We start from the raw sequence: 144,179 nt of genomic DNA on the forward strand, positions 1-144,179 counted from the left end.
TATCTCTTGTAAAAATAAAATACAGCGTGTGTGTGTGTGGAAAAAAAAAAGAAAATAAATGCAGAGTGATGAGGGGACTGAAGCTGTGGATGCTGTCCCAGCTCCTCGACACAGGCAGAGGCAGCCTGGAGTTCAGTCCCAGTGGGATCCCCAGAACTCAGTGCAATCCCTATGTGAGACCGGGGATCAAGACCAAGCCTCGCTAAAAACCACTGACTGAGAGGAGGCAGAAAATACAACATCTGCTTCTCTGTTGGAGTGAGGGCTTATCATAAGTTCCATACTCGGAGAGGCAAAAGACACACACATGTCTCACCACTAGGACCAAGCCACACCAGCCACTGGCTCAGAGGCAGGATGTGAAATATCAATATCACAGGAGCTGGAGCCCCAAGGAACCAATACAATACCTGGTTCTGGAATGGGGAACACAGTGGGAACTATAATACTGTGAATCAGAAAGTGGTGAAAGTAGAAGTAAATAAAATATGTGGTACACTACTGTATCTAAAAAGGATAACCAACAAGGACCTACTGTATAGTACAGGGAACTCTGCTCAATGTTATGTGGCAGCCTGGATGGGAGGGGAGTCTGGGAGAGAATGGATACATATATATGTACAGCTGAGTCCCTTTGCTGTGCACCTGAAACTACCATAACATTGTTAATCGGCTATACTACAATATAAAATAAAAAGTTAGAAAAAAAATATGTGGTACATATATACAATGGAATATTACTCAGCCATATGAAGGAATGAAATTGGGTCATTTGTAGAGACGTGGATGGACCTAGAGTCTGTCATACAGAGTGAAGTAAGTCAGAAAGAGAAAAACCAATATCATATTTAACACATATATGTGGAATCTGAAAAAATTGGTATACATGATCTTATTTACAAAGCAGAAATAGAGACACAGACATAGAGAACAAATGTATGGATACCAAGGGGGAAAAGACGTGGGAGTAGGATGAACTGGGAGATTGGGATTGCCATATATACAGTATTGATACTATGTATAAAATAGATAACTAATGAAAACATACTGTATAGCACAGGGAACTCTACTCAATGCTCTGTGGTTACCTAAATGGGAAAGAAATCTAAAAAAGAGGGGATATATGTGTACGTACAGCTGATTCACTTTGCTATACAGTAGAAACTAACACAACCTTGTAAAGCAACTATACTCCAATAAAATTTTTTACAGAAATAAATAAAATAAATAAATTAAATATAAAAATACAATAAAACTTCCTACTTCACATAAAAGCCTAAAAATTATTTTAAAATAATTTTGAAATTATAAAATACATGTCCAAAACTAATACTACGGAAGACAGCCAATAAAATTAACAATTAGGATAGTAATTAACTCCACAGAATATGACTATGAAACAAAAATGAAAACAATAAAAGAATATGAAAAATAATTTAAAATAAGTGGGTTAAGGCTCCAGTAAGAGACAGAGGACACAATAATATTCTTAAAAAAGATATTAAAATATGAAACAAAGTAGCCAGAAATAAAATAGGTATCTAAAAAAGGAATCAGAGCTTCAGCACACGTCCCGAGCTGAGATGTTGGCTCAGCTATTTCACGAGGAACTCTGGTCTGAAGGGGCGGGGGCAAGGCCTCTGCATGGGGCCCGCTATGAGCAAGTAAAACAGACTAAGCACAAAGGGAAAACAGGTGGATGGGCTAGGCCTGAAGTGAGATTGCTAGATTTATGTCCTTTCCAGATGAAATGTGGATCCTCCAACAACAGAAGAAAGCAATTTTAGGCTGTTAAGTCCAACAACGTGGCACAGTTTTTCCATTTGGCAATGAAAAAGCTCAATAAGGCTTGTCTCCCGTTGGTGGAAATGACATTTAATCCTAATTGGGTGTGAAGAGAGAGGACTTTCAAGATGGCGGAGGAGTAAGACGCGGCAATCACCTTCCTCCCCATAAATACACCAAAAATACATCTACATATGGAACAACTCCTACAGAACACCTACTAAACGCTGGCAGAAGACCTCAGACTTCTCAAAAGCTGTGTGGCACACAGGGTCTTGATGCTCCAGACTGGTGTCAGGCCTGAGCCTCAGAGGTGGGAGAGTCAAGTTCAGGACACTGGACCACCAGAGACATCCCAGCCCCACGTAATATCACTCGGCGTGAAATCTCCCAGATACCACCATCGCAACCCTAAGACCCAGCTCCACCCAATGGCCAGCAAGCTCCAGTGCTGGATGCCCCATGCTAAACAACTAGCAAGACAGGAACACAACCCCACCCATTAGCAGAGAGGCTGTGTAAAATCATAATAAGGTCACAGACACCCCAAAACACACCAACGGAGGCGGTCCTGCCCACCAGAAAACCAAGACCCAGCCTAATCCTCCAGAACACAGGCACCACTCCCCTCCACAAGGAACCCTACACAACCCACTGAACCAACCTTAGCCACTGGGGGCAGACACCAAAAACAACGGGAACTACGAACCTGCAGCCTGCAAAAAGGAGACCCCAAACACAGAAAGTTAAGCAAAATAAGAAGACAGAGAAGTATGCAGCAGATGAAGGAGCAAGGCAAAAACCCACCAGACCTAACAAATGAAGAGGAAATAGGCAGTCTACCTGAAAAAGAATTCAGAATAATGATAGTAAAGATGATCTAAAATCTTGGAAATAGAATGGAGAAAATACAAGAAACGTTTAACAAGGACCTAGAAGAGCTAAAGAGTGAACAAACAATTATGAACAACACAGTAAGTGAAAAAAAAATTCTCTAGAAGGGATCAATAGCAGAATAACTGAGGCAGAAGAACGGATAAGTGACCTGAAAGATAAAATAGTGGAAATAACTACTGCAGAGCACAATAAAGAAGAAAAATAAAAAGAATTGAGGACAGTCTCAGAGACCTCTGGGACAACATTAAACACACCAACATTCAATTGATAGGGGTCCCAGAAAAAGAAAGGGACAGAGAAAATATTTGAAGAGATTCTAGTTGAAAACTTCCCTAATATGGGAAATAAAATAGTCAATCAAGTCCAGGAAGTGCAGAGTCCCATAAAGGATAAATCCAAGGAGAAACACACCAAGACACATATTAATCAAACTATCAAAAATTAAACACAAAGAAAAAAAATTGAAAGCAGCAAGGGAAAAGCAACAAATAACATACAAGAGAATCCGCATAAGGTTAACAGCTGATCTTTCAGCAGAAAATCTGCAAGCCAGAAGGGAGTGGCAGGATATATTTAAAATGATGAAAGGGAAAAACCTACAACCAAGATTACTCTACTTAGCAAGTATCTCATTCAGATTCGATGGAGAAATTAAAACCTTTACAGAAAAGCAAAAGCTGAGAGAATTCCACACCACCAAACCAGCTTTACAACAAATGCTAAAGGGACTTCTCTAGGCAGGAAACACAAGAGCAGGAAAAGACCTACAATAACAAACCCAAAATAATTAAGAAAATGGTAATAGGAACATACATATCAATAATTACCTTAACTCTAAATGGATTAAATGCTCCAACCAAAAGACACAGACTGGCTGAATGGATACAAAAACAAAACCCATATATATGCTGTCTACAAGAGACCCACTTCAGTCCTAGGGACACATACAGACTGAAAGTGAGGGGATGGAAAAAGGTATTCCATGCAAATGGAAATCAAAAGGAACCTGGAGAAGCAATTTTCATATGAGACAAAATAGACATTAAAATAAAGACTATTACAAGAGACAAAGAAGGACACTACATAATGATCAAGGGATCAATCCAAGAAGAAGATATAACAATTGTAAATATTTATGCACCCAACACAGGAGCACCTCAATACATAAGGCAAATGCTAACAGCCATAAAAGGGGAAATCAACAGTAATACGATAATAGTAGGTGACCTTAGCACCCCACTTTCACCAATGGACACATCAAGCAAAATGAAAATAAATAAGGAAATACAAGCTTTAAATGACCCATTAAACAAGATGGAATTAATTGATATTTATAACACATTCCATCCAAAAACAACAGAATACACTTTCTACTCAAGTGCGCATGGAACATTCTCCAGGATCGATCATATCTTGGGTCATAAATCAAGCCTTGGTAAATTTAAGAAAATTGAAATCGTATCAAGTATCTTTTCTGACTACAATGCTATGAGACTAGATATCAATTACAGGAAAAAAACTTTAAATATACAAACACATGGAGGCTAAACAATACACAACTAAATAACCAAGAAATCACTGAAGAAATCAAAGAGGAAATCAAAAAATACTTACAAACAAATGACAATGGAAACACGTTAACCCAAAACCTGTGGGATGCAGCAAAAGCAGTTCTAAGAGGGAAGTAATAGCAATACAATCCTACCTCAAGAAACAAGAAACATCTCAAATAAACAACCCAATCTTACACCTAAGGCAATTAGAGAAAGAACAAAAAAAACCCCAAGTTAGCCAAAGGAAAGAAATCATAAAGATCAGATCAGAAGTAAATGAAAAAGAAATGAAGGAAAGATCAATAAAACTAAAAGCTGGTTCTTTGAGAAGATAAACAAAATTGATAAACCATTAACCAGACTCATCAAGAAAAGAAGGAGAAGACTAAAATCAACAGGATTAGAAATGAAAAAGGAGAAGTAACAACTGACACTGCAGAAATACAAAGGATCGTGAGAGATTACTACAAGCAACTCTATGCCAATAAAATGGACAACCTGGAAGAAATGGACAGACACTTAGAAAAGCACAACCTTCCGAGACTGAACCAGGAAGAAAGAGAAAATATAAACAGACCAATCACAAGCAATGAAATTAAAAATCTTCCAACAAACAAAAGCCCCAGACAAGATGGCTTCACAGGCAAATGCTATCAAACGTTTAGAGAAGAGCTAACACCTATCCTTCTCAAACTCTTCCAAAATAGAGCAGAGGGAGGAACACTTCCACACTCATTCTACGAGGGCACCATCACCCTGATACCAAAACCAAAGACGTCACAAAGAAGAAAACTACAGGTCAATATTACTGATGACATACATGCAAAAATCCTCAACAAAATACTAGCAAACAGAATCCAACAGCACATTAAAAGGATCATACACCCTGATCAAGTGGGGTTTACACAAGGAATGCAAGGATTCTTCAATATACGCAAATAAAACAATGTGATACACCATATTAACAAATTGAAGGAGAAAAACCATATGATCATCTCAATACATGCAGAAAAAGCTTTCAACAAAATTCAACACCCATTTAAGATAAAAACTCTCCAGAAAGTAGACATAGAGGGAACTTACCTCAACAATATAAAGGCCATATATGAAAAACCCACAGGCAACATCATTCTCAATGGTGAAAAACTGAAACCATTTCCACTAAGATCAGGAGCAAGACAAGGTTGCCCACTCTGACCACTGTTATTCAACATAGTTTTGGAAGTTTTAGCCACGGCAATCAGAGAAGAAAAAGAAATAAAAGGAATCCAAATTGGAAAAGAAGAAGTAAAACTGTCACTGTCTGCAGATGACATGATCATACATAGAGAATCCTAAAAACGCAACCAGAAAACTACTAGAGCTAATCAATGAATTTGGTAAAGTAGCAGGATACAAAATTAATGCACAGAAATCTCTTGCATTCCTATACACTAATGATGCAAAATCTGAAAGAGAAATTAAAGAAACACTCCCATTTACCATTGCAACAAAAAGAATAAAATACCTAGGAATAAACCTACCTAGGGAGAAAAAAGACCTGTATGCAGAAAACTATGACACTGTTGAAAGAAATTAAAGATGGAGCAAACAGATGGAGAGATATACCATGTTCTTGGATTGGAAGAATCAACACTGTGAAAATGAGTATACTACCCAAAGCAATCTACAGATTCAATGCAATCCCTATCAGACTACCAATGGCATTTTTCACAGAACTAGAACATACAATGTCACAATTTGTATGGAAACACAAAAGATGCAGAATAGCTAAAGCAATCTTGGAAAAGAAAAACGGAGCTGGAGGAATCAGGTTTCCAGATTTCAGACTATACTACAAAGCTGCAGTAATCAAGACAGTATCGTACTGGCACAGAAACAGAAATATAGATCAATGGAACAGGATAGAAAGACCAGAGATAAACCCACACACATACGGTCACCTTATCTTTGATAAAGGAGGCAAGAATATACCATGGAGAAAAGATAACCTCTTCAATAAGTGGTGCTGGGAAAACAGGACAGCTCCATGTAAAAGAATGAAATTAGAACACTCCCTAACACCATACACAAAAATAAACTCAAAATGGATTAGAGACCTAAATGTAAGGCCAGACACTATCAAACTCTTAAAGGAAAACATAGGCAGAACACTCTATGACATAAATCACAGAAAGATCCTTTCTACCCACCTCCTAGAGAAATGGAAATAAAAACAAAAATAAACAAATGGGACCTAATGAAACTTCAAAGCTTTTGCACAGCAAAGGAAACCATAAACAAGACCAAAAGACAACCCTCAGAATGGGAGAAAATATTTGCAAATGAAGCAACTGACAAAGGATTAATCTCCAAAATTTATAAGCAGCTCATGCAGCTCAATATCAAAAAAACAAACAACCCAATCCAAAAATGGGCAGAAGACCTAAAGAGACATTTCTCCAAAGAAGATATACAGATGGCTTACAAACACATGATAGGATGCTCAACATCACTAATCATTAGAGAAATGCAAATCAAAACTACAATGAGGTATCACCTCACACCGTTTAGAATGGCCATCATCAAAAAAATCTACAAACAGTAAATGCTGGAGAGGGTGTGGAGAAAAGGGAACCCTCCTACGCTGTTGGTGGGAATGTAAATTGATACAGCCACTATGGAGAATAGTATGGAGGTTCCTTAAAAAACTAAAAATAGAACTATCATATGGCCCAGCAATCCCACTACGGGGCATATACCCTGAGAAAACCATAATTCAAAAAGAGTCATGTACCACAATGTTCATTGCAGCTCTATTTACAATAGCCAGGACATGGAAGCAACCTAAGTGTCCATCAACAGATGAACGGATAAAGAGATGTGGTACATATATACAATGGAATATTACTCAGCCATTAAAAGAACCGAAATTGAGTTATTTGTAGTGAGGTGGATCGACGTAGAATCTGTCATACAAAGTGAAGTAAGTCAGAAAAAGAAAAACAAATACTGTCTGCTAATACATATATATGGAATCTACAGAAAAAAAGGTTCTGAAGAACCTAGAGGCAGGAAAGGAACAAAGATTCAGACATAGATAGTGGACTTAAGGACACGGGGAGGGGGAAGGGTAAGCTGGGATGAAGTGAGAGAGTGGCTTGGACATATATACACTACCAAATGTAAAATAGATAGCTAGTGGGAAGCAGCCACATAGCACAGGGAGATCAGCTCAGTACTTTGTGACCACCTAGAGGGGTGGGATAGGGATGGTGGGAGGGAGATGCAAGAGGGAGGGGATATGGGGATATAGTATATGTATCGCTGATTCACTTTGCTATACAGCAGAAACTAACACAACAGTGTAAAGTAATTATACTCCAAGAAAGATGTTAAAAATAAATAAATAAAAATTTTAAAAATAATAAAGATTTTTAAAAAAGGAACCAATCAGAGCCCTGGAAATAAAAATCTATTCTCTGGAAAAAAACTTTTATAAGCCCAATAAACAGAATAAAATCTAGGCTTGACACAGTATATGAAAACCAGTGAATTGAAAGATAATACTGAGGAATTTCCCAAAGCCAGCAAAAAGAGATATAGATAAAAAGATGCAATAATAATTAAAAGATACAAAAGATAGATTGGAACATCCCAATGTGTATATAAAGGAAGTTCCAGGGGAAAGAAAAGGAAATGGAGGAAAAGCAATATTTGAAGTTCAGTATGACATGAATCTTGAGATTGAAAGTACACTCCAGGTGCTAAGCAAGAAAAATAAAAATAAACCCACATCCAGCACAATCCCTATGTGAGGCGAAGGATCAGGGCCGATTTCTGTCTTCCCATTTTCTTTTGAACCCACTCTCATCAGGCTTTTGCCCTTGATCTCCATCTAAACTGATTCTAATGGATTCAGTAATGCGGATTCAGTAATGCACCACCCAGAGCCTCCTGAAGAACTGACTCCCTGGCTGCTGGAAATGTTACCAGAAGACAGCCCTCACCTATGACTCTTCCTTAGCTTGCACTAGCTATAGAGCCACCTTGTCCAAAATCATGCCCCTTTTCTTGTCCAAAATCAGCTCATTTTCAGTGACTAGTCAACAAGAGGTTTATGCAGGTCCAGATACCTCATCCCAATTCAGGCAACTCTGAAGGGGCATCTCAACGTTAGAGCTCCCCGTGGAGTCTGCTGAGGTCTTCATTAGACTGCATCACAGCCCAACTTCTCCAATTCCTGCTTCCTTCCCTTCCCTTTCCTTCTGCAGAGGGTGATTCCAAAAGCACTTCCTTACAAACCTCTTGTTCATCTCCATCTCAGGGTCTGCTTCCTGGGGAATACAACCTGGCATTCCTTTTATCAAGGTCAGTGATAACCTTCATGCTGTTAAATCCAATTGTCAATTCTTAGTCCTTATCTTAGTTCACCTATTAACAGCACTTTATATATTTTATAACTGACTCCTTCTTAAAATATTTTCTGCGTTTGGCCCCTGCGAACCCCCACTGTCCTAGATTTTCTCTTTACCGTCTCTTACCTCCTCTTCATTCTCTTTTACTGGTCCCTCCTCGTCTCATTGACCTCAAAACATCAAAATTTCCCAAGGCTCAGACCTTGAATCTCTTTTCCACCACATATATTTACTTTGTTATTTTATCCAGCCTCATGGCTTTATATGCCAGTCTCCATGTTGATGATTCACAAATATTCAACCTGGTCCTGTCCCCTTGGCTATTTCACATGTCCATTTGGATGTCATAAAGGCATCTCACATTTTATATATCAAAACTGAGCTCCTAATCTTCCTCCGATAATTTTCCCAAACTCAGCAAATGACATCACCACTCTTCCAGTTACTGAGGTCAAACTATCATCCTTGACTCTTCTCTTTTTTGTACATCCCACATCCTATTCATTAGCATATCCTTTCAGCAATACTTTCAAAATATATTCAGAAATCTGATAGTTTCACACCACCTTCACTGTGAACACCCTAATCCAAGCCATCATTGTCTTTCACCTGGATTATTAGAGTACCCTCTAACTCTTTAACTGGCCTGTCTGACTCTACTCCCTGCCCACGTCCCACAGTCTATTCCCAACCCAGCAACCAGAGTTATCCCACTAAAAACTACGTCAGATCATGACCTCCATTCAAACCCCACTTCCAGTCTCAGAGTGAAAACGGAAGTCCTTACAATGGCTCACACAGCCCTACATAATCTGTTACCTCACTGACTTCATTTTTACCCCAGCTCCTTGCTCACTTTCCCAGAGCTACACTCCTTTCCTTGGGGCTCTGGCCAGGCCAGGATGGCCCCCACCTCAAGACATTTGCATTTGCTATTTGCTGTGCCAGACATGTTCTTCTTTCAAGCCTCCACAAGGTACCAAGCCCTCACTGTTGTAGGTGTATACTTAAATGTACCCTCTGAGTAAGGACTTCACCAGCCACCCGTATGCAATTGTGACCCCACCTTCCACAACCCTCCTTAGTCCCCTCCTTGGTTTGTTTTCCTCCTTGGTTTGTTTTCCTCCTTATACTTCTATTTAGCATACTGTGTGTTTGACTTATTTACTATCTGTTTCTCCATGGCAGAGACTATTAGCTGATCCCCAAATGTTTTTCTCTTTCTCCTAGGCCCATAGCTGAACTACCTTTCCCAGGCACCCTTGGAGTTAAATGTGAACAAGTGACTAAGTTCTAACCATGAGAACGTGGGCCAAAGTGAAAAGCGTCACTTCCAGGCCTGGTACTTTAGAACCTCCCATGCTACCCTCCATGCTCTTCTCCCTCTCTGGCTGCTAGAATGTTGGGACTCCAGGATAGCACTGGAACCAAATGTTAAAGATGGCACAGCCACGCGGAAGAGGAAGCCTGTATCTTGAGAGCTGCCTAACTAGGAACATACATAAGAGATAGTTAGATAAATAAAAAATAAAATTGCAAGGCATTAAGTCACTAATAATCAGGGATTTAATTTATGACAGTAGCTAGCTTTATCTTAGCTAATATATTCACTTGCTAGACTGTAAGGTCTACAAGTGTAGGGATTTTTGACTGCTTTGTACACTGATGAATCCCTAGTGCCTAGAACACTAACTGTCAATCAATAAATATTTGAAGAATAATGAATAAATGAATAAAGAACTTAAATTCTCACACAGAGAAAAGATAGGCCATCTAGAAAGGGATGACAACTTTGACAAAACCTCTCATCAGCAGTGATAGCTGACAGAAGACAAATTGCATCTTTAAACATCTAAGGGAAAATAAAAATAAATATAAAATTCAGAATCAATCTAAACTATCATGCAAAAGTGAGAACAAAATAAAGACTTTTAGAAATACTAAGTCTAAGAAATCTCTCTCTCTCTCACACCCACACACACACACACAGATACACACATATACACACAGATTTCCCCCAAAATGAGCTGTTAAAGGATATACTTCAATACGAAGAAAGTGAGCCCAAAAGGAATAAACGGAATGTGAAAAAAATGGTAAGCACAGAAATTTGATAAAGTACATTTATAAATTTAAATAACTATTACCTACAAAAACATGAGTAGTTAATATGAATGCTTTTATGTGGAACTAGAATTTGAAATACAATAAACAGGAAGAGAAGGGAAGACACAGAACGGAGCAGTCTTCAGTGGACTGAGTCCAGTGTCCTGGTCTTGCTTGGGAAAAGAATAAATATATTGAGTAATTTTTTAAGAAAAAAAATAGAGACAAACATTTCCACTAACATGTTAAGGCTAATTCTAATAAAATGGACATATAATGTATAGCTCTCAAACTATCAGAGGAATCATATAATAATTATTGAAAATATTATCAAGACAAAGAAGGCAAGAGACTAGAAAAAGAAGCAAAGAAAAAAATGGACTATAAACAGAAACCTAAAATAAGATAGTAAAATAAACATAAATTATCAATAAGTACCATAAATATAAACAGACTACAATCATCTATTAATAGACAAATATTGTTGAATAAGATAATACAAATAAAATCCAACTAAAGTGTTGACTATAAAAGACATATTTAAAACCAAAGAACATAAGATAGATTGAAAACTCATGAAAAAAATACTTGCCAGTAAATAATAAATTTAAAAACTGTTGTAGTACTAGTATTATCAGGAAAAAATAGACAGCAGATCAAAAATTATTAATAGGAATGAAGATGTACACTAAATCATGATTAAGGGAACAATGCTTCAGGAAGACAGGAGAACCATGAATTTGTATATACGTAACAAAATAGCTCCAAACTTTTTTAAAAAATTTTTACCGGAGTATAGTTTATTTAAAATGTTGTGTTAGTTTCTGCCATACTGCAAAGTGAATCAGTTATACATATACATATATCCCCTCTTTTAAAAATTTTTTTCCCATATATGTCCTTACAGAGTATTGAGAAGAGTTCCCTGAGCTATACAGTAGGTCCTTATTAGTTATCTATTTTTTATATAGTAGTGTGCATATGTCAATCCCAATCTCCCAATTTATCCCCTCCTTTCCCCCAAATAGCTCCAAAATTTTAAGTAATAGAATTACAAGGAAAAACTCATAAAATGACAATTAGACAGGGAGATTTTAACATACCACTATTAGCAACACAGATCAAGTATGCAAAAAATAGTAAGGATATAGATTTAACATTAGAAACATGCTTGATCTAATATGTATTTTTAGAATCTGGCACAAATAGAGAAAACACATTCTTCTCAAGCACATACAGGGCATTAAAATTTTTTCTGTCACATGAAATGTCTCAATAAATGTTAAATATTTGAATAATATAATTGTTACAAATCAACAATAAAGATTTTTTAAGTGTATTCCTGAATAACTCATTGATTATAAGGAGTAGATCAAAATGGAAATTATGAAATATTTAGAACAAGAGTAGATGAAGACAACAAATTAAACCTGTGGAATGCAGGCAAAGTTGTCATTTTTATTGCTTTAAGTGTATTTATTAAACAAAATAGGAGTAGTTATTATAGTTAAACATTCAATTTTAACAGATATAGAGCAAAAAAATTGTTAAATTCAAAGAAAGCAGAAGAAAGAAACCAACAGAGATAAGAGCAAAAATGAATGGACACACTACTATATATAAAATAGAAAACTAATAAGAACCTACTATATAGCACAGGGAACTCTACTCAATGCTCTGTAATGGTCTATATGGGAAAAGAATCTAAAAAAGAGCGGATATATGTATATGTATAATGGATTCACTCTGCTGTATAGCAGCAACATTGTAAATCAACTATACTCCAAAAATCTACAAACAATAAATGCTGGAGAGGGTGTGGAGAAAAGGGAACTCTTTTGCACTGTTGGTGAGAATGTAAATTGATACAGCCACTGTAGAGAACAGTATGGAGGTTCCTTAAAAAACTAAAAACAGAACTACCATATGACCCAGCAATCCCACTACTGGGCATATACCCTGAGAAAACCATAATTCAAAAGGACACATGTACCCCAATGTTCACTGCAGCACTATTTACAATAGCCAGGACATGGAAACAACCTAAATGTCCAATGACAGATGAATGGATAAAGACTATGTGGCACATATATACAATGGAATATTACTCAGCCATAAAAAGGAACATAATTGGGTCATTTGTAGAGATGTGGATGGACCCAGAGTCTGTCATACAGAGTGAAGTAAGCCAGAAAGAGGAAAACAAATATCATATATTAATGCATATATGTGGAATCTAGAAAAATGGTACAGATGAACCTATTTGCAGGGCAGGAATACAGACGCAGACATAGAGAATGGGCATGTGGACACAGTGGGGGAAGGGGAGGGTGGGACGAATTGGGGGATTAGGATCGACATATATACACTACCATGCGTAAAATACCCAGCTAGCAGGAACATGCTATAAAGCACAGGAAGCTCTGCACAGTGCTCTGTGACAACCTAGATGGGGGTATGGGGGTTGGGGTAGGTCCAAGAGGGAGGGGCTATAGGTATACATATAGCTGATCACTTCATTGTACAGGAGAAACTAATCCGACAATGTAAAGCAATTATACTCCAATAAAGAAATAAAAAATAATAAATAACTAAATTTTAAAAATGAATGGAATTGAAAACAACTACAAAAAATGAAAAAATAGAGATTGTCAACAAAATTAAAAGCAAGTTCTTTGTAAATACTGACAACATATACAAGTTTCTAGGTACCACATAAAGCAGAGAGAGAGAGAGAAAGGCAGGCAAGCAGGCAGGCAAATATGCAATATTAGGAAAACTTAAGGCTGAAGAGGATGGGGAGAGAAGTCTAAATATGTTAGGGTGCTGGATGGACCAAACAGGTCCAGGTAAGGCAGGAGAGTGAGGAAGACTCCAACATCCAAGAGCAGCATGAAAGTACTGAGTCCTACATGGAAGAAGAAATCACAGAGAATGAGGAAAAAAGACCACAAAGAGCATCAAATACATTAAAGTGAGAGGCAAGTGAAGAGCAGCATAAGGTAACCATAGACTAACTCTTCAAGTGTGTTCCTTTCTAAGGCAAAAGCTAGCATGTAATAAAATCAATTCAGAATAAAATGACTTTATTAAGAACTATTCATACAAAATTAAAATAATGTAGCAGAAGGCTGGGAATGAACTTAATTGTTCTTTTATACATCTGAATAGCTCATTTACAGAAATCAAGTTATTCATTAAGAAAGCATAGCCAATCTTCCTCCAGAGAAGAATTCCTAATCTACCCACCAAGGTCTGGTTCCTGATTTCATGTGCTAGGAAACATCTTTTATGTATGAAACACTGATTATTTTGCTTCATTTTTATTTAATAAATAAAAATTTTATTTTAATAAAATAAAAATTTTATTAAATAAAAATTATATAAAAACTACCAATGAACTCAGTATGTTGTACTTACAGAGTTTATTTACATGTATGTATGCATCTATTTATATCTGATATATTTCAGAGATCTACCAAAACAGCATTAGGTAAAACTGTGCAGTTAAAAAAAAAAAAAAAAAAAAATTAGTGTTTGTCTAGATATTCTTCTAGAAATGTTCTTCCCCTTTGAGATATCCTTTCCCTGCACAGGGCTCTCAGACTATGCCGAGAGGCTTTTTGTATTTTAACAGGGGAAAATACATCAAGATATTGATCACTTGCCTTTAAGGAATATATAGAAGAAAATATCAGATATTAGCAGAGAATTCTGTTACGTCTTTATAAAACCAGCTTTCATAGCATCCCTAAAATTACAAAATATAGAATCACTACTGTTCTGTCAATTCCATGGCCCCAAAATGCCTATGATATATAGACCAGAATGTGAAATTGAACAAGGATATTTAGTGTCAAATAAATAATATATAATTCAGCTATTTCTTCACACATGACCTTATTTTTCAATATCAAAAAAAAAACACAACAATCTCCCTTAACTATGGATCTATTCATGTTCCTCTTTTGATCAAAGTGTCAGTGTCTACAAAACAAATAACCCAAAGCCACAAATCCAACTCTAAGTCCCAACATCTCATTTATGCACGGTAAGCAAGCTTCTTGTTTCCTATTCCCACCAGCACCACCCTGTGCTTTCCTCCTTCCTCAGCTTTGCTCATGTCACCTTCTCCACCAAGATATCAACTCTCCTATTTCCCAAAGAGCAACTAATCCTGATTTTCCTTAGAGGAACATATCAAATGCCTCCTCCTCCACAAACTTTTCTCCTTATCCTCCACATCAGAAGTCTTCCTTCTCTCCTCAGAATCCCAGAGCACTTACACTATCTCTCGTTTATAACACTTGTCCTTTTATATCTCATAGTATGATTATTTGTGTGTAAATTTATTTCCCCTACTACACAGCAAAAGTCTTAAGGATGATATTCCTGTCTGAACTATCATAATATCCCTCACAGTTCCTAGGAAAATTCTCTCAATATAAGTGTTCAAAAATTATTTGTAAAACAAGTATAGCAACAAGTTACAGTAATTATATTAGTTATACAAAAATCCAGTTCCCCAAAAATATATGTACCAAAAAAATGTTCAGCTGTTGACTTCTTGTAAAACATAACCTCTTTTCTGGGGTCTCAATTTCTCAAATACATAGCATTAATTAATAACAGAAAAAAATTTCAACTTATGAAATTTATGAAAAAAATAGTTATGTGCTACATAATGTGAAAATTAAGTACCTTAGAACTAAAGTAGATGTTATTTATAACAACACTCAAGGAGCGGTCTGGCAGCTTACAGTAAGGAACTGAGGAATTGATCTCCATTAACAAGGCTGGATTATCAGTTGGGACAATAGATATATAGATAAGGAGATAACACTTTAAGAAAGTGAAAGCATGAGAGCGAGACCTCACAAATTTTTAAAAATTGATACTAAAAGATGTAAGTTTCTCAAAATAATCTTCATGATTAAAGGATAAAAGATCTAGGCATGGTTCTTCAGAAGAAAAAAAAAGACTGACGCACCAGGATATTGGCTGTCAACTTTAGGAAGGACAGAATACAGATTAATCAGTCTAGGCAAAAAAGAAGTAATGGCAATGGCATTTTTCATTAAAATAGAACAAACAACCCTAAAATTTGCATGGAACCACAGAAGACCCCAAAATAGCCAAAGCAACTGAGAAAGAAGAACAAAGCTGGAGTCATCATGCTTCCTGATTTCAAACTATACTATAAATCTATAGTAATCAACACAGTATGATATTGACATAAAAACAGACACATAGATTAATGGAACAGAATAAAGAGCCCACAGCTGATGTCAAGGAGCCAAGAACATGCACTGTGGACAGAACAATCTCTTCAATAAATGGTGCTGGGAAAACTAGACAGCCACATGCAAAATAATGAAACAGGACCACTATCTTACACCACACACAAAAATTAACTAAAAATGCATTAAAGACATCAAAGACTGAAAGACCTGAAACCATAAAACTCCAAGAAGAAAACATAGCTCCTTGACATCAGTCTTGGCAATGATTTTTTAAGTTTGACAACAAAAGCAAAAGTAATAAAAGCAAAAATCAACAAGTGGGACTACATCAAACTACAAAGCTTCTGCACAGCAAAGGAAACCATCAACAAAATGAAAAGACAACCTACCAAATGGAGAGGATATTTGCAAATCATATATCTTATAAGATATCTAAAATACATAAAGAATACATTAACTCAATAGCAAAATAATCCAATTAAAAAATGGACAGAGGGGACTTCCCTGGCAGTCCAGTGGTTAAGACTTCGCCTTCCAATGCAGGGGGTGCAGGTTTGATCTCTGGTCAGGGAGCTAAGATCCCACATGCTTCAGGGCCAAAAAACCAAAAAACATAAAAACAGTAGCAATATTGTAATAACCTCAACAAAGACTTAAAAAAAAAATGGTCCACATCAAAAAAAAAATCTTTAAAAAAAATGGACAGAGGATCTGAATAGACATTTTTTACAAAGAAGATATAAAGATGGCCAACAGGTACATGAAAATGTGCTCAGCATCATTAATCATCAGGTAGATGAAAATCAAAACCACAATGAGATATCACCTCATACCTGTTAGAATGGCTATTATCAAAAAGACAAGAAATAACAAGTGTTGGTGAAGATGTGAAGAAAAGGGACCCCCTGTGCACTGTTGGTGGGAATATAAATTGGTGCAACCACTATAGAAAACAGTATGAAGGTTCCTCAAAAAGTTAAAAACAGAACTACCATATGATCCAGCAATTCTACTTCTGGGTATTTATCCAGAGGAAATGAAAACACTAACACAAAAAGATATCTAAACCCCCATGTTCACTGCAGCAAGATTTACAATAGCCAAGATATGGAAACAACCTAACTGTCCATCAATGAATGAATGTATACACACACACACACACACACACACACACACACACACAATGGAAAAATATTCATCCAAAAAAAGAATGAAATCTTGCCATTTGCAACAACATGGATGGGCCTTGAGGGCATTATGCTGAGTGAAATAAGTCAGACAGAGAAAGACAAATACCATGATCTCACTTATAGGTAGAATCTAAAAAAAAAAAGAAAATTGAACTCATAGATACAGAGAGCAGACTGGTGGTCGTCAGAGGCTGGAGGGTAGGGAGGTGGGTAAAAAGAGTGAAAGGAGTCAAAAGTTACAAACTTTCAGTTATAAAATAAATAAGTCCTGGGGATGTAATGTATGCACAGCACAGTGACTATAGTTAATAATACTGTACTGTATATTTGAACGTTGTTAATGAGTAGATCTTAAAAGTTCTCATCACAAGAAAAAAAAACTGTAATTATGCATGGTGATGGAATCTAACAAGCCTTACTGTGATCATTTCACAACATATACAAATATCAAATCACTATGTTATACACCTGAAACTGCTATAATGTTATATGTCTATATATAAACTTTAAAAGAGAAGTAATAAAGTTAGGTACACTAAGACAATTTTAAGCAAAATACCTAAAAAAAACTGCAAAGTGATTATTTTTAAATTGTTTCTGATAGCTTAAAAATGTGACAAGAGAAGTTCTTCACTGATGGGGAAATATAGGAATATCTGAGTTGAAAAGTAATGAGCAGAACAAGATCGTGCCTGGAGAACAATACTTCTACATCAGCCTCTTCACATCAGCAAACTTCACTTCAATGCCAAGGTGGATGGAGGAGGTCTTATATCAAAATAACACCAGGATCCAGTCTGGGAAAAAAGTTATCTTCTTCCAGGCTTCACATTCAAATCACCACGTAATTACAGTATTGTGCTTCACGACAAACTGTAACAAATTCATGGTTTAAAAAAAGTTATCAAGCATTTTATATCATCTTCTGTGAGACAGCACTACAGAGCTAATTGAAAAGAACAGGCTTACTCATGGAATCCCTTCATTAAGGAGACATAAGCATTGAGGACAAAAGTTGCAGTATTTATGTATTTTAAAGGCACCTTGATATTGTAGGCTCTGTTCATCTGGCCCTCTCTATAAGGCCATCAATGCCAGTAGGAGAATTATATTTAATTGCCTTGTTATTTATTAAGTTTTAGGTACAGTTGCACAGGAGGGATTAGAAAAAATAATTTCTAGTTCAGATTAATTTATAAAAAGCCTATTCAGTTATAATTCAGAGACAAGGTTCTCCACAGATCTCTACCAACCCCGAAGAGATAAATCCCAAACTACTTTTTTATTTAAATCACCTTTCCTAATTACTCTCAGTAGGGGTTCCCAGAGGTCTTAATCCTTTGCCATGCAGCATTTTCAGTAGCAGCTTTAGTAAAAATATAAAATTTAAACAAAATGTATACATGGAGTGCATACACACACACACACACACACACACACACACACACACAGCCAGGTCCGTGCTCTGATAACATCATCTGAAGAAAGCTTTTGAGTATATTCAATGAGTGAGGTTTAAATATAATTAAATATAACCTAATATTGGCCTTTATCTAAAAAAAATGATGGCTTCCTATTTATGCAGAGTGCATCATTATCACTGTCATGAGAAAGCAATAACGTGGACAACACATGATGCCGCTGGAGTAGTACAGCATGATTTATAGGCAGCAGCAAGAACAAACAAATATCATTTGCAATCGCTGCAGAATGTCATATTTTAACATGTTAAGTTTGGCTGTGCATGAAAATACATGGTTTTAAGAAGCTCGTGAAGGAGGAAAACATGCTTGGAGAAGCACAAAAGTCAAGGTGTTCCCTAAACTGGAACATCAGAGAGAATCTCACAAAGATTTGCAAAATAAAAGTAATTGGTGTATGAAGCCCCCAGGGTATGATCTTCATCATGCTAAATCCTCATGATTTTATTGAATATCCACACAATGCTCTGCACTTAGTTCTAATAATCTAGATTTCGTAGACAAAGACATCGGAGCTTGGTGAAGTCCAGTAACTTGTTCAAGGCCAAAGAGCTATATAGGTGGCAAAGCCAGGGTTCAAGTCAGGAACCTCTGACTCAAAAACTCAAGCTTTTAACCTCTGGGCACGCTGCTTCTTATTATGAAAGGAATGAAGAGAAACTCCCACAGAAAGATGCAATGCCTGAAGAGTCAGGAACTTTTTTTTTTTTTTTTTTTTTAATTTTTTATTAAATTATTTATTTATTTATTTATGGCTGTGTTGGGTCTTCGTTTCTGTGCGAGGGCTTTCTCCAGTTGTGGCAAGGGAGGGCCACTCTTCATCGCGGTGCGCGGGCCTCCCACCGTCACGGCCCCTCCCGTTGCAGAACACAGGCTCCAGACGCGCAGGCTCAGCAACTGTGGCTCACAGGCCCAGCCGCTCCGCGGCATGTGGGATCCTCCCAGACCAGGGCTCGAACCCGTGTCCCCTGCATTGGCAGGCAGACTCTCAACCACTGCGCCACCAGGGAAGCCCAGGAACTTTTTTTTTGACCTGGAAGAATCTGTGCAATGAGGAAAAGGAGTTGAGAGCAGAAAGTACGTGGTGGTGGTAGTGGTAGAGCTGAGGAATACGCCCTATTTGCCAGGGGAAAAACTGTATTTTCCTCAAAAAAAAAAAAAAAAAAAATTCCAAATTTACTTTCTCACTAAAGTGCCTGATTCCAGCATGAGGATGCTGCAATATCCCTCAGTGCAGAAACAGGCACCACAGACATCAGAGCTAGATAGTCCTTTTGAAATAAAAATGAATGGGAGTGTAGGACTACAGATGCACTTAAAAAAGAGAGAGAGACAACATAAAATGGCCTTTTCTAACTATATAGGTACTAAGAAGATCTGTTTTCGAGTTTTGGGTATTTACTATTTTTAACTTACATATATGGCCTAATTTTAGTTACATGAGCTTAGAAAAATCTAAATAAAATGACTGTGAGTACTACTCTCTGTCTCAAGGAAATTAATTCACAGCGCTGATACAAATAATTTTATCACCTAAGTTCCTAGAAGGATAACTTGACAGGAGGTGACATTCTTTTCACACATCTTACATTTTGCTTCCAATTAAACTTTTATTTCACACGCACCAAAAATGTGAAGGGCTGGGTAGATTAAACTATTAATATTACTAATCATGCTTTCAGCAGAGACAAAATTTCACAATCACTGTGATGCCTCTGCAATTTGGAGATTGGATGAATTGCAACACCAGGAGGCAGAATGCCAAAACAAGGGTTAGAAATTGAAAAGTTTACTCACTAGATAAATCACTTATAATGAATCAACTGATTTTCTAAACTTTCTGGATTGTTACAGGCATAATTTATACCAATAATAAACAACAGTTAACAAGAAACAAATTTCTAAGTAGAGGTAGCATATCAAATATCATTGCATCTCTTTAAAAATTTCTGGACAAGTGCATTTTAAAGTTAAAATAGGGGAGGTGCTTCAAGATGGCAGAAGAGTAAGAAGTGGAGATCACCTTCCTCCCCACAAATACAGAAATACATCTACATGTGGGACAACTCCTACAGAACACCTACTGAACGCTGGCAGACCTCAGACCTCCCAAAAGGCAAGAAACTCCTCACATACCAGGGCAGGGCAAAAGAAAAAAGAAACAACAGAGACAAAAGAATATGGATGGGACCTGCACCAGTGGGAGGGAGCTGTGAAGGAGGAAAGGTTTCCACACACTAGGAAGGCCTTTCGTGGGCAGAGACTGTGGGTGGTGGAGGGGGGAAGCTTCGGAGCCACAGAGAAGAGCGCAGCCACAGGGGTGCGGAGGGCAAAGCGGAGAGGTTCCCGCACAGATATCGGTGCCGACCAGCACTCACCAGCCTAAGAGGCTTGTCTGCTCACCCGCCAGGACGGGTTGGGGCTGGAAGCTGAGGCTCCGGCTTCTGTCAGTTACCAGGGAGAGGACTGGGGTTGGCTGCGTGAACACAGCCTGAAGGGGCTAGTGCACCACGACTAGCCAGGAGGGAGCTCGGAAAAAAGTCTGCAGCTGTGGAAGAGGCAAGAGACTTTTTCTTGCCTCTTTGTTACCTGGTGCGCGAGGAGAGGGGATTCAAAGCACCGCCTAAACGAGCTCCAGAGACGGGCGCGAGCCACGGATATCAGAGCGGACCCCAGAGATGGGCATGAGACGCTAATGCTGCTGCTGCAGCCACCAAGAAGCCTGTGTGCAAGCACAGGTCACTATCCACACCTCCCCTCCCGGGAGCCTGTGCAGCCTGCCACTGCCAGGGTCCCGTGATCCAGGGACAACTTCCCAAGGAGAACACAAGGCATGCCTCAGGCTGGTGAAACGTCACGCCAGCCTCTGCCACCGAAGGCTCGCCCCGCACTCCATACCCTTTCCTCCCCCTGGCCTGAATGAGCCAGAGCCCCCAGAGCAGCTGCTCCTTTAACCCTGTCCTGTCTAAGTGAAGAACAAATGCCCTCAGGCGACCTACATGCAGAGGCAGGGCCAGATCCAAAGCTGAATCCCAGGAGCTGTGCAAACTAGGAAGAGAAAGGGAAATCTCTCCAAGCAGCCTCAGGAGCAGCAGATAAAATCTCCACAGTCAACTTGATGTACCATTCATCTGTGGAATACCTGAAGAGACAATGAATCATCCCAAATTGAGGAGGTGGACTTTGGGAGCAACGATATACATATATTTTTTCCCCTTCTTCTCTTTTTCTGAGTGTGTATGAGAATGCTTCTGTGTGTGATTTTGTCTGCATAGCTTTGCTTTTACCATTTGTCCTAAGGTTCTGTCTGTCCATTTTTTTCTTTTTCTTTTTTTTAGTATAGTTTTCAGCACTTATTATCACTGGTGGATTTTTTTTTGGTTTGGTTATTCTCTTCTTTTTTTTAATGACTTTAAAAAAATTTTTTAATAATTTTTTTGTTTTTTATTTTAATAACTTTTTAGTTTAGTTTAGTTTATCTTTTTCTTTCTTTCTTTTTTTCTCCCTTTTATTCTGAGTCATATGGATGACAAGCTCTTGGTGCTCCAGCCAGGCATCAGGGCTGTGCCTCTGAGGTGGGAGAGCCAACTTCAGGACATTGGTCTACCAGAGACCTCCCAGCTCAAGTAATATCAAACGGTGAAAATATCCCAGAGATCTCCATCTCAACGCCAAGACACAGCTCCACTCAACGACCAGCAAGCTACAGTGCTGGACACCCTATGCCAAACAACTAGCAAGAAAGGAACAAAACCTCACCCATTAGCAGAGAGGCTGCCTAAAATCATAATAACGTCACAGATACCCCAAAACACACCACCAGACGTGGACCGGCCGACCAGAAAGACAAGACGCAGCCTCATCCACCATAACACAGGCACTAGTCCCCTCCACCAGGAAGCCTACACAACCCACTGAACCAAGCTTAGCCACTGGGGGCAGACACCAAAAACAACGGGAAATATGAACCTGCAGCCTGTGAAAAGGAGACCCCAAACACAGCAAGTTAAGCAAAATGAGAACACACAGAAACACAGAGCAGATGAAGGAGCAAGTCAAAAACCCACGAGACCTAAAAAATGAAGAGGAAATAGGCAGTCTACCTGAAAAAGAATTCAAAGTAATGATAGTAAAGATGATCCAAAATCTTAGAAATAGAATGGAGAAAATACAAAAACCGTTTAACAAGGACCTAGAAGAAATAAAGAGAAAACAATCATGAACAACACAATAAATGAAATTAAAAATTCTCTAGAAGGGATCAATAAAAGAATAACTGGGGCAGAAGAACTGAAAGGTGACCTGGAAGATAAAATATTGGAAATAACTATGGCAGAGCAGAATAAAGAAAAAAGAATGAAAAGAATTGAGGACAGTCTCAGAGAACTCTGGGACAATATTAAATGCACCAACATTAGAATTATAGGGGTCCCAGAAGAAGAAGAGAAAAAGGAAGGGACTGGTAAAATATTTGAAGAGATTCTAGTTGAAAACTTCCCTAATATGGTAAAGGAAATAGTTAATCAAGTCCAGGAAGCACAGAGAGTCCCATACAGGATAAATCCAAAGAGAAACATGCCAAGACACATATAAATCAAGCTATCAAAAATTAAATACAAAGAAAAAATATTAAAAGCAGCAAGGGAAAAACAACAAATAACATACAAGGGAATCACCATAAGGTTAACAGCTGATCTTTCAACACAACCTCCGCAAGTCAGAAAGGAGTGGCAGGACATATTTACAGTGATGAAAGGGGAAAACCTACAACCAAGATTACTCTACCCAGCAAGGAGCTCATTCAGATTTGATGGAGAAATTAAAACCTTTACAGACAAGCAAAAGCTCAGAGAATTCAGCACAAACAAACCAACTTTACAACAAATGCTCAAGGAACTTCTCTAGACAGGAAACACAAGAGAAGGAAAAGACCTACAATAACAAACCCAAAACAATTAAGAAAATGGTAATAGGAACATACATACTGATAATTACCTTAAATGTAAATGGATTAAATGCTCCAACCAAAAGACAGAGACTGGCTGAAAGGATACAAAAACAAGACACTTATTTACTCTCTACAAGAAACCCATTTCAGACCTAGGGACACATACAGACTGAAAGTGAGGGGATGGAAAAAGATATTCCATGCAAATGGAAATCAAAAGAAAGCTGGAGTAGCAATTCTCGTATTACACAAAATAGACTATAAAACAAAGACTATTACAAGAGACAAAGAAGGACACTACATAATGATCAAGGGATCAATCCAAGAAGAAGATATAACAATTGTAAATATTTATGCACCCAACATAGAAGCACCTCAATACACAAGGCAAATACTAACAGCCATAAAAGGGGAAATCGACATCAACACAATCATAGTAGAGAACTTTTAACACCCCACTTTCCCCAATGGACAGATCATCCAAAATGAAAATAAATAAGGAAACACAAGCTTTAAATTATACATTGAACAAGATGGACTTAATTGATATTTATAGGACATTCCATCCAAAAACAACAGAATACACTTTCTTCTCAACTGCTCATGGAACATTCTCCAGGATAGATCATACCTTGGGTCACAAATCAAGCCCTGGTAAATTTAAGAAAATTGAGATCATATCAAGTATCTTTTCTGACCACAACGTTATAAGACTAGATATTAATTACAGGAAAAAAATCTGTAAAAAATACAAACACATGGAGGCTACACAATACACTACTTAATAACCAAGAGATCACTGAAGAAATCAAAGAGGAAATCAAAAAATACCTAGAAACAAATGACAAAGAAAACATGACAACCCAAAACCTATGGGATGCAGCAAAAGCAGTTCTAAGAGGGAAGTTTATAGCAATACAATCCTACCTCAAGAAGCAAGAAACATCTCAAATAAAAACCTAACCTTACACCTAAAGCACTTAGAGAAAGAACAAAAAAACCCCAAAGTTAGTAGACGGAAAGAAATCATAAAGATCAGATCAGAAATAAATGAAAAAGAAATGAAGGAAACAATAGCAAAGATGAATAAAACTAAAAGCTGGTTCTTTGAGAAGATAAACAAAATTGATAAACCATTAGCCAGACTCATCAAGAAAAAAAGGGAGAAGACTCAAATCAATAGAATTAGAATGAAAAAGGAGAAGTAACAACTGACACTACAGAACTACAAAGGATCATGAGAGATTACAACATGCAACTCTATGCCAATAAAATGGACAACGTGGAAGAAATGGACAAATTCTTAGAAATGCACAACCTTCCAAGACTGAAACAGGAAGAAATAGAAAATATGAACAGACCAATCACAAGCACTGAAATTGAACCTGTGACTAAAAATCTTCCAACAAATTAATCAGGGTTAGATGAGTTTATGAGACTGGGGCCTTATAAGAAAAGGATTAGTGACCTTATAGGAAGAGACACCAGATAGCATGCTCTCTCTCTCTCCACCATGTGAGGACACAGCAAGAACGTAGCTGCAGCCATCTGCAAGCCAGGAAGAGACACTTCACCAAGAAACGAATTTGGCCAGCACCTTAATGTTGGATTTACCAGCCTCCGGAACTCTTAGAAAATAAATTTCTGTTGTTTAAGCCACCTACTCTATGCTATCTGTTATGGCAGCCCAAGCAGAATAAGCCCCTTCGGCAAGCTTCTACAGTGCTTACACTGGTCTAACACAGCAACAATTACATTGAATTTGAATTGTATGCTTATTTGTTAATGTTCTCCAGCAGCCTGTGAGCCACTTAAAGGGCAAGGACTATATATTTTCTCTCTGAACACTCCCACATTTATCTAAGCAAAAAAATGTTCCATAGACAAAAAAAAAAAAATCTTCCAACAAACAAAAGCCCAGGACCAGATGGCTTCACAGGTGAATCTATCAAACATTTAGAGAAGCTAACACCTATCATTCTCAAACTCTTCCAAAATATAGCATAGGGAGGAACACTCCCAAACTCATTCTAAAAGGCCACCATCACCCTGATACCAAAACCAGACAAATATGTCACAAAGAAAGACAACTACAGGCCAATATCACTGATGAACATAGACGCAAAAATCCTCAACAAAATACTAGCAAACAGAATCCAACAGCACATTAAAAGGATCATACACCATGATCAAGTGGGGTTTATCCCAGGAATGCAAGGATTCTTCAATATACGCAACTCAATCAATGTGATACATCATATTAACAAATTGAAGGATAAAAACCATATGATCATCTCAATAGATGCAGAGAAAGCTTTCGACAAAATTCAACACACATTTATGATAAAAAACCCTCCAGAAAGTAGGCATAGAGGGAACTTTCCTCAACATAATAAAGGCCATATATGACAAACCCACAGCCAACATCGTCCACAATGGTGAAAAACCGAAACCATTTCCACTAAGATCAGGAACAAGACAAGGTTGCCCACTCTCACCACTATTATTCACCATAGTTTCGGAATTTTTAGCCACAGCAATCAGAGAAGAAAAAGAAATAAAAGGAATCAACATCAGAGAAGAAGTAAAGCTGTCACTGTTTGCAGATGACCTGATACTATACATAGAGAATACTAAAGATTTTACCAGAAAACTACTAGAGCTTATCAATGAATTTGGTAAAGCAACAGTATACAAAATTAATGCACAGAAATCTCTTGCATTCCTATACACTAATGATGAAAAATCTGAAAGTGAAATTAAGAAAACACTCTCATTTACCACTGCAACAAAAAGAATAAAATACCTAGGAATAAACCTATGTAAGGAGACAAAAGACCTGTAAGCAGAAAATTATAAGACACTGATGAAAGAAATTAAAGATGATACAAATAGATGGGGAGATATACCATGTTCTTGGATTGGAAGAAACAACATTGTGAAAATGACTATACTCCCCAAAGCAATCTACAGATTCAATGCAATCCCTATCAAACTATCACTGTCATTTTTCACAGAAGTAGAACAAAACATTTCACAATTTGTATGGAAACACAAAAGACCCTGAATAGCCAAATCAATCTTGAGAAAGAAAAACGGAGCTGGAGGAATCAGGCTCCCGGACTTCAGACTATACTACAAAGCTACAGTCATCAAGACAGTATGGTATTGGCACAAAAACAGAAATATAGAACAATGGAATAGAATAGAAAGCCCAGCAATAAACCCACGCAAATATGGTCACTTTACCTTTGATGAAGGAGGCAAGAATATACAATGGAGAAAAGACAGCCTCTTCAATAAGTGGTGCTGGGAAAACTGGAGAGCTACATGTAAGAGAATGAAATTAGAACACTCTGTAACACTATACAAAAAAATAAATTCAAAATGGATTAAAGACCAAATTGTAAGGCCAGACACTATCAAACTCTTAGAGGAAAACATAGGCAGAGCACTCTATGACATAAATCACAGCAAGATCCTTTCTGACCCACATCCTAGAGAGATGGAAATAAAAAAAAAATAAACAAATGGGACCTAATGAAACTTAAAAGCTTTTGCACAGCAAAGGAAACCATAAACAATACGAAAAGACAACCCTCAGAATGGCAGAAAATATTTGCAAATGAAGCAACTGACAAAGGATTAATCTCCAAAATTTACAAGCAGCTCATGCAGCTCAATATCAAAAAAACAAACAACCCACTCCAAAAATGGGCAGAAGACCTAAATAGACATTTCTCCAAAGAAGACATACAGATTGCCAACAAATACATGAAAGAATGTTCAACATCATTAATCATTAGAGAAATGCAAATCAAAACTACAATGTGATATCATCTCACACCGGTCAGAATGGCCATCATCAAAAAATCAACAAACAATAAATGCTGGAGAGGGTGTGGAGAAAACAGAACCCTCATACACTGTTGGTGGGAATGTAAATTGATACAGCCACTATGGAGAACAGTATGGAGGTTCTTTTAAAAACTAAAAATAAAACTACCATATGACCCAGTAATCCCACTACTGGGCATATACCCTGAGAAAACCATAATTTAAAAAGGGTCATGGGGGCTTCCCTGGTGGAGCAGTGGTTGAGAATCTGCCTGCCAATGCAGGAGACACGGGTTCGAGTGCTGGTCTGGGAAGATCCCACATGCCGCGGAGCAACTAGGCCCGTGAGCCACAATTACTGAACCTGCACGTCTGGAGTCTGTGCTACGCAACAAGAGAGGCCGTGATGAGAGGCCCGCGCACCGCGATGAAGAGTGGCCCCCACTTGCCGCAACTAGAGAAAGCCCTCGCACAGAAACGAAGACCCAACACAGCCATAAATAAATTAATTAATTTTTTAAAAAAATTAAAAAATAAAAAAGAGTCATGTACCACAATGTTCATTGCAGCTCTATTTACAATAGCCAGGACATGGAAGCAACCTAAGTGTCCATCCACAGATGAATGCATAAAGAAGATGTGGCACATATATACGATGGAATATTACTCATCCATAAAAAGAAATGAAACTGAGTTATTAGTAGTGAGGTGGATGGACCTAGAGTCTGTCCTACAGAGTGAAGTAATCAGAAAGAGAAAAACAAATACCGTATGCTAACACATATATATGGAATCTAAAAAAAAAAAAAAAACTGGTCATGAAGAACCTAGGGGAAGACAGGAATAAAGATGCAGACCTACTAGAGAATGGACTTGAGGATATGGGGAGTGGGAAGGGTAAGCTGGGACAAAGTGAGAGAGTGACATGGACATATATACACTACCAAATGTAAAATAGATAGCTAGTGGGAAGCAGCTGCATAGCACAGGGAGATCAGCTCGGTGGTTTGTCTAGGTTTATCCCACCTAGAGGGGTGGGATAGGGAGGATGGGAGGGAGGGACACACAAGAGGGAAGAGATATGGGGATATATGCATATGTATAACTGATTCACTTTGTTATAAAGCAGAAACTAACACACCATTGTAAAGCAACTATACTCCAATAAAAACGTTTAAAATTATTTAATTAATTTAAAAAAATAAAGTTAAAATAAATTCCTATTTAGGATGAATTTTCTGAACAGCCCACACAACGCTTAGGAACTTCAGTATCTGCTGCCAAGAGTTCCAACCGGTAGAATGCAGCCTGTGACATTTCTGTCTGTAATGGGATTATCCCAATATTTTCCCCACCCCTAGTCACGGTAAGGTTACTCAACAACAGGTGCACTTAAACAGAGACCAAAGATCATTAAGGAAAACTCTCACGAGATTTGGCCATTGAATCACGTATCTAATGAAGGCTTAAAATATGTGAATCCTCCATGGAATTACTTGGCACTAAGAGTTCTGAACAAAACAGCTGACAAACTTGAGCCTTTGGGCACTTTACATTACTTGTTGACCAAGACAATTCAATTCTTTTCAGCATCTGAGACTAAATTTAGAAAAATATTTATGAATAATTTAAACTATTTAGGGTAGTATATTTAGATCAAGCACTTTTGAAGGAATATTAAAATCTACACAGATCAGAGAATGAAGTATCAAAATTATTTACCATGATAAAGGATTCATTGTCATTTGCATTTAACAATTGGTAGATATAAGACTTCCATTACCATAAGTATATCTACTGCATTAGAACTTAACCTAAACTACATATTGTTCTCATTAAATATCCACCTTTGCCAGGCTTTTGTTCTTGGTTCTTCTCTCATTCTGAACAGCTTTCTTAGGGGATTTAATTTATACCCATAAATTGAAGTAGTTCCCATGGGCTGATAGCTCTGAGTCATAGAACCGTATATTCAGAACTGACTACTGGACATATCCTTCAAGGTGGTCCATCAGGAATCACAAACTCAACCTGACCAGATAAAATCCATGTGCTTTTATATACAAAATGTGTCCCTTTCCGTATCTCTGCAAGTAAAACTACCAACCATTCAGACCCAGCATTTTAATGGGGCACACATGTGGGAAAGAAGACACAGTCCAGGTCCCTAAAAAGTGTAAAGTGAGATCAGAGACCTACATCACATGAAACCTAGAGCCCAAAAATGTGTGGTGTTCAAGAGCTACAAGAAGTTAAAAGTGAAAAGATAGAAAAGAGAGACCGTGCTACACTAATCAAAAAAAAAAAAAAAAAAAAGCTGGAATGGTTGTACTAATATTAGTTAACCTAGATTTCAGAGCAAAGAATATGCAAGGGATAGAGAAGATCACTTCATAATTATAAAGGGGTCAATTCGATAAGAGGACATAACAAGCCTAAAAGATTATGTACCTAATGACAGAACTACAAACTACACAAAGCAAAACGCTGATAGAATTGCAGATTATAGTTGGAGACTTCAACATCTCTCAATAATTGATAGGCAAAGTACACAGAAATTCAGTGAAGATATATGCATCTTAATACTATCAAGCAAAGAAAGAGGTAGGCCAAGCCGAAGCATCAGGCACAGCACTTCTGTGCTGGGAACTCTAATCCAGGGTGTAAGGTGCAAGGCCTCTGCACAGGCTCCCTACAGGAAGTGTGCTCCATAATACGAGGGACTCAGCTGTCTGGCTCTACACTGAATGTCAAGCTCTCAACTCATAATTTTTCACTAGGCACTCTGAACTGAAGTGCTGGCTGCGAGGCCTCTGTATGAAGCACCCTGTGAATGAGTGAAACTAGACAAAACACAAAGGAAAAGGAAAAAAAAGCAAGCTGCAAAACCTCTGAAAAAGATGCCTCTGCACCTCTGGCTCTTGAGGAGGTTGGCATCTTCAGTGGAGTCTCCTATTGCAGGGGGACTTTCAAGATGGCAGAGGAGTAAGACGTAGAGATCACCTTCCTCCCCACAAATACACCAAAAATACAGCTACATGTGGAACAACTCCTACAGAAAACCTATCAAACGCTGGCAAAAGACCTCAGACTTCCCAAAAGACAAAAAAATCCCCACGTACCTGGCCATGCAGCTGACAGGGCCTTAGTGATCCGGCATGGTGTCACACCTGAACCTCCAAGGTGGGAAACCTGAGTTCAGGACACTGGACCAGCAGACACCTCCCAGCCCCACGTAATATCAATCAGTGAGAGCTCTCCCACAGATCTCTGTCTCAATGCTAAGACCCAGCTCCACCCACTGGTCAGCAAGCTACAGTGCTGCACGCCCCATGCCAACTTGCAAGACAGAAACACAACCCCACCGATTAGCAGAGAGGCAGCCTAACATCATACTAAGTTCACAGACACCCCAAAACACACCACCGGACATGGCCATGCTCACCACAAAGACAAGATCTAGCCCCACCCACCAGAACACAGGCACCAGTCCCCTTCACCAGGAAGCCTACACAAGCCACTGAACCAACCTCACCCACTGGGAGCAGACATCAAAAAGAACGGGAACTACAAACCTACAGCCAGAAAAAAGCAGACCCCAAACAAAGTAAGTTAAACAAAATGAGAAGACAGAGAAATATGCATCAGATGAAGGAGCAAGGTAAAAACCCACCAGACCAAATAAACAAAGAGGAAATAGGCAGTCTACCTGAAAAAGAATTCAGAGTAATGATAGCAAAGATGATCCAAAATCTTGGAAAGAGAATGGAGAATATACAAGAAACGTTTAACAAGGACCTAGAAGAACTAAAGAGCAAACAATCATGAATAATACAATAAATGAAATTAAAAATTCTCTAGAAGGAATCAATAGCAGAATAACTGAGGCAGAAGAACAGATAAGTGACCTGAAAGATAAAATAGTGGAAATAACTACCGCAGAGCAGAATAAAGAAAAAAGAATGAAAAGAAATGAGGACAGTCTCAGAGACCTCTGGGACAACATTAAACACACCAACATTCGAATGATATGGGTCCCAGAAGAAGAAGAGAAAAAGAAAGGGACTGAGAAAATATTTGAAGAGATTCTAGCTGAAAACTTCCCTAACATGGGAAAGGAAATACTCAATCAAGTGCAGGAAGCACAGAGAGTCCCATACAGGATAAACCCAAGGAGAAACACACCAAGACACATATTAATCAAACTATCAAAAATTAATTACACAGAAAAAATATTAAGGGCAGAAAGGGAAAAGCAACAAATAACATACAAGGGAATCCCCATAAGGTTAACAGCTGATCTTTTAGCAGAAACTCTGCAAGCCAGAAGGCAGTGGCAGGACATATTCAAAGTGATGAAAGGGAATAACATACAACCAAGATTACTCTACCCATCAAGGATCTCATACAGATTCAATGGAGAAATTAAAACTTTTACAGACAAGCAAAAGTTAAGAGAATTCTGCACCACCAAACCAGCTTTACAGCAAATGCTAAAGGAACTTCTCTAGGCAGGAAACACAAGAGCACGAAAAGACCTACAATAACAAACCCAAAACAATTAAGAAAATGGTAATGGGAACATACATATCGATAATTTCCTTAAATGTAAATGGATTAAATACTCCAAGCAAAAGACACAGACTGGCTGAAAGGATACAAGAACAAGACCCATATATATGCTGTCTACAAGAGACCCACTGCAGACCTAGTGACACATACAGACTGAAAGTGAGGGAATGGAAAAAGATATTCCATGCAAATGGAAATCAAAAGAAAGCTGGAGTAGCAATACTCATATCAGATAAAATAGACTTTAAAATAAAGACTATTACAAGAGACAAAGAAGGACACTACATAATAATTAAAGAAGCAACCCGAGAAGAAGATACCACAATTATAAATATTTATTCACCCAGTATAGGAGCACCGCAGTACATAAGGCAAATGCTAACAGCTATAAAAGAGGAAATCGACAGTAACACAACAATAGTGGGGGACTTTAACACCTCAGTTACACCAATGGACAGACCATCCAGACAGAAAATTCATAAGGAAACACAAGCTTTAAAGGACACAATACACCAGATAGATTTAATTGATATTTATAGGCCATTCCATCCTAAAACAGCAGATTACACTTTCTTCTCAAGTGCACACGGAACATTCTCCAGGATAGATCACATCTTGGGTCACAAATCAAGCCTCGGTAAATTTAAGAAAATTGAAATCATATCAAGCATCTTTTCTGATCACAACGCTATGAGATTAGAAATAAATTACAGGGAAAAAATACGTAAAAAACACAAATACAAGGAGGCTAAACAATATGCTACTAAATAACCAAGAGATCACTGAAGAAATCACAGAAGAATTCAAAAAATACCTAGAAACAAATTATAATGAAAACACAACAAACCAAAACCTATGAGATGCAGCAAAAGCAGTTCTAAGAGGGAAGTTTATAGCAATACAATCCTACCTCAACAAACAAGAAACATCTCAAATAAACAACCTAAACTTACATCTAAAGCAGTTAGAGAAAGAAGAACAACAACAAAAAAAAAACCCCAAAGTTATCAGAAGGAAAGAAATCATAAAGATATGATCAGAAATAAATGAAAACGAAATGAAGGAAACAATAGCAAACATCAATAAAACTAAAAGCTGGTTCTTTGAAAAGGTAAACAAAATTGATAAACCATTAGTAATACTCATCACGAAAGAAAGGGAGAAGACTCAAATCAACAGAATTAGAAATGAAAAAGGAGAAGTAACAACTGACACTGCAGAAATACAAAGGATCATGAGAGATTACTACAAGCAACTATATGCCAATAAAATGGACAACCTAGAAGAAATGGACAGATTACTTAGAAAAGCACAACCTTCTGAGACTGAACCAGGAAGAAATAGAAAATATAAACAGACCAATCACAAGAACTGAAATTGAAACTGTGATTAAAAATCTTCCAACAAACAAAAGCCCTGGACCAGATGGCTTCACAGATGAATTCTACCAAAGATTTAGAGAAGAGCTAACACCTATCCCTCTCAAACTCTTCCAAAATACAGCAGAGAGGAACACTCCCAAACTCATTCTACAAGGCCACCATCACCCTGATACCAAAACCAGACAAAGCTACAGTAATCAAGACAGTATGGTACTGGCACAAACACAGAAATATAGAACAATGGAACAGGATAGAAAGCCCAGAGATAAACCCACGCACATATGGTCACCTTATCTTTGATAAAGGAGGCAAGAATATACAATGGAGAAAAGACAGCCTCTTCAATAAGTGGTGCTGGGAAAACTGGACAACTACATGTAAAAGAATGAAATTAGAACACTCCCTAACACCATACAAAAAAATAAACCCAAAATGGATTAAAGACCTAAATGTAAGGCCAGACACTATCAAACTCTTAGAGGAAAACACAGGCAGAACACTCTATGATATAAATCACAGCAAGATCCTTTTCGACCCACGTCCTAGAGAAATGGAAATAAAAACAAAAATAAACAAATGGGACCTAATGAAACTTAAAAGCTTTTGCACAGCAAAGGAAACCATAAACAAGATGAAAAGACAACCCTCAGAATGGGAGAAAATATTTGCAAACGAAACAACTGACAAAGGATTAATCTCCAAAATATACAAGCAGCTCATGCAGCTCAAAATCAAAAAAACAAACAACCCAATCCAAAAATGGGCAGACATAAATAGACATTTAAATAGACATTTCCCAAAGAAGATATATAGATTGCCAACAAACACTTGAAAGGATATTCAACATCACTAATCATTAGAGAAAGGCAAATCAAAACTACAATGAGGTATCACCTCACACCAGTTAGAATGGGCATCATCAGAAAATCTACAAACAACATATGCTGGCGAGGGTGTGGAGAAAAGGGAACCCTCTTGCACTGTTGGTGAGAATGTAAATTGATACAGCCACTATGGAGAACAGTATGGAGGTTCCTTAAAAAACTAAAAATAGAACTACCACACAACCCAGCAATCCCACTACTGGGCATATACCCTGAGAAAACCATAATTCAAAGAGAGTCATGTACCACAGTGTTCATTGCAGCTCTATTTACAATAGCCAGGACATGGAAGCAACCTAAGTGTCCATGAACAGATGAATGGATAAAGAAGATGTGGCACATATATACAATGGAATATTACTCAGCCATAAAAAGAAATGAAATTGAGTTATTTGTAGTGAGATGGATGGACCTACAGTCTGTCATACAGAGTGAAGTAAGTCAGAAAGAGAAAAACAAATACCATATGCTAACACATATATATGGAATCTAAAAAAAAAAAAAAGGTTATGAAAAACTTAGGGACAAGATAGAAATAAAGAGGCAGATGTAGAAAATGGACTTGAGGACATGGGGTGGGGGGAAGGGTAAGCTGGGATGAAGTGAGAGAGTGGCGTGGACATACATACACTACCAGGGTAAAACAGATAGCTAGTGGGAATCAGCCGCATAGCACAGGGAGATCAGCTCAGTGTTTTGTGTCCACCTAGAGGGGTGGGATAGGGAGGCTGGGAGGGAGATGCAAGAGGGAGGACATATGGGGATATACGTATATGTATAGCTGATTCACTTTGTTATACAGCCGAAACTAACACACCATTGTGAAGCAATTATACTCCAATAAAGATGTTTTTTAAAAAAAAACTAAATATAGAGCTACCACATGACCCAGCAATCCCACTACTGGGCATATACCCTGAGAAAACCATAATCTAAAAGAGACACGTACCACGATGTTCATTGCAGCACTATTTACAATAGCCAGGACATGGAAGCAACCTAAGTGTCCATCGACAGATGAATGGATAAAGAAGATGTGGCACATATATACAAAGGAATATTACTCAGCCATAAAAAGAAATGAAATTGAACTATTTGTAGTGAGGTGGATGGACCTAGAGTCTGTCATACAGAGTGAAGTAAGTCAGAAAGAGAAAAACAAATACCGTATGCTAACACATATATATGGAATCTAAGAAGAAAAAAAAAAGGTTCTAATGAACCTAGGGACAGGACAGGAATAAAGAACCAGACACAGAGAACTTACCTGAGGACACAGGGAGGGGGAAGGGTAAGCTGGGACGAAGTGAGAAAGTAGCAATGACATATACACTACCAAATGTAAAATAGATAGCTAGTGGGAAGCAGCTGCATAGCACAGGGAGACCAGCTCGGTGCTTTGTGACCACCTAAGAGGATGTATACATGTAGCTCATTCACTTTGTTATACAGCAGAAACTAACACAATATTGTAAAGCAATTATACACCAATAAAGATGTTAAAAAAAAAAAAGAAGAAGAAAGAGGTAACCTGCATAGCTCTGTGTCTATTTTAAAAACTGAATATGTAGTTAAAATTTTTTCCACAAAGAAAACTCCAGGCCCAGAGGGCTTCACTGGTGAATTCTACCAAATATTTAAGGAAGGTGTACCAATTCTACACAAGCTGTCCTAGAAAATTGGAAAGGGCAAAAATACTCCCTACTCCTTCTATGAGGCAAGCATTAAGACAAAACCAGACAAATACTAGGAAAACAAAATAAAACCTACAAATAATTTCCCTCATGAACACAGATGCAAAAATCCTCCATGAAATATTAGTAAATTACATCCAATAATATATAAAAAGGATAATACATCATGACGAAGTGAGGTTTGTCCCAGTAATGCAAGATTAGCTTAACAATCAAATATCAGTAAATGTAATTCACCATATTAAGAAATAAAAAGAGAAAAAAAAATATGATCTTTTCAATACATTCAGAAAAAAATTTTAAACAAAATCCAATATCCATTCTTAATAATAATATTAAAAAATTCTCATCAGACTATGAGCAGAAGGTAATTTCCTTGATCTAATAAAGAACATCTCTGAAGAATCTATAGCAAGCATCATATTTAATGGCAGAAGACTGAACATTTTTCCCCCAAGATAAGGAACAAGGCAAGAAGGCCTGCTCTCACTCTCCTCTAATGGAGGTTCTAGCTGGTGCAGTAAGGCAAGAAAATGAAAGTCATCCAGATTGGAAAAGACGGAAAATTGCCTTTATTTTCTAGCGCTCTTTCTATTGATACCATATCTCTAATTTTATAATTTAAAATTTCTCTCTTTACATATTTTAAATAGTAAAAGAATTCCACAATTAAAATTAGAACAAGAGCATTCATCAACAATTATATATTTCCTAAGAAGAACAGATTTTTTTTTGTCAGATGACCTAAGGGAACTTCTGCTAAACACATTGAATATCACTGTGTGCCAAGAACCCTCATGGTAACCACTTTGAAATTAGCAGTTTTTTAAAATGTCCTACTTAATTACTGTCTTAGAATTATCATTCAAATATCTGCCCCTGTCAAACACAATGCCTTACCTGCACGTAATGCAAGTAAAACGAAGGCAAAAGAACAAAAGCTAAAGACAAAGACTGCCTTGAAATAGTTGTGTCACACTTAAATGTCATACTGTGTCTTAAAATGTCCTTTATTACAAGCTAATTAATTCATTCACTTACATTGTGAATATTATTTCAAAATAGTCCACTGTAGAGTGGAATTCCTTTCCCTTTTTATTTGGATTGACTTACAGACTAATAAAGTTCTTTCATCCTTCTTTATTTACTTGGTTACTTGGTTCATCCTTGATAGTATATACTTTGAAATGTGTTATGTTCAGATCTCTTTATAATTTTATAATGGAGTTACACTGTTGGTCCTAAATTGTGTGTATGTGTGATTTCTAACACTCAGTGTAGCTTCACATTCACTCAAAAGGAGAACTCTGATGAATAAGCAAGCATAAATTCTTATGCTTGATAATGAGTTGTTATGACAACAGGTATACTTCTATTACCTTTATTAAAAATCAGTCATGCTAAGGGATTTCTTTTTATCCTAATAGGGGTAGCATTAGAGGAATTTTAATTTAAAAGGGAAATAATCATATTTTCTTTTAGTAGGATGACTGACCCTAGATCCTATTTCAATTAGCTGAGTCTTTGTTTGCATCTATTCCAGTTCTGTCCAGCTTAGCATCTTTTCTGGTGAAAGTGTCCTGGTTTGGATGATCAACTACATGGTCAGCCTATCTTTTAGAGAGATTACTCTGAGACTTAAGAAATTTTCATATCTTTTGATCTAATAAAATTCTTCAAGAAATCTATTCAAAGGAAATAATCACAGATACAGAGATGTACATCTGTATGTAAATATGTCCGTTATGGGATTATTCAGTCACAAAATGTAAACAACTTAAAGGCTAACAATAGAAGAATTCTTGAATAAGTAATGGTTCATAAATAAATGGGATGTTATGCAGTGCTTAAACATTGTTTCCAAAAATAGTTAATGACTGAGAAAAGTTCAACATTTTGACAAAAAAGTACAAAATGTATTTATAAGTCCCACCCTATTACATATATTTCATACAGAAACACACATTTACCATTCAGAAAAATAGAAATATACAAAATGATGAGTGGTTATCACTGCATAATGATTACGGATTATTTTTTCTTCAAATTTTGCCATATTTTTCTAATTTTCTTTAACAATGTGTCACTTTTATAACCAGCAAAAAATAAACATTACTACGAGAGCATATGAGCAAGAGAATCAGAATGATGAAAAATATACACTTTGGAGTTTTGGCAGTGGAGAGACCAGTTTGAGCAAGTAAATGAAACATAAAGCAAGAAGCATCTTTAGAAATAACATGGCAACCTTGGTTAACAACAGGTCATTTTCTGTGACTGTCATCCTTTTCAAGTATTACTAATTCAAACAGGAAAAGTATCTAAAACTGAAGCAGTATGTAGTAGTGCCAACTAAAAACTGTCAGCATCTGGTTCTAGAAGAATGAAGTAGCCTCTGCAGTCGCTGACCTTCAACATATTCTGAAAGTTCAGGGTGGAGATCAGGAATGCGGCACTCTGTGCTCTGGGAAAAACTAGCAGAACAGGCCTTCAGATAGCTGGGTGTTTTCTGGAGAAGATTTTATGAGCCCAGTTTCTTGCATTGTCTCATATCTAGAAAAGCACTAAAATCATTAACGGAGGCAGCTGCTCCTCGTGACTAGCAGCAACCTTCTTGTGACTAGTAGCAACCCTCTGTCAAGTGTGCATGATTGCATCCCCCCTTCATTAAAATCACATATGTACTGACCTTCCCCCCTTCACTCAGAGCTATCTGAGAGGCTGTCTCCTGGGCTACAGTCCTCATTTTGCCCCAAATAAAACTTAACTCACAACTCTCACATTGTGCATTTTTTTTCACATGACAGTAGTCTTAAACTTAAAATAGTCCAATGTCACCTTGAGTTTTACACTGCGGGCACTTTAAAATAAACATTTTTTTTTAATGGAACATATTTAAAGGATAGCAACTAACATTAAAAAAAAATCTGAATGTTATATGAAGAAGACTTAAGGACACTCACACTACTTATTGAAAAGAAGTGAAAATTTAAGCAGACACAAGTTTTGCATCATCTGGTGAAGAAATAGCTAATGGTCAGAGCCATCTTATTAAGAAATGGGAGTTCTCATCAGGCAGTGAGTTCCCCCTTCCTAACCACTTGAGAATTGCTGTTACTGTGCAAAAGAACTCACACAACAACCACTTAGGAATCTGCTGTTGTTTGCAAAAATATCCTTCTTAATCTGGTCTTAGAAAAGCTAGGCATCAGATGAGTATTTAGACTGTTCTCTAATGACCCCTCCAAATCTGGCACGATATAATGTTAATACACCTAAGGTTTGATCCACATTGCTCACATCTAGTTTTACATCAAACTGTATGATAAAGCTGATGTTTCATCATTTAATAGTCAGTGAGTAATTATTCTCAGCCACTTCACTGTTCATTAGCACTCCCACTAGAGGTGGAGAGGGCGGGGAGGAGTTCATTCAAATGGTTGACTCTTACGCACGTTAGAAGTTAAAATGACAGACTACATGTAAGAGTTTAATACCACTGGCCAAAGTGGTAAATTCGTATTCTGCATGTGCTCCCTTAACCACTTTATCCCCATTACCTAGTTCCCATGTATTAGGTGTTTTCTGTTTGTTAACTAAACATACAATTAAGGCTTTAGAATGTAACTGTCATCTCAAATGACATAATAATGCAGAGCTCATCTAGCCGAACTCAGAGTTCTGATTTTATCACAATTGAACACACATTTTACAAATGACTGATCCTTTGATCCTTTGTCCTGCTCTACCATGACTTCTAAGGTAGATGTCATTCACTCTAAGAGAATGGATCATAAATAGCTTTAGGCTTTGTTATTGTAGATTTCAGGTGACTTCCTCATCCAGAAAGTTTATTTACAGAAAATAGACTACACTGACCAGGTAACACTTTGCTTCTATTATTATTACTATTGTGGTAAAAAACACATAACATCAAATTTACCATCTTAACCATTTTTTTTTTTTTTAAGGATTTTCTTATTTATTTATTTATTCATTTATTTATTTATTTTTGGCTGTGTTGGGTCTTCGGTTCGTGCGAGGGCTTTCTCCAGTTGCGGCAAGCGGGGGCCACTCTTCATCGCGGTGCGGGGACCGCTCTTCATCGCGGTGCGCGGGCCTTTCTCTATCGCGGCCCCTCCCGTCGCGGGGCACAGGCTCCAGACGCGCAGGCTCAGCAATTGTGGCTCACGGGCCCAGCCGCTCCGCGGCATGTGGGATCCTCCCAGACCAGGGCTCGAACCCGCGTCCCCTGCATTAGCAGGCAGATTCTCAACCACTGCGCCACCAGGGAAGCCCCTTAACCATTTTTAAGTGTACAATTCAATAGTGTTAAGTATAGTCACATTGTTGCAAAACAGAGCTCCAGAACTTTTTCATCTTGCAAAACTGAAATACCCATTAAACAACTCCTCCATTCCCCCTGCCCCCATCCCTGGTAATCACCATTCTACCTTCTGTTTTTAATAATTTGCTTTTTCTGTTCATTTTGCCCAATTTTCTTGTATTTTTAATATGTTTGTGGAAAAAAGGGGAGAACATGAAGACAAATATTTCACCTCACATCTGTTTTTCTGAAAAAAATCATTCAAATATCAGGTTTCTCTGAATGCCATAGAATATATTGTTTTAATGCTACTGCAATTATAAACGCAGTTTGAAGAGTACTGGGCATTTTATTTCTTATCATACCTAGAAAGTGATTGTTAAAAAAAAATGTAAGAGGCATTTAAGCAGTTTTTCTCCTTAGTTTTGCTCAAATATAGCAAGAGTATAATTAGCTGGACAATCTGCCTAACTCTGTAAGATGTGTCACCTCAACTTACAAACCTAAAGTGACAAGTTTTCCAATAAAATAGAATTCTCTACTTCCTTAAAAAAATTACTTTCAGAGAGATGAAATAAAACACCTCCAATTTTCCCTTTCACAAGAGGAAAGTATATATATAAAAGAGAAGTTAGAGAAAATTTTTCTTTTTTTTTTTTTTAATTTAGCAGGTTAATAGGGGCAGGACAGGAATAAAGACACAGACATAGAGAATGGACTTGAGGACACGGGGAGGGGGAAGGGTAAGCTGAGACGAAGTGAGAGGGTGTTATTGACATATGTACACTACCAAATGTAAAATAGATAGCTAGTGGGAAGCAGCCACAAAGCACAGGGAGATCAGCTCGTGCTTTGTGACCACCCCGAGGCGTAGGATAGGGAGGGTGGGAGGGAAACTCAAGAGGGAGGGGATATGGGGATATAAGTATAGCTGATTCACTTTGCTATACAGCAGCCACTAACACAACAGTGTAAAGCAATTATACTCCAACAAAGATGTTAAAAGAAAAAAATTTAGCAGGTTAAGATGCTGCAATAATGAGGAGACATTCATTTTCTCACCACCAAGTAATCACTTCCACATTACTGGACAGCTTCATGGGTTTGACTGCTTCATCGCCGTTTAATGATCCTGGAAATAAGTCAACATTTTTCTTGGGTTCTTTTTGCTCCAAAAAAAAAAAAAATCCAAGAAGTTACTTTGGCAATGCAGCAACTAGAGTATTTCACTTTGGATTATTCCTCCTTTTTGGTGAACATTTAAAAGATAAATTACTTTCTTACATTCTGCCCCTAAAGTCAAAGTCTCTAAGATATAGATCTCCTGATTTTACCCATGTTCCTGAAATGAGTAAATGCAACATCTTCCCTGAAATAAGCATCTGACTGAATGTTCCTTCTCCAAAAACAAATGCTTCAAAATATGACCCAGAACATATATTTCCAGACTAAGTAAAGAAGTAATGCCTAAAATTTTTAAAGATCTACAAAGGGGAAGCTAATAATAACCCAGCAAATCATGCATTGGCAGCTCAGAAGAACCTTAAATCTGCTGATAAAGAGACAACAAGGAAATGGATCCCCAAAACTACTAAATTCTACTAAATAATCTGAGATAAAACCACAGTCTCTTCATTTCTGATTTTATAATGTTCTTTTCAGTTCTATTTGTCAGCACAGGTCGGAGACTCACCATGTGTTGCAATTTTAACCAAATTCATGATTCTAAGTGCATATTTTCTTATTCATTGCTGGTACATCTCTTAAATTATACTTTGTTTGCACAAGTTGAAAAAAGTTGTATATTATATAGCTGCAAGTTCCTCCCACTCAACCTATTTTAAGTTCTGATATCAGTCAAGATAACAACGTTCATAATGAAACACTATCTCATGTTTAAATACCTATTTTAAAAATATTCATTAACTCAAGGGTTAAGAGCACCCCAAATGAAAGGCACTGGGCTAGCTGGTATACATGACGCAAAGATGGGTAACTATCCCTGCCCTCAGTCAGTTTTCAATCTACCTAGGATGACAGGTATGAAGAGAACAACAACTATATTTTGTGTGACAAATCTATTATTCAAGCTATGACACTTCTGAGAGTGAGACAGAGGTGCTCTCAAAAATTAAGCCAGGGTAACAGACATAAACAAGTCTGTTCCAGGAAAACTGGGAAATAAAGTCACACTAACTATGGTATATAATGTTTTCCAGTTTATTAACTGCTTTTCAAAAATCTTATTTTATATTTTTTCCAGAAAACAAAGCTATGAGATAAATAACACAACACCATCCCCACTTTTAGATGGGAAAACTAAGGCTCAGTGACATGAAATGATTTACCTAAGGACACATAGCTAACAAATGATGGGTTCAAGGTTTGAGGTGAAATTTTCTAATTCCAAATCTAATGTCTTTCCACTATAACATATTGCATCATCAATAACTGTATCCACTAGATACACAGCTACATTCTATAATTACAACTTGTGGGAAGCATAGTTCTAATCATGAGACCCCCTAAAGAGATATAAGAAAACATTTACCAATTTGACAGTATTATCATTTTCATGGTAAAATTTATGTGGATAACTGAAGGCAGTTTAATAAAAGGAAACTATATAACATAAAGTTGACTCCAAAAAATAAGAGCTAAAACAATTTCAAGTAAAATCAGAAAGTAAGGGAGGATGTCTTCATCACCATTATTCAAAATTGTCTTGAAAGTTGGAATGAATAAATACTGGATAAAAGGAGATAAAAACACCTCTTTTTGCTAATAAGATTGTACAATACTACAGATAATGACTAGAATTTTGAAAAATTGGTAAGATGGTTAGATTCAAGATAAATATTTTAAAACTCTATAATTTTTCTGTGTTCCAGCAATAAGCTCCCCTTCCTACCAGGCCCAAGATCCTCCAGACCACTTCTCATTCTGTACATAGACTTCTGCCCCAGTTATGTCAGATATTTACAATCTTGAACAGAATATTTAACATCCCACTCTGAATTATCTGCTTTGGATATTTCTCCAAATTCCGGAGCTATCGCCAAAACAATGATTTATCTTGTATCTATGACCAACAGAACTTACTAAAATCTCCCCTTTGAGGATAAAGACACTACCTCTAAGACAAAATTCTACCCCACTCTTAGAGCCACTGGCAGCAAATTCTTGGACATTTTTAAATTGCACATTTGTCTCTGCTTGCAGTTTTAAAGAATGCATAACTGCTGACATCCAGTATTAGATCATTCAACTCAGACAAGCAAAAAAAAATGCCCATGATAAAAAGACATGCCTGTGATTTTTATGGAAATTGTCCAATTCAATATTATTTCCCTAATAACCTGATACAACCTGTTTTATATGACTTTCAGCCTTTAAAATCTCTTTTTTTCTAAATAAAAGACAGCAGTTCCTATAAAACTCAAAACTAGTTGATTTTATCAATGAGATTCACATGTCATCCTTTTAAAGACTGCTAGTAACAGTAAAGGAATTTTCATTTTATTGCTGTGTTGAGGTTTATTCCCTGAGACCTTTTATCTTTTCTGCCTATAGTAGGTATAAGGGACTTTCCTTGTGGGCTTGATGAAGTGAGCAGCCATATGGAGAAGTCTACATGGCAAAGAATGCAATAACCTCAAGGGCTCTAGGGACTGCAGGTTGCCTCTAGGACCTGGGCCACATTTAACCAACAATCAGCAAAAAGTTGGGCTCTTTAGTTAAATAACCACAAGGAAATAGATTCTGCCAACAACCTTAATGAGCTAGGAAATGGATTCTTCTCCAGTTGAGAACGCAGCCTGGCCAATCCAGTGAATGAAGCCTTCTGAGACCCTGAAGCACAAAGCACATTCAAGCCATGCCCAGAATCCTGGCCCACAGAGACCGAGATGATAAATGCATGTGTTGTTTTCAGCCACCTAATTTGTGATAATTTGTTACACAACAATAGGAAACTAATAGACTTTCCAATGGCTTTCTGTCTTAAGAGTGAAATACCAAGTCATTTTTACAATTTGGGCCCTTGCTACCCTCTCTAACCTCATCTTCCTCCATTTTTGTCATTGCACCATGGCCTACAAGTTCATCAAATATGACAGATTCGCCACTGGCTCAGGGCCTTCAAACATTGTCTGGAATGCTGTTCCCAGATTTCTGCTCAGCTCACAGCTCACCTTCTTCAGGTACCCATTTAAAGATTACTGTGTTGGAGACACCTTCCCTTAAAAAGAAAATAGGAATTCCTAACCCCACTCAGCATGCACTGCTAACATCTGACTGCTTTATTTTCTCCACAGCATTCACATTTCACCACTTGATATGTGTTTATTCATTTATCTGCTTATAGTATTTTGCCCTGTACCAGAATGTAAAGTCCAAGGGGGCAGTGACTTTGTTAACTGCTGTTAAATCTATATACGGGGGACATTTGTTGAAGAAACAAATGAATAAATGGAGAGATAAGTTAATGAATTAATCAAAGCAAATCACAAAGATACTGAAAAAATTAGAGAGAAGTTAATAGATATGAAGAGTAAATTTAAAAATTTATAAAGATAAATTTTATCTAACAAATGAAACAGAAAAAGAATTCAGAGCTACAGTAAATAATAATTTCCCAATTCCACATGATTCAGGTGGAGAAAATAACATAATTTTTCTAACCACAGGAATTAAGCTAACTTCATACTTCTTCACAGCAACTTCCAGAAGACAATGGAGTAATAACTAAAATGTTCTAAGGGAAAGAGAGTGTGAACTAAGGATTTTTTTTTTTTAAACAGAAGGGCTCTTTTTTTTTTCTTTTTTTAATTAATTAATTAATTTATTTATTTTTGGCTGTGTTGGGTCTTCGTTGTGGCACACGGGCTTTCTTTTAGTTGCGGTGAGTGGGGGCTACTCTTCATTGCGGTGCGCAGGCTTCTCATTGTCGTGGCTTCTTTTGTTGTGAAGCATGGGCTCTAGGCATGCAGGCTTCAGTAGTTGTGGCACGTGGGCTCAGTAGTTGTGGCTTGCAGGCTCTAGAGCTCAGGCTCAGTAGTTGTGGCACACGGGCTTAGTTGCTCCGCGGCATGTGGGATCTTCCCAGGCCAGGGCTCGAACCCGTGTCCCTTGCATTGGCAGGCAGATTCTTAACCACTGCGCCACCAGGGAAGCCCTGACCTAAGGATTTTATACTCACTAATCTTCTCCTTTGAGATTCAGGCAACTGACTTTATTAATCTCACAAAATCATAAGAAATGCACTTTCTATGATAGCTTCATGAAAAGTGAAATCTGCAATCAAGAAATAGATGAAACAAGGGACTCAGAAATGAAAAAGCAAGGATGAATAAGTGTTAGTGGGCATTGAATCAATTTAAATACACCTATTTAAACAACAGTAATTTGTTAGAAATATAACTTGAATGTTTTAAACCATGATGAAGAAAAATAATATAACCAACAAAGCTGAAAGATTAGTGGGGAGATGGTTAGAAGTAAAAGGTTAATTATTTCCTCACAATTCACATCAGGGAGAAAATTTATATCTCAAAAATTGACAAATAAAATTTTTTAAATTACCCAAACAACTTATTTTATCCTTCATGATAATTTTCCTAACATTAGATCTTTGAGGAATTTTTTTTACAAAATTTTTTGCAGATTGGCAGAAAGTAAATATTTAGATTTTTGTGGGCTACATACAATCTCTGTTGTATTTGTATTTCTTTGTTTCTTTTATAACCCTTTAAAAATGTAAAAACCAACCTTAGCCCTCAAGCTTCACAAAACCAGGCCATGGGCTGAATTTGGCCTGCTTATTGTAGTTTGTTGACTCCTGGCTAAGAGTTAAGTAACACTGAGCTAAAATTCTGTTGTTCTTTCATTTTCACTCTAGAATCCTTTGATTCTGTCAAATTTAAGTAAAGTTAACTGTGGTATTTTTGTATTTCAAAATTTTATGATAATGTATAGGACTTCCTATACATTACTTCCTTGACTTTTGGTCAAGAGGTACCCAACAGGTATGATTCACAATGTTTGACATCCAATCAAAAATTATAAAGCATGCAAAGAACCAGGCCAATATAACTCACATTAAGGAAAAACTAAATCAAAACCAAACCAGGAATTACACAAATGACAAAATTTGTAGACAAGAACATCAGAATAGCTCTTACTACTGTATTCCATATGTTCAAATAGCTAGAGGAAAGACTGAGCATGTTAAGGGACAATCTGGAAGATATTTAATATCTAACCACTAGAGATGAAAACTACAATGTCTAAGATAAAAAATACACTGGATGGGATTAACAGTGATAAACACTGCAAGAGAAAAAATTACTAAACTTGAAAGCATATCAACAGAAATTAATCAAAAATTAAACACAGAAAGAAAAAAGACTGGGAAAAAAACAAAACATCAGTGAGTTGTGGGAATACTCAAAGTGGTCCTACAACTTATTGATGTTCTGTTAATTATCTGTTTAACTGAATCCTTGAAAAAGAAGGGAGAGGACAGAAAAATATTTGAAGATGCAATGGACAAAAACTTTCCAAATTTGATGAAAACTATATAACCAGAGATCCAAGAAGTTCAATAAACCCCAAGCTCAAGAAAAATGAACCACAACAAATTGTTTAAAACCAGTGATAACAAGAAAACTCTTAAAAGCAGCCAAGGAAAAAGACAGATTGTATACGAGGAAACATAGATACAAACTGAAAAGCCAAAGGCAGTGGAGTCACAGCTTCAAAGTACTGAAAGAAAATATCAAGGGGGGGGGGCAAGATGGTGGAAGAGTAAGACGCGGAGATCACCTTCCTTCCCACAGATACAGTAGAAATACATCTACACGTGGAACTGCTCCTACAGAACACCCACTGAACGCTGGCAGAAGACGTCAGACCTCCCAAAAGGCAAGAAACTCCCCACGTACTTGGGTAGGGCAAAAGAAAAAAGAAATAACAGAGACAAAAGAATAGGGACGGGACCTGCACCAGTGGGAGGGAGCTGTGAAGGAGGAAAGGTTTCCACACACTAGGAAGCCCCTTCGTGGGCAGAGACTGTGGGTGGCAGAGGGGGGAAGCTTAGGAGCCACGGAGGAGAGCGCAGCCACAGGGGTGCGGAGGGCAAAGCGGAGAGATTCCCACACGGAGGATCGGTGCTGAGTAGCCCTCACCAGCCCGAGAGGCTTGTTTGCTCAGCCGCTGGGGCGGGCAGGGGCTGGGAGCTGAGGCTCGGGCTTCGGTGCTAGCCGGGAGGGAGTCCGGGAAAAAGTCTGCAGCTGCCGAAGAGGCAAGAGACTTCTTCTTGCCTCTTTGTTTCACGGCGCACAAGGAGAGGGGATTCAGAGCACCGCCTAAACGAACTCCAGAGACAGGCGCAAGCCGCGGCGATCAGCGCAGACCCCAGAGGCGGGCGCGAGCCGCGGCTATCAGCGCGGATCCCACAGCAACAGGGGCACAGAGGGAAAAACGGAGAGATTCCTGCACAGAGGCTCGGCGCCGAGCAGCACCCACCAGCCCGAGAGGCTTATCTGCTCCCCCGCCGGGGCGGGCGGGGGCTGGGAGCCGAGGCTCGGGCTTTGGTCAGCGTGAACACAGCCTGAAGGGGTTAGCGCACCACAGCTAGCCGGGAGGGAGCCCAAGAAAAAGTCTGCAGCCGCCAAAGAGGCAAGAGACTTTTTCTTGCCCCTTTGTTTAGCGGCGCGCAAGGAGAGGGGATTCAGAGTGCCGCCTAAACGAACTCCAGAGACGGGCGCGAGCCGCAGCTCTCAGCGCGGACCCCAGAGGCAGGCGCGAGCCACGGCTAACAGCGCGGGCCCCAGAGACAGGCGCGAGCCGCGGTTATCAGCGCGGACCCCAGAGACGGGCAGGAGACGCTAAGGCTGCTGCTGCCGCCACCAATAAGCCTGTGTGCGAGCACAGGTCACTCTCCACACCACCCCTCCCAGGAGCCTGTGCAGCCTGCCACTGCCAGGCTCCCGTGATCTGGGGACAGGCTGCTGCGATGTCACGCCGGACTCACAGACTCGCCCCGCATCCGTACCCCTCCCTCCCCCCGGCCTGAGTGAGCCAGAGCCCCCAAAGCAGCTGCTCCTTCAACCCCATTCTGTCTGGGTGGGGAACAGACACCCTCAGGTGACCTACATGCAGAGGCAGGTCCAAATCCAAAGCTGAACCCTGGGAGCTGTACGAAAAAAGAAGAGAAAGGGAAATCTCTCCCACCAGCCTCAGAAACAGCGGATTAAAGCTCCACAAACAACTTGATGTGCCTACATCTGTTGAATACCTGAATAGACAACGATTCATCCCAAGTTCAAGAGGTGGACTTTGGGAGCAGGATATATCAATTTTTCCCCTTTTCCTTTTTTTGTGAGCGTATATGTGTATGCTTCTGGGTGAGATTTTTGTCTGTATAGCTTTGCTTTCACCATTAGTCCTAGGGTTAGGTCTGTCCGTTTTTTTGTTTTTTTTTTTTTTTACTTAAAAAATTTTTTTTCCTAATAAATGTCTTCTTAATAATTTTTTCCTTATTTTCTATTTTTAGAAATTAAAAAAAATTTTAATAAGTTTTTTCATATTTTATTTTAAAAAATTAAAAAATTTTTTTCTTAATAAATTTTTTCTTAATAATTTTTTTCTTCTTTTTATTACTAAAAATTAATAAATCTATTTTTAAAAATTAAAAAAAAATTTTTCTGAATACATTTATTCTTAATAATTTTTTTCTTATTTTTTATTATAATAGCTTTATTTTATTTTATTTTATCCTCTTTCTTTCTTTCTTTCTATTTTTCTCTCCCTTTTATTCTGAGCCGTGTGGATGAAAGGCTCTTGGTGCTCCAGCCAGGCATCAGGGCTGTGCCTCTGAGGTGGGAGAGCCAACTTCAGGACACTGGTCCACAAGAGACCTCCCAGCTCCACGTAATACCAAACGGTGAAAATCTCCCAGAGATCTCCATCTCAACATCAAGACCCAGCTTCACTCAACGACCAGCAAGCTACAGTGCTGGACATCCTATGCCAAACAACTAGCTAGACAGGAACACAACCCCATCCATTGGCAGAGAGGCTGCCTAAAATCATAATAAGGCCACAGACACCCCAAAACACACCACCAGACGTGGACGTGTCCACCAGAAAGACAAGATCCAACCTCATCCACCAGAACACAGGCACTAGAACCCTCCACCAGGAAGCCTACACAACCCACTGAACCAAACTTAGTCACTGGGGACAGACACCAAAAACAACGGGAACTACGAACCTGCAGCCTGTGAAAAGGAGACCCCCAAACACAGTAAGATAAGCAAAATGAGAAGACAAAAAAACACACAGCAGGTGAAGGAGCAGGGTCAAAACACACCAGACCTAACAAATGAAGAGGAAATAGTGAGTCTACCTGAAAAAGAATTCAGAAGAATGATAGTAAAGATGATCCAAAATCTTGGAAATAGAATGGACAAAATGCAAGAAACATTTAACAAGGACCTAGAAGAACTAAAGAGGAACCAAGCAACGATGAAAAACACAATAAATGAAATTTAAAAAACTCTAGACGAGAACAATAGCAGAATAACTGAGGCAGAAGAACGGATAAGTGACCTGGAAAATAAAATAGTGGAAATAACTACTGCAGAACAGAATAAAGAAAAAAGAATGAAAAGAACTGAGTACAGTCTCAGAGACTTCTGGGACAACATTAAATGCACCAACATTTGAATTATAGGGGTCCCAAAAGAAGAAGAGAAAAAGAAAGGGACTGAGAAAATATTTGAAGAGATTCTAGTTGAAAACTTCCCTACTATGGGAAAGGAAATAATTAATCAAGTCCAGGAAGCACAGAGAGTCCCATACAGGAGAAATCCAAGGAGAAACACGCCAAGACACATATTAATCAAACTATCAAAAATTAAATATAAAGAAAACATATTAAAAGCAGCAAGGGAAAAACAACACATAACACACAAGGGAATCCCCATAAGGATAACAGCTGATCTTTCAGCAGAAACTCTGCAAGCCAGAAGGGAGTGGCAGGATATACTTAAAGTCATGAAGGAGAAAAACCTATAACCAAGATTACTCTACCCAGCAACGATCTCATTCAGATTTGATGGAGAAATTAAAACCCTTACAGACAAGCAAAAGCTGATAGAGTTCACACCACCAAACCAGCTTTACAACAAATGCTAAAGGAACTTCTCTAGGCAAGAAACACAAGAGAAGGAAAACACCTACAATAACAACCCCAAAGCATTTAAGAAAATGGGAATAGGAACATACATATCGATAATTACCTTAAATGTAAATGGAATAAATGCTCCCACCAAAAGACACAGACTGGCTGAATGGATACAAAAACAAGACCCATATATATGCTGTCTACAAGAGACCCACTTCAGACCTAGAGACACATACAGACTGAAAGTGAGGGGATGGAAAAAGATATTCCATGCAAATGGAAATCAAAAGAAAGCTGGAGTAGTAATTCTCATATCAGACATAACAGACTTTAAAATAAAGACTATTACAAGAGACAAAGAAAGACACTATATAATGATCAAGGGATCGATCCAAGAAGAAGGTAAAACAATTGTAAATATTTATGCAGCCAAAATAGGAGCACCTCAATACATAAGGCAAATACTAACAGCCATAAAAGGGGAAATTGACAGTAACACAATCATAGTAGGGGACTTTAACACCCCACTTTCACCAATGGACAGATCATCCAAAATGAAAATAAATAAGGAAACACAAGCTTTAAATGATACATTAAACAAGATGGACTTAATTGATATTTTTAAGACATTCCACCCAAAAACAACAGAATACACATTTTACTCAAGTGCTCATGGAACATTCTCCAGGATAGATCATATCCTGGGTCACAAATCAAGCTTTGGTAAATTTAAGAAAATTGAAACCGTATCAAGTATCTTTTCTGGCCACAATGCTATGAGACTAGATATCAATTACAGGAAAAGATCTGTAAAAAATACAAACACATGGAGGCTACACAATACACTACTTAATAACGAAGTGATCACTGAAGAAATCAAAGGGGAAATCAAAATATACCTAGAAACAAATGACAGTGGAGACAAGACGACCGAAAACCGATGGGACGCAGCAAAAGCAGTTCTAAGAGGGAAGTTTATAGCAATAAAAGCCTACATCAAGAAACAGGAAACATCCTGAAGAAACAACCTAACCTTGCACCTAAAGCAATTAGAGAAAAAAGAACAAAAAAACCCCAAAGCTAGCAGAAGGAAAGAAATCATAAAGATCAGATCAGAAATAAATGAAAAAGAAATGAAGGAAACAATAGCAAGGATCAATAAAACTAAAAGCTGGTTCTTTGAGAAGATAAACAAAATTGATAAACCATTAGCCATATTCATCAAGAGAAAAAGGGAGAAGACTCGAATAGAATTAGAAATAAAAAAGCAGAAGTAACAACTGACACTGCAGACATACAAACGATCATGAGAGATTACTACAAGCAATTATATGCCAATAAAATGGAAAACCTGGAAGAAATGGACAAATAATTAGAAAAGCACAACCCTCCAAGACTGAACCAGGAAGAAATAGAAAATATGAACAGACCAATCACAAGCACTGAAATTGAAACTGTGATTAAAAATCTTCCAACAAACAAAAGCCCAGGACCAGATGGCTTCACAGGCGAATTCTATCACACATTTAGAGAAGAGCTAACACCTATCCTTCTCAAACTCTTCCAAAATATTGCAGAGGGAGGAACACTCCCAAACTCATTCTATGAGGCCACCATCACCCTGATACCAAAACCAGACAAAGATGTCACAAAGAAAGAAAACTACAGGCCAATATCACTGATGAACATAGACGCAAAAATCCTCAACAAAATACTAGCAAACAGAATCCAACAGCACATTAGAAGGATCATACACCATGATCAAGTGGGGTTTATTCCAAGAATGCAAGGATTCTTCAATATATGCAAATCAATCAACGTGATACATCATATTAACAAATTGAAGGAGAAAAACCATATGATCATCTCAATAGATGCAGAGAAAGCTTTCGACAAAATTCAACACCCATTTATGATAAAAGCCCTGCAGAAAGTAGGCATAGAGGGAACTTTCCTCAACATAATAAAGGCCATATATGACAAACCCACACCCAACATTGTCCTCCATGGTGAAAAACTGAAACCATTTCCACTAAGATCAGGAACAAGACAAGGTTGCCCACTCTCACCACTATTATTCAACATAGTTTTGGAAGTGTTAGCCAAAGCAATCAGAGAAGACAAAGAAATAAAAGGAATCCAAATTGGAAAAGAAGAAGTAAAGCTGTCACTGTTTGCAGATGACATGATACTATACATAGAGAATCCTAAAGATGCTACCAGAAAACTACTAGAGCTAATCAATGAATTTGGTAAAGTAGCAGGATACAAAATTAATGCACAGAAATCTCTTGCATTCCTATACACTAATGATGAAAAATCTGAAAGTGAAATTAAGAAAACACTCCTGTTTACCATCGCAACAAAAAGAATAAAATATCTAGGAATAAACCTACCTAAGGAGACAAAAGACCTGTATGCAGAAAATTATAAGACACTGATGAAAGAAATTAAAGATGATACAAATAGATGGAGAGATATACCATGTTCTTGCATTGGAAGAATCAACATTGTGAAAATGACTCTACTACCCAAAGCAATCTACAGATTCAATGCAATCCCTATCAAACTACCACTGGCATTTTTCACAGAACTAGAACAAAAAATTTCACAATTTGTATGGAAACACAAAAGACCCCGAATAGCCAAAGCAATCTTGAGAACGAAAAATGGAGTTGGAGGAATCAGGCTCCCTGACTTCAGACTATATTACAAAGCTACAGTAATCAAGACAGTTTGGTACTTGCACAAAAACAGAAATATAGATCAATGGAACAGGATAGAAAGCCCAGAGATAAACCCACGCACATATGGTCACCTTATCTTTGATAAAGGAGGCAAGCATATACAGTGGAGAAAAGACAGCCTCTTCAATAAGGGGTGCTGGGGAAACTGGAAAGCTAAATGTAAGAGAATGAAATTAGAACACTCCGTAACACTATACAAAAAAATAAATTCAAAATGGATTAAAGACCAAAATGTAAGGCCAGACACTATCAAACTCTAAGAAGAAAACATAGGCAGAGCACTCTATGACATACATCACAGCAAGATCCTTTTTGTCCCAGCTCCTAGAGAGATGGAAATAAGAACACAAATAAACAAATGGGACCTAATGAAACTTAAAAGCTTTTGCACAGCAAAGGATACCATAAACAAGACCAAAAGACAACCCTCAGAATGGGAGAAAATATTTGCAAATGAAGCAACTGACAAAGGATTAATCTCCAAGATTTACAAGCAGCTCATGCAGCTCAATAACAAAAAAACAAACAACCCAATCCAAAAATGGGCAGAAGACCTAAATAGACATTTCTCCAAAGAAGATATACAGATTGCCAACAGACACATGAAAGAATGCTCAACATCATTAATCATTAGAGAAATGCAAATCAAAACTACAATGAGATATCATCTCATAGCAGTCAGAATGGCCATCATCAAAAAATCTACAAACAATAAATGCTGGAGAGGGTGTGGAGAAAAGGGAACACTCTTGCACTGTTGGTGGGAATGTAAATTGATACAGCCACTATGGAGAACAGTTTGGAGGTTCCTTAAAAAACTAAAAATAGAACTATCATATGACCCAGCAATCCCACTACTGGGCATATACCCTGAGAAAACCATAATTCAAAGAGAGTCATGTACCACAATGTTCATTGCAGCTCTATTTACAATAGCCAGGACATGGAAGCAACCTAAGTGTCCATCATCAGATGAATGGATAAAGAATATGTGGCACATATATACAATGGAATATTACTCAACCTAAAAAGAAACGAAATGGAGGTATTTTTAGTGAGGTGGATGGAGTTAGAGTCTGTCATACAGAGTGAAGTAAGTCAGAAAAAGAAAAACAAATACAGTATGCTAACACATATATATGGAATCTAAGGGAAAAAAAAAAAAAAAGGTCATGAAGAACCTAGTGGCAAGACGGGAATAAAGACACAGACCTACTAGAGAATGGACTTGAGGATATGGGGAGGGGGTGGGGTGAGATGTGACAGGGTAAGAGAGTGTCATGGACATATATACACTACCAAATGTAAAATAGATAGCTAGTGGGAAGCAGCCGCATAGCACAGGGAGATCAGCTCGGTGCTTTGTGACCACCTAGAGGGGTGGGATGGGGAGGGTGGGAGGGAGGGAGATGCAAGAGGGAAGAGAAATGGGAACATATTGTATATGTATAACAGATTCACTTTGTTATAAAGCAGATGCTAACACACTATTGTAAGGCAATTATACTTCAATAAAGATGTTTGAAAAAAAAAAAAAAAAAGATGTGGAATGGAATACTACTCAACCATAAAAAAGAGTTAAATCCTGTCATTTGTGACAACATGGATAGACTCTGAAGGTATTATGCTAAGTGAAATAAGCCAGAGAAAAACAAATACCTATGATTTCACTCAAATGTAAAATCTAAAAACAAACAAACAAAATAAAACAAAAACTCATAGATACACAGATCAGATCAGTGGTTACCAGAGAAGCAGGGGGTTGGGGGTGGATGAAATGCGTGAAGGGAGTCAGCTACATGGTGATGGATCATAACTAGACTTGTGGTGCTAATCACTTTGTAGTGTATACAGACATCAAATTATAATGCTGCAAACATGAAATTTATATAATAAAAGAAATTATAAATAAAGCATTTGCATCCCCATCCTGGCCTCTTGTCTAAGGCCAATGCTTTAATTTTGGTTTTAGTATTGAGAATAGTAAAATAAATGATAGCAGCCACTAGAAATAACAAAGACTTAATATTTTATGTCAATAAATACTTAAATACTTAATACTTAATAGTTTGTCAATAAATTAAGCAATTTAGCTGAAATAGACAAATTCCTTGAAAGACACAAACTACCAAAGGTCACTCAAGAAAAAATTATAAACAAATCGCAAAGAAGTCTATTAAATAAATCATATTTGTAGTTTAAAATCTCCCCAAAAAGAAAACTGGTCCAGATGGCTTCACTGGTGGGGTCTGAATACGAGAAAGCAGGGATAAATGGGGGCCATCTTAGAGTCTGTCACATATGGTACATAGTATGATCCCATTTTACTAAAATTATTTCTGAGTATCTGCCACTCACTCGATCTGGCTATCCATCCATCTGTAACATAGAGAATGTTCATTTAATAACTGAGGATATTTCTCAGTGGGAATAGGGGCAATTTTCAGCTTTCTTCTTTGTAACTTTAGATAGAATGAGTGTGTATCATTTTTATAAAATATCCTGTTAGAATACTAAAATCATTATTCTTTTAGAAAATAAAAACGATTGAAGACCCAAGTTAGTGTAATGTCATGAAGTCAATGAACAAAAGAATTTCAGGAAAGAATATGTGATCAACAGCAATAAATTCAGCAAAAAGTTCAATAAGCAAGAGAGCTACGAAAAGGCCATTTGGTTTAGAAATTGGAAGATCAGTACAGCTTCTACAAAGTGGAGATGGAGAAGCTAGATTGCAGGGTGTTAAGCAGTGAGTGAGTGGTGAGGCAGTGGAGAAAATGGTTTAAACCACTTTTTTGAGAAACTGGGCTCTGAAAGGATGGTATCTGTACCCCAGTGTAGCTGTGGGAGGAATTATAAAATTATTACAACTTTACTCTTAAACAAAAAATAACTGGGACACCTCAGGAAAGCCATCTAATCAATTCATGTAATTGTTAGAAAATATCGATGTAAAGAGCAATATCAGGCCCACATCCACCAAAGGAGAGAATGAGTTTCTGTCCTAATGCAGGGAACTGGAGATAATATGAGATAGAAGACAATTCTAGCTTCAAGAGGGATTACACTTGTCCTGAAAGTAAGTAAAGATTTTTTTTCCCCTACAAAATAAAATTGCTACAATGGACAAGAAAAAAGACATCTTAAAAGCAGTCAATTAAATGTAGAGAACAATGTGATCAAGTTAGCTTTACTATATCAAGATTGCATATTCTTTACAAGAGTGCTTTGCATACATTACCCAAATAACTAAAATATGTCTTCCAAAATGTATCTATAGAATTTCAAATTGTTCTTTAAATATGTTCCTGTAGATGCAATGCAAATCACATCCCCCACCACATCCTGAAGAGTGATTATCCTCTGGTTTCACTTTTTAAACAAGGAAATCAGTAAGCTGATTTCAGTAAATGTAAAAAATGCTCAGGTGTATCGTATTAAAATTCATATCCTACAGACATTTTTATGATGACTTTTACATTTAGACTCCTTTAAAACAAAACTATATTTAGACTCCTTTAAAACAAAACTTTTTTGAATTTTATTTTATTTTATTTTTTGATACAGCAGGTCCTTATTAGTTCTCTATTTTATACATATTAGTGTATATATGTCAATCCCAATCTCCCAGTTCATCCCATTACCCACCCACACCCTGCTTTCCCCCCTTGGTGTCCATACGTTTGTTCTCTACATCTGTGTCTCTATTTCTGCCATGCAAACCGATTCATCTCTGAATGATGGATAGATTTGTATTATTTATCAATGAAAATACCCACTGTCATATTATCTACTTGAATAAATCAGAATTTACCAATTGCATTTTCCCTAAGGACACTTTTCAATGTAAGCATACATTGGAGCTGAACTGAAAAGAGGCAGATGATTCCAGTGGTTCCATATTTTTTGTCTACTTAAGTTTTTTTGCTGGAAACTGAATAAACAGAACCAAATGAATCTCCTGAGTCTTTTTGTTATACTCCATATTGTTCACTGACAAATCTTCCATGCAATCTGTGGGCTCTTAGCTCTAACCTGGCATATGTCCTCAGCATATTTAGCTGGGCTCATGCCCCTAGTATATCTAGCATTAAAATACAAAGGTGACACAATGTATCAGTATCTATATTTCTTCATTAAAGAGCTGGCTGTAGTGATCAGCATTTTAGTCAGTATGTCATGATATATGGCTTTCTTGTCATTGATACTTCTCAAGCAAATATCTGCTCAAATTTATCAATCATGGGCTAAGGAAAAGGACAAGAATTCAGATCAAGAGATAAGCATCTTAATTACATATGAATGTTGAAAAGTCTTTTTTCACTTAAAAGCAAAATATGCTACTGTAAAAAGCCCTTGATTATTTTAAAATACCTCATCTAAACTAATGAGGTCCTTTGTATCAATTATCCCTATGTCACTATGTTACCTTAGATGAGTATTATTTTAATCATTCAGAAAATATATAATTTAGCATCTAATGAAATTTAATTATTCACCCTCTATCACTGTTTAATATTTACCATTTACTAATTTTGTATTGCCTGCCTTCCATAAACAAAGAAAATTGAATCTCTTTCTGTAGCAAGTTTCAGAGAGTAAAGTAAAACTTGAGCTTGACAAAAGGGGAATATATAGGCTCATGTAATTAAGAAGTCCAAAGTAAAACATTTCAGGCATGGCTGGACCTAGAGGCTTAAAAATTTCATCACGGCTCATTTTCTCTTTTTTCATCTCTTAGCCCTTATCTATGTTGGCTCTATCCCCAGCAAGACCCCAATATAATGAAAAGATGGCTTCAACAGTTCTAAGTTGACATTGTCAAAGCTCAGTATACTCTGCTTTAATTTTAGCAAAGGTCCATGGATAAATTATCATTGGCTCTGAAGGTCTTGGCTTGGGCCACTTGTCTATCTGGGAACAAATCACAATATTCTCACTGGTCAGGAGTGGGTTATACCCTCCCTTGGAGATATTCCCAAGTCACAGCGACTGAAAACAGATGACATGTAGTTCTCTAAGGAACATCAGAGAAATTTTACTAAAAAAAAATTTTTAATTTTGGTACCAGAAATTTTGATTTTCACTATCCAAGGCTAGTAGTCATTTTATATACAGATCAAACAATGGTCTCTACAAAAACACTGTGATACTAACATCCTTTCATTTGGGGCTGTCTGGAATTCACGTGCTAAAATACCATTCAGAGACTACTATGTTCCTATCTGATAACGTCAGTCAGAAGAAACCAGGTTCCCTAACAAAACACTCCGTGTTAAATGCTAATTAATTTGAAGGAGGTAAAAACACACCTATTTGCTGCACCAGCCCAATGAGTAGAATGTGGCAGATATAAAAGCACCTAATACAAGCAAAAAGTAAAAGAAAACAATGAGTAAACAAAAACAAGTAATACTCTTGCTGATTCAACCAGATCAGTTTAGGAAGAGGTCTTCTACTATGACGACTCACTCCTTCATCCTTCTAATTCTTAAATCTGAGACCACTTATCCCCCCAACTACAAACACAGTCCTGCACCAAGATTTCTAGTCCTGAAGAATTTAAGGACCCCAGATCAGCAATTCCGTCTTGATTCAGCCTTGCTGTTGGCCCTTTATTGACTTTGTTCCCTGAACCTAATAACTAGATTCTTGCTGCATTCCTCAAAATAAACACTCCACTAGTATTGCAGTTCCAAAGCTTCCTTGTTCCTGAGTTTCTTTTTCTGTATGAACCCAACCTTGAATCACCTCCACTTCATTCATTCTTTCTTTCAATAAAATTTTATTGAGCACCTGCTAGTTTCTACACATTGTGCTAGGTGCCATGGATGTAGATATCCTAACTGTCCTCATGTTGCAACTATTGCCTATTCCCAGACTGCCCTGGCCCAATGCTTTCCCCACCCACTCGGGTGAGAGTGGCTTACCAGTATCTCTCCTAACACTTATCATCTCTGGAGTCAGAAAGACTTCAAACTCTATATCCGTATTTTACAACCCCATATAACTTTGGGCTGGTTACCTAATCTCTTAAATCTTAGTTTCTTCATTTTTATAGTAGAAATAATAATAACCTAATCTAAACATACCATAGATTAATTATGGAAATTAAAAAATCATATAATAGGCAAACATAAATGCACATTTCCTTCTTATGGCCCACCACCATTCAAATATACAATTTATATTTGGAAAGGTGAACAATGCTTTGAATTAATTAAAGAGTCCTGTCAATAAAATCACTTAAGTATAACCTCTACTATGGATCAGATACCATAAAAGGATAAACTCGAATAAAATGTGTTCTCTGATGCAAGAAACCCTGTGTTAGTGGAATGAATAACTCATATGGTATAACTCGTGGGGGTAACTGGAAAATGATAATCTGGTCCCCAAATTTGGGAATACATTAAAGACTAAGTGGGAGGGTCCCTGCATAATTAAGGATGAAATTCTTCCTGGAACATAGGCTAACATCATAATATAATATCAAAAGTGACAGTGAAACAGCACAGCTCAGCAACTAAAAATTCCACTCTGAGACAACCCAGAGGTCAGGCCACATGCCAAGGAAAAACATACACTCACGCACACCCACTTCCCTCTAAGCATCAATTAAACAGACACCAAATGTAGCTCTTATCCATTTATGCTAATAAAGTCTGATGACTTGAGGTAAGTAACTCAATCATCCAATTTTAATGGTCTTTATCTTTGAAATTTATCATTTCAATATTAACATGAAGACACACATTATGAGTTTATACTCCTTAATACTCTCTTATATGTTAGACCATTGACTTCATTTTAGAAAGAGCAATGGTTATTTTAGATAATCAAATATTCAGTAATTAAAAAGCTAAGCAATATGAAGTACAAATAATTTTATTCAGGCACCAAAAATTCCAATAAGAGGATTAATGATAAGATTTATGCTTCGTATTTCATTACACATAAATAGCATTTGTAGGTAACACTACTGACTATATTTTATTACTGTCTTTTGTTGTTTTTCTCCATCTTTCTTTCATTGACTCTAATTATCCTCCTTTTTACCTAGAAAAAAATTTTAATGTGCATTCTGCAGTCTTGCTATTGAATAGCTAAAAATTCTAAACAGTTCGTTGCACATCAGAAACATAACCATATTTCATATGACGTCCTTATTTTATACCACAGGGATGTTTAGAAGAACAGCCTATAACAGAATAAGAAACAAAACTCCAGAATCCCATTCGATTACTTGGAAACTGTCATTATTGCAAACAGTACAAATTTAAACTATCACACTGGAATCCCAAATCTTAAACTCAACACAGAGGTTAAATACCAGTAGAAAAATAAGTATGGGTGAGAACTCAAGTTGTTTTTTCTTCCGCAACATGAAGAGAGTGTGTATACAACTGACATCAAGAACAGGCTAACCAGAAACTAAACTGATGCAAACAGCATGCCAAGCAAAACTCAGCTTTCTGCCAAAGGTTTTCCCCAAGAGGTGAATAACATTTTCCATAAGTCCATGGAAACTGCAGAACTGGTTTGGTAATGAAATACACTTAGCCTTTTTATGTATGATTTAACATTTCTGTCCTCTACTGAATAGGATAAGTTGCATTAATTACATCAGAGGGACGCCCATATTTATTATTCGATGAAAAGATTAGCAGTATTTTAATTCACTTGAGAAAATTTTACCATATGTAGAAATGAAAATATGCATTTTTAAACTTACTTTTGATAATATAAGCCTATTCATACAATTACAGTGTAATCCATGAGTTAAAATTAAATATAGGATTAGAGAGAAGATGGCGGAAGAGTAAGACGCGGAGATCACATTCCTTCCCACAGATACAGTAGAAATACACCTACACGTGGAACTGCTCCTACAGAACACCCACTGAACGCTGGCAGAAAACGTCCGACCTCCAAAAAGGCAAGAAACTCCCCCCGTACTTGGGTAGGGCAAAAGAAAAAAGAAATAACAGAGACAAAAGAATAGGGACGGCACCTGCACCAGTGGGAGGGAGCCGTGAAGGAGGAAAGGTTTCCACGCACTAGGAGCCCCTTCGCGGGCGGAGACTGCGGGGGGCGGAGGGGGGAAGCTTCAGAGCCACGGAGGAGAGCGCAGCCACAGGGGTGCGGAGGGCAAAGCGGAGAGGTTCCCGCACAGAGGCTCGGCGCAGAGCAGCACTCACCAGCCCGAGAGGCTTGTCTGCTTAGCCGCCGGGGCGGGCGGGGCTGGGAGCTGAGGCTCGGCTTCAGTCGGATCGCAGGGAGAGGACTGGGGCTGGCAGCGTGAACACAGCCTGAAGGGGTTAGCGCACCACAGCTAGCCGGGAGGGAGTCCTGGGAAAAAGTCTGCAGCTGCCGAAGAGGCAAGAGACTTTTTCTTGCCTCTTTGTTTCGCGGCGGGCAAGGAGAGGGGATTCAGAGCGCCGCCTAAACGAACTCCAGAGAAGGGCGCGAGCCGCGGCTATCAGCGCGGATCCCACAGCAACAGGGGCGCAGAGGGAAAATCGGAGAGACTCCCGCACAGAGGCTCGGCGCCGAGCGGCGGTCACCAGCCCGAGAGGCTTGTCTGCTCCCCCGCCGGGGCGGGCGGGGCTGGGAGCTGAGGCTCCGGGCTGCGGTCGGATCGCAGGGAGAGGACTGGGGCTGGCGGCGTGAACACAGCCTGAAGGGGTTGGCGCACCACAGCTAGCCGGGAGGGAGACCGGGAAAAGGTCTGCAGCTGCCGAAGAGGCAAGAGACTTTTTCTTGCCTCTTTGTTTCGCTGCGCGCAAGGAGAGGGGATTCAGAGCGCCGCCTAAACGAACTCCAGAGAAGGGCGCAAGCCACGGCGATCAGCGCGGACCCCAGAGACGGGCGTGAGACGCTGGGGCTGCTGCTGCCGCCTCCAAAAAGCCTGTGTGCGAGCACAGGTCACTCTCCACACCAACCCTCCCGGGAGCCTGTGCAGCCCGCCACTGCCAGGGTCCCGGGATCCGGGGACAACATCCCCGGGAGAACGCACTGCGCGCCTCAGGCTGGTGCAACGTCACGCCGGCCTCGGCCGCCGCAGGCTCGCCCCGCCTCCTCTGTACCCCTCCCTCCCCGCGGCCTGGGTGAGCCAGAGCCCCCGAAGCAGCTGCTCCTTTAACCCCGTCCTGTCTGGGCGGGGAACAGACGCCCTCAGGCGACCTACACGCAGAGGCGGGTCCAAATCCAAAGCTGAACCCCAGGAGCTGTGCGAACAGGGAAGAGAAGGGGAAATCTCTCCCAGCAGCCTCGGGAGCAGCGGATTAAAGCTCCACAGACAACTTGATGTACCTGCATCTGTGGAATACCTGAATAGACAACGAATCATCCCAAATTCAGGAGGTGGACTCTGGGAGCAGGAGATATTAATTTTTCCCCTTTTCCTTTTTTTAGTGAGTGTATATGTATATGCTTCTGGGTGAGATTTTGTCTGTATAGCTTTGCTTTACAATAGCTTTATTTTACTTCACTATATTATAGCCTCTTTCTTTCTTTCTTTCTATTTTTTCTCCCTTTTACTCTGAGCCGTGTGGACGAAAGGCTCTTGGTGCTCCAGCCAGGCATCAGGGCCGTGCCTCTGAGGTGGGAGAGCCAACTTCAGAACACTGGTCCACAAGAGACCTCCCAGCTCCACGTAATACCAAACGGCAAAAATCTCCCAGAGATCTCCATCTCAACATCAAGACCCAGCTTCACTCAACGACCAGCAAGCTACAGTGCTGGACATCCTATGCCAAACAACTAGCTAGACAGGAACACAACCCCATCCATTGGCAGAGAGGCTGCCTAAAATCATAATAAGGCCACAGACACCACAAAATACACCACCAGACGTGGACGTGCCCACCAGAAAGACAAGATCTAGCCTCATCCACCAGAACTCAGGCACTAGTTCCCTCCACCAGGAAGCCTACACAACCCACTGAACCAACCTTAGCCGCTGGGGACAGATACCAAAAACAACGGGAACTACGAACCTGCAGCCTGTGAAAAGGAGACCCCAAACACAGTAAGATAGGCAAAATGAGACGACAGAAAAACACACAGCAGATGAAGGAGCAGGCTCAAAACACACTGGACTTAACAAATGAAGAGGAAATAGGTAGTCTACCTGAAAAAGAATTCAGAATAATGATAGTAAGGATGATCCAAAATCTTGGAAATAGAATAGACAAAATGCAAGAAACATTTAACAAGGATGTAGAAGAACTAAAGAGGAACCAAGCAATGATGAAAAACACAATAAATGAAATTAAAAATACTCTAGATGGGATCAATAGTAGAATAACTGAGGCAGAAGAAAGGATAAGTGACCTGGAAGATAAAATGGTGGAAATAACTACTACAGAGCAGGATAAAGAAAAAAGAATGAAAAGAACTGAGGACAGTCTCAGGGACCTCTGGGACAACATTAAACGTGCCAACATTCGAATTATAGGGGTACCAGAAGAAGAAGAGAAAAAGAAAGGGACTGAGAAAATTTTTGAAGAGATTATAGTTGAAAACTTCCCTAATATGGGAAAGGAAATAGTTAATCAAGTCCTGGAAGCACAGAGAGTCCCATACAGGATAAACCCAAGGAGGAACACGCCAAGACACATATTAATCAAACTGTCAAAAATTAAATATAAGGAAAACATATTAAAGGCAGCAAGGGAAAAAAAACAAATAACACACAAGGGAATCCCCATAAGGTTAACATCTGATCTCTCAGCAGAAACTCTGCAAGCCAGAAGGGAGTGGCAGGATATACTTAAAGTCATGAAGGAGAAAAACCTACAACCAAGATTACTCTACCCAGCAAGGATCTCATTCAGATTCGATGGAGAAATTAAAACCTTTACAGACAAGCAAAAGCTGAGAGAGTTCAGCACCACCAAACCAGCTTTACAACAAATGCTAAAGGAAATTCTCTAGGCAAGAAACACAAGAGAAGGAAAACACCTACAATAACAAACCCAATACATTTAAGAAAATGGGAATAGGAACATACATATCGATAATTACCTTGAATGTAAATGGATTAAATGCTCCCACCAAAAGACACAGGCTGGCTGAATGGATACAAAAACAAGACCCATACATATGCTGTCTACAAGAGACCCACTTCAGACCTAGGGACACATACAGACTGAAAGTGAGGGGATGGAAAAAGATATTCCATGCAAATGGAAATCAAAAGAAAGCTGGAGTAGCAATTCTCATATCAGACAAAATAGACTTTAAAATAAAGACTATTACAAGAGACAAAGAAGGACACTATATAATGATCAAGGGATCGATCCAAGAGGAAGGTATAACAATTGTAAATATTTATGCACCCAACATAGGAGCACCTCAATACATAAGGCAAATACTAACAGCCATGAAAGGGGAAATTGACAGCAACACAATCATAGTGGGGGACTTTAACACCCCACTTTCACCAATGGACAGATCATCCAAAATGAAAATAAATAAGGAAACACAAGCTTTAAATGATACATTAAACAATATGGACTTAATTGATATTTATAGGACATTCCACCCCAAAACAACAGAATACACATTTTTCTCAAGTGCTCATGGAACATTCTCCAGGATAGATCATATCTTGGGTCACAAATCAAGCCTTGGTAAATTTAAGAAAATTGAAATCGTATCAAGTATCTTTTCCGACCACAACGCTATGAGACTAGATATCAATTACAGGAAAAGATCTGTAAAAAATACAAACACATGGAGGCTACACAATACATTACTTAATAACGAAGTGATTACTGAAGAAATCAAAGGGGAAATCAAAAAATACCTAGAAACAAATGACAATGGAGACACGACGACCCAAAACCTATGGGACACAGCAAAAGCAGTGCTAAGAGGGAAGTTTATAGCAATACAAGCCTACCTCAAGAAACAGGAAACATCTCGAATAAACAACCTAACCTTGCACCTAAAGCAATTAGAGAAAGAAGAACAAAAAAACCCCAAAGCCAGCAGAAGGAAAGAAATTATAAAGATCAGGTCAGAAATAAATGAAAAAGAAATTAAGGAAACAATAGCAAAAATCAATGAAACTAAAAGCTGGTTCTTTGAGAAGATAAACAAAATTGATAAACCATTAGCCAGACTCATCAAGAGAAAAAGGGAGAAGACTCAGATCAATAGAATTAGAAATGAAAAAGGAGAAGTAACCACTGACACTGCAGAAATACAAAAGATCATGAGAGATTACTACAAGCAACTATATGCCAATAAAATGGACAACCTGGAAGAAATGGACAGATTCTTAGAAATGCACAAACTGCCGAGACTGAACCAGGAAGAAATAGAAAATATGAACAGACCAATCACAAGCACTGAAATTGAAACTGTGATTAAAAACCTCCCAACAAACAAAAGCCCAGGACCAGATGGCTTCACAGGCGAATTCTATCAAACATTTAGAGAAGAGCTAACACCTATCCTTCTCAAACTCTTCCAAAATATTGCAGAGGGGGGAACACTCCCAAACTCATTCTACGAGGCCACCATCACCCTGATACCAAAACAAGACAAAGATGTCACAAAGAAAGAAAACTACAGGCCAATATCACTGATGAACATAGATGCAAAAATCCTCAACAAAATACTAGCAAACAGAATCCAACAGCACATTAAAAGGATCATACACCATGATCAAGTGGGGTTTATCCCAGGAATGCAAGGATTCTTCAATATACGCAAATCAATCAATGTGATACACCATATTAACAAATTGAAGGAGAAAAACCATATGATCATCTCAATAGATGCAGAGAAAGCTTTTGACAAAATTCAACACCCATTTATGATAAAAGCCCTGCAGAAAGTAGGCATAGAGGGAACTTTCCTCAACATAATAAAGGCCATATATGACAAACCCACAGCCAACATTGTCCTCAATGGTGAAAAACTGAAACCATTTCCACTAAGATCAGGAACAAGACAAGGTTGCCCACTCTCACCACTATTATTCAACATAGTTCTGGAAGTCCTAGCCACAGCAATCAGAGAAGACAAAGAAATAAAAGGAATCCAAATCGGAAAAGAAGAAGTAAAGCTGTCACTATTTGCAGATGACATGATAGTATACATAGAGAATCCTAAAGATGCTACCAGAAAACTCCTAGAGCTAATCAATGAATTTGGTAAAGTAGCAGGATACAAAATTAATGCACAGAAATCTCTTGCATTTCTATACACTAATGACGAAAAATCTGAAAGTGAAATTAAGAAAACACTCCCATTTACCATTGCAACAAAAAGAATAAAATATCTAGGAATAAACCTACCTAAGGAGACAAAAGACCTGTATGCAGAAAATTATAAGACACTGATGAAAGAAATTAAAGATGATACAAATAGATGGAGAGATATACCATGTTCCTGGATTGGAAGAATCAACATTGTGAAAATGTCTCTACTACCCAAAGCAATCTACAGATTCAATGCAATCCCTATCAAACTACCACTGGCATTTTTCACAGAACTAGAACAAAAAATTTCACAATTTGTATGGAAACACAAAAGACCCCGAATAGCCAAAGCAATCTTGAGAACGAAAAATGGAGCTGGGGGAATCAGGCTCCCTGACTTCAGACTATATTACAAAGCTTCAGTAATCAAGACAGTTTGGTATTGGCACAAAAACAGAAATATAGATCAATGGAACAGGATAGAAAGCCCAGAGATAAACCCACACACATATGGTCAACTTATCTTTGATAAAGGAGGCAAGCATATACAGTGGAGAAAAGACAGCCTCTTCAATAAGTGGTGCTGGGAAAATTGGACAGGAACATGTAAAAGTATGAAATTAGAACACTCCCTGACACCATGCACAAAAATAAACTCAAAATGGATTAAAGACCTAAGTGTAAGGGCAGACACTAGCAAACTCTTAGAGGAAAACATAGGCAGAACACTCTATGACATACATCACAGCAAGATTCTTTTTGACCCAGCTCCCAGAGAAATGGAAATAAGTACACAAATAAACAAATGGGACCTAATGAAACTGAAAAGCTTTTGCACAGCAAAGGAAACCATAAACAAGACCAAAAGACAACCCTCAGAATGGGAGAAAATATTTGCAAATGAAGCAACTGACAAAGGATTAATCTCCAAGATTTACAAGCAGCTCATGCAGCTCAATAACAAAAAAACGAACAACCCAATCCAAAAATGGGCAGAAGATCTAAATAGACATTTCTCCAAAGAAGATATACAGATGGCCTACAGACACATGAAAGAATGCTCAACATCATTAATCATTAGAGAAATGCAAATCAAAACTACAATGAGATATCATCTCACACCGGTCAGAATGGCCATCATCAAAAAAGCTAGAAACAATAAATGCTGGAGAGGGTGTGGAGGAAAGGGAACACTCTTGCACTGTTGGTGGGAATGTAAATTGATACAGCCACTATGGAGAACAGTATGGAGGTTCCTTAAAAAACTACAGATAGAACTACCATACGACCCAGCAATCCCACTACTGGGCATATACCCTGAGAAAACCATAGGTCAAAAAGAGTCATGTACCAAAATGTTCATTGCAGCTCTATTTACAATAGCCAGGACATGGAAGCAACCTAAATGTCCATCGACAGATGAATGGATAAAGAAGATGTGGCACATATATACAATGGAATATTACTCAGCCATAAAAAGAAATGAAATGGAGGTATTTGTAATGAGGTGGATGGAGTTAGAGTCTGTCATACAGAGTGAAGTAAGTCAGAAAGAGAAAAACAAATACAGTATGCTAACACATATATATGGAATCTAAGGGGAAAAAAAAAAAAAAAAAGGCCATGAAGAACCTAGTGGCAAGACGGGAATAAAGACACAGACCTACTAGAGAATGGACTTGAGGATATGGGGAGGGGGTGGGGTGAGATGTGACAGGGTAAGAGAGTGTCATGGACATATATACACTACCAAATGTAAAATAGATGGCTAGTGGGAAGCAGCCGCATAGCACAGGGAGATCAGCTCGGTGCTTTGTGACCACCTAGGGGGGTGGGATGGGGAGGGTGGGAGGGAGGGAGATGCAAGAGGGAGGAGAGATGGGAACGTATGGCGGATTCACTTTGTTATAGGGCAGATGCTAACACACTATTGTGGGGCAATTATACTTCAATAAAGATGTTTGAAAAAAAAAAATTAAATATAAAATTTTCAGACAGGAGCACTTCGTATTATGTGATGCTAATTACAGAATATCATAATTTAAAGAGCCACACTGCAGTTTTCATAGAGCTACATGTTTGGGCCAATTTGTCATTGGAAGGTTAGATAGCCTTGCAAAGGAAGTAGATTTTAAAAAATATTTTCTGTCCAGTTATTCCTAAAACGCATCATAGGTGATTTTAAAACAACAGAAAAATCTAACATATCAGTAATCTCTACTTTTGACTTTGACCCATCATCATTACCATCTTCTATTATTAGTACTATTCAATGTGCTTACAAACAGAAGACATAGTTGGCTGCTGCGTTTACTGTTTTTATTTTACTAGATCATTTCCAGAGATTAGAAAAGCACAGCCAACCAAGTTATAAAAAATACAAGTGATGCTGCAATATTACAGTGAGTCAGGCAGTAACGCACCTGAGTGTTCTCCAAAGTGTTCATGGGAGCCAAGGCTTTCAGAAGGTTTCAACCATGGTATAAAAGCAGGCTCTACACTGGGCCCCATGCATCTCAGCACTGGAGCAATGTTGATATGTAGTAGGCTGTCCTGAAAAAATACATATATTGTCTGTGCCCTTGACTGGGCACATGTGGCTTTAGAAAATTAAATTTCACATTCATCATTCATGGTCAGCACAAATCCCTTGATGGAATTTCAGCCTAATTAAGAAGTGTTAAGAGAGGTTTGCATTTCCTCACGAGTTCGCACAGACACTCCACTGGTATAAAAACTAGATAGCTACCCTCTGACTGAAGAAAACTAATGAATCCATAGCATTTATACCCAAGATCATCAAGAGAAACTCAAATTTGTTTTTCTTTTATAGTTTTGAGCTCTAAGTGTTCAGGGTCAGAGCTACATCAAAGTTTCTTCCATGCCCAAAGGAAGCAACAGGCAAGAGACAAGATATTTTCCTTTTTCACTTTTTACCATCAGGCACCTCTTTCCCCACCATCTGTCAGTTCTTCTACTCTACTCCTCCTAGTGCTTCTTAACTCTAATTTCACCAGCTTCGAGTCCTCTCCTTCGATTCTTTCCTGTTTCATAACTATAAAATCAGGCAAAACAAAAGACAGTTTAAGTAAAATTCATTCAAAGTATATATTATTTTAAATATGGATATGGAGTGTTGGTTTTTAGTTTGTATGCATTTGCCACAACAAAACTTTCACATCTCTGTTAAAATATTTTCAGTGACAGTTTCATGCTAGTGGGTTTTATGAATTAGTCATTCAACAAATATTTACTGGGTCTGTGCAGTATCCAGTCATTGACAGAAATCTATAAGGATAAAGAGGGGGGAAAATACCTGTAAGATACTTAAACCTGTTTTCAATGCCCCTAAAATTCTTTAAAAACACCAAAAAAAAAGGCAAAAGCCTCAATATTTAAATAACAAAATCACATTCATAATACATGCTATTACTGAGGCAGGGTGGCAGCCTGAGCACAAACTTTTACCTTTCTCCCCCTCAAATCACACTGAAATGAATCTAAAAACGTAGAAAAGTGAATATAAAAACAAAAAGTGAATGAGGTAAGAAAGCTAGTGCACAGTAAACTCTGAGTGGGCTACAATATTTAATGGATTTAGAGAAGACAGGACACAGCATTACTGTGGTGACTCTGTGTGAAGACAAAGCCTGGGACGCAGATGAGGGCTGCACAGAAGGTAGATCTGTTTTGCCCAAGAGAGAACCCCAGAAAGGTTCTAACAATGCAAGCTGGAGGCGTGGAAGACAAGAGTAGGTTGTACAGCAGTACTGAGGGTATTTGAATAAAGGACTGACCACTGAACAGCAGGACAATTCTCTCCCACTTTCACTGTCAGACAACTGGCAGAAATGCCATAGGACACGGCCCATCGCTAAAGAATTTAAATGATTTTTCATGGAAGGAGTAGACGCCAAAGGAGAGCACCAGACTGTCTATTCTACAATGCACATCTTAAATTCAGGCCTCTGAAATTAAGTAGTCAACATGCCTACTCAGGTACACATAGAAAGAACATAGAAAGAATCAACTCTTTCCATCAGGGGAAGTAGAGGTAAACAATGGCAAAGGAAAGCACTGCCCCAAGTGATGATAATCAAACTTCCCCCTTAACAAGTAAGAATGAACAGCCATGCATCACCAGGCATTTGACGAACATCAATAACACAAGACAAAGCCTAAGAAATATTGCACCCATACAATAAAAACAGGTGTCCGGGGCTTCCCTGGTGGCGCAGTGGTTGAGAATCTGCCTGCTAATGCAGGGGACACGGGTTCGAGCCCTGGTCTGGGAGGATCCCACATGCCGCGGAGCGGCTGGGCCCGTGAGCCACGGCTGCTGAGCCTGCGCGTCTGGAGCCTGTGCCCCGCAGCGGGAGGGGCCGCGATAGTGAGAGGCCCGCGCACCGCGATGAAGAGCGGTCCCCGCACCGCAATGAAGAGTGGCCCCCGCTTGCCGCAACTGGAGAAAGCCCTCGCACGAACCGAAGACCCAACACAGCCAAAAATAAATAAATAAATAAATAAAGTAGGGGAAAAAAAAAAAATTATTAAAAATAAAAACAGGTGTCCGGCGGGAGGGGAGTAATTAGAGAACAAGATTTTAAGGGAAATTAAAAGTGTAATTACTAAAATTAAAATTCAATGGAAGAGTTATAAGATAAAGTCAAGAAATAATGGAGTAAAAAGAAGATAATAAAAAGTTAAGATAGATATATACACAGATATAGATATTTCAGCCTTTACTGTTCTTTAGTATACAATGTATAGGATATAATTTTTTTAAACTACAAAATCTGCAAAGAGACAAGAAACCCATAATTGGGAGATTATATATTCAATAGAAGCAAGATGCAATGGTTGAAAAGATGGGAGTATTCAAGAGATAAGTGGAAACTCTAAAAAAAAAAACTAAAGGAAATTCTAAAACTGAAAAATACAACTATCTGAAACTTTAAAATTCATTGGATGGACTTCAGATTGCACACTGCAGAAGAAAATAGTACTGAACCTGGAGAGAGGGTAAAATGATAAAGTTTAAACTGGGCATAAATAAGGACAGATGGATAACATTTTAATTATTTTAATTATTTTGAATATCACCTTTCATTCTGAAAATTATCTGGATTTGGATTCAATGATACATCATATGGTCACCCTAGCTATTAGATATGAAGCTGTAACTTCTGACTTTCCAGATTTGATTTTTCCAAACTGGTATGAATGAGATCATTTATTTCCTCACAGGTAATATATATCTGTAATTATAGGTTATTATAATTACATAATAACCTATAACATTATAGGTTATTATATTATAAGGTTAAAAGCTCTAAAATGGTAGGTGGTGTCTGGACCCTAGTGTGGCTTTCAGTTTCCCATGGGTGTGATTAACCAAAATATAAGTTAGCTTGCTTTTCCACTCACATATGCTGTTCTATAAGAACAAGTCTAACAATTCCTAAAATAAGTAGATTGTATTTCAAAGGCTTTACAATTTAGAGCAAGCTTAAAAAAAATAGAAATACCTGCTTAAGCTAAAATATTTTTCAAGCCTACCAAGGACACAACTACATTGCATTATCCTTGCCATGCAGTAAACTATAAAGAAAAAAATACGTATCTGAAAGAAATATTTCTTTCAATTAACAGAGTTGCAGAATTGCTTTACTGAATAATTCAGAGATCTCTTTGCTTTTGACAATAGTCTCATAACCCTGATTATTTATTCCCTTAAGTTTAAGATAAAAATAGTTTAATTAAATTTCTTTCCTCTAGTTGATGGAAGTCTAGGGAATAATGTTTAATTGAATTAAACATTTGTTTAATTGTTTAAACATTAAACAATCGTTTAATGAATAAAATATAACAGCACTATATATGTTTTATGGCATTTTTCTAATACAACTTGTCTGTTTTTAAAGTCTATATTTTCCTTCCCATAATATTAAGATACGCATTACACAAAACATAACACAAATTTCAGACAAAAATACAAATCCATTTCTCCATAGTGCCCAATACTATTAACATAAAGGCCTTTATCATAGAAAAAGAACTGGCCCACAATATTCCAAAGTTGAAAGTTTGTCTTTGCCATTTTCCCACTCCTCTTTCCTCACTCATCTCCTAGCTCCTGAGTCTCATCTTCCCAATCCCAAATATCCAGTGTCCTCGTGCTGCCCTTTGGATGTCAAAAGTAAGCCCACTTTAGTGCCCTCTGCTCAAGACTTGCCTTACACTTAAGAACCCCAGGGACTAAATTACTTCCCTTTTCTCCCTTCCTGACCCCCATCAAAACTCCCATTAACTAGAGAAAAGCAATTTAATTAAACTAAGCCACATTAGATTGTGAATGATTGATTAATAGACTACTTAACCTTCCCTGGGATGTTTTTATTTTAAAAGAGGACACTGTAATCTAAGTAAATCTGTAATAGGCAGAATTTGAAACAGTTCTAAAAAGTAGGGAGAAATATATAGGCTTCTTTCAGGGAGATACGTTTTCATAGAAGAGCCTTGTGAGGGTCCCTTAAATTATCCCTGTTGGTGGCCACCTATTCAGCCTCAGTTCCTGACTTGGAGGATAAAGCATTGACTGAAATGACCTTTTCCAGTTTTATAAGTGAACAGCAAAGTACTCTCAAAGGAGAGCATTTGACTTTGAAACAGACTTCAGAAGTTGAAGTATGGTTTATTACTCCTCTGGGTGAACTGAGAAATACAAATGCTTCTTTTAACCTGGAATCAAATTCCCAAGAGCTATCCTTAAACACCAAATATCACTATGACTAAGGTCAAATCCTTTGTCATGGGGAAATGACCCTACAGATAGTCTTTTTAGTTTGACTACATGTTTTTAACTTTTAATTGGAGAGTAGGAATGAGCACCAGAAGTATATGATTATAACCCCATATTGCAAAGATGCAAATGAGAATATAATGGTAGAGGAGCCTCTACAAACCTTATGGTAAAATTCAGCCTCTCATCTCATCTATCCTACCTTCCAGATCATCTACACACACACACCCACCCCTTAAGTGACAGTAAAAACTCCTATTCCCCAAATATTATTTACAGTGTATCCTCTTAAAATTTAGCTACATTTCATATAAACATTTTGTAATAACATTGATAATTAAAATGCTGACATACCTCTATTGTTCACAAATAGGTTAGAAGTAATTACAACTTCCTTTTAGCTTTGACTGACAATGTACTTTTTTCTGTCTTATCCCAGGTATAAAATGCAAAGAGAAGGAACTGTTTACACTTTGCCTCCAGTTTGAGTGATGTAAATTGAAAAAAGACCTTCTACTCTGGCTAATTGTAAATGTCACCCTCCCCTACAACAAGGTGACAATGCAGGCCTCTCTGATCATGATAAAAGCCTCTAGCATTTTACTTTATTGTAATAGTTGTAGAAATCAACAATTTGACCCTGGTTATGAGAAAACTCCATTAATATCTCAGAGTTCTGAGCATCTTTCTACAGAAATGTCAGGCTATACTTATCCCCTGATGAACTTTTTCACCGCATTAAAATAGATACTTAGCCATTGGTCAACCTTTTCACTGCATTATACTTTGTCTTAATTTTCAAAATTCACATGGGTGGCTGGATAGAAAACTGCCACACAAGAAAGACATGGTTGCAGTATCTATACCCCAAATACAAAATTTTAATTGATATTTTTTTCCTTTTAACTCAAAAAATAAATCCTTCTTCACAGCTAAATAAACTTTCTACATCAGACCCTGGAGCGCTATTAGTTTAAGATCTGTCTTCTGAAAGCTTCCCACTCAAAGGTACATTTTGAATAGGGTGTTCCAGGGCAAGACAGTGTATTGAACAAAAGCATCTAATTTGGCCTTTTTTTTAAAGACATGGACCTACAAGAACAAAAAGAACAAGAGAGGAGACAATGGCAACTAAATTTTGGAAGATGGAAAGCAGGTGCACAAGTAGTAACTGACTTACCAGACCCAAGAAAGCTCAATCTTAAGTGGGCAGCGGGAAAAGCCAAGAACTAACTAGTTACACAACAGATTCCCCAAAATGCTCTACAACTGGTAGCGCCAGTTTCTCTAGAACCGGGAAAAAGGTGGGTAGGCAGGTAAGAACCTAAAATAAGGAGAACTGGATAAAAGCTATTTGAGAAGTGGTTAGATACCTACATATCTTCCCCTACCCCACTTTGCTGAGCGATGCTCCTCACCACTGCCCCCGTTCTCTCTCCATCACTCCCACTGAAGTCTGGAAAGGGTAAAACAGAGGGTCTTTGAATTGGGAGGATCCCAAGCAAGTGAGGACATGGTAAATCTACTGAAAACAAGGGGATTAAGTAACTGCACATATAGGAAGGAGGCAAGATGCTGAGACATCCTCTTTCCACCCCCACGGCCCATTTCCTAGTGCCAGAAGACTGGAGGCTAGAACTTTCCCCTCCAGGAAGAGTAGAACACATTTATCTAGGGAGTTTGAATATCCAATTAATGGCCCACCTAGATCACTCACAGTAAAGCTCAAATTGGACGTTGCTAAAATGCTCAGAGCTCCCAAGCAGCTTTTTAGTTCCCTACTTAGGGAAGATAGGCCAAAACCAATTACTTATTTAAAATGCAACTTGCAGAACATAGAGACTATTCATGGAGGAAAAAAACTTTTTCAAACAAATCAGAGCAATACATGAAGATATCTCATTAATGATGGCGAGAGATCAAAATGCCACAAATAAGGAACATTCAAAGAACAACCACAAAAAGAACTTTTAGAAAACAAAAAGCATAATAGAAGAAATTTAGGGCTTCCCTGGTGGTGCAGTGGTTAAGAATCCACCTGCCAGTGCAGGGGACACAGGTTCGAGCCCTGGTCCTGGAGGATCCCACATGCTGTGGAGCAACTAGGCCCATGCGCCACAACTGCTGAGCCTGCGCTCTAGAGCCCACGAGCCACAACTACTGAACCCAAGTGCCACAGCTGCTGAGGCTCGCGCACCTAGAGCCCGTGCTCCACAGCAAGAGAAGCTGCCGCAATGAGAAGCCCGCGCGCCGCAATGAAGAGTAGCCCCCGCTCACCGCAACTAGAGAAGAACCCGCGTGCAGCAATGAACACAGTCAAAAATAAAATAAATTTTAAAAAAAGGAGAAGAAATTTAAATATCAATATAAGGGTTAAAAGATAAAATTGGAGAAATCTCTCAGAAAATAGATCAAAAGGACAAAGAGACTTTTTTTAAAAAAAGAAAAGGAAAGATATGAAAGGAGATGAACAGTCTAGGAGGTCCAACTTCCAGGGTTTCCAGGCAAAGAAAACAGGGGAGAGAAAATCGTCAAATAGTTCAAGAATATTTTTCAGCTCTCTAACCAGACCAATTGAAGTTTGAGGAAGAACTGAACTGGGTCCCCTTTGGTGCAGTTTCTCCACAGGTTCAATTTTAAGTAGAAAACAAATCTAGATAGTACCAAATCCCTAAAGCCAAATAGATGATTTTTTACTTAAATTACTATTTTTGAATCATCTTTTTACTGAGCTGGAGCAAAGTGATGGATCTCTCAACAAGGAATACTTTGAAAGAACTCTTTCACTGGTTAGTCCCCAATAATGTTCTTCCTTCCTTAGAAAAACAAAGAAGCCAGCAGGTGCCAAAATTATTATTCCAATGTCTTTAGCACAGATTGCCTGTTGCATTTTCTCACAACCTGACAAAGTACAAAATAAGTTCTGACCCATTTAGAACCGCAAACCTTCATTACAAACCTCCCAAGAACTGGAAATCTGTACTTCATTAGGAACAGGCTGGGATCCAGGGCTTCACGAAGGAGTTGCCTGAATGGCAGGAGGCAGTTGGAAAGAATCTTCTGAATTCCTTTACATTTCTAAAAATAAACAGGAGACTCTCTTGATGAGCTTAAGATACAGAAAATCAAACAGAGCCTAGGATCCTGGGTTCTTCAATACTCATCAGAATAAAACCTCTTGCACACTATCCAAATTCTCAAATATAGAAAATTATGTTTAAAAATTGCAAGACGTTCCAAAAGGTGATACTAAAGTGCAAATTTCTGTCAGATACTGATCAAGTCAGTTCACACCAAAATGAGAATTTATGCTGATATTTCCATATTAGAAATCATGTTGGAAGCCTGTAACCTCCTCCCCTTGAAAACGAATAATTAGCTATACTATTCTGGAAACAGCTCTAGAAAATGATCTCTTATCACCAGAACTGTATTCATAAGCTGTTCTGAAAGAACAATCCAGTCTTTATCAAGCTAATTACCTTAATTGAGTCTATAGTATAATTACTCAAGATGGACAAAGTGATGTTTTTACACTTAGCCACTCCAAAAGAATAGACAGATAATATTTTTCAGTATGTTTCCAGAACTTCATGACAGTTTTTTTCATAACAAATCACAAATATCAACCAGGTGTCCAGAATGATTATTCCAAAAATCACTATTTACCACTGTTCCACCTCACTTAGCAATAGTTAAGAATAATTTCTCTGAATTATTTCTTAGGACTATCATTAGCATTTGACCCAATGGACAGAGACCATCAATAGCAAAAGTGTATAATGCTCACATAAATCCTATATATTACCACTTTGGAATCTGAATCATATTACTACAGTTAAAATCTGGGATTTTTCTCATGCCTCATTCAATACAAATATTTCAAGAGATTAAATAAGTTTATGTCCAAGTACATTTTAAAAATCCATATCTGAACAACATGATTCAGCAATAGAGTTGATTTTTTAAAAGAAAGCAACAAAAGCTAGAGTGCCCTACTCTTTGAAGATGGCATGATTTTATTTTCTCTTTGTTAGAAGCCTCTCAAAGCAGCGTTGGTCTCTGTTGACAACAGTCATAACAGCTCAACATTAATGCTAAATGTATTTAATTTGGTAAAATTCTTCAGCTTTTAAATGGAAATTTTTAAGCAGCCCAAGAAAGTAAATCTACTCACAAAGCTACATGGGATATAGTTTATAACTGAGGTTGCATGAGGATGCCATACTACCTAAAATCAGACATTGGCCAGGGGGCATTAAGTGCTTTTTATACACAATGTAGCATAGTAGTAACCTCCACCTTAAAATTTTTCCTTCTGAGTCCATTTGCTTTCCTTACTATGAGACACAGAACTCAGAGCTAACTGACAACATTCTCCTGTCTTGTAAAACATTCATTTTTGACTATATATCTCAAGATCTCTAGGCAAAAAACTATAAATTTTGTCATATCCTAAAATTTACTTCTTTGGACATATTCTATGTAAAAATAATGTGCCTTGCAGAATAATTTAAAAGCTTTTTTGAAAAACATATAATGAATACTAAACTCAATTGATACTATTGATACTTAATCACTTACCTTTTTGGCTTAGCTCCAACAAAACTTCCAGAAACAAATCCACTGCCCCAAAGTTATAATGATCTTAGTTGCTTGATAATACCTAATTCCTGTATTCTTCTTTTATTCTTTTTTGATCTTTAGTTATCCAATTATACATTGTTTTAAATTTTTAAAAGCAATACCAAATAAGTAACACATAATTGAAATAGTTTTCTAGATCATGGCAACCCTGTGATCATTTCCTCCTTCTCACATATGCCTGTCTTTGTCAAACACCAAAAGGATTCTAGAATCAGAATATTTCCTTGTGATGTACTGGATGGTGATCATTGGTTGTTACTATCGCATTACTTATATCAAGGTGAGCTTTTCTACTTCAGACAAGAGTACAAGCTAAGCTCCTTTGTGAAGAACACCAAAACGGACCACAGAAAATATAAAATGCCTCACAGAAGAAAGTCTCTACTTTTAACATGTAAGATTTAAAAGAATCAATAAAAGTTGACTGAAGGATAAATATTCCTTAGTTTTCGCTTCTTAAAATAGTTAACATTATTGGAACAGTATAAAATTACATTTGTCCATGATGATTAAAACTTCAGTACTGGGCTTCCCTGGTGGCGCAGTGGTTGAGAGTCTGCCTGCCAATGCAGGGGACACGGGTTCGAGCCCTGGTCTGGGAAGATCCCACATGCTGCAGAGCAACTGGGCCCGTGAGCCACAACTACTGAGCCTGCGCGTCTGGAGCCTGTGCTCCGCAACAGGAGAGGCTGCGATAGTGAGAGGCCCGCGCACCGCAATGAAGAGTGACCCCCACTTGCTGCAACTAGAGAAAGCCCTCGCACAGAAATGAAGACCCAACACAGCTAAAATAAATAAATAAATAAATTTATTTAAAAAACAAACAAACAAACAAAAAAAACTTCAGTACTTATAAATGCCAAGTATTAAATTACATCAAAGACTTGATCATTCTCAATGCTGGATTCAAATGCAACATCAAATGCAAAACTATCAAATGTTGCCCGGTTGCCAGATCTAGGATATTGAAATAACACTGCAGCCATCTCTGACAGGTTTAAACTTCTAAGACTTAGCTCAGCTTGACTGGGTTTAGTGGCAAATGGACTAAATACTGTGATTGGCACCTTATTTTAATACACACACTGTGATGTCTTCAAGATGTATTCCTTGACATTGGTCATTCTTCTCTTTCTTGCGTCATCAGTGTCAAATAGTGGACCTCAGTAGGGGTGATTTTTATTCCCCTGGGGACATTGGCAAAGTCTAGATACATTTTTGATTGTCACAACTGGGAGTAGCGCTACTGGCATCTAGCTACCTACAATGCACAGGACATCCCCCTACCCACCACAACAAAGAATTATCCAGCCCCAAATGACAATACTGTGCAGGTTTAGAGACTGTTACAAGGACTAACACTCAAAAGCTCCTACTAATGTGCTATGCCTTCAGGTTGCCATAAGGAACCGCAGGGGCTGTGCTTCAGATTGCCTCAGCTTGAATTAAGGAAGGAGAAGGGAGAACTCAGGCTGACAGTTCATAACTGCTTCTACGGTCAGTTTAACCCTGGAATTCATTGCACATTGGGGCACTCAAAGCCCATATTCATTAAGCTCTCATTCTACTCACATCCTTTCATTCATTCAAAAATCTTATTTATGCCATTCCAGGCCAATGCTGGAAGATTCCTCTGTATAATTAAAATTAAGTACAATTTTTAATAAAAGCCCTCAGGGTCATGTCTATTTTGAACAAAAGCTCAAAGAGAAGCTAAATAAAATACATGTAATCAATCACTAGTTCTTCAATATCCTCCCTTTAAACCATTTAACTTTTACTCCCCAAATGAAGCCAATTGTTTACCTGTAATTTTCATGTTTTTATTACAGCTCTGACAGTTCTTTGAAATTTCAGGACTGATCACAAAGAGAGATGCTCTAAAATGCAAATCAGATGTCCTCACTGTATTAAAAACTGAATAGTGTCACAACAGAAATAACTGAAGTTGAAGTTTTCTGATAGATGCTTTCTATGAAATATGAAATAGCTAACTAACAAACTTTAAGCTATGCCTTAAATTTATATGCTTCCAAGCTATTCAAGCATAAAGCAAGCACTAACAAATGGGCAACCTTGTCCATTGCAAGGCTAATACATCAAAATCACTAAGGTAAGTTAACTGCATTTCCAGTGGGTGCAGATTTATCATCAGAGGTCTGATAATCATGCAACCACTAGAAAAAGAAATGTGTTTCCCATGACCTTGGTCATAATTCACCAACAACACCGACTTGTAACTTCTCCCTATTATGTCACACTGGGCATACTCTAAAAAAGATTTCAGGATTTTTGGACTTCTGAATGAACATAAATGTGTTCATTTGGTGATATCTATTTTTACATTAGAACTCAGTATAAAAACTATAAACATCTAAAACATGAATAATAGGACAGTGGATAAGAAAACTGAAGAAAAGCAGGACTTAAATGTCCAGAAATTTTCTGAAAACTCAAAGCTGGTTAGAAGCTTGAGTTGGTCCAAATGCAGAAGGCTCCAAAATTTCACCTTTTCAGCAATTACTGTATCTCTTACATCTGGCAATTCCTTTTAGTTGAATTCCCACACCAAACTGGTAATAAAGTAAGCAGGAATGTCATCAAGGTTGAAATAAACTCAGAGAAGCTTTCAAGCATTCCATTCTGTAAGTACTTTCATTTTGATCTCCACAAGTAGAGAAAGGCCTGGCTGCCACAAATGTTTCGAAGAGGGGGAAAGTAGTTAAGAGATGCTGATATCTTTCTAGGCTTTTCAGAGATTAACAGAAAGTAGGGCAAATCCTTTCAAGAACACAAGATGGAGGGAACAGGGAATAAACTGCTGCAACAACGGGGCAACAAGTCAAGGTATGTTTACCAAACTTGGACACTGGCTCCCCAAGTTTTGAATGAGAGAGAATAGAAATGATGAGATTTTTAAAAATATTTAAGTAGAGATTTTTTTTTTTTTTTTTTTTTTTTTGTCTTAGGAAAATAGGCCAAGTAGCCACAGGATAAAATGCTGAGGAAGTGCACCATGTGAAGAATTGCTCACAATTGAAAGCCTGAATTGGAATCTTGATCTTAATAGCAATCCTTACTGGATGCATAACTTCAGGCTAGTTATGTAATTACTCAGAGCCTCTGGTTTTTGCTGTTGTTTGTTTTTCTTTGTTTTGTTTTGCTTTTGTATTGGTTCTGATTTTAGTTTTAAGCTGAAAAACAGAGATTGTAAAATCTATCTTCCAGAAGGATTATATGGGCTAATGTATGTAAAGGGCCTGAAACATGTATTATGTAAGAAAGTGTATGACATTGATTATTAACTCTCTGACAAAGTAGTTTATGAGGTCTCTATGTCAGAAGACAAAGAGCAAAGATGGAGGGTGGAGAGGAGCCAGAATACTGGATCTCACACACCTTGCCAGCCCTGATTCTGAAGACGGCCCACAGAGCAACCACTATGGAGATTTTTTGACTGCTGGTTGGGAAGCAAGTCTGTTGGAGAACTCAAGATTCCAACAATTATAGTAGCTAATATGCCAGACACAACAATCCAATTGAGGTGGTTCTAACATTTTCTATTAGTATTATTCTATAGCTGCAGGACCCAAAGGTCAAAGAAATTAAGGAACTTAGCCAGATTACAGGTAGCAAATGGGAGGCTTGGGGCCTCGAGATGTACTAGGACCAAGAGCAAGCCCAAGAGCAGGTGGCAATTAATACAGAGAGGGTTCAGTCCATGATGAGTCCTGGATGCTGGCTTCCCACCAGGATGTCCCTTTTGTGCTTGCAGCTGGGGCTAACCATTCTTCTAGACACACCTTTCCTTTAGCACCCTACCTTCCCTCACTGGATCAGGATCTGATGTTCCAGCAGGGATTTGGGAGAAGACCAAAGTTTTAGCAAAGAAGCAAAGATGAAGAGCAGGATTGGGTTCCAGGACAGTGAAGCTTGAATGAGTGGGATGACCAGAAACAAGTATACAACACTGAGACAATATACAAGATTGTTTTTGTTTTTTGCCATAAAATATCTGAGAAAATGCAAAGGTTAAAACTGAAGAAGCCAGTTTTGACATCAGCAGAAAGGGTAAGCACAAGGTCTGGAAAGAGCAGGCAAAGCCAAGAAATTAGGAACTAAATATACTCAGGAATAAATTAGAAAATCAGGAGCAAAAGCAGAAAGAAAGCAAAAGGGTCCAGACATTTTGCCTTGAACAGGGGCATTCAGACACAATAATGAGTGGAGCAGAGTCAATACCCTGGGGGTCAACCCATAACCAGTAGGTAACGGAAGCCCATGGATTTGTGCTTCAACCTCCTGTTCTTAGGGCAGACAATTCTGAGAAGCCCTCCGCACAGTTCTCAGAGGTTCAGATGGAATAGTGCCCCCAATGCCAATAACACACCCTTATATTGATTTTCTTTCCCTGTCTTACGCTCCCCACTTTCTCATTCTACAGTGTCTCAAATGAGATAAGAACTTTGTGTCTGGATGTCCCAAGAGCCCATAACTGTAGCTGGTAAATGGTACAGATGAACTGGTTTGCAGGGCAGAAAATGAGACACAGATGTAGAGAACAAATGTATGGACACCAAGGGGGGAAGCAGGGGCGGGGCTGGTGGTGTGATGAATTGGGAGATTGGGATCGACATGTATATACTGATGTGTATAAAATGGATTACTAATAAGAACCTGCTGTATAAAAAAATAAAATTAAATTTAAAAATTTAAAAAAAAAAGTTATAAAAGAGATATTAACTCTTACTTTACCAGATATCCCCACCCATTGGTATGGTAGCCCTGTAAGGTCTGCAAAACCTCAGCCAAAAGGCAAAGGAAACCCCACCATCACCTACCTTGTCCCAGAGGAAGGCACACATCTCTGGATGACTCAGGATCACTGCAAATGCCATCAGAGTCCAGGCCCAGTATGGTTAGTGTTTGTACACTGCTAAGCACTGCATTGACCAGAGAATGAAAAAGAGGAAATCATTTTGGCTTCTTTTGTAACACTGCAATTTTTGTAATATTGCAATAAAATAGAATTTGGAGTTCTATTCTATCTCAGTAAGGTAGAATCTTTCCTAGAGAGGGAATACCTTCTCAAGATTGGCAAGTCCCTGGATAGGCAATTCTATTAGGACAACCACGAGAGAAACTGGTGTGACAAAATTTATGTGTGACTGAAGGAGGAATACAGACACATAGCTCTTATGGATCTGATGACCATGAATTGCCCTCAAGAGCACTGCAAATGCCATCAGAGGCCAGGCCTGATGTCTCTCAGTCTGCAGAAAATCTAGGTGGAAAGAATGCACATAGATGAGTGACATCAGAAGACTTCCTTGGCCTCGCCTCACCTTGGCCTCCTACTGAGTGGCCTGGAGAGCCTCTCCACCAAGCAGAATGGCACCTAAAAAAGTGGCAGACTTGGCAGCAACAGGAGATGGATAAACTTTGTCAGGTCAAGGAGAACTCAACCTCCTTGAAATTGCCCAGCCAGAGGTCTCCCTGATGGGCCTGAACGCTGGCATATGTGATTCTGGAAGAGAATACTGGCATTTCTATGATCTCCTAAGTATACATTTTGTTTGTTTATACCTGCTGCAAAGATATACCTTATATGACTTTATAAATATCCTTAAATACGATAAAGCATTTATTATCAAATTTTTAAGTATTTTAAAGCATTTATTATCAAATGCTTTATTACATTTGAGGTAATTTATAAAAATATATATGGCAAATGACAAAAAAAGAGAGGAAATCAGGGCAGAGAGTAAATTGGGAGACACTAATAAGACAAAACAAATGGAATATATAAACTACCAGCCAGCCTAATATTTTAAGGGAGAAAAGGAACATCCACAAAATTAGGGACAAGTAATAAAAATAATAATATAAACACTTATAGAATACTTATATATGTCAATCACTGTTCTAAGCACCTTTCATAAATATTGTCTCATTTCATTTTAACCACAACCTTATGGAGTAGGAATCACCTTTTTCTCCATTTTATAGGTGGGGAGGCAGAAGAAATAAAGTAATTTACCCAAGGCCACACAACTTGTAAATAGTGGAGCTAGGATTCAAATCCAGGCAGTATGGCCCCAAAAGCCATGCTCTCATCTACTGACTTATGTCCTGTCCCAAAAGGGAAGGAACCAGGAACACAAAGAAATTGAAAAGAGTGTAAGAGGCTAAAAATTCTGAAAACCTAGGGATAATGCTTACAGGAAAATACATACTACTAAAATCAACCATGTAAAGGAGAGAAAAACTAAACTAAAACCATGGGGAAAAAATTAGGAAGTTGTCACAGACCTACCCTCAAAAAACTGCCAGATCTAGTGCTTTCTACATTAATTATTTCAAAATTTCAAGGAATATATAATTAAAATATTATCTCAAAAATTTCAGAGCATAGGAAAAGAAAAGAAGAAAAAGTTACATAAATTTATTTTCTGAGTCCAGCATAAACTTGGTACCAAAACCTGACAAAGATGACAGAAGCAGGAAACAATGGGTCAATTTTGCTTAGAAATATAATTGCAGGCCTCCTGTGTAAAATATTAAAAATTCATATCCAGTGTGTTACTTAAAAATAACAACGAAAACATGTAGTCTTTATACAAAGAGTGCAAGACAGGTTCAACGCTAGGCTATCTATTAATGGAAGTAATTACAGTAAGGGAAAAAATGAGAGCAACAATTGGATCATTCCAATAGATCCTGAAAAATGCATCTGAAAACAATGGGCACCCACAATGATATATTTTTTTAAAGCTTTTAGTAAAGTAGGGATAAAAAGGAATTCCTTCAACATGATCAAAATACTTTTCAAATAGACCGAAGCAAATATCCTTAACGATGAAATACTAGACTCATTCTCCTAAGAGAAAGAAGTTATTAAATTTTCCCTTAGTCTATTATAAACACATATTAAAAGAGGAGAATAGAAAATTCAGATACATCTACAGATAGCAAGATAAGTAGAAGATAAAAGGATAATTTTTAAATAAATGGGAAATAATGAATTATAAAATAAATATAATTGGGACAATTACCTTTTATTTAGGACAAAAGAAATTCTCCCTCACACCACAACACACAAAAAATAAATTCCAAAAGCAATAAAGTTTTATATATAAAGATCCAATAACATACTTTAAAAATTAAAATATTTTTACCTTGAGATTGTTCTAAGCATGAACTGAAACCAAGAAATCATAAAGGAAAATATTAAAAGATTTTACATGTAAAAGCTGTAACTTTTGTTCAAGAAAATATACCATAAACAAAATTAAAAGACAGAGAAATTATTGAGAAAAATAGTTGTAGTATACATGACAATGGGTTAATATTTTTACTCAATAGGGAGTATTTTAAAACAACTTAAAAAGATGAACACCTCAGTTTTTAAAAAATCAAAAGATATTTAAAAAATTCATAAAAGAAATGCAAATGGCCAATAGCTACAAGAAAAAGATGTTCAATCTCACTAATGATTAAAAGATTACAATTATAACAACAATCTGATAATCATCTATTAAAAAATAATATGATTGGTTGTTAATTCCCAGTGTTTGGGGGTGGGGAGGATTTAAGTTAGGGACTCAATTCACTGCTGATGGAAGTGTAAATCAGTACAACTTTCCTGGAAAGGAATGTAGCAATCTATATCAAATCTAAAATATGCCTGCCTTCAAACATGGCACTTCTGCCTCTAGGAATGTTTCTAAGGAACTAATCTAACAAGCATTCAATGAATTATATACAAAGGCATTCCTGGAAAGAAATACTTAAAACAATGACTTTTTACATTTTTATTTTTTCCCACCTTTGAGATACTATTGATATGTGACATATGTGCATATGTACATATACTGACATATAACATATGTACTTGATGACTAGATATATGTATATATTGCAAAGTGATTACCACAATAAACTTAGTTAACGTCTCCTATCCCTTCACATAATTACAATTATTATGTGTATGTGGTGATAACGTTTAAGACCTACTCTCTTAAAAACTTTCCAGTACATAATACACTATTGTTAATTATAGTCACCATGCTGCACAAAACATATTTAAAACAATGTAGATGTCCCTCAATTTACTGGTCAAATTATGGTGCTTCCATACTATGAAATGTTATTCATTTGTTTAGAAAAATAAAGTGAATTGATGTTTAGAAAGTTCTTCATGACATACTACCACTTGATTAAAGTAGGCTAGAAAATAATTATTAATACCGGGGTGCAATTTATGAAACTAAATGCATTTTTTAAGTCTAGAAAGGTATAAGCAAAAAAAAGAAAAGAAAAGAACTTAGAAAAATATAAACAAATATTTATATATAAACATGGTTGTCTATGAATGGTTGGACTATGAATACTTTTTTCCTTCCTTTTGTTTCTATAGTTATTGATTTTTCCTTAATAAATGTGTTTTGCCCTTCTAATGATTATTTAAATTTCTTACAATCAAAGAATCTAGATTAAAATATCCATCTTTTTAGTAGACACATAAACATTAATTTTACAGACCCATAAACAGAAAGCCAATTTGTTTTCATAGAATACTGTTTTTAGCTATTATGGCAAAATACACCAACCTTCCTAGTATTATTTTTTTCATATTTAGGATAATTGATTAGTTGCTTCTAAACATATAAAATCAAAGGACACAGCTAATACAGAATACTTGACCAGCCCTTATAATTTTAGCCTTTCCAAAGTAAAATTATGTCTCTTCACAAGTCAATTTGTTTTTAAAGTGAAATGGGCGTGATTCAGTGTTGGCATACAACACTTGCTGTTGATTGGCTGGCTCATTTTCTACCAATCCAGAAAAATGTCATATTGTCCACTGACACACTATAACATGATGACAGACTATTTACTGGGTAAATTGTAATTACAGAAAAAGAAAATAAACAGGGGGAAATAAAGAATCCTGAGGTTGACCAAATTAAGAATTCTGTGTAAATTGAAAGACAAGAGTTTCTTCTGTTCATAAGTGATAGCTGGTTACTTCTGCAATTAGTTTTTGAAGTCTCAAATCATGTTCAGGAAGCACTCTATCTCAAAACAAGTTTGTTATTTTAGTCTCCACGCTCATTGAGTCTTTCTCCAAAGAAGCTGCCAAACCAGCACTGGCTGGCCCCTTGAGAACAAGTCTAGGCTAACAGCAGATATTTCCTTTTGAATTGTTAATAGAGATTAAAAGAATAGAGTTGAACTAATCTAAACCTGTTAAGTTGGAATAAAGGGTTACAATCAAGAGAGTTTGAATTGTGCAGTAAAAATTTCAAACATATCCATTCTCCTCCCTATAAATCTCTTACCTCTTTTAAGTGTTCTGGTTTTTCTTGAACATCAACAGTAAAGTGCCTAGCAATTCTCCCGCTCCTTTATGCCTGGCTCTTTCTTGATGTTGTCAGAGCAGTGCTTGGAAGCATTAGTGAAACCTGGATAAAAACAGGCACAGCAGCATAGCTTGTGGTACCCAACCCTCACCTTCCCTACTTTCCTGGACTCCATCCACAATATCAATAAACTTTACAGAGATTCAAGTTAATAAGAAAAAGTAAATTCATATGATTGCTAGATTGCTAGTGAGAATATAAATTGACCCAACCACTCTACAGGGCAATTCGTGGCAATGCTCTTTAAAATCTTCATGCCCTTTGATCCAGTAATTCCCCAGAACTATTTATATTCAACTAGGTTCAGCACAACATTATTTGAGTCACGACAGACTCACTCTTTTGCTGGATCTTTTTAACTTCGATCAGGTTGTACTCTCATCCAGAAACAACAGTGTTAGAGCCACAGACACTGAGCGATCCTTCAGCCTAATGATCTCCAATGATTCTCAACCAGGGTCCCAGGAGTTCTTCAGAAATGTGGGAGAGCGTTTGATGGTCTTATTAGGTGGGACCAGGGATGCTACATGTCTGCAATGCCTGGATTATTTCCACATAACAAAGAATTGCCATGCTCAAAATCACCAGTAATAGAAACCGGTGCTCCACACAGATCTCCTCTTCAAGACCAGCGCACTCACCCTCAAGTTGCAGGGGATATCATTTGCTTATATTTCACAGCTATGTCCTTCACTGAGCATTGCCTCTGCTGCAGAGAACTGCCTTGCTCAAAGTTGTTCTCCTTCCCAGAAGGAACCCCTAAGTGATGTCTGGCTGATAAAGGATACTAAGGTCTGACTCCTTTGCTTCAGTTTAGAACAAAGCCTTCGTATCCCTATAGTTTTCTTGAAGACTGGCTGAGAGGCCTCAGTTGCTATCCAAACTTCAGGTCAGCTTCTCCCTCTGCCCAATTTTGTTTTCCTAACTGCATCACAGGAGTTATCTCCTGTGAACACATATATACCAGTAAAACTTCTGCACTCAGTTCTCTCTCTCAGAGTCTGTTTCCACAGAACCCGATTTATGACAATCCTCACTGAGCCACACTGCTTTAGTCCATCCCCTCATTTTCCAGATGAATAAAGTAGTGCCTGGAGAAGGTAAAGGTCATGCTCAAGTTACAGAGGTAGCTAGTTCCACACTCATCGCCCATACTACACATTAAAAAACGTGAGAAGCTTGAGAAATTGGGAGAGAACTGAATGAGGAAGAAAAAAATGTTAAAATATTTATTGTGGGAAATAATAAGTACCCAAGGAGAAAAAAGCAGAATAAGAATTTTTTTAAAGTATTTAGATTTGACTGTATGGGTAATTTTAAATAATGGTAGAGACTGAGAATCAATATTACTAGTTCTTCGCAATCACAGAAATCTAAAGAAGACTGCCAAAATATCTCAGTTTGGGAAGACTACTTACTGGATACCCTAATTACTATCAGTTTGCCTAAACTACTTAATATTTAGTGTTCATCATCATGATGGAGCCAAAAAAGTAATAATTAGACATTTTCCTCCTAAAAGCAAACAGCTAATATCATATGGAGATCATATATGAAGGTGAGAGTGAATAAACATGAACCGGTAAATCAAATCCCCTTCATTTACAACCCTTATTCCTCTTTCCTCGGAAAAGGCAGCGAGTTCTAGACACTCACTGTCCATCAAAGAAGTCTTTCTTAGTCTCAGTTTTCTCTTCCGAGCCATTTGTCAGTCTTGGAAGACACATCTCTACCATGGTCAATTCCTCCACTCTTATTTTAACACAATTCTTAAGTGTGGTATTATAATATTTTCACCCTGCAACTTTTATGATTACAATATCTTCATTCTGTTCCAATTGCCGAAATTTTCCCTATTGTTTTCAAGAATCAAGCAGAAAGAACTACAGTGTTGCTGAAGTTCGAATAATAGCGTTAATAACCACGCCTTCCCACCCCCCCCAACCCCTGCACAAAAAAAGAAAAACAAAATATACAGGTTTTGAATGCAAACCCATACCTGGAATGCAAAACTAAGGTGAAAATTACTAAGACTTCCATTTTTTGCATAAAAGAAAAATTGCCTTTATCACACTGGAATTCTTAATTTTCTCAGAATCAAAATTAATTATTTTAAAAGGCAAGGAATAAAGCACATTGAATGAATGGAATTATAACCAAAGCCAATACAATCAAGATAATTTTCCCTAAAGCCTCATTTGAAAAGAATTTGACATTTTAATGTGAAAACTCACAGAAATCCCTTGCATTTAACTAAGCTCCTCAAAATATTGTGCCAAATACTTAACATTTATTTTAAAACATTTTAAGTAGTACTTTTACCATATACATGTCCAAAAACAATCCTGAAAAGAATATTTTTTCTAACTTACAATAAAAATCTTCCTGCTTTTCAAAGTCTGATCGGTTACAATCGTAAAATACTAGGTTCCTGTTTATTCGCTCATGATATGAAAAGAATTATGTCCAACAGCTTCAGGGGAAAGTACTAACTAGAATTTACTATTAATAATTTCCTCATTGTCTTGGTCATCTATGTGATGTACAGTAGGATGGAGTCAAATGTTAGGACTTACTCTTCAAAAAGTTGAAAAATGACAGGAGTTACTGCGAGATCCCACTCTGTTACACAAACTCTGGTTTTACAGCAAAGATCACCGTGGTTTTTATTTTAGTCACCCTCTGATTTACTGGCCCCCACATTTTTCATGTTGCATAGAACAATCATATGTTTAATTAAATCTGGGAAAAGTAATAAGCATTCCACATTTTGGGCGTAGCAATATGGGCCTCCTCCTGTGTTAAACATGTCCCAGTTTATAGCTAAGCTGACAATTCAAAGGCTAAACTAGTAAAGTCAGGACAGCTTGACTCTGTTGTTTTCCCAAATGTACAGCTTGCAATCTCTCTATTTCATCGAGGTAACAGGGCACCATAACAGGAACAGATTGTTCCATCAGCAGAACAAAAATTGAACCATCAGCAGCTTTCTCCAAAACTGTAACTGTTTTCCAAATGTGCATGCTCTAGTCAGGGCTAAAGTTATTTATTCAAATGCTAATAGAAGTTATTGTGGTCACTAGCTCTCTAAGCTGAATTTAGAAACTGTTCTTTTCTCTTCTGCCTAAAAGATCTGGTCATCTTCCTAGATCTTTTTCCTAGTTGATAGGTTCTGAACCAAATATCCTTTTGTATCTGTGCGAAATTGTGATCTGATGTTGATCACTCTGTTCATCTTGGCGTCATTCCACAAAAACTCAGACATTTAGAAAATGACATTTCCTCCATATCCTTTTAATTACGATTTACTTCTTCTCTACTGGGTCACTTTTAAGACCAGTCTATGACAAAGGTAACGAAAAGACTGGAAACCCTCGGATCATGGAAATAGCTTTCCGGTAGATATTCTCTGTTAAATCATCCCTGGCTTTCCAATGTCCTTGCAATGAAATCAAAACTACATAATTTGCCTTACAAGCACTGTACCATCTGACTTCTGCTCATTTCTGCCAATGCTTCATTTCCCCTTGAACTCTAGCTTCAGCTTCAGTAAACTTCTTCCCATTCTGGAAGGAACCATGGTCCTCCGGCCTTGGAGTCTGCACACACACTTCTCTCTGCCTAAACACTCTTACTAGTATCCCCACCCTTTTCGCCTGCCTACCTCCTTCTCATCCATCTTTCTCTATCTCTCTATTTCATAAATATATACGGAATATGTCAATGTCTGATAGAATTCGTGTTGCCATCAAAAGACTCTTCTGTCTCAAAACATCTCCCTTACTAGAACATTTTTGTGAAGATGCAAATATAAATTTTAAGGGAACTGACAAAGAATTATTTGCATGTAATGAACTTAGTGAAGTTAATAATATGGTTTGTTTTGTGAATATGCCAAGCAGAGAACAAAGCCCCAAGGTAAGAAATGAAGGCCTGGATGGAGAACTCCCTTAGAGGCCCTGCTCATCTACATTAGTGCTACCAAACAGGGGACCACGATTGGTACTTGTCTGTGAACTCTTTGTTAAAGGAGGATGAGGAGATAGAACTTGCACTAGAAAGTAAATCAACACACTGCTTCCTTCACTGAGAAAGTCTCACCACGCCCCACCCCCCAAAAAAAAGTTAGCTGAATTAAACATGTGTTGAGTGACTTTGCATAGCACTGATTACAGCACAACCTGAAAGTCTTAGAAAAAGAACTGAACATAATAAAAAGGATCATAAAAGTAAGAAGAAGCTTACTAAATAAAAATTTTGTGTCTGTCAATTCTATTTAAGGTCAGGCCTTAAATTATATCCATAACTGTATCCTTCGTTTTCCCTTACCTCTGGCATACTAGACCTAGCTATGATGCTGACAAGGTAAAGGAGGAAAAGTCTCTTAATGCAGAAAACATGCATAAGACATTAACATTCTTTTACAACGAAGGGGTTGCACTAGATCAGTTGTTTTCAACTGAAGGTGATTTTGCCCCCCATGTAGCATCTGGCAAAAACCAAGAAATTTTGATTCTCACAGCTGGGACCCAGCGGGGTGGGGGGGTGGGGGGGTGGGGGGGAAGGGATATACTACTGGCATTTAGTGGATAGAGACTAGGGATACTGGTAAACATCCCATGATGCACACGACTACCCACCCCACTCCAACAAACAAAGAATTATCCAGTCCAAAAAATTCCAATAGTGCTGAGGCTGTGCAACCCTGCACTGGATCATCTCTAAAGTCCCATTCATCTCTAACATTCTCTGATCCTTTATTTTGATGTACAGAAGAACTGTCTTCATTTTAGTGATCTAATGACAAGTGGGCAAAAGCAACTTCTTTAGCTAATATCAATTTCTATAGTGAAATATATTTAGGCTATAAAAAAATAGGGTAATATAATTTCAGTATAAATTCAAAAACCGAAATGATTACAATGCTCAACAAACTTCCATAATGTTGATAATCTATCTGATTGAATAAAAAAATTAACAGGAGAAAAAAAGCCAGAAACTTCTGCCTAAAATGACTTATTTTTCTCTATCAGATATTTGTCTAATCCAGTTGTATAAAAAGCAAAAAAACGTTCAAGAAATAGGTTAAGTCAGCACCTCTGTCCCGGTCTAACACAGAACCTTAAGCAGGGTTCTATATTCTGGGCTTTTGGTTTTTGTTTGTTTGTTTTCACAGAGATACCACCTGAAGGCTACAACCAAGAATGGCACAAAAATATGAAGGTTTATCGTATTTCTTGAGGTCTTTAAACTTCCCTACAGTTAAAAAAAATGCTACCATGAGAACAGTTTTACTCTAATATTCTATATGAGTATTCTGCAGATTCTTTAAGTCGAATGACTATTCCTTTTAGGTACATTTTATATTGTACTGCAAATTTTTTTGTTAAAGTCCTAACTCAAAAGAATATGTATCTTATTGCAAATAAAAATTATTTTCAGATAATTTCTAATGCTTGCTTGCTTAACGATATCATTGTGACTAAGATTCACCAGGGCCACTATGCTTTGGTGAAAGAAAAGACCAAAGATTCTCACAAAGGATGTCAGTCATGCCCCTGGAATTATACCCTTCTATTTCATCTGTTCCAACTTTCTCAGCTGGCACGTGCATACTTGAAAAGAAAAAAAGAAAACCTCAAGTTCCCAGGATGGTCTTTTGTCTTCAGTCCTTTTTGCAGAAAGAAGTGATCTTGTCTCTGCATCTCCCACTATAGTTTTGTTGAGTGGTTCCAAAAGCACTTATCCCCAAGTACTTGGATATGGCTCTTAATCTAAATCATTAGATCTTTTATGTTCAGAGCCATAAACAAATAGGGTTTTGTAAGCCTTATATAAATATTAATGACTACATGCTAAGCATCAGGGGCAAAATGGGCAATCAGGATTTTTATTTAAATTTAAAGATGCAGGATAGAAATGTCAAGCCTATAGGCGGAAACTGAAGACTTGATCTCAAAAGGCAACATGGATAACTGAAAAAGTAACAGGGAAGTTTCCAAGTGTATCAGAACGAGTAGTGAAACCCAAATAAAACAATAATGGTATACTTACAAAACAAGTAAACTTGTTTTGACCTATTAGTAAAATGTAGTATTTAAGGGCAAAGTCTCTGAAGTCCCAGCTCTGCCTATGACATCTGTAACTTTATACATTTTGATTTCCTTGTTGGTAAAACAGGATTTTAAAAATACTTAGCTTCATAGAGTTAGTATGATTATCAGATGAATCTGCGTGTTCATATGTTTGCCCAGCGCCTAACATGGAGCATGCACTTAATGTGCATTGACTATTATTCAGAAAAATGATATAGAAATACTCAAAGGTCTAGACCAATAGTTGGCAAACTACAGCCTGGTCCACAAGCCAAATCCAGCTAGCCACCTGTTTTTATAAATGGTTTTCTTGGAACACAGCCATGACCCATTTATTTATGCATTGTCTAGGGCTGTTTTTGCCCTTCAACAGCAAAGTTGAGCTTTTGTCCCATAGACCATATGGCCTGCAAAGCCTAAAATATTTACTATCTAGACCTTTACTGTTTCTAAGGATCTGTTGCCCTGAAAAAACAAGACAATAAACATGCATCAAGAAGCAGAGCACAAGTCCCCTCTGCTTTCACATGCCCAAAGGTTTTCGGGAAGTTCTTCTCCTAAAGGGTTTTGATTTGAAAGGGGCAGGGCGGGGGGAACGAGACTGGTGAAGGAGAGAGAACAAGCACATGCTATAGGGATGAAAGGAAAAGAAGCTTTTCTTCAAATACTGGTTCTTGCCGTTGAAAGCCACTGTCATGGTTGTTGTCTCTTTTAGGGGGTTAAAATAAGACCATTTTGAAAGTGTTCTTGAGAGACTATACAGAGTTCTGATTAAGAGCACAAACACTGGAGCTAGGTTTCTTGGGTTCAAATCCTGGCTCTACCATTAACTAGCTAGCTTGGAAAATTAATTAATCTCTCTGTAGTCAAGGATTAAACAAATAAGTAAAAGCACCTCCTACTTAACACCAGTAGTCCACTCCTAAAACCTGAATGTTGTACGCACAAATGCTCACCAGACTGCATTATTCTTAAATAAGAAAATCCCTTATGTGTGTGTGCCCCACCTCACACACCCCACCCACTACTTACACACATCTACACGACCACTACATCCTGACTCCACAATAACTCGTTACATACAACACTAACCCTTCCTATGTGTGTGCCCGTCCTGGCTGGGGCTTTCAGCACAATGCTGTCACCTTCCAAAAAAAACAAACCTAAAGCAGTAAAACTGTGCCTATTTATAATTATTAAAGTATCATTTTAGGATTTAGATGTTCAAAATATCTCTTTCTCATCACTAAACATCATTAATACGTTTATTAAAAACAGTTGCTTTATATGAAGTAACATTTTTTCCATTCAGTTGCTTTTCTCGGTTGCTCTGCTATGTCACTTATTTTCTTCAACACTTTCTCCTTGTTCAGTTTTAGGCAAAACAAGGCCTCAATACAAAAAGCATAGTGGAGGGCTTCCCTGGTGGCGCAGTGGTTGAGAATCTGCCTGCCAATGCGGGGGACACGGGTTCGAGCCCTGGTCTGGGAAGATCCCACATGCCGCAGAGCAACTAGGCCCGTGAGCCACAACTACTGAGCCTGCGCGTCTGGAGCCTGTGCTCCGCAACAAGAGAGGCCGCGATAGTGAGAGGCCTGCGCACCGCGATGAAGAGTGGCCCCCGCTTGCCGCAACTAGAGAAAGCCCTTGCACAGAAATGAAAACCCAACACAGAAACGAAAACCCAACACAGCCAAAAATAATTAATTAATTATTTTTTAAAAAAAGAGGCATAGTGGAAACATGTTCAGAACCAGCACACAATGACAGCGAGAAGCTGGCACTGAGCAGAAGCCCGTGAGGCCCACCCTGGAGCCCACAGCATTTAATATGCCCAATATCTTGGCTTTGCAAGAAGTCTGCTCGCAATTCTGACTCTCCACCCTTCTGTAATAACTCCAGGCTTTTTCTACACATCGCGGTTTTTTTACATGTATGGAGCTTGGTGAATGTAAATATAAATTTTTCCCACATAAACACTGCCTGAGAGATATGTACACTACAAAGTCTGAGTATGAAAAACCAAAACATAATCTCCCAACCGCACCCCCGCCCCAACCTTCCTCGGACCCCACCCCACGCCCGCTGCTCACCAGTCTTCCCACCCTCGCAGTCTCCTCTCCCGTCCCGCCTCCTCAGCTTCCGGGAGCCTTCAACATCCGGTGGAACCAAGCCCCGCCCCCAGCACGGCTCCTCCCCCCGCGCCCTCCCCCGCCCGACTCCTCAGGCCCTTCTGCCGCGTGGGTCGCTTTCTTGCAGCGGCGGCGGAGCGATGTGTGGTCAGAGCTGCCTAGGGCTTAACCCTCCACCCACGGCCCAGGCTTCCGGGGCTTGACAACGCCTGAGGACACTGCCTCGTGTTTGCAGGAGCTTTGTCAAGCCCCGGAATGGTGTTTCTCAAAGGCAAAGAGGCCTTCCTCTGCTTTCGAAGGGGGACACAGCTACAGATCACAGCAATGGCCATTGCCAAACCTCAGATGTAGCTGTAGTTCACCAAGATGATGGACAGAGAGCTTCACAAACTTCAGAGGTAGCCTGGTCAGCTCAAAAGTCTTTGTAGGCCTGCGGCCTCTTAATCTGATAGCCCAGGACTACTAGAAAATGGATGCGAAGAATTTGGTAACTGCTGGAAATAGGAACCGCAGATCTATGCGTCACCTCAATGTCAGAACTCCACCTCTGGGTTCCCCCTTTTGCCTACACACTGGAGGACAGCTTCCCCACTCTGACCTCCCATGGGCACCCCTTGGGGTCATGCATAAAGAGATGACCAAAGAAACTGTTGCAAGTTACAGACAGGTGCTTTCTAGTTCTGTGATGCTCTGTTCTCTGCCTCACTGACCAACTCTTCCATGATTAAGGAGTTGGGAGCCCAGGAGAAGCCAGACACCCTTTCCCATTGCTCTAGGTACCCCAGGTTCCAACTTTTCAGAGCATGTTCTCAATCCCACCTCACACACCCCACCTGCTACGAACACACCTCTGCACAATCACTATATCCTGACTCCACAATAACCAGTTACATAGGACGCTAACGCTTCCTATGTGAGTGTCAGTCTTAGCTGGGGCTTTCTGCAGGATGCTGTCTCCTGAAAATGAGTTTTAAAAAGTTGGGAATACAGAATGAGATTTGCATATTAAAAGCTTATTTATTTATTTATTTGTCAGACTTCTGGGGGCTACCATGATCTATGCCATCTTTCATTGGTCTAGGGTTAAAACAGAAATGAGAGAAAAATCTGTCACAAAATAATGGAGTCAGACCTGCAATGTTGCAGAGTTGGTGGGGGGCAGGGGCAGCAGAGGGGAGTATGCTATCTAGGTTTGGTGGCATTCAGGAGCTTCAGCAAAGGAAAACAGCATGGCGCAGGCAGCTGGAGAACGCTGGGCCGTTAGTTTAGGTCCTCTCACTCTCCAGTCTCTCCTCTTGTGAGACCCTGAGCCTCATCTCCATGAGGAATTGATATCGCTTTCCTCGTCACTCCCTGCCACTCTTCCCCCAGCCGTTGCCATTGCCCTCCTATTCCCACATCAATAAACTCAGTCCCAGAACCTGATTAAGTGTTAGCCCTGCAGGGGTTAGGGCTGGGATGTCCTAAGTCTCCGTAAATGCCAGGTGCCCACTTGTAGAAGGAAGAAAATATCAATAGAAAAGGCTGAGAATTCACCTCACATTCTCTTTGCCACGATGTTTACCTTTTGCCATTTTTTGAGAACATTCCCAAACAGGATGCAAAAGGTGACATGAAACAAAAATTTCTTTTCATTCACAAAGGGCATTTTTCATGAAATATTTATGGTACTTAAAATTTCAATTTAGCACAAAATGACTTTTACTCTAACTATGAAAATAAATGCACAATCCAAATTTTCTTTGTTCATGGCACCCTTAGTATCCCAGTAATCTTTTTAGAGCACCTATAGGTCAAATGAAATACCTAACAGTTTTGTTTATTAAGTAGTTAGGTCTATTCAACTTAATAGGGATTTATACACTAAGAAAATAGTAGTCTTTGAAAAACTAAAACACATGAATGGAAAGAAAATATTTTTATTTTATTCTTAAATAGCAACAATTACTTACTATTGGGATGCGTGAGCTTTGGGGCACAGAAGATTCTCCAGTCTTAGAATCAGATTGCACACCACCACCTTCCTTTCCTGATGCATATGGATTTTTACTTGTTATATTTTTTCTCAAAGGAACCACCAAAAACACAGCTCTGCAAAGGTATGGTGTCACCAAAAGGAATGTAGCACTGTCTCATATATTGAAACTGTGAGCTACCTCAGGTTAATAGTCTGTATGATTTCTGACAGATGACAAGTATCACTGTGTTTCTTTGAATATTGTAACTATCCTTCAGTAACCTCGTGGATTCATTCCAGTACTTCAGGGTGTCTCAGTACACAGTGTGAGAACCATAGGTTTAAACTCTATCAAATGAGGCATAATAACATGACACTGTGAACAAATTTATCCAACAGGAGAGTGTGTGTGCATGAGAGTTTGCAGTTATATTTATGTTTACAACTTTGGGTGCCACGTTGATTACAGGAACAATTCTTACACTCTCACAGTAAGTTGATGCTCTCAGGGTTAAATGTCCATCCCACCTTTTATAGATCTAAGATGCTTTTACTCCTCTAGGTAAGCACATTTTCTAGATCCCAGGTTTCATTTTCTAACTCAGTTTACTTAAGGAAAAGAATATCAAGGAACGACATTATTAATTACTAAATGTAGGATTACTCCTTGCATGTAACTAGGGTGTGGGATTGTTTTGTCATGTGTGCCAATCAATCTGAATTATCAAGTTAAAATAATGCTATGATGTCAAAAGCTGATTTTAGAATTCTATTGCAGCTTATTTTGAAGAGAACCATGAAAGCAGAATAAATATATGGACATATTTACTAATTCTGAATTATATACATCCCTGATTCATGTGCATTTATGTGAGTTTGAATGTCTTGTACATAAAAAGGAAAGATCATATTTAAACTATAACTCAGAGGATATCATGCTGTAGCTCTTCACGCTGTCATCATTCACATACTAAAAAAAAAGAAAAAATTACTCCTTTTCAGAGACACCAAGTATATTTAAATTAAACGTGTTTACATTATGACTGGACCATGTGTAGCAAATACCAAGCTAAGTCATAAGTAATTCAAAGGGGTGTTAAGTTTCTTGTCTCTGAGTTGATCCAAACAATCACAGCTGCATTTTAACGAATAGGACTTTACACAAGTCTACTAAAAGGCTTGTATTTCTTCTCAATCCTCCAAATGATCTTTTGAAGCATTTGCTGGTTGATATTGCAAACAGCTTTTATATTTATCATCATTTCGCTTCAGGCTTGAACATGATTATTTTTCTGTTTATTCTCCAATATGACTCTAGCTCACTGGTACTGACTAATTCTTTGAACAGGTAAATAATCCAATTATGTAATTTCCATTTTTCGTTGTGTAGAAAGATGTGATAGGATTTAATTTGTCCTACTGTATGCAGTTATGAAACCTGACATCAGTAGAATCTATATTTGTAAGCATTTTATAGAAGACAGACCAAGGAATATTTACTAATATGATCCTCTTCACTGTACCCTCTTTTAAGCCCTTTGAGATTTCTGTTCTGGGCTTTTATTTTTGCCTCCAGAGCTAGTGCATGTTCAACCTGCCTGCCTCACACTGTTCAGGAACTGGAGGGCTCTCACAGAGACTGTGCTATAAAAGAATGGAAACGGGAAACAGCTCATGCTATTTAATTTCTAACATTTAAAATCAGAAGTGCAAAATGAAATTGGAAGATTCCCCAAGAACATCACCTTTCTTAAATAAAATTTTAAAAAAAAATTACACAACAACAACCAAAAATCAAGAGGTGTTCTGCCTGTAAAATACTCACCCAGGAGACTTTCTGTAAAGTTCTTAGACCAGTGTCCAGCATATAGAAATTAGCACTGGGTAAGTGTGTATTGTTATCATTATTTTTCATTGTTATTGCTGGCTAACTTCTGCCTCCCTTCAATGCATGAAAGGCAGAGATGGCAAGAATTAAGAGGAATGGAAAATATCTCAGATTATTTCACAACAGTATCTCTGCTATACACATAATGGTGGAAGGAAGATAGAGTAAGTCAAGAAAGAAAGTTGTTCCCTATATCCCTCCCTCTGAAAACCTCTTTATATTCCTTCATAAAGATCACTGCCATTTCTAATAATTATTGTGTAGAGGCTGAGGGAGAACACAATGGTTCAGCTGTTGATATACCCATGTACTTTTTCAAGGGTGGGACCTAAGAAACAGAGTCACCATCAATATGTTGCTCTGTATGCCTTTCATACCTAGCCCCCCAGGAATAACATGAGATGGGAAACAGATCTATACCTTAACCTGTTTCTTCCCACAATCTCTCTACTTTCACCCCCATCTAGAATATTCCATTCATTTCCCAAGGTCCTCTTCAGAGTAGGAATTTCCCTCTGTATTTGGTGGTAGCTCCTTTTCCTACAGGTGAAAAGTCCTTCACGTATCTTCAAAATCAAAAGACAGTGGATAAGACTTGCAAAAATACACAGGCCAACTTTCCAGCATGAGATGCCAATGGTCCCATCTTCATCCCCTGAATCACTACCTCACTGTCCTCTCCTTTCCCATGGAGTCAGGAGTACTGCCCAGCAAATCTTACCTGGGTAAGGGTCTTCTTCTCTGGCTCTGATTCCTATCAACCAAAATCAGGAGTAGGGATTCAACAGTTGGCAATAATCATTTTAGTGACTTACCCTGATGTGTCTTGTCTTGTTTGGGGCAGTGTCTTTATGGTGAGTGGTAATAGAAAAGTAGCATTCCACTGCCTTACTGGGCAGGCCCAAAATCTCAATGCTCTTGGTTCCCTTTAGCTGTCAGCAAAACACGTGTATAGCTGAGCAGTAATTTGCCTGTCCATATCACTATAAGAAACAGTAATGTCTAACCCAGTGGTTCTCAAAACTTTTGGTCTCTTTAAAATTATTGCATAGCCCAAAGACTTTTGTTTATGTGGGTAATATTTGTTGATATTTATCTATGAAAAATTAAAACTGAGAATTGTTTGAAACAATAGAATACAAGCCTACATTCCATTAGTCACCACAGTAATGATATTATTACCGTACACTTATGAAGAAAAGTTACTGGGGGCTTTAGGAGTGCTCTCATACCTGAAGATATGATGCATCCTCCATCAAGCAACAAAGGGTTGGTCTTTTTAGAAATCCTCAGGGCTAAATATGAACATTAAAGTCACTCTCTGTATCTCCATCTTCCTAATATATCTTGGATAATTATGGGGAAATTACGATGCTTAGAAAATTCTAGTAAGGCTGCAAACTTAAAATCTTCCGTCATGAGTAGTTACTTCCCAGAAGCTTGAAGGCCATCTACAAAATCTCTCCAAATCCAGCTCTATCTCAATTCGCTGATATCCATCAAGCCAGATATGATCTCTGAAACTCCTCATCCATATTCCACGTGCCAGTTCTCTCACAAAGACACTGACAATGTCCCAAGTTTAGGCCTTCTCCCAATATTTTCAGGACCTGCAGTAAAAGCATACCTGGAAACTCAAGTTTCATGGCCCACCACTCTTCTCTTTCTACTCACAGCTTTTTCTTACAATGTACAGGACCTCACACACATCCATATGCACTTCACAACCCACAAAGCCAACCTACAGAGTCTCCTAATAACTTCCAACCTTTGAGATCTCAGATTTATTCTGGGATTTTTGTGGAAGAGAAGAGAATGCCACCTTGTTCAATTCTGTGTCACATTTTGTCACCTGCATCCCCAAACAGCTCTGTTTATGCTCCAATCCTCAAAAAAAAGTCTCTTGTAGAGTTCTGAAAATTTCTGAACCTCTCTTCCCTGACTATAAAGCCCAAACCCAATGAAATAGGGGCAAACATCATACCACATGCATCACCCATTCATTTCAACCCCTCATGTCTCATATAAAACAAAATCTGAAAAAAAAACAAAAACTGCATTCGTGTGAATGACTGTAAATAGATATAAAGTTCAAAGAATGAGGTAAATAAAGGACTTGTGCCTAGCTACGAAGGTATTACAGAGCACGATTTGAAGCCTGGTTTTGGATAAATGAAACCAACATAATATATAATAACAATAAATTAAAAGCCATTTGTGTTCAAGTGTTTTAGGCCTGAAGGAGTAAGAAAAATGTCCAGATGTGAAGAGATTGCCAACCAAATAGCCCCTAGAGCTTTGTATGCAAATTCTACCACTTCTACTTCTATTAGTGTTCCTGTCACCATAGATTCCAGGGATATAAATGTCACCTGCAAGTGCTCTGGCCCACATGTGGACAAAACCTTCAGAAGTACATGCCGAGGCAAGATTAAACATTCAAGAGATTTACTGGGGGAAACACTGGTGAAGAAAAAAACTGCTGAGAGACTTGCAGGAGGCTGAGAGAGCCTCAGATATCAATGTAGTTCTGACTGCGGTAAAGGAGAGCAGGAAGAAAGCGAGGAAACACCCTACTTCAAGCCACATCCTCTCGCTCCCCCTCCCCATGCACATAATATCATGGGAACCGGACCATTTTTTGTTCAATCTTGTCTCTGTAAATGGATCCTCTCATATCCATACCCGGACATTCATTTTCTCCTCTGGAACCTTCACTCTTGGTCACTCTTCTAACTCCTGGCTAGGATTTGGAGAAACCCTGCACAGCCTTCACTGCAGCAGGGGGAGGACAAACCAGGGTGTTTGCAATACAGTAAAATAGAATGAGATGAATAAATGTGCTTCCAACCACAAAATGATATACAACTTACTAATACCAATTTAAATCACTTTTACATGGATCTCTGATTTAGATGATCCAAGACTCCAATCTCCTTCCCTTAATTCCAATAATAAAAACAGTTAATTAGAAAAAAATATAATAAAGTGTCCTAAGCCCCCTTTACACTAGACTGAATGCGCTATATGGGGTGATCACTGATGGCTAGTACATTGGAATTAATATAGTAATTAAAACTTAGAGCCATTTCATATAATGTGTGTCAGGGTAAGAACAATCATCAACAATGAACCACCAGTTCTGAATCAGAGAAAACCAAATTATAACACTGCTTAGTTTTTAGTGCTTTGACCAGGGCCAGAGTCATTTATGGTGAGATGACAAATAAGTTACAGCAGCTGGTCACCTTTTAACAGGTTGGCAGCTCTAGTTATTAGAAAAGTCAAGTCATCTTATAGAGAACAGTACATAAGTTCCAGAAAAATCCTGGACATAAATATCTTGGATCTACTTATTTTATATGAACTGGCAGAGCCCTTTAAAGGAAATTGGATTAAAACGATCATGAAGAAATGGAAAATTTCTGTTAAGCCATACAATTTGCCGATTACCAAAAGTGAACATCAAAAAGATTACATCTCTCAACCGTGACCATGCAACAAAAATGAAAGAAAGATGAACAAACCACACATTTTTAAAAGCAACAAAACAATACAAACAAAACAAGCAAACAAAAAACCACTTTTTAAACCTGACCTTGGGTATAGTGAAGTTTACTAAACAAAGTGGAGAGAAACTCCAAAGCGAAAACTTGGTTCTGTAAAACAAGCTGTGTGGAAAACAGGTGCTCAATGCACTTTGCAGCGGAAAAAAGATTCTTGTATTTACTCCTGTGTTGAGACACAAATGTTTTCTTGTCTGGATATAGTCATTGCTGTTTTTGTACTACTTTTAATATACAGACTTAAACAATAAGAAATAATACCTACAAAATGTCTATCAACTAAATTTTTGCATTTTAAAAAATAATCAAAAGTCGATTTTCATGAACCAATTTAAAATTCCTAGAATATAAGCAGTGAGTCTCCTCAGATACTTATCATTTTTACCATTGTGTTATACAACCAATTCCTCAGGGAAAAAAATTAAACTATTTTCTTTCATTTTACTATTTTACTAAGGTTTATACTTACAAACTCTTGCATATTATATACTTTTTCTCTAACATATTTGGTAAAGGTCTTTGTTTCTTTTTAGCCAGTTCACTTTAAGCTATTTGAATACTCACTTTTACTAATAATAAATTTTGGATATATATAAACAACTGTGGAATATAAATTCTGACCCTGGGGCAACCGTAGAGGTGGAGCTGCAATATTTTCTTAGCACTCCCTCATCAACCTTAAAGGATGATTTCTTCAAATAATTATATAACTAGGAAGAGTTGTTAATGAAAGACCCCAAATGTGTGCCCACATCTCTTAGTCACCTATTAAGCTCCTGGTTTATTTTCTTCTTCCTGGTAAGATTAAGAATCTCAGTGTCCATTTTGTATGGGTCTCAGATTGTCTAATACTGAAACTATGGGGCATAGGAAATAGACCTTGGGAAAATAATTTCCAAAATAATTAAACCCAAAGAAATGTTGCATCACCTCTTACCTTTGATAAGACTCCAAAAGTGTTACATTAAAAATAAAAGTAGGGCTTCCCTGGTGGCGCAGTGGTTGAGAATCTGCCTGCTAATGTAGGAGACACGGGTTCGAGCCCTGGTCTGGGAAGATCCACATGCCACGGAGCGGCTGGGCCCGTGAGCCACAGCTGCTGAGCCTGCGCGTCTGGAGCCTGTGCCCCGCAGCGGGAGGGGCCGCGATGGTGAAAGGCCCGCGCACCGCGATGAAGAGCGGTCCCCGCACCGCGATGAAGAGTGGCCCCCACTTGCCGCAACTAGAGAAAGCCCTCGCACGAACCGAAGACCCAGCACAGCCAAAAATAAATAAATAAATAAATAAATAAAAATAAAAGTAGAATAGATAGCTAGTGGGAAGCAGCCGCAGAGCACAGGGAGATCAGCTCAGTGGTTTGTGACCACCTAGAGGGGTGGGAGAGGGAGGGTGGGGGAGGGAGACGTAAGAGGGAAGAGATATGGGAACATATGTATATGTATAACTGATTCACTTTGTTATAAAGCAGAAACTAACACACTATTGTAAAGCAATTATACTGCAATAAAGATGTTAAAAAAATAAAAAAATAAGAGTAGAATAAAATTCTCTAGGCTGTTTCCTTATGATATTCCTATGTCTTCCCTACCTGGGAGATATCCCTAGATCCTAAATGCCATTCACATCTGTCCCATATTTTTTCACAGAGGACCTGGAATTTGACTGTGAACTCTAAGCAACCCCCATATGAAGGACTTGATATAGACATATTTTACAGTAATCATTTTTTAAAATATTTATTAGTATTAGACCCAAAAATATGTGAAACAGCAAACTTTTCCTCCATAATCCTACAGCTACTCCAGTACTTGCCCAGTGACAACTCCATGTAGATCAGCATAATTTCCTGAAAACCTTCCCAGATAAGTCCTTAAATCTGTAAGTCTTAAGGGGAGCCAAAAGTAGCATCAGAAGGTAAAAGTCAGAGAGCTCAGAGCTTTAAGATGGCAGAACAAAGACTTAAATGTCTCTGTCTCCTTCTGAAACCACCTGAAAACAACAAAGAATGAGAAACAGAAATAGACAGGACAAACCACAGTACATTTGAAGAAGTGTTGCAGGTAAAATTGAACCAGTATACAAAAAGATGCTGAGAAGGGACACAGAAAATCTATGTGGAAAATATAAAAGGAAAGAAACATGCATAAATAGAAGGTAGACTAAGAAGGGACACCAGAAAAATTTTCCCATGGAACAGGTGAACATCCTGGCAAGCTACTCTTTAGCAAATTCAGATATCAAAAATGGCCTCTATGAAATAAGAGATCAAAACATATAAAAAGATTCAAAGAAGAAATAAGAAGACAAAAGAATTTTTTTTCTTAATGAGCTGAAAAAAATCAGGAAAGAAATAGAAAAGAAAAAATCATCACAGAATTTAAAGCCACAAGATATAAAAACATGGTTTGACAGTGGAAATGTACATATAGTCCAGAAATAGGCCTATATGCATCAGTTGCTTATTAGTCAATAAAGTGGCATTTAAAATTAGTAGAAAAAGAAGGATTATTCAATAAATGATATTGGTAAAACTGGTTAGTCGTGTGGAAAAAAAAAAAAAATGTTGTATCCCTACCTCACTCTTTATGCTAAAATGTTATAATTGATCAACAGTTGAAACACAAAAGTAAAGTTACCAGAAGGAAATATATTTCTAAAATTAAGTTACCAGAAGGAAATATATTTCTAAAATTATTTCAGATGAAGGTAATATACAAAACCCATAAACATTATAAACTAAGCTTTAAAATTTCAACACAACAAAAATAATTCCCCTCAAGCCACGTCAAACAAAAAGTGACCAATTAAAAAAGAAATTTGCAAGTAAATATGACAGCTAGTAGGGTGCATTTCCTTAATATGTAAGCTCTTACTAATCATTAAGAAAAAAATATCAACAGGGACTTCCCTGGTAGTCCAGTGGTTAAGACTCCATGCTCCCAATGCAGGGGCCTGGGTTCAGTCCCTGGTCAAGGAACTAGATCCTGAATGCATGCCACAACTAAGAGTCTGAATGCCGCAACTAAAAGAGCCCACATACAGCAACTAAGACCTGGTGCAAACAAATAAATAAATAAATAATAATTTAAAAAAAGAAAAAATGTCAACAATCCAATAGTGTAAAAATGACAAAAGTCATGAATAAGTAGTTTATTTTAAAATAAATACAAATATCATTTACACACATAAAAAAATGTCTTAACTCAATCAAAATTAAAGAAATAAATACAGCACTGACAGATTGTTTCTTATTCCTTAGTTTGGTGCTATTGACAACACATCGTGTCAGCCAGTATGTAGAGAAACAGACACTCTCACATTATTCTTTTTTTGGGGGGGGGGGGGTGGTATACTTGTTTTACAATGTTGTGTTAGTTTCTGCCGTACAGTGAAGTGAATCAGCTATATGTATACATATTTCCCATCTTTTTTGGATTTCCTTCCCATTTATGTCACCAGAGTACTGAGTGGAGTTCCCTGTGCTATACAGCAGGTTCTCATTAGTTATCTTTTTTATACATAGTGTGTATATGTCAATCCCAATCTCCCAATTCATCCCATGCCCCCTTTTCCCCCTTGGTGTCCATAACGTTTGTTCTCTAGAACTGTGTCTCTATTTCTGCTTTGCAAATAGGCATATATGTGGAATCTCACATTACTCTTATACAGATGTAACCAAAATAATTTCTCTGGAGGAAAACCTGACATCTATCAAATTTTAAATGAACATCCATTACACCAATTTCACATCTAGGAATCTATGTTACTATTATGCACACCTAAGTTTGCAAAGATATGGACAAGGGTTTTCACTGCAAAATTGTTTATAGTTAAAAAAAAAAGATTTGGGAGCAATCTAAATGTCCACCCATCCAGACATATGCATATACAAATTCATATGTAAATGATAATATCTATTATATAATACTGTTTATATATTAATGTTTTTCTTAAAAATATATCTTAGAGATTGTTTCCTTCCAGGACATATAGATCTGATTTATTCATTTTAACAACCACATAAACCATCCTTCATATTTCTGATACCTTTCTTTCTGTCTGTATTTCATTAGCTGTTCCACAGAGCTATGTCCACACTCTCTCCCTCATTAAAAAAAGAAAGAAAAAAAGCCCTCATTCACCCTTCATCTGAAGCCCTGTCTCTCTCTTCCCATAAATGGATAAACTTCTCAAGAGAGTTCGTATACCTCCTCAACCACTACTCATTCTTCAAATCTCTCATCTGTCCCCGCTCTCATCCTTCCAACAAAGAAGCTCTAGGGGCTTCCCTGGTGGCGCAGTGGTTGAGAATCTGCCTGCTAATGCAGGGGACACGGGTTCGAGCCCTGGTCTGGGAAGATCCCACATGCCACGGAGCAGCTGGGCCCGTGAGCCACAATTGCTGAGCCTGCGCGTCTGGAGCCTGTGCCCCGCAACGGGAGGGGCCGCGATGGAGAAAGGCCCGCGCACCGCGATGAAGAGCGGTCCCCGCACCGCGATGAAGAGTGGCCCCCGCTTGCCGCAACTGGAGAAAGCCCTCGCACGAACCGAAGACCCAATACAGACAAAAATAAATATAAATTAATTAATTAAAAAAAAAAAAAAAAAAAAAAAAGAAGCTCTAAATAAGATCATCAGTATTGTTCACATCACTGGATACAAATGACACTTTTTCTCCAACCAGTGGTCTTGTTTATCATGTTTACCACTCAGCAGGCTCTCCTTGCCTTCTATGATGAAAGGGTCTCCTGTTTTCCCTTCTATTTTTATAACCATTTATTTTCTACCTGCTCTCTGACCATTAAATCTTAGAGTTCCTCAAGTCTCCGTCTTAGGTCATCTCCTCTCCTCACGCTACTCTCTTTGTAGGCAAAAATATACCAAGGTGTCAGTTTATCAAGCCCCTTATATGTCCAGCCCTCACCTCTCCTCTAAATTCCAGACTTGCATATCCAGCTTCCTATTTGACCAGCATCTTTCCTTGACTGTTATCTTTTGGAAGTCTTAAAACCACCTCAAATTCAGTATGTCCAAAATTAGCTCAACCTCCTCCCCAAAATCTAGATTTAATTTCCAATATTCCCTATGTCACTGAATGTTACCTTAACTTATCCAGTGGTAAAAGTCAGATCGCTCAGAATCATCTTTAATACTTTCCTCTCTCCCTGAATCCTTCACAGAATCATGCCTACTTAATCTCCTAAAGGTCTTAAAAATGTGGCCACTCCTTTTCCATCTCCACCACAGCCCTAGAATGCCATGATACCCTCATCTCTCACCTGGACAACTACAGTAGCCTCCTAAGTGCTCCATCCACTCTCCCCAGTCCAGTCTCACAGCAGCTAGTGATCTGTTCAATATGAACACCAAGCATGTCACATCCCTGTCTGGGAATTTTAGTGGTGCTCTTGGAAAAAAGGCCAAAAAATGTATCCATGATTAAAGTGCCCAGCTATTAGAAGAGGTCAGGTGGAAGAGGAAATCATTTGGGGCTAGAAATTGATAAAGGTTTAAAAAACTGAAATTTGAGCTGCACCTTGTCAAGTATGTAGTATGTAGATTATAGAAAGGAAAAGGAAGCCCTTTCCAGATCAGGTGAATAGCAAGAAAAAAAAAAAAATCACAGAGGAGAGAGAATGGACATATCAGGTAAGATGATCAGCCAGGTTGGAACAGCAATACTAAACCAGGAGGTGGAAGAAGAAAGATACTACAAAGCCTAAAAAGAGTTTGCAACACAGAGCACAAGAACAAAACAAACTTAAGTATTGTTCAGGCAGACTTCAGAACCAGAATTAATCCATAGGACAGGTCATAGTGAGAAGAGTCTCTGTTACTTACATGAGAGTCAGTGGGAATTGTGTGTGGTTCTGGGAGACCTGTACATTTACAACAGGAGAAAAGGTTAAAGCCTGTAAGTGAGACTAACGGAGTCAAAGTACAACTCTCCAAGGTAAACAGGAGTGGAAAGAGATATATGGACTGGAGATCAGAGCAGCATCCCCAATCCTCAAAGGAGGAAAATGATGTCATGCAAAATAACTGGCTGGTGTATGGTGTGGGGTCGAGGTAGAAGCCCAGTCCCAGGTGCAGTGTTGTGACCCAAGGGTCATTAACGAAGTTTACAGGACTTGTCTAGGTGCCCCAGATCTTGGGGTCTGGTAGACAACAAGACTTAATTCTTTAAAATTTCAGCTTTTTTAAGGTATAATTGACAAATAAAATTGTAAAATATTTAAAGGGTGATTTGATACATGCAATAAGACTTAATTCTAAAATCTGATGGTGGTGCTGAAGCTGATCAGACACCTACTGGCCACATCAGGTCTGTATAGTAAGTAGGACAGCCTTGGGTCCCACTGATGAATACATCCACAGGAGTTGGAGAACAGAGGGCCAGGAGAAGCAACTCACAGTCTCTAAAAGCACAAAGTAAGAAATATGGTTAGAGGGGGCCATATCCTAGAGGATTTTGAAAAGCAGGCCAAGAAGTTGAGACTTGATTCAGGATTATGTACGAATAACCCTAAGGGCACTGAGGTGTCATAATAACATGATGGAAGCAGCATCCAACAGTATGAACATTAGAGTTTCGTTCCACTATTTCACATTTTAATTACTCACTCTGAAGTCCATTTCCATAGCTATAGTGCCCATGCATATTCCCCCATCATATTCTTACTTATTCTGTGTTTTTGTAGAAACATAGTGGCCCACCTAATTTAGAGAAGAATCACCCAGCTCCCAAGCCCAAGAGGATATTTCTTACAGTTACACAAAAACCATAATGATGTCAGAGAATCCATTTGACTCAGGGTCCCCAGAGTGTCAAAGACTGACTTCTCTGCTGCAGCTGGCTGCTGCTTTGTATGGGGTGATACATTTAGGGAGCTTGAAAAGTTCATCAATTATGTCCATCACCAGTCTTCTCCCTAAATATCTGCTACAACAGATTTGCTAAATAGTCAGTGAAAGCACTTCTACCTCTGAATTAGCAATGGTGACATCTCTGCCTAAGTTAGAGAAAATTCTAGAATTTTTCCCCCCAAGTCTGCTCCTCCCCTGGTCTTCATTCTCTCAGTAAATGATATCACTTTCCACCTGTTAAGCAGGATATGTGGAATATATGTGGAAGTCATCTTTGACTACTCACTACCTCTTCATCTCACATTAAATCCATTATCAAGGTCTTGTTGGCTCTTTTTTTTTTTTACACATCATAAATCTGACCACTTTTCACTACCACTATCTCTATCACCCTAGTCCAAGATCCATCATCTCTTACCGTAGTTCCTTAAATAGCCTGCAAAGATGACCCCTTGCTTCAATCTTTCCCCCTGTGGTAGACAATGCTAGTTGTCTGCAATAACAATTCTGCCTTTCTTTCTTACTAATGGACTCCTGATCTTGTTCAGGGATACAAAATAAGCAGCTCAATAAACACCTTCTGTGCTCCTCTTGTAGCTAAAGATAGCCATTTGACCCAGTTCTAGCCAAAGAGAAATGCTCAGAGTAATCTCGAGTAGAGCTTCCAAAAGAGCTTTTCAGAAAGAACAGACTAATAACCACACTTTGCTCTCCTTCTATTTCCTTCCAGGAATGTGGTCATGATATTCAAAAGTGAAACAGCTGTACTGCAACCAAGAAATAACAGTCACATGCTAAGGATTGTGCACAGGAAAGTGGAGGAAGCTTGGATCCTTGATGATATCTCTGAACCCAACTAGGACGGACAGCCAAGTCTCAGGGTTCTAATTGTGTGAGACAAATAACACCCTGGCTTGTTTTGGGCACTGTTTGTAGGGTTCTCTGCTGTTTTCAGCTGAAAACACTCTTTTTCTTTTTTTTTAACATCTTTATTGGAGTATAATTGCTTTACAATGTTGTGTTAGTTTCTACAGTATAACAAAGTGATTCAGCTATACATATACATATACCCCCATATTCCCCTCCCTGTTCCGTCTCCCTCCCACCCTTCTTATCCCACCCCTCTAGGTGGACACAAAGCACCAAGCTGAGATCCCTGTGCTATGCAGCTGCTTCCCATTAGCTATCTATTTTACATTTGGTAGTGTGTATATGGCAAGACTACTCTCTCACTTCATCCCAGCTTACCCTTCCCCCTCCCCGTGTCGTCAAGTCCATTCCCTACGTCTGCGTCTTTATTCCTATCCTGCCCCTAGGTTCTTCAGAACCTTTTTTTTTTTTAGATACCATATATATGTGTTAGCATACGGTGTTTGTTTTTCTCTGACTTACTTCACTCTGTATGACAAACTCTAGGTCCATCCACCTCACTACAAATAGTTCAGTTCTGTTTCTTTTTATGGCTGAGTAATCTTCCATTGTATATATGTGCAACATCTGCTTTATCCATTCATCTGTCAATGGATACTTAGGTGCTTCCATGTCCTGGCTATTGTAAATAGAACTGCAATGAACATTGTGGTACATGACTCTTTTTGAATTATGGTTTTCTCAGGGTATATGCCCCATAGTGGGATTCCTAGGTCGTATGGTAGTTCTATTTTTAGTTTTTTAAGGAACCTCCATACTGTTCACCATAGTGGCTGTATCAATTTACATTCCCACCAACAGTGCAAGAGGGTTCCATTTTCTCCACACCCTCTCCAGCATTTACTATTTGTAGAATTTTTGATGATGGCCATTCTGACCGGTGTGAGGTGATACCTCATTGCAGTTTTGATTTGCATTTCTCTGATGATTAGTGATGTTGAGCATCTTTCATGTGTTTGTTGGCAATCTGTATATCTTCTTTGGAGAAATGTCTATTTAGGTCTTCTGCCCGGTTTTGGATTGGGTTGTTTGGTTTTTTGATATTGAGCTGCATTGAAAACACTCTTAATATATAAAACTCCCTTTTGTTCAAGCTTCCGGGTAATAGCCAACATGAACTTTGCAAAGATTGTCTTTCCATCAAACTCAGACAAAATTCCAAACTCCTTATATGGCCTGAAAGGCATTATAAGGTCTGTCCTCTGACCTTTCTTTCTTCTCCTATCACCCCTCCTTTTGGTACACTAGTCTTTCTGCCACTAAAACAATGTATGTTGTTTTGAAGTAAAGGAGATTATTTTAAGAGTAGAACCAACATTTTTCTCCTTTAAGTATCCTCCATCCGTCTCCCAAAGAACCAACATATTCTTAGCTCCTTTATGTATATTTCACCACTTTTTGTATCAATCTATGCCTTCCTCACCCATATTGGGTGAGACCAGGAGTTAGAAAGGACCGTTGTGTCACCATCTAAAGTTCTTTTCTCTGGCTTCCTCGACTTCTACAACCTTCCTCTCCATCTTTATTACGGGCACTGCTGGGTCATCCTATTGCGAAGACCCTCAAAAAGCTATCCACCTTGGGGACTTCCTTCGTGGCGCAGTGGTTAAGAATCCGCCTGCCAATGCAGGGGACGCGGGTTCGATCCCTGGTCCAAGAAGATCCCACATGCCGCGGAGCAACTAAGCCCGCGCACCACAGCTGCTGAAACCTGCGCTTTAGAGCCTGCGAGCCACAACTACTGAGCCCACGTGCTGCAACTACTGAAGCCTGCCCACCTAGAGCCCGTGCTCCACAACAAGAGAAGCCACCGCAGTGAGAAGCCCGCTCACCGCAACAAAGAGTAGCCCCCGCTCGCTGCCACTAGAGAAAGCCCGAGCACAGCAACGAAGACCCAATGCAGCCAAAAAATAAATAAAAGTTTTAAAAAAGAAACACTTTAAAAAAAAAAGACTTAAAAAACAAAAAGCTATCCACCTTGAATGCTTGAATGCAAAATGCCTATATCTGGTCCCTTAATTTCATTAATAGAGAAATTGCATATTCAACTTTTCAGCTTCTAATCTTTGGATTTTCCAAAGAATGTCTAAAATGGCACTCAATTCAGATGATACATCTCCTCAATATATGAAGAATTCTCCTCACCAGGCTGCTAAGGCTACTTGTGAAATTTATATCTCTGAGTTGGATTGATCGTGGTGCTAAGATTGTACCTTCAATAGTCCTGTGAGTTTATTAAATATTGTAGGGTTCATTGAAATAAAGATGAAGGACTTTACTATGGTATATGTTGAGTCTTACAAGATTTAAGGATCATAGCACAATTCTGATTAAAAATCTCAAATTTTTCTGCTTCAAAATAAAATTAAAGCATATTAATCCTAAAAATTAGATTGTCTGAGATCAAACTCTTCAGTACTCTTCCCAAGTAGTCATTTTGCATACAGAGCTTCTCAGATCCAAGGTGGAAGGTGAATTCAATACCATAGTAGACTTATCATCAAGTAGCCATGCACTCCCTCCTTTTTGTACAGCTTCTTGTCAACTGAACAGCACCTTCACTGCCCAAAGATGCACTAGAGTAGTGAGTGATAAATAGGAAAGAAACAAGCAGTTCTTCAACATTCCTCCACTGGGGTAAAAAGTATTCTCACTAACCCAACTATGAGCTACTCAACTGCAATAACAAAACAAAAGGTGAACCAGCATACACACAGAGTACTAACCAGGAGCTGCATTCCATGGTACTCCAGGGTTTCTACATACATTTTAATTCCTTTCTGAAAACATATGTAACTATTTTTAAAATCATAATCTAAGCCACATGGACACTTGAATGTATCAAACAGAAATTTTTAACACATGAAGACCTCTGATTGATGAACTAACTTCTGCTGCCTGGTTCATTCATTTTATTTAAGAGCTAAGCTTCCTTGAGGTCTTACTTATATACAGTTAATTTCACCATTTTTAACTGAACAATTTGATACATTTTGGCAAATGTATGCAGTCATGTTACCACCACAGCAATCATGATATAGAATGTTTCTACCACCTTCCAAAGTTCCCATGTGGTCATCTGCAGTGAACCCCTACTCCTGCCCTCTGGCCCTTACTAAGCACTATTTGCTTTTTGTCACTACTGGTTTGCTTTTTCTGGAATTTCATATACATGGAATTATACAGAATGTAGTATCTTGTGTCTAACTTCTTCCACTTAGCAAAATGTTTTTGAGATTCATGCTTATTGTTGTGTGTATCAACACATTTATTTTAATGCTGAATAGTATTTCATTGTCTGGATATATCACTGGTAGCTTATCCATTCACCAGTTGGAGCTATTATAAATAGAGCATCTATGAATATTTGAGTATGAGTCTTGAAGTGGGCATATGTTTTGATTTTCCTTGAGTCAGTACAATGCTTTTTCTAAAAATATAGTCCTATCCACGTCTACACTTGTAACAATTTTTGTACAAGAACTCCACAATAATACGGGTGCATCTGCTCTCATCAGTGTATAATATGCAATTTTGCAATAACAAGTGAATGCGTTAAGATGGAGCTTTATAGATTTCAGCTGCTTCTTACCTGACGTGCTTGTGTTAAGGAAGGGAGATATTTAGTTAATAGTGCTACTGATTCAAACTCAAAAATATTCACAATTATTTCTTCGTTTTAACAGCTTTATTGAGTGTAATCTCTCTGCAATAAACTCTATGTATTTAAAGTACAAAATCTGATAAGTATTGACATATGCATACACTCATGAATCCAGCACCACAAGCAGGACAATGAACATAACCATCACTACCAAAATTGTGATTATGTCCCTGCGTCATCCTCCTCTGGTGCCTCCACACAGTGCCCAGGCAACCACTGATTTGCTTTTGGTCACTAGACAATAGCTTGCATTTTCTACAGTTTTACATAAATAAAGTCATATGTATATACTCTTCTCTCAGAAATTTTTCACAGCATAATTATTTTAAAATTCATCCATGTCATTACACATATCAATATTTCTTTCCTTTTATTATTTTTTTAAATTTATTTCTCATTGAAGTAAAATCGATATATAATGTATTAGTTTCAGGTATGCAACATAATGATTCAATATTTGTATACATTGCAAAATGATCACCACAATAAGTTTATATCACCTTATATAGTTAAATTTCTTTTCTTTCTTGTGATGAGAACTCTTAAGATCTACTCTTTTAACAACTTGCAAATATGCAATATAGTATTATTAACTATAGTCACTATGCTGTACATTATATCCCTAGGACTTATTTATTTTAAAACTGAAAGTTTGTATCTTTTGACTCCCTTCACCCATTTCTCCCACTCTCCACATTTTCCTTTTAATTGCTGATATATGTTCATTGTATGTATATACCACAACTTGTTTATCCATTCACCTGTTAATGGACATTTTGTTGTTTTCAGTTTGGGGCTATCATAAATAAAGTTGCTATGAAGGTTTGTGTGCAAATATTTGAGTGAATGTATGTTTTAATTTGGTAAATATCTAGGAGTGGAATAACTCCATCACACAGGACTTTTATTTTTAACATTTTAAGAAAGTCATAAAATTGATTTTCACCATTTTCCATTCCCACCAACAGTAAGTGGAAGCTCCAGTGGCTACACATCCCACTAACACTTGGTATGGTAAGGCTTTTATTAATTATGGCCATTCTGGTGAGTGTATAGTGTGATCTCAGTTTGAATTCCCTACCCCCCCCAAAAAATGATTTGATCATATTTTCATGGGTTAATATGCCATCCATATATCGTCTATAGTAAGAATCTTTACCTACTTTTATGGCATTGATGTCTTCTTATTGATGAGTTGTAAGAATTCTTTCTGTATTCTAGAATCAAGTCTTTGTTGGATATATTTTTACAACTATTTCCTTCTAGTCTGTCACTTTTATTTACGTTTTCATCAATATTTTCTGAGGAGTAAAAGTTTTTAATTTTGATGATGTCCAGTGTATTGAATTTTCCCTTTAAAAAATCTTCCTAAAACTCACAGCCACTAGTATTTTCTCTTATGTTTTCTTTCAGAGATTTTAAAGTTTCACTTCTTATGCTAACTTCAATTAATGTTTTAATATGTTGCAGCTAAAGGTCAAATGATCTTTGTTTTTGTTTGTTTGTTGTTTTGTTTGTACATGGCTATCCAATTGTTCCACTACCATTTGTTGAAAAGACTGCCCTTTCCCCCATTAAGTTGCCTTGGAAACTGTGGAAAATCAATTGACCATATATGTGTGGGTCTATTTCTGAATGGTCCAATCTATGCTAATGATCTATTTGTCTCCATGTCATTATCATATGGTCTTGATTACTGTAGATTTATGATGGGTCTGTCCCCCAATTTTGAACTTTTTCAGAGTTGTTTTGGTTGTTCTAGGTAACATTTCCACATAAAATTTAGAGTCTGCTTACCAGTTTGTACAAAAAAAATACTATTAGAATTTGAATAGGACTGCATTGAATCTATAAATTTGGGGAGAATTGGCATCTTAAAAATTTTGGGTCATTAGATACATAAATTAAATATATTTCTCCATTTATTTGGTTCTCCCTTTATTTCTCTCAGGAATGTCTTACAGATTCATTGTACAGGTCTTCCACATTTTTGTCACATTTATCCCTAATTATTTCATGTTTTTTTATGATATTAGAAATGGTAGTTTTTTCTTTCAATTTCTCAATGTTCTTTGCCAGTACAGAAATATAATTGATTTTTGTTCATTGCTCTTGAATCTTGTATCTTTGCTAAACGACTTTCCTAGCACTGAGTAGAAAATGTCGAATGAAAATATTGAATAGTTCTGTAGTGCTGGAAAGTACTGAAATATCAGAGAACTGATGAGAATGGACATCCTTGCTTGGTTCCTGATCAGAAGGAAAACATTCAATTTTTATCAATAAGTATGATATTGGCCGTGGTTTTTCATAGATGCTGTTTATCAGGTTCAGGAAGTTCCTTTATTTACCAAGTTTTCTGAGAGTTTTTATCAGGAATATATGTTGGACTTTGTCAAAAGCTTTTTCTACATCTCTTGAGATGATCATTTTGTGGAGAGGGGGTTCTCTTCGTATGGTCAATCACACTGATTGATTTTTTTCCCAACTTTACATTCCAGAGGTAAACCTAGCTGGTCATGAAGTATTATTCTTTTTATTGTATTATCCTTTTATGTTGTTGGATTCACTCTACCAAATACTTTTGCATAGATGCAAAAAAGTATTTTTGCATCTATGTTTATAATCTAATACTAATTCATATTAATCTGCAGTTTTCTTTGCTTAGAATGTCTTTGTCTGACTTTAGCATCAGTGTAATGCTGGCTTAGAATGAATTGGGAGCTTTTCCCTCTGTTTTAATGATCTAGAAAAGTTTATGTATAAATAGTATCATTTCTTCTTTAAAAGTTTGGTAGAATTCACATGCAAAGCTATGAAGGTCTGTAGTTTTCTTTGTGGGAAAGGTTTTTATCTACAAGTTCAATTTTTTAATAGATATAGGGTTATTCAAGACACATAATTCTTCTTGAGTGCACTTGGTAGTTTGTATGTTTCAAAAAAAATTCTCAATTTCTTCTAAATCATTGAATTTATGCTCATAAAGTTTTTCATAATATTCTCTTATTATCCTTTTAATACATATAGGAATGGTAGTGGTATCACAACTCTTATTCCTGATATTTGCATCTCCTCTCTTTTCTTCCAGATGATCTTAGCTTATTAATTTTATTGGTCTTCTCAAAGAGCTAATTTTTAGTATCACTGATTTTCCTCTATTGCTTTTCTGCTTTCTGTTTCATTGATTTCTGCTCTAACATTTATAATTTCTTTAATTCTAGGCTGAATTATTTTTTCCTTTCAGTGTTTTGAAGATATTGCTCCACTGCCTTCTGACTTGCATAGTTATTCTTTTCTTTATTCCTTAGACAGCTTTTGAGATTTTCTCCTTATCACAGGTTTTAAGCAATGTGGTGATGCTATGCATTGGTATAATTTTCTTTGTCTTTCTTGATGTTGGGGGTCATTGAACTTGGTTCTATGGATTTATACTTTTTATCAAAATTGGGAAAATGTGGCCATTATTTCTTCAAATATTTTTGTGTCCTCTTATTCAGAGTCCAATTTCAGTTACATTCAGCTGCTTAAAATTGTCTGCAGTTCAGTAATGCTGTTTTTTTCTTTCTTGTTGGTGAGTTTTGGGGCAGGGATTTGGAGGAAAAGCCTGTCTTTTTCTTCTCTGTGTTTCATCTTAGATAGTTTCTATTGCTATGTCTTCAAGTTAACTAATCTTTTCTTCAGCAGATTCTAATCTGCTGTATATTCCACATAGTCTATTTTCCAGACATTTTATATTTCTTGTCTGGGAATTCAATTTGAGTCTTTTTTTATATCTTTCATATTTCTACCTAGCAAGCTCAATCTTTATTTGCTCCTTGAATCTATGCAGTATAGTTATAATAACTGTTTTAATGTGCTTGTCTACTAATTCTATCATCTGTCTCATTTCTGAGTCAGTTTTGATTAATTGATTTTTCTCCTTATTATGGGTTGTATTTTCCTGCTTCTTTATACCTAGAAATTTTTAACTGGGTAACAGACATTGTGAATTTTACCTGCTTGGATGCTGTATATTTTTGCATTCCTTTAAATAAACATGAGTTTTGTGTAGAATGCAGTTGAATTGATGGGGAACTGATTCTTCAAGGCTTGATTTTAAGTTTCATTAAGGAGGACCATAATAGACATTATTCTAGAACAGGAGTTGGCAGATTATGGCCCTTAGGACAAATTCAGCCCACAGGATGTTTTGTATGACCCATGAGCTAAGAACAGTTTTTAATTTTTTAAAGGGTTGTGAAAGGAAGAAAAAAATATGGAGGAGGAGGAAGAGCAGGAGGAAGAGGAGGAAGGAGAATCAACAGAAGCCATATGTCATATACAAAGTCTAAAATATTAACTATCTGGCTTTTTGTAGAAAAAGTTTGCCAGTCCCTAGTCTAGGGATAATCTTACCCTATTCTTGAGGCAATATGCTAATGAATTACAAGAATTGCAAGGTCTTCTATCCTGGCTGGTATGAACTATTCCTGGCTGTACAATATGTTCAGGTTGTTTTCTCTGCTCCTTTTGGCTTGTTCTTTCCCCGGCCTTGCATGGTTTTCTCACAGGCATATTCTGATAGCACTCAGCTGAAGGCTCAGGGAGGCCCGTTGAATATCTCTGAAGCTATCTCTCAGTGCAGCTCTCTGTATTATGTTTTATGAACTCTAGCCTTGTTGGCTTTCTCTGACTCTCAGCTATGTCAACTCAAAGACTGCTGGATGCCTTATGGATTCCCCCTTCCCAGAACTTGGAAGCTTGGAAATTCTCTCCAGACAGTAAACTGGGTTAATTGTAGTCTTATCACGGTTGTTTCCTGTCTCTCAGGGATCACTGTCCTACACTGCCTCATGTCCAATGTCTGAAAACCATTGTTTCATATATTTTGTCCAGTTACTCCTTCGCTGCTACAAATGATAGTCTCTATTGTTCTCTTTCAAATATCTGGTTCTCCTGGATGAAGAATATTCAGAGATTGCAAGACAAGTGCTTAAAGTAAAATGAGTACTTACCATTTTATTATTTGTAACTACTTATTTGTGTGCCATTATTTTCTCAGTACTGTGCAGTCAAAAAACAGAAAGTAATTTGTTGCTGATAAACTGTAGCTTTTGTCTATAATGTCCGACTTAAAATTTTCTGTTTGTCCTCCTAAAAAAAGGTATCAGATTTATGGTTACCAGAGACAGGGGTTGGGGGAATGAAAGCAGTCAAAAGGTGCTACAAACTTCCAGTTATAAGAAAAATAAGTAGTAAGGATGTCATGTACAACATGATAAATATAACTAGCACTGCTCTATGTTATATATGAAAATTGTTAAGAGAGTAAATCTTAAGAATTTTCACCACAAAAAAAATTCTATTTCTTTAATTTTGTGTCTATATGAGATGATGGATGTTCCCTAATAATCAGTTCATGGTGTATCTATGTCAAATCATTATGCTGTACACCTTAAATGTATACAGTGTTATACGTCAATTATAACTCAATAAAACTGGAAGAATAAATAAATAAATAAATAAATAAAATTTGCCAATGTAGCCTCATCATTCTCACTGAATTCTTTTATAAGTAAACATCATTAAATTTGAACTCAAAAAAGAAATGTTTTCTAATAAAATAACTTTTATTTATTGATATTCTTCGACATTTTTTAAGTGAAAAGAAGGTCTGATGTTAAAAAAATGTTTGAAAACACTGAAAAGGCAGAACTACTCTTAGCTTTGTGGTGTCAATACCTAAAAAGATTTCCAAAGATACAAAGGAGCAAAGCCCAGACTAGACTTCAAGAGTCACCATATGAGTGAGAAACACTAAATTCCAACACCAAAGGGGAAAATTACTGTAGCTCATTATCTTCCAGGTACAAATATTCTTATTTCTAGAACTGTAGTTTGGACTGAGAAAGTTCTGGCTACCCACTATCTTAACATATTTAAATATATGAAATGCAGGGCATTATTTGTCAGTGTTTAGCAAATGTCTGAATAGTCTTGATCCTTAGCACGACATCATGCATTTGGCCTCCTATCCCAAACTTTTCACCATTTTTTTCAAGATAGGCTTAGACCACTAAGGACTTAATATTTGACAAAATTAAGATTTGTTCCATACTCTGTGTGGCCTCTCTGTCCACCAACAATGAAATGAACATCATGAAATTGCATCCAGAGATTGATTTACAGTGTCAATAAATTTGCTATCTCCAGGGAGCTCCTGACTACAAAATCATTATCTCATTAAATTAAATGGTGAAAGCTCAAAAGTCTTCCTAATTCAGTCCACAATCAACCTAGCGATGAAGACAGCAAAAGCAGTCCATTAACTATCTCACTGGGAAGAAAAAAATTCTAAGGTCCTTGGCTGCTCTGATTAGATAGCCCTAAAGTTATTGTATGTACCATTGTGGGCTTATGATTTGTATTTTTTTACTATGGATAAGATGCTATTTCCAAAACATCCATCAAGATGTGAATAATTAAATTTTCATATGAAAAATTCACTTCTGCCTCGCACAGAAGAAGGGCATTTCCTCAGATATGGAAATTCTAAAAGCTGCCTTTTGAAATGTTAATTTAGAAATTTAAAATCTAAATCTTTAACTAAGTACCTGTACATCAATTTATATGCATTGTAGTCTCTAAGCATGAAATATATTTACAAAGAAGCTCTGTTTATGACTTATTTTACATCATAAAATCTTACAAAGACATAATATATTGTTCTGATAAAAATTATAAACAAAATTTTTATAAAGAAATCCATAAAAGACTAAGTAACCATTCACAAAGGAGAGACAAACTATAAAGCAAATTAATTCATTTAAAGAGAGGACTTAAAATTAAAATTCTTAAAAAAATTTAACACATGAAGTGAGTCTAATTCTTTGAGGAATTTTAATGTTAAATCTTTTCTAATGCATTCTGATGAAGCAAAGCAATGCAAAGCCAAGTAAGTTATAGTACTACTATGAGCATAATACAGATTTTTATTAGTATACCCCACAAAAGTTTTTTAAATTTTTAATATATATCAGGATGATAAACAGCTCACTTATTGAAAGTTGCCAAACAAATTTCTCAGTGGTGTTTAGTTTTCAAAGTTCTCTAGAGGTATCAAGCAAAAAAACCACTTTTTTTGAAAATTAAGCAAAACACATAGCTCAGAACCATTTATGATATGTCATTTTCAGCCCTTAAAAATAAAAAAGAGAGATAGAATGAATTTGACAGTTGTGTTAAAAGAATCTGGCAAAATAATCCTTCATAGGGGTTATCACCAATAGTTACCTGGAACATCTATATTTTCAGGAGAAATTTTCTGAAAAGCATACACCAATATGCTACATTCCTGTGGTCAGAAAGTTTCTAGCAACCAGTTTTGTATAAGAGGTTTCACATCTCTATGTTTATTTATTCATTTGTGATTTGGAAGCATATAGGCCAGTTCCAAAGAGAATGGAGGATTTTTAAATGCTTTTGGAAGAATTTGCCTGGCAATAATTTCTAACATGTTGGAAAAGAGAAATTACTGATTCCAGCTATCTTCCCCAGGATCATTATAATAATAAATCATTCATGAAAAGTGCCTAAACCTGTGTGTGTCTAGCACAAAAGAGATGCTCAATAATCTCCTCCCCCTTTTCCCCCACCCCTACTGCTTCCCTACCACGTGCAGTGCAGTATTATGGTTTGCCTACTGGCCAGAGATGGAGTGGGATGAGGGGGAGGCCAAACAGCTGGTCTTCCATGTGAGCAGTTCTATTTTTATCTGCCTTACATATGGGCAACCAGTTAAGAGTTTGTTTGAATAAAGAGTGCTAATTGCACTACTGGGAGAAAAAGATGATCTCTATCCTTTGGAAGTGAGGTGATGAAGACATAGATTAGAGGGTGGTAACAAGTAGGAAAGGGTGAGTGTGAAAGACACCACACAGGAAGATTCAAAAGATTTGTTAACTGACTAATCATGAGAGGAAGAGAGAGAGTAAGGAGTCAAAGTAACTCTAAAATTTCCAGGCTAATTAAATTGGAAAATGCCTACTGAGAATAGGTTATAGAAAAAAGTAGAGTCCTTTAAAAAGATGCAGGAGGGATTTCCCTGGTGATCCAGTGGTTAAGACTCCACGCTTCCACTGCAGGGGGCACAGGTTCAATCCCTGGTCGGGGAACTAAGATACCACATGCCAAGCAGTGGGGCCAAAAAATAAATTAATTAATTTAAGTTAATTAATTAATAAACTGGGTACATCTTTTAAAAATAAAAATAAAAAATAAAAAGATGCAGGAAATTAACCTGAAAGTTAGGAAGACCAGAACTTGGCAGAGCTAAGAATTAAAATAGTAATAAATATTATAAAGTATACACTATATAATTTATAATTATATTTATTATTAATAATAATTTTGTTAATCATCTTAATATTATTTTTCCTACAAAGAAATACAAAGGCCATGGGGAATGATCAATCACATGAAATGATGTAGACATTAAAAGACATGACTACAGAGAAATGTTCACTGGATTTGCCAATGAGGAGACCATCAGTGACTCAGAGAAGGGTGTAGGGATGGAAGCCAGTCTACAAGGAACTGACAATATGAGTGGGTGATGCAAACTGCAGGCCGTAATAGATTTTAAGAAGCATGGCAGAGAAAGGAAGACTGGGAGAGGAAAATATTAGGATAAGATGGCTACCTAAAGGGATTATGAGCTATGTCAAGTTTGCAGCATTTTAGAAGAGAGCTAATAGAAAAGAACCATCCATTTTATAAAGCAGAAAATTTGCCTCCAGTGTTTCCTTCATAAATAAGTCACAGTAGGAGACAGTAGGCTCCCATATCCAAGAAGATATGTACAGAAATCTTTGCTGATGTGACATAGATCATATTGCAGTTACTTGTACCTTTTGGATATCTGATTCTGAGTCACTCACTGGCCAAGAAGGCAAGGGCAGGGATATTGCAAAGATACCTATCACCTTATTAAACAAGACAAATAATGTCACAGGTCAGCCACCTTTCAAGGTAATTTTTCAATTTAACATTTTAATTTAACATTTTAACATTTTTAACATCCTAATATCTTTCAATTTAACATTTTAACATCTTTTCCCAAAAAAATAGATGCTATATAAAGTTATCTGAAGACACAAAATATTTAGAATAGGGCATCCACCAGATAATTTATATTAAATCAAATGTCAGCACAAATTTTAATCACTAACGTAGCCAGATGACTGACAGCATATCTGATATTCAGCATTTATGAATTTACTTCCTGAAAGAATTCATACACTTGAATTCAGCAGAAGTGAAAATGAAATTAGAATAAAGAGTAATAATCCCCAAAACATGAAGTTTACCTACCGGCCCTCACTATTTCATAAATAGAGGGTGCTTGAAACCTGCCCTTCAGTTCATAATAATAGCCTGACAAGAGCTTCTAAAGCAAGTGGGAAAATATGGGGGAGTGAATTTGTGATCTGAGGAGGAGATACTGTATATTTGGAAAATTCCATTTAAATAACTCAGTTGTAACAAATCCCCTTCCCAGATCCCCATTCTAGGAAATTGAAAAGCAGTAATTACTATGGGCTAGCTGAGAAAGTCAACTAAATGCAGATTGACAGACAGGCCTACCAGAAGAGGCATCCCATGAACTTCATTATTCCAACAATAATGTCTTTATTTACATACTAAAGTGGGTATATTGTGTTCAGCAAAGCTTTTCAATAAGCAGAAACATGCTGCTAAAAGAATGGCCCGCCACTGCAAAGAACTGCTAATTTAAACTTACAAAAACCAGGGTGACAATTATTTCTGTAATCCCCACAGAAAACAGTGAAATCGCTTTCTTCATGAGCCTTGCAAATCACAACGATAGCAACTTAACACATGAGGTTCCATATGGGTGGACTGCTTCTCAGAATGAGGTCAGGAACTTGGGGATTCAAGCTCTTACAACAGAACTAGAGAAAAAGTGGACATGAAATAGTTTTGTATCAGGGTGAAATATCAGAAATTCTAAGAGCAAATCTCAAGTAACAATCATACATACTCCTGCATCTTGTTATACTGTTCATATGGGTGTTCTTAGAATAGTCTGGCCGGTTCTATACCCACACAATGACCAAAGAGACTCACTGATTAAGAATGATCATTGCAAGAGTGTGCACGTGTGTTTATGTGTGTAGGTGTTTTATTTGGGATTTTTTTTTTCTGATTCTGAACTGAAGAGAATTTTCAAAAGAAAATTATGTTGTTGCTATAAACAGCCACTGAAGGAGGCTAACACTGGTTATGGAAAAGCACTATTTCCAACCGTTTGCTACCAATTTGTAACACATACACTGAATAAATCAAAAAGCACTGATGAACAACCTGAAGCCAAAATTGTAGGAATGGATCCCTTGTAATTAAGCATGTGCCCTTGATGGGTCTTAGTTTTCTATGTCAAATGAACAGAAAGAACTAGATAGGTTCAAATCCTAGCTCTCCACTTAATTTCTAGAATCTTTAACTTCTCTATGCCTTAGTTTCCTCACCTGTAAAATGAAGGATGATAACAATGCATACCTCAAAAAATGAATTAATACATGAAAGCAGCTAAAACAGTACTTGTCTGTAGTAACTGCTCAATAAACATTCTCTATGGTCATCAAGAGAAGACTTTAAAGTACCTCCCAGCTCCCTGACCTGTGATCATATGAAAACTGTACACATGTGCTCTGTTGGCTTTCCTTAAGAACTAAATATTAGAGTCAAAAAGGAAATAATTCTGATGAAATATTGCTTTAAAAGTATTTAGAAGTATTTTGTGTCATCATATTGGAAAGACCAAATAAATTGAGTGCTCATCAGCTATTGTTTAATCAGTACCTAAACTCTACATAGTTTTAAATAAAAAGTCTACCCTTCTTCTCCAACCCACATATTCATTTTCATCTTCTACCTAATAATCTTGACATATTTCATTTGATTTTATGAGTTTTATTAAATATCTCTTTAACATTAGTTAATTTTTTAATTGCCAAGAAAGGTTTTTAAAATCTATTATGGGTATTATGATATGGAACTCTTAAGCTTGAGCATATATACTGACTTTCAGATATTTTTGAAGCCTGTCATAAAGTCTTAACTTTTAAAAATACTCTACTACTTTCATAAGCCTTCTAAAAAAAAAAAACCACTCATCAGAGCCATTTAGAAAGAAACATGACATTAAAAGGAGGGAAATTTTCCATGTGTTATACTGTGATTTAGTTGTGCTCTCCCATTAAGTCTAAATCTGTCTTCCAACCAGTGTGAAGTAGTCATGATTTATTTGAGCCTGATGGTAAAGGTCTATTAAAACAATAACTTGAACATAGTCATAGCTAACATGTCACTCATTAAAGAGATCAGGGCAGGGATTCCACAGAAGGCCGTGGGACTATCCGTGTCAAGGAAATGAGCAACCAAAGGGACTAAAGATGTCAACCCCTCACGTACAGAGAACCCCACCCTCAGAGGGTCTCAAGGAGCCAGGAAACAGCCTGTTGGAAGTGGGGGTCTCAAAGCCTGTGCCTGGTGTAGTCATGAGCCATCATCACAGACCAGCTCTGCATTGAACAAAGGAAATGTTTGCAGTTGGATAAGGGAAACAAAAAAACGATGTTTAATTCTTTAAAATAACATATAGCAGCGTTGCTTTACAATACACCTTGCTGATGAATGGATTTAGACATTCTGAGGATCAAATTCACGTCCCCCGTGGATTTTCACTATGACTACCTTTACCGAACTCTCTCACAGCCCTTTGAAAGAGTTAAGGCTTTTTAGGTACTTGAATCCAGCAATGACTTTCATCAGTCATTTCACTTTTTCTACTGCCATACATCTATTTTATCACCAAACTTCTCAAAGGCAAGTTCTATCCTTACTATCTACTTCTTGCTCTATCCTTACTATCCACTTCTTCTCAGTACAAGGACATTACTCAATTCGTTGCCTCAACACTCCACTGAAACTGCTCTAGTTAAAATAACCAGTCACACAAAAAAACAATAATCGTAATATATGAATTCTTCACTCCTATTCCCTGGGGGTAATCACCTTTATCAGTTCTGCTCTCAGAAATAAGTCCGTTAAATTTTATGAAAATAGCTTATAACAGCAATAGATGTCATTCTGCTCCATGAGAAACTAATAAAATGGATGATACTCAAAACATTCTCTGATGCTGCCACAAGAGTTAGAGCTTTTGGTGGAAATCTTTGCACAGATGATTTCTTTGTCCAGGAAAAACTTTGTCTTGCTCAATGAAAAGTTTGAGTCCAGAACCAGGATTGTAGGAGAGGCGGAGCATGATCTTATGGCTCTCTTTCCAGCCAGCCTATGTAAAATCTCATCAAGCTAAATCCAGTTTACCTGCCTTTTTGGATGAGTTTCTGCAGAAAGTTACATATTTTTGATTCTGTGGTATGAACCTGAAAAGCATTCTTCTTTGAATAAAATAGCAAATTAACGTATAGAGAAGGAGGACTGGCTTACTTTCTCTTATGTGGAGTAGTATTTTGCTTTTGTTAAGATCCATTACCAACAACAAGGTCCTACTGTACAGCACAGGGAACTATATTCAATATCTTATGATAAACCATAATGGAAAAAAATATGAAAAAGAATGTATATATATGTATAACTGAGTCACTTTGCTGTACAGCAGTAAATTAACACAACATTGTAACTCTACTATACTTCAATAATAAATAAATTTTAAAAAAAGATCCATTACCAGCTTCATCCAACACAGAGTAGGCCAAGCTGGGCTCCAGGTGGGGATCCTGAACATTGCCAATGGGCAAGTCTTGGAGCGAAAGGCAGAGCAGAACCCTTCCCATCCGGAAAGGGGAAACACATCAGAGCCTTCCTGGAGGTGAACCAAAAGTCAAAGAGAGTTAGTACATTTGTGACTCTGTTCAGATAAGAACAGAATAAGCCAAAGAGTAAGAACAAGGAATAATAAAGAGAACAAGCACCCACTACAGAATACTTCAGGAACAAAACATGGGAAGCTTAAGATCAGAGCCAGAAGCAAACTTGTCAGAATCAATAGAAAACAAATGTCAGGAGGGGAGCTGGGGAACTCCAACCCAGGATTCAACAGCTGGGATTCAAGAGTCAGAATCAGACAGTGAGAAAACCCCATCTTTTTTTTAGGTAGGCATACTGGAAGAACCAAGTCTGGCCTCAGAAACCTTGTGAAGATCTTGTCTTATATTCACTGAACTAAGCAATCTCTGAGCACCTCTGCTTGGCAACTGTCCTCACAAGATGGCAGTTCCCAGCCATCTGTATTTGTGTGGATTACCATAAGGACCCATTTCTTTGCCTCCTCAGGGTACGTCAAGGGTATTTTTTTCCCAGCAAACAGTACATGAATTCTGAATCGCCATCACCAAAGCAATCTTAGTTTTCTTTTCTCCTGCCGACATCTGTGTTAGCCTGTTGACCAATACAAAAAATATTAGTCTTGTCTTCACACATTACCATTTAGTACCATTTTGAAAGACCCAGTTGTAGTCTCCCTTTGGAAGGCCTAACATGCAGCCTTCTGGAGAGAGAAGAAAAAGAAAAGAAGGGTTACAGGGGGACCACCAGCATACCAGAGGGGGAGAAAAGAAGGAAGTCATTTATTTGACTCATTTTCCTGGCAGGATTAATTTATGATTCTTGGAAACTTTTGGCAGGAAAGTGGGAGGAAGGATTTCAAGAATTCATAGAATCATTAAAAAGAAGAAGCAGGAGGAGGGGGAGGCACAGTATATCTTGTCCAGTTCTATCATTTCACAGATTTGGAAAATGAAGAAAAGAGGAGGAGTAACAGGATAATATTTACTTCCATCCCAGTATTTGCCGATTACTTTATATTTGTCATTTCATTTATCCTTTTAAAAAGTGTGAAGTAATGATATCTCCATTTTACAAAGATGAAAACTAAGGATCAGCAAGGTTAACTACATTTTCTAATTGCACACAGCTAGTAAATGAAAAAGCCAAGATTTTATTCATATTTTTTCTGGATCCAGAGCCTCTTTCCACAAAGAGGTACTGAAAGGTTAAAAGATTGTCCCAGGCGATGTAACCAGTTAAGAGAGGGCAGCTAGGTCTCCTGACTCCCAGACTTGTAGTCTCTGTAACACTGCAATTTCAATTTTTTTAACAGAAGACAGATGACACTGTGAATTAAATTATCCCATTCATTCAGCATGGTAAGTGTCTGTTGTGATTGCCTGCCCAATACTAGTCTTCCCCACCTTCCCTCTAGCCTCTGCTTCACATCTGCCCCAAATTCACCATTTTTACTGGACTGACCATTGACACTTACTTCTCAATTTCCCTTCTCATTTCCTCCCCTCAAAAAATACCTGTCCTTTCTCTTATGCCCTGAGGACTCCAGTATCTTCTAAGGAACTGATAATGGCTTAATGCCTTAGTGTATTATAACCACCCACACATTAATTACATGTTAATATCCAGCTACAATGCAGTAGCTCCAGGGATTCCAGGGTAGGGAATTTCAAGGAAAGAAATTTTAGAGGCTTGGGGCTTTTCATCAGCAATTTTAGAGTTAGGCCAGTACCAGCTACCCCTAAAGCACACCTACAATGTGCTCAGTACTGCGCTAGGGTTTGGGAGAGATGAAAAGTGAAAATGAAAGATTTCAGACACTGTTCCTCACATTAAGTGGCTTCCATAAAAATGTTCATGAGGTCAGACAAACTGGCTACTAGATCCTCATTCCTTGATGACCTCCTGGAAGCACCTCAGACTCAACACGTCTTCCTTTCCCTAGGAAAACCGGCCTCTCCTTCAGCATACACGAACACCTACATACTTATTTTGGTTAATGAGCATATTCCTCCCTACAGCCTAAATACAACACCTCTGCCCTTTACTCAACCAGTCAGTTGCCTGGTGCTGTCACTCCTAGCTCAGCCATGCCAATGAATCAGCCCTGTCTTTCTTTTCTCCATGCTGCTATTATGTTCAATCTTTGGTCATCTCTCCACTTGACTGTTGCAATGACCTCTTTGTCTACAGTCTCTTCCCACTCTAAGCCATCCTATGTACACATTGGTTTATTTAATATTCCTTAAGTACATCTCTGTCCCTGTCACTCCTCTGTTGAAAACATCAATGGTTCTCCATTCCCAGCAGAAGTCTAAATTCCTTGGCCTGGTGCTCAAAGCCCTTCATCATGTGGCCCAGTCCCACTTTTCCAGTCCTACCTCCCATTAAACATCCTTTGATAAACTTTGTTGGACTGTATTCATTGAGCCAGTTACTATTTCTTGGAAGACTCCTGCTCCCATGCCTCTGTCTATCACTTACCATGGCAAGTCTTTCATTCCTCTTCTCTGCCTCCCAAAGTGTATCCATTCCTAAGGGCTTACTACCCCTCCACCATGAACCAGTCAGAAGCCACCGATCTGTCTCTCTAAATACTCATAGGACTTTATCTGATTACCTGAAAAGATACTGATCAGCCTCTACCTTGTGTCAGAGTTATTAGCATGCATGTCTCCCTCTTCTGCTGGCCTGTAAACTCCTTGAAATGCAAGATTAACATTTATGCAGATCTAGTCAAAGTGCTTTGTGTGGATCACTTTCCATCTGAGAAAGTCAGAGACAAAAATAAAGAAGGGGTAACATTTGAATTGAGCCTTAAAGAATGAGGAAAATTTGAACGTATGAAGCCAGAAAAGTTCTGTTCATGAGAATGGGGGGAATCTTGGAATAAGGCTAACTTATAAATGGTATGTATGAAGAAAAGAGGGTTTTCCAGTTTGGTTAGAGTTCAGAGTGTCTGATAAAGTGCTATCAGAATATGTTTTCTTTAGGTACAAATTTTTAACTTGCATAGCTCTTAAGCACAAAACTTGGGCAAGCACCTCAGAGGAAGCATACTTTGACTAGTGATCTGTAGACTATGTTATGCTTCTTGTGCTTTTCAAGGTTGGCCAGGGGAAGGAAAGGAAGGGAATAAAAATGGCCAGCAACTTCTGGCAATGTTACCTAGTGGCCTGGCAGCCAAAGAATCACTGTAGCCTGCTAGAAGAAACACTGAGCAAAGAATAATAAACTCATCTATGAGAAGATGCAAAAAGATCTAAGCTGGCCTTAATCTGTACCTAAAAATGATTCAATTATTAAGCCTATACAGCAGAATATGAGTTTAATATTTATATTGCTACATATTTTCCTGTAAGTTGTCTTTGGTTACATTATGAATACAAAGATTTTTATAAAGTATTTTTAAACATCTACCATGCTTTAAAATCATGTATGCTGCCTCACTGCATTTGTGTTCCTTCTATTATGTCAAAGAAAATGAAAAAAGAAGAAAAATCTTCTAATCTCATGGAAAATTCATTGAGGAAATTTGATCATATTTTCATTCAACAAATATTTTTTGCATGCTTCCTTTCTGCCACACATTTTTTCTAGGCACTCGAAATGCAGCAATGAACAAAACAAACGAAAAATTCTTGCTCTCATGGGGCTCACATTCTAGTGCAGGGAGACAAGCAATAACAAAATTAATAAGGTATGTAGTTATTAGAAGGTGGTAAGTGCTATGGTGAAAAATAAAATGGGAAACGGGGAGTGGGGCTGGAAACAAGCAGAGTGGGAATGGAGGGAATACCAATTCCAAATAGGATGATCAGGGACATCCTCAGAGAGAAAACAACATAAGAATAGAGATTTATGGGGCTTCCCTGGTGGCGCAGTGGTTAAGAATCCGCCTGCCAATGCAGGGGGCACGGGTTCAAGCCCTGGCCCAGGAAGATCCCAAATGCCGTGGAGCAACTAAGCCCACAAGCCACAACTACTGAGCCCGTGTGCCACAACTACTGAAGCCTGCGTGCCTAGAGCCTGTGCTCTGCAACAAGAGAAGACACTGCAATGAGAAGCTCATGCACTGCAACGAAGAATAGTCCTCACTCACCGCAACTAGAGAAAGTCCACGCACAGCAATGAAGACCCAATGCAACCAAAAATAAAAAATAAATAAAATAAATAAATTTATTTTAAAAAAAAAAGAGTAAAAAAGATTTAAAGGGTGTGGAGAGAAGGGAAACTTCCTACACTGTTGGTGGGAATGTAAATTGGTGCAGCCACTATGGAAAACAGTATAGAGTTCCCTTAAAAAACTAAAAATAAAGCTACCATATGATCCTGCAATCCCAATCCTGGGCATACATCCAGAGAAAAACATGATCCGAAAGGATACATGCACCCCAATGTTCATTGCAGCACTGTTTATAATAGCCAAGACATGGAAGCAACCTAAACGTCCGTCAACAGAGGACTGGATAAAGAAGATGTGGTACATATATACAATGGAATATTACTCAGCCATTAAAAAGAATGAAATAATGCCATTTGCAGCAACATAGATGGACTTAGTATGGTAATCTCTAAGTGAAGTAAGTCAGACAGAGAAAGACAAATATCATATGATATCGCTTATATGTGGAATCTAAAAAAGATACAAATTAACTTATTTACAAAACAGAAATAGACTCACAGACATAGAAAACAAACTTATGGTTACCAAAGTAGAAGGGGGGGGGGCAGAGAGAGATAAATTAGGAGTTTGGGATTAACAGACACATACTACTATATATAAAATAGATAATCAACAAGGACCTACTGTATAGCACAGGGAACCATATTCAATATCTTGTCATAACCTATAATGGAAAAGAATCTGAAAAAGTATATATATATATATATATATATATATATATATATATACACACACACACACACACATATCTGCATCACTTTGCTGTACACCTGAAACATTGTAAATCAACTACACTTCAATTTAAAAAAAGAAAAAAAAATCCTGAGATGGGAACAGGTAACTGAGGAAGGGCAGAGAGGTCACTGTGACTGCTGCTGCAGGGGGATTTGAGGCAGTGGGAGGGATGCTTCTGGCACAGTGCAGCAAGTCACCACAGAGAGGGGAATAAGTGGTTTAGGCTGGTGGGATTGGAGGTGGAGAAACCAAGGTATAACGATACGGAGTGACTCTTTCGGGAAAATAATAGCCAAAGAGAGGAGCTGGCCTCAGGAAGGAAGAAAGAGGGCATCACACAAAATGAGACTCCAGCCTTCCTCCTAGAAGGGTCACTGCAGCGGGGGAGAAGTCAACAACCACAGGAGGTGGTGGCCCAGCACTGCAAAGGCTGGAGGCTTTGATTTCCATGTCTGGAGAGGCCTTCCCACCCTCCCACACGGGTTTCTCCCTACTGCCTGTGAGCCCTGTGGAAATGACAGAAACCCAAACAAAACAGGGTTTTGCGAGTGTTAGCGTTAACATGTAATCTGCATGCTTCATCTCTGGCATGGCTGGTGCTGTTTGCTCTGATAGTTTAATATTTCCCAACAATTTTTGCAAAGGGACAGAATGACAATTTGGGTTGGAACTTTGTCTGTTTCATATAGTAGATATTCCTAGAAAGGCTGAGGGGAGAAGGGGTATTCCAATAAAAAGCAGTATACTTAATCTAGGAAACTAAGGGACCCTGGGGGAGAGCTGTACCTGACCCAAGTAAAATATTGATATATTAAAACAGTGTAAACAAAGCCTTGATTTGACAAATGCCTTTACAAAGTTGTAAAGAGAACATCCGTATATTCTGATAAACAATTGATCATAAACGTCGTATTTTAATCCCACTATAGGCATTGAACGCGTATTAAATAACTTTAAGATAGAGAACAAACACCAAATTATTAAATTCCATTAGCAAGTGTTAAAGATAAGCTGCTAAAGCCCATTAAAATATATACGCTCGAATGCCCCTTCATTTCAAAAAGTTGGAAAAACAAAAACATGAAAAACTTTGCCTCACTAAAAATATCCATGACAAATTGCAAATACATATGGGGAAGTTGTCAGTAATAGCCAGGCAAACGCTTTCAAAATACCTGAAACCAATATAACAATAATTATTATTCCCTTGAAAGCCCTGAGCTTAGCATGACTCCTATATTTGTGTGAGCTTTAGGTGATCACATTTGATTCTGTCTCATTTCACAGTAAAGCAATGTCATGTGTAATGATGTTATCAACCTCAGAAAAAAACTTGTAACTGTTGTAACAGGATATCTTAATCTTGCTAAATTAGTGGTTTGTCACTAATTTGCTGCAGCACTAATGTTATCAAAGTAACCCACCTGCCTTTACTGGGATTAAAATCCAGGCCTTTTCTTCAACAACACTGCCACCTTCTGTTTAATGTGGGTTTACTTTTATTTCTATGCCTTCAAGAGTCGGGAACCTGGATTTGTATATTTTTTTGTTTGTTTTATTTTTTTTAAATTGAAGTATAGTTGATTTACAATATTATGTTAGTTTCAGGTGTACAGTAAAGTGATTCTGTGACTGATTAGACATTGTTTATGGTCTCTTCCCACTTTAGGAATACATGAATACTCTATAGATGAGGAAACAGGCCCAAAGATGTTCCTTACTCAATGTCCTACAGCCATTTTGCCCCGGTTAGAACTCACAGGGCAATGATTCTCTCTGATTCTCTTGCCAACGGCGTATCTATTAAATTGAACAGAGTGGAAATGTTTTATCAAGAGTTTAATAATAGTTTTCTCCAAGAATGGAATTTGATTTTTTTGTTACACAAAAATTCTGTACCATAAGAAACATTACACTTTCAATTTTTTTTTTTTTTAAGATTTTTTTGATGTACCATAGGAAACAAATTTTGTACCATAAGAAACATTATACTTTCAATTTTATTTTTTTTAATGATTTTTTTGATGTGGACCATTTTTAAAGTCTTTATTGAATTTGTTACAATATTGCTTCTGTTTTATGTTTTGGTTTTTTGGCCGCGAGGCATGTGGGATCCTAGCTCCCCAACCAGGGATCGAACCCGCACCCCCTGCATTGGAAGGTGAAATCTTAACCACTGGACCACCAGGGAAGTCCCCAACTTTCAATTTTAAAAGATTTATATTTGTTCAGTGTGTAGCCTTAAATGATAAAATTATTTAGGCCAGAAAAGAAGGTGAAAATTTTAAATTTTTCTTTTACTCACCTCCATTTTCTTCTCCTCAGTTATGAAAATGTCAAATGGGGCACAATACCAATGCTAATCAGAAGGTTTCAGAAAAACAAGAGACAAGAAATATATCATATATATTGAGGAGTAATTAATCAAGAATCGTGTTGTTCTACCAAATGTAAAATAGATAGCTAGTGGGAAGCAGCCTCACAGCACAGGGAGATCAGTTCGGTGCTTTGTGACAACGTAGAGGAGTGAGATACGGAGGATGGGAGGGAGACGCAAGAGGGAGGGGATATGGGGATATATGTATATGTACATATGATTCACTTTGTTGTATAGCAGAAATTAACACAACACTGTAAAGCAACTATGCTCCAATAAAGATGTGAAAAAAAAAATCATGTCATTAAACTTTGTAAGTTTAGTAAACCTGTAGATATATTTTAGAGTAAGCCATTTCAAATTTAACAAACTCTCAATTAGCAGTTATTTTTTTTAAGTTTTACACCAATGTAAATGTCTCATTTAGCTAGGTTGGATGTAAAACAGCTAAGAATTTCTGGTATAAACCCACTTAGTCATTCTAACATATTACATATTTGTTAATATTTTAAGGATTTTTGTGTCTATGTTGTTGAAGAATACTGATCTGTACTTTCTTTTTCTTGCAATATGTTAATGTTAGCCTCATAAAATGAGTTTAGCCTCCTCCTCCTCCACTTGCTGGATAAGTTTTTATAAGGTTGGGAAAATTTTCTTCTTGTATGTTTTACAGAATTCACCAGTAAATCTATCTTTTAAATGGATTTACTATCTATCTAAAAGGGGCCTGAAGTTTCCTTTGAAGCAAGGTTTCCACTTATGAATTCAAGTTAATGGATATAGATATAGGTCTATTCTGATTTTATATTTCTTTTTTACTTCATTTTGGTAATTGGTGTCTTTCAAGGATATGTCCATTTCATCACATTTACCGGCATAAAGTTGTTCATAAATGTCCTCTGTTATCTTCTCAAAGACTATAGGATCTGTAGTGATATCCCCTCTTCCACTCTTAATATTGGTGATTTATTCTGCTTTTCCATGATTAGTCTGGTCAGAAGTTTACCAATTATATTAGTTTTTTCAGTGATCCAGTCTTTGATTTTTATTGATTTTTATCTAATATTTGTCTGATTTTTATCTTGCTGATTTCTTCTCTTTATTATTTTCTTCCTTCTATTTACTTTGGGGTGTTCTTTTTTCTAGCTTCTAATGCTGGAAGCAGAGATCACTGAATTTAAACCACTCATTTTCTAATATAAGCATTTAAAAATATAGATGTGTCTCCAAGCCCTGTTTTAGCTGCATTTCACAAATTTTGATATATTATATGTTCTTTAACATTCAGTTCTATTTTCTAATATCTCTTGTTCTTTCTTCTTGGACCCATGTCTTTTTAGGGTATATTTTTTCCTTTACAAGTAGTTGAGAATTGTCTTATAGTCAGTCAAGCAAATGGTTTATCTTAGAGAATGTCCTGTGTGCACTTGAAAAGAATGTATATTCTGCTATTGTTTAGATGTGTATTCTATTAATGACACTTAGCTCAAGTTGGTTTATTTTTTATATCTACCAACCCAATATACAAGGAATACATTTACTTTTTAAATTTTGTTTCAATAATTTTTAGATCATTGGACTCACCCTAGAAGGTAACAAAATCAGAGCTGAATATCATTGTTTAGGGCAATAAATCAGTTTGAAAGCTAGACACGACATGATTTCCTATGGTCCCTCATTGTTCTGAAATTTTATGATTAAGCACTAGAAAATGTAGAACTCTTTATTGAATGGTCATTGGAAATTTGTTCTAAAGTACAACATTACTAAAAAATAAGGTTAGGGGGACCTTCAAGATGGCAGAGGTGTAAGACATGGAGATTACCTTCCTCCCCACAGATACATCAAAAATACATCTACATGTGGAACAACTACTACAGAACACCAACTGAACACTGGTAGAAGACCTCAGACTTCCCAAAAGGCAAGAAACTCCCCACATACCTGGGTAGGGCAAAAGAAAAAAGAAAAAAAGAGACAAAAGATAGGGATGGGACCTGCACCTCTGGGAGGGAGCTGTGAAGGAGGAAAAGTTTCCACACACTAGGAAGACCCTTTACTGGTGGAGACGGTGTTGTGGGGGGGGGTAGCTTCAGAGCCACAGAAGAGAGCACAGCAACAGGGGTGCAGAGAGCAAAAGGGAGAGATTCCCGCACAGAGGATCAGTGCTGACCAGCACTCACCAGCCCGAGAGGCTTGTCTGCTCACCTGCAGGGGCAGGTGGGGGCTGGGAGGTGAGGGTCTGGCTTCAGAGCTCAGATTCCAGGGAGAGGACTGGGGTTGGCAGCGTGAACACAGCCTGAAGGGGGCTAGTGCGCCACAGCTAGCCGGGAGGGAGTCCGGGAAAAAGTCTGGAACTGCCTAAGAAGCAAGAGACCATTGTTTCGGGGTGCGTGAGGAGAGAGGATTCCTTCCCTGGCAGAGCACCACCTAAACGAGCTCCAGAGACGGGTGCAAGCTGCGGCTATCACCTTGGACCCCAGAGACGGGCATAAAACGCTAACTCTGCTGCTGCAGCCACCAAGCAAGCACAGGTCATTATCCACACCCTCCTGGGAGCCTGGGCAACACGCCACTGCCAGGGTCCTGTGATCCAGGGACAAGTTCCCCAGGATAACACGTGGCGCACCTCAGGCTGTTGCAATGTCACGCCAGCCTCAGCCACTGCAGGCTAGCACCGCATTCCAATTATGACTACCTTACCCCTCCCTCTCCCTGCCTGAGACAGAGCCCCCTAATCAGCTGCTACTTTAACCCCATCCTGTCTGACCGAAGAACAGAGGCCCTCAGGCAACCTACACACAGAGGTGGGACAAAAACAAAGCTGAACCCCAGGAGCTGTGCGAACAAAGAAGAGAAAGGGAAATTTCTCCATGCAGCCTCAGGAGCAGCGTATTAAATGCCCACAATCAACTTGATATACCCTGCATCTGTGGAATACCTGAATAGACAATGAATCATCCCAAATTGAGGCAGTGGACTTAGGGAGCAACCGTAGACTTGGGGTCTGCTGTCTGCAACTGACATGTTTCTAATATTTATGGTTATCTTAGTATAGTTTTTAGCACTTGTGATCATTGGTAGATTTGTTTATTGCTTTGGTTGCTCTCTTTTTTTATTATTATTATTTTTTTAAATAATATTTTTAAATTATTTATTTCTGTTCTTTTTTTCTCCCTTTTCTTCTGAGCCGTGTGGCTGACAGGGTCTTGGATTTCCGGCCTGGTGTCAGGCCTGAGCCTCTGAGGTGGGAGAGACGAGTTCAGGACATTGGACCGCGAGAGACCTCCTGGCCCTAGGTGATATGAATAGGTGAGAGCTGTCTCAGAGCTCTCCATCTCAGTGCTAAGACCCAGCTCCACCCAACAGCCAGCAAGCTCAAGTGCTGGATGCCCCACACCAATCAACTAGCAAGACAGGAACACATCACCACCCATTAGCAGAGAGGCTGCATAAAATCATACTAAGTTCACAGACACCTCAAAACACACCACCAGACATGGTCCTGCCCACCAGAAAGACAAGATCCAGCCCCACTGACCAGAACACAGGCACCAGTCCCCTCCACCAGGAAGCCTACACAAGTCACTGAAACAAACTCACCCACTGGGGGAGGACACCAAAAAAAAAAAAGGAACTATGAACCTGCAGCCTACGAAAAGGAGACCCCAAACACAGTAAGTAAAACAAAATGAGAAGACAGAGAAATATGCATTAGATGAAGGAGCAAGGTAAAAACCCACCAGACCAAACAAATGAAGAGGAAATAGGCAGTCTACTTGAAAATGAATTCAGAGTAATGATAGTAAAGATGATCCAAAATCTTGGAAATAGAATGGAGAAAATACAAGAAAAGTTTAACAAGGACCTACAAGAACTAAGGAGCAAACAAACAATGATGAACAACAAAATAAATGAAATTAAAAATCCTCTAGAAGGAATCAATGGCAGAATAACTGAGACAGAAGAACAGATAAGTGACCTGGAAGATAAAAGAGTGGAAATAACTACTGCAGAGCAGAATAAAGAAAAAAAGAATGAAAAGAATTGAGGACAGTCTGAGAGACCTCTGGGTCAACATTAAATGCACCAACATTTGAATTATAGGGGTCCCAGAAGAAGAAGAGAAAAAGAAAGGGACTGAGTAAATATTTGAAGAGATTATAGTTGAAAACTTCCCTAACATGGGAAAGGAAATAGTTAATCAAGTCCAGGAAGCACAGAGAGTCCCATACAGGATAAATCCAAGGAGAAACATGCCAAGACACATATTAATCAAACTATCAAAAATTAAATACAAAGAAAAAATATTAAAAGCAGAAAGGGAAAAGTAACAAATAACATACAAGGGAATCCCCATAAGGTTAACAGCTGATCTTTCATCAGAAACTCTGCAAGCCAGAAGGGAGTGGCAGGACATATTCAAAGTGATGAAAGGGAAAAGTCTAAAACCAAGATTACTTTACCAAGCAAGGATCTCATTCATATTTCAGGGAGAAATTAAAACCTTTACAAACAAGCAAAAGTTAAGAGAATTCAATACTACAAAACCAGCTTTACAGCAAATACTAAAAGAACTTCTGTAGGCAGGAAACACAGGAGAAGGAAAAGGCCTACAAAAACAAACCCAAAACAATTAAGAAAATGGTAACAGGAACATACATATTGATAATTACCTTAAATGTAAATGGATTAAATGCTCCAACCAAAGACATAGACTGGTTGAATGGATACACAAACAACACCAGTATATATGCTGTCTACAAGAGACCCACTTCAGACCTAGGGACACATACAGACTGAAAGTGAGGGGATGGAAAAAGATATGCCATGTAAATGGAAATCAGCAGAAAGCTGGAGTAGCAATTCTCATATCAGACAAAATAGACTTTAAAATAAAGACTATTACAAGAGACAAACAAGGACACTACATAATGATAAGGGGATCAATCCAAGAAGAAGATACAACAACTGTAAATATTTACGCACCTAACATAGGAGCACCTCAATACATAAGGCAAATACTACAGCCATAAAGGGGGAAATTGACAGTAACACAATCATAGTAGGGGACTTTAATACCCCACTTTCACCAATGGACAGATCATCCAAAATGAAAATAAATAAGGAAACACAAGCTTTAAATGACACAATAAACAAGACGGATTTAATTGATATTTATAGGCCAATACATCCAAAAACAAAAGAATACAGTTTCTTCTCAAGTGCTCATGGAAGATTCTCCAGGATAGATCATATCTTGGGTCACAAATCAAGCCTTGGTAAATTTAAGAAAATTGAAATCATATCAAGTATCTCTTCCGACCACAACGCTGAGACTAGATATCAATTACAGGAAAAAAACTGTAAAAAATACAAACACATGGAGGCTAAACAATATGCTACTAAGTAACCAAGGGATCACTGAAGACATCAAAGAGGAAATCAAAAAATACCTAGAAACAAACGACAATGAAAACACGACGACCCAAAACCTATAGGATGCAACAAAAGCAGTTATAAGAGGGAAGTTTATAGCAATACAATCCTACCTCAAGAAACAAGAAAAATCTCAAATAAACAACCTAACCTTACACCTAAAGCAATTAGAGAAAGAAGAACAAAAAAAAAAACCCCCAAATGTAGCAGAAGGAAAGAAATCGTAAAGATCAGATCAGAAATAAATGAAAAAGAAATGAAGAAATCAATAGCAAGGATCAATAAAACTAAAAGCTGGTTCTTTGAGGAGATAAACAAAAGTGATAAGCCATTAGCCAGACTCATCAAGAAAAAAAGGGAGAAGACTCAAATCAACAGAATTAGAAATGAAAAAGGAGAAGTAACAACTGACACTGCAGAAATACAAAGGATTGCGAGAGATTAGTACAATCAACTATATGCCAATAAAATGGACAACCTGGAAGAAACGCACAAATTCTTGGAAAACCACAACCTTCTGAGACTGAACCAGGAAGAAATAGAAAATATAAACAGACCAATCATAAGCACTGAAATTGAAACTGTCATTAAACATCATCCAACAAAAGCCCAGGACCAGATGGCTTCACAGGCGAATTCTGTCAAACATTTAGAGAAGAGCTAACACCTATCCTTCTCAAACTCTTCCAAAATATAGCAGAGGGAGGAACACTCCCCAACTCATTCTACGAGGCCACCATCACCCTGACACCAAAACCAGACAATGATGTCCCCAAAAAAAGAAAACTACAGGCCAATATCACTGATGAACATAGATGCAAAAATCCTCAACAAAATACTAGCAAACAGAATCCAACAGCACATTAAAAGGATCATACACCCTGGCCAAGTGGGGTTTATCCCAGGAATGCAAGGATTCTTCAATATACACAAATTAATCAATGTGATACACCATATTAACAAATGGAAGGATAAAAACCATATGATCATCTCAATAGATGCAAAAAAAGCTTTCGACAAAATTCAACACTCCTTTATGATAAAACCTCTCCAGAAAGTAGGCATAGAGGAACCTATCTAAATGTAATAAAGGCCATATATGAGAAACCCATAGCCAACATCATTCTCAGTGGTGAAAAACTGAAACCATTTCCACTAAGATCAGGAACAAGACAAGGTGCCCACTCTCACTGCTATTATTCAACATAGTTTTGGAAGATTTAGCCACAGCCATCAGAGAAGAAAAAGAAATAAAAGGAATCCAAATTGGAAAAGAAGGAGTAAAATTATCACTGTTTGCAGATAACATGGTACTATACATAGAGAATCCTAAAGATGCTACCAGGAAACTACTAGGGCTAATCAATGAATTTGGTAAAGTAGCAGGATACAAAATTAATGCACAGAAATCTCTTGCATTCCTCTACACTAACAATGAAAAATCTGAAAGAGAATTTAAGGAAACACTCCCATTTACCATTGCAACAAAAAGAATAAAATATATAGGAATAAACCTACCTAAGGAGACAAAAGACCTGTATGCAGAAAATTATAAGACACTGATGAAAGAAATTAAAGATGACAGAAACAGATGGAGAGATATATCATGTTCTTGGATTGGAAGAATCAACATTGTGAAAATGACTATACTACCCAAAGCAATCTACTGATTCAATGCAATACCTATCAAACTACCAATGGCATTTTCACAGAACTAGAACAAAAAAAGTCACAATTTGTATGGAAACACCAAAGACCCTGAATAACCAAAGCAATCTTGAGAAAGAAAAACGGAGCTGGAGGAATCAGACTCCCTGACTTCACACTACACTACAAAGCTACAGTAATCAAGACAGTATGGTACTGGCACAAAAATAGAAATATTGATCAATGGATAGAAAGCCCAGAGATAAACCCACGCACATGTGGTCACCTTATCTTTGATAAAGGAGGCAAGAATATACAATGGAGAAAAGACAGCCTCTTCCATATGTGGTTCTGTGAAAACTGGACAGCTACATGTAAAAGAGTGAAATTAGAACACTCCCTAACACCATATACAAAAAGAAACTCAAAATGGATTAAAGACTTAAATGTGAGGCCAGACACTATAAAGGTCTTAGAGGAAAACATAGGCAGAACACTCTATGACATAAATCACAGCAAGATCCTTTTTGACCCACCTCTAGAGAAAAAGAAATAAAAAACAAAAATAAACAAACGGGACCTTATGAAACTTAGAAGCTTTTGCACAACGAAGGAAACCATAAACAAGATGAAAAGACAACCCTCAGAATGGGAGAAAATATTTGTAAACAAAGCAACTGACAAAGGATTAATCTCCAGAATATACAAGCAGCTCATGTAGCTCAATATCAAAAAAACAACCCAATCCAAAAATGGGGAGAAGACCTAAACAGACATTTCTCCAAAGAAGATATACAGATTGTCAACAAACACATGAAAGATGCTCAACATCACTAATCATTAGAGAAATGCAAATTAAAACTATAATGAGGTATCACCTCACACCAGTCAGAATGGCCATCATCAAAAAATCTACAAACAACAAATGCTGGAGAGGGTGTGGAGAAAAGGGAACACTTTTGCACTGTTGGTGGGAATGTAAATTGATACAACCACTATGGAGAACAGTATGGAGGTTCCTTAAAACACTAAAAATAGAACTACCAAATGACTCAGCAATCCCACTACTGGGCATATACCCTGAGAAAACCATAATTCAAAAAGAGTCATGTACCAAAATGTTCATTGCAGCCCTATTTACAATAGCCAGGACATGGAAGCAACCTAAGTGTCCATCGACAAAGGAATGGATAAAGAAGAAGTGGCACATATATACAATGGAATATTACCATAAAAATAAACAAAACTAAACTATTTGTAGTGAGGTGGATGGACCTAGAGTCTGTCATACAGAGTGAAGTAAGTCAGAAGGAGAAAAATACCATACGCTAACACATATAGGAATCTAAAAAAAAAAAAAAAAGGTTCTGATGAATGTAGGGGCAGGACAGGAATAAAGACGCAGACATAGAGAATGGACTTGAGGACATGGGAAAGGGGAAGGGGAAGCTGACAGAAAGTGAGAGAGTAGCACTGACATATATACACTAACAACTATAAATTAGCTAGCGAGTGGAAAGCAGGGGCATAGCACAGGGAGATAAGCTTGGTGCTTTGTAACCACCTAGAGGGGTAGGATAGGGAGGGGGGAGGGAGAAGAAAGAGGAAGGGGATATGAGGATATATGTATACATATAGCTGATTCACTTTGTTATACATCAGAAACTAGCACAACATTGTAAAGCAATTATACTCCAATAAAGATGTTTTAAAAAATAATAAGGTAAAACTAAGAATTAATCATACATTTACAAAGTAGAATAAAACTGAACTGTACAGTGGTCAATACATTTAGCCTAATGGGTTTAATCTAATTAACCTAAGTTCTATAAAAAAAATTAAGAGCCTTTGCTCCAAAACCAGTGGATTATTATGATACTTTGCTTCATTTTCCTAAAGCCAATTGATCTTTAAATTCTTTATGCTGTGGTTTCTTGCATAGTACACTCCGTAGAATCTAGACTGTAAGTGAGGGTTAGAAATTACTGAGCTGATCTGAGATAGTATAGAAACAGAGCTAAGTATCCTACTGGAAAAATACCTTCATTTGTCTATCACAGCTTTACTCAATTACCCTCCCCATTCTACTAATAAGCAATCATGGCAAGACAGCCTAGAAATAGTTGCAAATACTCATGCTCCTTTCCTTGTATTCAGTGTCAAGCCCTCCTAGAGTTCGTTAACAATCCAGAAGTCTATAGCTAAGTCACTTTTCCATCTCATTCTTCCCTACGAGTCCACACTGGCTGCACCTGCTGGAATACTGAAACTATCATTAAATATCTGAAGAAATCATCATTTATTGAGAAATGTTGAGGAGGGGAAGGATACTAGAGATAAGTCAGAGTAAAGCAGCAGCATGTCATCAAAGATTATGAACTTTGGATATAAACAAAAGAATCATGCCTGGTTTTGAATTCTAGGTCTATTCATTTAGGAATTGTGTGACCATTAGGCAGTATTTAAGCCAAAATTCTCGTTGTAAAATGAGCAT

The sequence above is a fragment of the Balaenoptera acutorostrata genome, chromosome 5 (assembly GCF_949987535.1).
Source record: "Balaenoptera acutorostrata chromosome 5, mBalAcu1.1, whole genome shotgun sequence".
Taxonomy (NCBI): domain Eukaryota; kingdom Metazoa; phylum Chordata; class Mammalia; order Artiodactyla; family Balaenopteridae; genus Balaenoptera; species Balaenoptera acutorostrata.